This window comes from Gymnoscopelus braueri (assembly GCF_963280865.1).
Source record: "Gymnoscopelus braueri genome assembly, chromosome: 16".
In the NCBI taxonomy this organism is placed as follows: Eukaryota; Metazoa; Chordata; class Actinopteri; order Myctophiformes; family Myctophidae; genus Gymnoscopelus; species Gymnoscopelus braueri.
In genome coordinates, this window is record NC_137616.1 from 4,429,840 (window position 1) to 4,574,018 (window position 144,179).

The 144,179-nt window shown below is 42.1% G+C and overlaps 7 protein-coding genes, 1 long non-coding RNA gene and 1 pseudogene across 10 annotated transcripts in view; 6 read left to right on the top strand and 3 right to left on the bottom strand.

The window, feature by feature from the left end:
- Nucleotides 1-12,291: 12,291 nt before the first annotated feature.
- Nucleotides 12,292-14,068, top strand: LOC308103698 (E3 ubiquitin-protein ligase TRIM21-like; annotated as a pseudogene). The gene is made up of 2 exons: nucleotides 12,292-13,717; nucleotides 13,794-14,068. The product of its transcript is annotated as an E3 ubiquitin-protein ligase TRIM21-like (transcript).
- Nucleotides 14,069-15,932: 1,864 nt separating this feature from the next.
- LOC308103656 (cleavage and polyadenylation specificity factor subunit 3-like) lies at nucleotides 15,933-36,359 on the bottom strand. Its single transcript, XM_080453755.1, has 18 exons — nucleotides 36,141-36,359; nucleotides 35,079-35,142; nucleotides 34,571-34,668; nucleotides 34,141-34,269; nucleotides 32,993-33,170; nucleotides 31,590-31,679; nucleotides 31,018-31,168; nucleotides 30,200-30,375; nucleotides 29,527-29,685; nucleotides 24,849-24,995; nucleotides 23,904-24,056; nucleotides 23,143-23,251; nucleotides 21,745-21,843; nucleotides 20,707-20,801; nucleotides 20,506-20,593; nucleotides 20,353-20,419; nucleotides 19,547-19,643; nucleotides 15,933-17,122 (listed from the first exon to the last, which is right to left on the bottom strand). Exons 1-18 carry the CDS (start codon nucleotides 36,209-36,211, stop codon nucleotides 17,021-17,023), a joined length of 2,073 nt encoding a protein of 690 aa, XP_080309881.1. The 5' UTR covers nucleotides 36,212-36,359; the 3' UTR covers nucleotides 15,933-17,020.
- A 6,188-nt stretch (nucleotides 36,360-42,547) lies between these two features.
- Nucleotides 42,548-66,165, top strand: LOC308103655 (integrator complex subunit 7-like). Its single transcript, XM_080453754.1, has 20 exons — nucleotides 42,548-42,764; nucleotides 43,735-43,864; nucleotides 44,540-44,686; nucleotides 45,388-45,525; nucleotides 45,798-45,844; nucleotides 47,285-47,484; nucleotides 49,151-49,273; nucleotides 50,671-50,788; nucleotides 51,856-51,990; nucleotides 52,442-52,539; nucleotides 53,034-53,273; nucleotides 54,098-54,235; nucleotides 55,202-55,408; nucleotides 56,105-56,299; nucleotides 58,658-58,761; nucleotides 59,422-59,490; nucleotides 60,834-60,969; nucleotides 61,635-61,733; nucleotides 62,790-62,975; nucleotides 64,082-66,165. The coding sequence occupies exons 1-20, from the start codon at nucleotides 42,671-42,673 to the stop codon at nucleotides 64,418-64,420; spliced, it is 2,943 nt and encodes a 980-aa protein (XP_080309880.1). The 5' UTR covers nucleotides 42,548-42,670; the 3' UTR covers nucleotides 64,421-66,165.
- A 12,902-nt stretch (nucleotides 66,166-79,067) lies between these two features.
- Nucleotides 79,068-95,440, top strand: angel2 (angel homolog 2). 2 transcript variants are annotated; one of them, XM_080453249.1, is made up of 8 exons: nucleotides 79,068-79,222; nucleotides 81,067-82,540; nucleotides 84,444-84,513; nucleotides 87,802-88,241; nucleotides 88,735-88,927; nucleotides 90,106-90,172; nucleotides 91,304-91,443; nucleotides 94,212-95,440. In XM_080453249.1, exons 1-8 carry the CDS (start codon nucleotides 79,161-79,163, stop codon nucleotides 94,370-94,372), a joined length of 2,607 nt encoding a protein of 868 aa, XP_080309375.1. In that variant the 5' UTR covers nucleotides 79,068-79,160; the 3' UTR covers nucleotides 94,373-95,440. The 2 variants fall into 2 exon arrangements, 1 of the variants encoding a protein (XP_080309375.1); XR_013934723.1 differs by lacking the exons at nucleotides 88,735-88,927; nucleotides 90,106-90,172 and having other exon boundaries at nucleotides 94,212-94,351.
- Nucleotides 95,441-96,331: 891 nt separating this feature from the next.
- LOC308103978 (uncharacterized protein) lies at nucleotides 96,332-101,742 on the bottom strand. The gene is made up of 2 exons (XM_080454217.1): nucleotides 100,872-101,742; nucleotides 96,332-99,259 (listed from the first exon to the last, which is right to left on the bottom strand). Exons 1-2 carry the CDS (start codon nucleotides 101,691-101,693, stop codon nucleotides 98,615-98,617), a joined length of 1,467 nt encoding a protein of 488 aa, XP_080310343.1. The 5' UTR covers nucleotides 101,694-101,742; the 3' UTR covers nucleotides 96,332-98,614.
- A 5,502-nt stretch (nucleotides 101,743-107,244) lies between these two features.
- On the top strand, nucleotides 107,245-114,209 carry LOC308103314. Its single transcript, XR_013934721.1, has 5 exons — nucleotides 107,245-107,335; nucleotides 110,421-110,479; nucleotides 110,719-110,772; nucleotides 112,901-112,974; nucleotides 113,315-114,209. It is a non-coding gene; the product is annotated as an uncharacterized lncRNA (long non-coding RNA).
- Nucleotides 114,210-117,678: 3,469 nt separating this feature from the next.
- Nucleotides 117,679-120,955, bottom strand: LOC308102628 (uncharacterized protein; the record flags this gene model as incomplete). Its single annotated transcript, XM_080452429.1, has 8 exons — nucleotides 120,875-120,955; nucleotides 120,508-120,552; nucleotides 120,118-120,186; nucleotides 119,520-119,573; nucleotides 119,391-119,414; nucleotides 119,210-119,227; nucleotides 118,403-118,459; nucleotides 117,679-117,748 (listed from the first exon to the last, which is right to left on the bottom strand). Exons 2-8 carry the CDS (start codon nucleotides 120,537-120,539, stop codon nucleotides 117,679-117,681), a joined length of 324 nt encoding a protein of 107 aa, XP_080308555.1. The 5' UTR covers nucleotides 120,540-120,552; nucleotides 120,875-120,955.
- Nucleotides 120,956-129,868: 8,913 nt separating this feature from the next.
- The window catches only part of LOC308103833 (uncharacterized protein), an 18,271-nt gene continuing 3,960 nt past the window's right edge, over nucleotides 129,869-144,179 (top strand). The window contains exons 1-2 of the mRNA XM_080454012.1: nucleotides 129,869-129,970; nucleotides 140,639-140,923. Coding sequence (XP_080310138.1) covers nucleotides 129,901-129,970; nucleotides 140,639-140,923 — 355 coding nt within the window. The 5' untranslated portion in view covers nucleotides 129,869-129,900. The remainder of the gene's footprint in view (nucleotides 129,971-140,638; nucleotides 140,924-144,179) is intronic.
- The window catches only part of LOC308103832 (uncharacterized protein), a 36,985-nt gene continuing 27,624 nt past the window's right edge, over nucleotides 134,819-144,179 (top strand). The window contains exon 1 of the mRNA XM_080454011.1: nucleotides 134,819-134,863. The gene's annotated coding sequence lies outside the window, so the exon portion shown is untranslated. The remainder of the gene's footprint in view (nucleotides 134,864-144,179) is intronic.

Below are 144,179 nucleotides of genomic sequence, written 5' to 3' on the forward strand. Positions count from 1 at the left end.
AGTGGCGGGCCGTTCAGTGAGGTCAGGGGTCAGAAAAGGTCAGTTTTCAGACAATAGTGTATACAAATTGGACACTGGACAGGAGACGGTGCTTGGCGCCGGAACTTCGGAGGTACGCACGCGTTCGGGGAGAGCCCCTCTACACCGCCACACTCTCCGCTAAGCGGGAGAGCTGTATTTGGAAAAGTGGCGGGCCGTCCAGTGTATACAATAGTGTATACAAATTGGACACTGGACACTGGACAGGAGACGGTGCTTGGCGCCGGAACTTCGGAGGTACGCACGCGTTCGGGGAGAGCCCCTCTACACCGCCACACTCTCCGCTAAGCGGGAGAGCTGTATTTGGAAAAGTGGCGGGCCGTCCAGTGAGGTCAGGGGTCAGAAAAGGTCCCTTTTCAGACAATAGTGTATACAAATTGGACACTGGACACTGGACAGGAGACGGTGCTTGGCGCCGGAACTTCGGAGGTACGCACGCGTTCGTGGAGAGCCCATCTACACCGCCACAGTCTCCGCTAAGCGGGAGAGCTGTATTTGGAAAAGTGGCGGGCCGTCCAGTGTATACAATAGTGTATACAAATTGGACACTGGACACTGGACAGGAGACGGTGCTTGGCGCCGGAACTTCGGAGGTACGCACGCGTTCGGGGAGAGTCCCTCTACACTGCCACACTCTCCGCTAAGCGGGAGAGCTGTATTTGGAAAAGTGGCGGGCCGTCCAGTGAGGTCAGGGGTCAGAAAAGGTCCCTTTTCAGACAATAGTGTATACAAATTGGACACTGGACACTGGACAGGAGACGGTGCTTGGCGCCGGAACTTCGGAGGTACGCACGCGTTCGGGGAGAGCCCCTCTACACCGCCACACTCTCCGCTAAGCGGGAGAGCTGTATTTCGAAAAGTGGCGGGCCGTCCAGTGAGGTCAGGGGTCAGAAAAGGTCCGTTTTCAGACAATAGTGTATACAAATTGGACACTGGACAGGAGACGGTGCTTGGCGCCGGAACGTCGGAGGTACGCACGCGTTCGGGGAGAGCCCCTCTACACTGCCACACTCTCCGCTAAGCGGGAGAGCTGTATTTGGAAAAGTGGCGGGCCGTCCAGTGAGGTCAGGGGTCAGAAAAGGTCTGTTTTCAGACAATAGTGTATACAAATTGGACACTGGACACTGGACAGGAGACGGTGCTTGGCGCCGGAACTTCGGAGGTACGCACGCGTTCGTGGAGAGCCCCTCTACACCGCCACAGTCTCCGCTAAGCGGGAGAGCTGTATTTGGAAAAGTGGCGGGCCGTCCAGTGTATACAATAGTGTATACAAATTGGACACTGGACACTGGACAGGAGACGGTGCTTGGCGCCGGAACTTCGGAGGTACGCACGCGTTCGGGGAGAGTCCCTCTACACTGCCACACTCTCCGCTAAGCGGGAGAGCTGTATTTGGAAAAGTGGCGGGCCGTCCAGTGAGGTCAGGGGTCAGAAAAGGTCCCTTTTCAGACAATAGTGTATACAAATTGGACACTGGACACTGGACAGGAGACGGTGCTTGGCGCCGGAACTTCGGAGGTACGCACGCGTTCGGGGAGAGCCCCTCTACACTGCCACACTCTCCGCTAAGCGGGAGAGCTGTATTTGGAAAAGTGGCGGGCCGTCCAGTGAGGTCAGGGGTCAGAAAAGGTCCCTTTTCAGACAATAGTGTATACAAATTGGACACTGGACAGGAGACGGTGCTTGGCGCCGGAACTTCGGAGGTACGCACGCGTTCGGGGAGAGCCCCTCTACACCGCCACACTCTCCGCTAAGCGGGAGAGCTGTATTTCGAAAAGTGGCGGGCCGTTCAGTGAGGTCAGGGGTCAGAAAAGGTCAGTTTTCAGACAATAGTGTATACAAATTGGACACTGGACAGGAGACGGTGCTTGGCGCCGGAACTTCGGAGGTACGCACGCGTTCGGGGAGAGCCCCTCTACACCGCCACACTCTCCGCTAAGCGGGAGAGCTGTATTTGGAAAAGTGGCGGGCCGTCCAGTGTATACAATAGTGTATACAAATTGGACACTGGACACTGGACAGGAGACGGTGCTTGGCGCCGGAACTTCGGAGGTACGCACGCGTTCGGGGAGAGCCCCTCTACACCGCCACACTCTCCGCTAAGCGGGAGAGCTGTATTTGGAAAAGTGGCGGGCCGTCCAGTGAGGTCAGGGGTCAGAAAAGGTCCCTTTTCAGACAATAGTGTATACAAATTGGACACTGGACACTGGACAGGAGACGGTGCTTGGCGCCGGAACTTCGGAGGTACGCACGCGTTCGGGGAGAGCCCCTCTACACCGCCACACTCTCCGCTAAGCGGGAGAGCTGTATTTGGAAAAGTGGCGGGCCGTCCAGTGTATACAATAGTGTATACAAATTGGACACTGGACACTGGACAGGAGACGGTGCTTGGCGCCGGAACTTCGGAGGTACGCACGCGTTCGGGGAGAGCCCCTCTACACCGCCACACTCTCCGCTAAGCGGGAGAGCTGTATTTCGAAAAGTGGCGGGCCGTCCAGTGAGGTCAGGGGTCAGAAAAGGTCCGTTTTCAGACAATAGTGTATACAAATTGGACACTGGACACTGGACAGGAGACGGTGCTTGGCGCCGGAATGTCGGAGGTACGCACGCGTTCGGGGAGAGCCCCTCTACACTGCCACACTCTCCGCTAAGCGGGAGAGCTGTATTTGGAAAAGTGGCGGGCCGTCCAGTGTATACAATAGTGTATACAAATTGGACACTGGACACTGGACAGGAGACGGTGCTTGGCGCCGGAACTTCGGAGGTACGCACGCGTTCGGGGAGAGCCCCTCTACACTGCCACACTCTCCGCTAAGCGGGAGAGCTGTATTTGGAAAAGTGGCGGGCCGTCCAGTGAGGTCAGGGGTCAGAAAAGGTCAGTTTTCAGACAATAGTGTATACAAATTGGACACTGGACAGGAGACGGTGCTTGGCGCCGGAACTTCGGAGGTACGCACGCGTTCGGGGAGAGCCCCTCTACACCGCCACACTCTCCGCTAAGCGGGAGAGCTGTATTTGGAAAAGTGGCGGGCCGTCCAGTGAGGTCAGGGGTCAGAAAAGGTCCCTTTTCAGACAATAGTGTATACAAATTGGACACTGGACACTGGACAGGAGACGGTGCTTGGCGCCGGAACTTCGGAGGTACGCACGCGTTCGGGGAGAGCCCCTCTACACTGCCACACTCTCCGCTAAGCGGGAGAGCTGTATTTGGAAAAGTGGCGGGCCGTCCAGTGAGGTCAGGGGTCAGAAAAGGTCCCTTTTCAGACAATAGTGTATACAAATTGGACACTGGACACTGGACAGGAGACGGTGCTTGGCGCCGGAACTTCGGAGGTACGCACGCGTTCGGGGAGAGCCCCTCTACACCGCCACACTCTCCGCTAAGCGGGAGAGCTGTATTTCGAAAAGTGGCGGGCCGTCCAGTGAGGTCAGGGGTCAGAAAAGGTCTAGTACAAATTGGACACTGGACACTGGACAGGAGACGGTGCTTGGCGCCGGAACTTCGGAGGTACGCACGCGTTCGGGGAGAGCCCCTCTACACTGCCACACTCTCCGCTAAGCGGGAGAGCTGTATTTGGAAAAGTGGCGGGCCGTCCAGTGAGGTCAGGGGTCAGAAAAGGTCAGTTTTCAGACAATAGTGTATACAAATTGGACACTGGACACTGGACAGGAGACGGTGCTTGGCGCCGGAACTTCGGAGGTACGCACGCGTTCGGGGAGAGCCCCTCTACACTGCCACACTCTCCGCTAAGCGGGAGAGCTGTATTTGGAAAAGTGGCGGGCCGTCCAGTGAGGTCAGGGGTCAGAAAAGGTCCCTTTTCAGACAATAGTGTATTCAAATTGGACACTGGACACTGGACAGGAGACGGTGCTTGGCGCCGGAACTTCGGAGGTACGCACGCGTTCGGGGAGAGCCCCTCTACACCGCCACACTCTCCGCTAAGCGGGAGAGCTGTATTTGGAAAAGTGGCGGGCCGTCCAGTGTATACAATAGTGTATACAAATTGGACACTGGACACTGGACAGGAGACGGTGCTTGGCGCCGGAACTTCGGAGGTACGCACGCGTTCGGGGAGAGCCCCTCTACATCGCCACACTCTCCGCTAAGCGGGAGAGCTGTATTTGGAAAAGTGGCGGGCCGTCCAGTGAGGTCAGGGGTCAGAAAAGGTCCGTTTTCAGACAATAGTGTATACAAATTGGACACTGGACAGGAGACGGTGCTTGGCGCCGGAACTTCGGAGGTACGCACGCGTTCGGGGAGAGCCCCTCTACACCGCCACACTCTCCGCTAAGCGGGAGAGCTGTATTTCGAAAAGTGGCGGGCCGTCCAGTGAGGTCAAGGGTCAGAAAAGGTCCGTTTTCAGACAATAGTGTATACAAATTGGACACTGGACACTGGACAGGAGACGGTGCTTGGCGCCGGAACGTCGGAGGTACGCACGCGTTCGGGGAGAGCCCCTCTACACTGCCACACTCTCCGCTAAGCGGGAGAGCTGTATTTGGAAAAGTGGCGGGCCGTCCAGTGAGGTCAGGGGTCAGAAAAGGTCTGTTTTCAGACAATAGTGTATACAAATTGGACACTGGACACTGGACAGAAGACGGTGCTTGGCGCCGGAACTTCGGAGGTACGCACGCGTTCGGGGAGAGCCCCTCTACACCGCCACACTCTCCGCTAAGCGGGAGAGCTGTATTTCGAAAAGTGGCGGGCCGTCCAGTGAGGTCAGGGGTCAGAAAAGGTCCGTTTTCAGACAATAGTGTATACAAATTGGACACTGGACACTGGACAGGAGACGGTGCTTGGCGCCGGAACTTCGGAGGTACGCACGCGTTCGGGGAGAGCCCCTCTAAACTGCCACACTCTCCGCTAAGCGGGAGAGCTGTATTTGGAAAAGTGGCGGGCCGTCCAGTGAGGTCAGGGGTCAGAAAAGGTCTAGTACAAATTGGACACTGGACACTGGACAGGAGACGGTGCTTGGCGCCGGATCTTCGGAGGTACGCACGCGTTCGGGGAGAGCCCCTCTACACTGCCACACTCTCCGCTAAGCGGGAGAGCTGTATTTGGAAAAGTGGCGGGCCGTCCAGTGAGGTCAGGGGTCAGTAAAGGTCATTTTTCAGACAATAGTGTATACAAATTGGACACTGGACACTGGACAGGAGACGGTGCTTGGCGCCGGAACTTCGGAGGTACGCACGCGTTCGGGGAGAGCCCCTCTACACCGCCACACTCTCCGCTAAGCGGGAGAGCTGTATTTGGAAAAGTGGCGGGCCGTCCAGTGTATACAATAGTGTATACAAATTGGACACTGGACACTGGACAGGAGACGGTGCTTGGCGCCGGAACTTCGGAGGTACGCACGCGTTCGGGGAGAGCCCCTCTACACCGCCACACTCTCCGCTAAGCGGGAGAGCTGTATTTGGAAAAGTGGCGGGCCGTCCAGTGAGGTCAGGGGTCAGAAAAGGTCCCTTTTCAGACAATAGTGTATAAAAATTGGACACTGGACAGGAGACGGTGCTTGGCGACGGAACTTCGGAGGTACGCACGCGTTCGGGGAGAGCGTCTCTACACCGCCACACTCTCCGCTAAGCGGGAGAGCTGTATTTCGAAAAGTGGCGGGCCGTTCAGTGAGGTCAGGGGTCAGAAAAGGTCCGTTTTCAGACAATAGTGTATACAAATTGGACACTGGACAGGAGACGGTGCTTGGCGCCGGAACTTCGGAGGTACGCACGCGTTCGGGGAGAGCCCCTCTACACCGCCACACTCTCCGCTAAGCGGGAGAGCTGTATTTGGAAAAGTGGCGGGCCGTCCAGTGTATACAATAGTGTATACAAATTGGACACTGGACACTGGACAGGAGACGGTGCTTGGCGCCGGAACTTCGGAGGTACGCACGCGTTCGGGGAGAGCCCCTCTACACCGCCACACTCTCCGCTAAGCGGGAGAGCTGTATTTGGAAAAGTGGCGGGCCGTCCAGTGAGGTCAGGGGTCAGAAAAGGTCAGTTTTCAGACAATAGTGTATACAAATTGGACACTGGACAGGAGACGGTGCTTGGCGCCGGAACTTCGGAGGTACGCACGCGTTCGGGGAGAGCCCCTCTACACCGCCACACTCTCCGCTAAGCGGGAGAGCTGTATTTGGAAAAGTGGCGGGCCGTCCAGTGAGGTCAGGGGTCAGAAAAGGTCCGTTTTCAGACAATAGTGTATACAAATTGGACACTGGACACTGGACAGGAGACGGTGCTTGGCGCCGGAACTTCGGAGGTACGCACACGTTCGGGGAGAGCCCCTCTACACTGCCAAACTCTCCGCTAAGCGGGAGAGCTGTATTTGGAAAAGTGGCGGGCCGTCCAGTGAGGTCAGGGGTCAGAAAAGGTCTAGTACAAATTGGACACTGGACACTGGACAGGAGACGGTGCTTGGCGGCGGAACTTCGGAGGTACGCACGCGTTCGGGGAGAGCCCCTCTACACTGCCACACTCTCCGCTAAGCGGGAGAGCTGTATTTGGAAAAGTGGCGGGCCGTCCAGTGAGGTCAGGGGTCAGAAAAGGTCCGTTTTCAGACAATAGTGTATACAAATTGGACACTGGACACTGGACAGGAGACGGTGCTTGGCGCCGGAACTTCGGAGGTACGCACGCGTTCGGGGAGAGCCCCTCTACACTGCCACACTCTCCGCTAAGCGGGAGAGCTGTATTTGGAAAAGTGGCGGGCCGTCCAGTGAGGTCAGGGGTCAGAAAAGGTCTGTTTTCAGACAATAATGTATACAAATTGGACACTGGACAGGAGACGGTGCTTGGCGCCGGAACTTCGGAGGTACGCACACGTTCGGGGAGAGCCCCTCTACACTGCCACAGTCTCCGCTAAGCGGGAGAGCTGTATTTGGAAAAGTGGCGGGCCGTCCAGTGTATACAATAGTGTATACAAATTGGACACTGGACACTGGACAGGAGACGGTGCTTGGCGCCGGAACTTCGGAGGTACGCACGCGTTCGGGGAGAGCCCCTCTACACCGCCACAGTCTCCGCTAAGCGGGAGAGCTGTATTTGGAAAAGTGGCGGGCCGTCCAGTGAGGTCAGGGGTCAGAAAAGGTCTGTTTTCAGACAATAATGTATACAAATTGGACACTGGACAGGAGACGGTGCTTGGCGCCGGAACTTCGGAGGTACGCACACGTTCGGGGAGAGCCCCTCTACACCGCCACAGTCTCCGCTAAGCGGGAGAGCTGTATTTGGAAAAGTGGCGGGCCGTCCAGTGAGGTCAGGGGTCAGAAAAGGTCAGTTTTCAGACAATAGTGTATACAAATTGGACACTGGACACTGGACAGGAGACGGTGCTTGGCGCCGGAACTTCGGAGGTACGCACGCGTTCGGGGAGAGCCCCTCTACACTGCCACACTCTCCGCTAAGCGGGAGAGCTGTATTTGGAAAAGTGGCGGGCCGTCCAGTGAGGTCAGGGGTCAGAAAAGGTCTGTTTTCAGACAATAATGTATACAAATTGGACACTGGACAGGAGACGGTGCTTGGCGCCGGAACTTCGGAGGTACGCACACGTTCGGGGAGAGCCCCTCTACACCGCCACAGTCTCCGCTAAGCGGGAGAGCTGTATTTGGAAAAGTGGCGGGCCGTCCAGTGTATACAATAGTGTATACAAATTGGACACTGGACAGGAGACGGTGCTTGGCGCCGGAACTTCGGAGGTACGCACGCGTTCGGGGAGAGCCCCTCTACACCGCCACACTCTCCGCTAAGCGGGAGAGCTGTATTTGGAAAAGTGGCGGGCCGTCCAGTGAGGTCAGGGGTCAGAAAAGGTCCCTTTTCAGACAATAGTGTATACAAATTGGACACTGGACACTGGACAGGAGACGGTGCTTGGCGCCGGAACTTCGGAGGTACGCACGCGTTCGGGGAGAGCCCCTCTACACCGCCACACTCTCCGCTAAGCGGGAGAGCTGTATTTGGAAAAGTGGCGGGCCGTCCAGTGTATACAATAGTGTATACAAATTGGACACTGGACAGGAGACGGTGCTTGGCGCCGGAACTTCGGAGGTACGCACGCGTTCGGGGAGAGCCCCTCTACACCGCCACACTCTCCGCTAAGCGGGAGAGCTGTATTTGGAAAAGTGGCGGGCCGTCCAGTGAGGTCAGGGGTCAGAAAAGGTCCGTTTTCAGACAATAGTGTATACAAATTGGACACTGGACAGGAGACCGTGCTTGGCGCCGGAACTTCGGAGGTACGCACGCGTTCGGGGAGAGCCCCTCTACACCGCCACACTCTCCGCTAAGCGGGAGAGCTGTATTTCGAAAAGTGGCGGGCCGTCCAGTGAGGTCAGGGGTCAGAAAAGGTCCGTTTTCAGACAATAGTGTATACAAATTGGACACTGGACACTGGACAGGAGACGGTGCTTGGCGCCGGAACGTCGGAGGTACGCACGCGTTCGGGGAGAGCCCCTCTACACTGCCACACTCTCCGCTAAGCGGGAGAGCTGTATTTGGAAAAGTGGCGGGCCGTCCAGTGAGGTCAGGGGTCAGAAAAGGTCTGTTTTCAGACAATAGTGTATACAAATTGGACACTGGACACTGGACAGGAGACGGTGCTTGGCGCCGGAACTTCGGAGGTACGCACACGTTCGGGGAGAGCCTACACTGCCACACTCTCCGCTAAGCGGGAGAGCTGTATTTGGAAAAGTGGCGGGCCGTCCAGTGAGGTCAGGGGTCAGAAAAGGTCAGTTTTCAGACAATAGTGTATACAAATTGGACACTGGACACTGGACAGGAGACGGTGCTTGGCGCCGGAACTTCGGAGGTACGCACGCGTTCGGGGAGAGCCCCTCTACACTGCCACACTCTCCGCTAAGCGGGAGAGCTGTATTTGGAAAAGTGGCGGGCCGTCCAGTGAGGTCAGGGGTCAGAAAAGGTCTGTTTTCAGACAATAATGTATACAAATTGGACACTGGACAGGAGACGGTGCTTGGCGCCGGAACTTCGGAGGTACGCACACGTTCGGGGAGAGCCCCTCTACACCGCCACAGTCTCCGCTAAGCGGGAGAGCTGTATTTGGAAAAGTGGCGGGCCGTCCAGTGTATACAATAGTGTATACAAATTGGACACTGGACACTGGACAGGAGACGGTGCTTGGCGCCGGAACTTCGGAGGTACGCACGCGTTCGGGGAGAGTCCCTCTACACTGCCACACTCTCCGCTAAGCGGGAGAGCTGTATTTGGAAAAGTGGCGGGCCGTCCAGTGAGGTCAGGGGTCAGAAAAGGTCCCTTTTCAGACAATAGTGTATACAAATTGGACACTGGACACTGGACAGGAGACGGTGCTTGGCGCCGGAACTTCGGAGGTACGCACGCGTTCGGGGAGAGCCCCTCTACACTGCCACACTCTCCGCTAAGCGGGAGAGCTGTATTTGGAAAAGTGGCGGGCCGTCCAGTGAGGTCAGGGGTCAGAAAAGGTCCCTTTTCAGACAATAGTGTATACAAATTGGACACTGGACAGGAGACGGTGCTTGGCGCCGGAACTTCGGAGGTACGCACGCGTTCGGGGAGAGCCCCTCTACACCGCCACACTCTCCGCTAAGCGGGAGAGCTGTATTTTGAAAAGTGGCGGGCCGTCCAGTGTATACAATAGTGTATACAAATTGGACACTGGACACTGGACAGGAGACGGTGCTTGGCGCCGGAACTTCGGAGGTACGCACGCGTTCGGGGAGAGCCCCTCTACACCGCCACACTCTCCGCTAAGCGGGAGAGCTGTATTTGGAAAAGTGGCGGGCCGTCCAGTGAGGTCAGGGGTCAGAAAAGGTCTGTTTTCAGACAATAGTGTATACAAATTGGACACTGGACAGGAGACGGTGCTTGGCGCCGGAACTTCGGAGGTACGCACGCGTTCGGGGAGAGCCCCTCTACACCGCCACACTCTCCGCTAAGCGGGAGAGCTGTATTTCGAAAAGTGGCGGGCCGTCCAGTGAGGTCAGGGGTCAGAAAAGGTCCGTTTTCAGACAATAGTGTATACAAATTGGACACTGGACACTGGACAGAAGACGGTGCTTGGCGCCGGAACGTCGGAGGTACGCACGCGTTCGGGGAGAGCCCCTCTACACTGCCACACTCTCCGCTAAGCGGGAGAGCTGTATTTGGAAAAGTGGCGGGCCGTCCAGTGAGGTCAGGGGTCAGAAAAGGTCTGTTTTCAGACAATAGTGTATACAAATTGGACACTGGACACTGGACAGGAGACGGTGCTTGGCGCCGGAACTTCGGAGGTACGCACACGTTCGGGGAGAGCCTACACTGCCACACTCTCCGCTAAGCGGGAGAGCTGTATTTGGAAAAGTGGCGGGCCGTCCAGTGAGGTCAGGGGTCAGAAAAGGTCAGTTTTCAGACAATAGTGTATACAAATTGGACACTGGACACTGGACAGGAGACGGTGCTTGGCGCCGGAACTTCGGAGGTACGCACGCGTTCGGGGAGAGCCCCTCTACACTGCCACACTCTCCGCTAAGCGGGAGAGCTGTATTTGGAAAAGTGGCGGGCCGTCCAGTGAGGTCAGGGGTCAGAAAAGGTCTGTTTTCAGACAATAATGTATACAAATTGGACACTGGACAGGAGACGGTGCTTGGCGCCGGAACTTCGGAGGTACGCACACGTTCGGGGAGAGCCCCTCTACACCGCCACAGTCTCCGCTAAGCGGGAGAGCTGTATTTGGAAAAGTGGCGGGCCGTCCAGTGTATACAATAGTGTATACAAATTGGACACTGGACACTGGACAGGAGACGGTGCTTGGCGCCGGAACTTCGGAGGTACGCACGCGTTCGGGGAGAGTCCCTCTACACTGCCACACTCTCCGCTAAGCGGGAGAGCTGTATTTGGAAAAGTGGCGGGCCGTCCAGTGAGGTCAGGGGTCAGAAAAGGTCCCTTTTCAGACAATAGTGTATACAAATTGGACACTGGACACTGGACAGGAGACGGTGCTTGGCGCCGGAACTTCGGAGGTACGCACGCGTTCGGGGAGAGCCCCTCTACACTGCCACACTCTCCGCTAAGCGGGAGAGCTGTATTTGGAAAAGTGGCGGGCCGTCCAGTGAGGTCAGGGGTCAGAAAAGGTCCCTTTTCAGACAATAGTGTATACAAATTGGACACTGGACACTGGACAGGAGACGGTGCTTGGCGCCGGAACTTTGGAGGTACGCACGCGTTCGGGGAGAGCCCCTCTACACCGCCACACTCTCCGCTAAGCGGGAGAGCTGTATTTGGAAAAGTGGCGGGCCGTCCAGTGAGGTCAGGGGTCAGAAAAGGTCCCTTTTCAGACAATAGTGTATACAAATTGGACACTGGACAGGAGACGGTGCTTGGCGCCGGAACTTCGGAGGTACGCACGCGTTCGGGGAGAGCCCCTCTACACCGCCACACTCTCCGCTAATTAAATGCCATGCTCTTACTTTGAAGGCAACCGGAAACCTTATATTTGCTAGCTCAAAAACCGGATGTGTTATATTTGCTACCGGAACGGAGCTCTGCGTGTGCTCCTGGTCAAATAGGTTCCGGCACGGCGTGCAAGGCCGTCCAGTGAGCATTGCACGGTGCACCAAAGAAAACATATAAAGTGCTGATCGTGTAGATCCGATGTTTACCTGTGTTTACTGTAGTAGTCCGTATTTTTCAATAGATCTGAGTTTTAATCCCGTCAGTGTCGGATTATGTCGGACATTCCCTGTATTCCTCAACGATGTGGTAGCGGCGGGGCGCATCAGGTGGAAGCCGGTATTACACTCTCTGTAAACTGGATGAAAACTAGGAAATAAAATTGCGTTCAGCCACAGACGGGATTGAAACACTTCTTTATTGTAAAATAGGGATTACTACAGTGCACCAAGATTCCGATTGCCAAGTTAACATACGTGGGTACCGGATAAGCACTTCATATTTTGCATTTGTACTAGCCATGGTTCACATGACGCTTGTTTCAGGGCTACATTTTGTACATGTTCAGAGAAATAAGGACGGATGTCCAGTGACAACTAGGGGGCTAAAGACCAAGACTATCATAGAAACGCAAATCAGAATCGATAAAAAATACATGATGGTCTTGATCCAAGGCTATATCCCGATATGATCTTCCCCTATTCTAATATTCCTTGAAATTCCCCAGTCTATGTTTCAGTTAGTATTTCCTTGTCAATATAATTGTGCTTTAGATTCACAACTATTAAGCTGTGAGAAGTTATTATTGTTTTTATTTGTTTTCAGTGTGTAGACATGGCCTCGCCCTCTGCCAGCATTCTCCTGTCTGAAGAGCAGTTCCTGTGTTCTATCTGTCTGGATGTGTTCACTGATCCAGTCACGACTCCATGTGGACACAACTACTGCAAAACCTGCATCACACATTACTGGGACACTAGTGATGTGTGTCAATGTCCACTATGTCAAACAATCTTCTGTAAGAGACCAGACTTCCTTGTCAACACTTTCATTTCTGAGATGGCTGATCAGTTCAGGAAATCCAAGCAGCTGAACAAAACTTCCAGCACAAACCAAGAACCTGCTGAAATGGATGAACCAGCTGAAGTCTTATGTGACGTCTGTACTGAGACCAAGATCAAAGCCTTGAAGTCCTGTCTGGTGTGTCTGATCTCCTACTGTGAGACTCACTTGGAGCCTCATCAGAGACTCGCAGCTTTAAAACGACACAAACTAATCGACCCTGTAAAGAACCTTGAGGACATTATGTGTAAGAAACATGACAGACCTCTGGAGCTGTTCTGTAAGACTGACCACATCACAAGTTACATCAAACTGTATCTCTGAAAGAGGCATATGAAGGAAAGAAGAGTGAGCTGGGAAAGACGGAGGCTGAAGTTCAGCAGATGATCCAGGAGAGACAAGTGAAGATTCAAGAGGTCACACACTCAGTAGAACTCATTAAGAAAGATGCAGACAGAGATGTAGCAGACAGTGTGCAGGTCTTCACTGCTCTGATCAGCTGTATTCAGAGAAGTCAGGCTGAGTTCTTGATGTGATTGAAGAGAAGCAGAAAACATCAGAGAAACAGGCTGAAGGCTTCATCAAAGATCTGCAACAAGAAATCACTGAGTTAAAGAAGAGAAGCTCTGAGTTGAAGCAGCTCTCACACACTGAAGACCACCTGCACTTCCTCCAGAACTTCCCTTGTATTGACACCCCTCCACCCACCAAGGACTGGACAAATGTCAGTCTCCATCCATCTTCATATGTGGGAACTGTGAGGACAGCTGTGGCTCAGCTGGAAAATGCACTCAGTCAAGAGATGGAGAAGAAGCTATGTGATGCTGAGCTGAGGAGGATCCAACAATATGCAGTGGATGTGACTCTGGACCCTGATACAGCACATCCCTTTCTCATCCTGTCTGAGGATGGAAAACAAGTGAGTCATGGAAACATACGGAAGAATCTCCCAAACAACAAAGAGAGGTTCTTCTCTGAACATACACGTGTCTTAGGAAAACAAAACTTCTCCTCAGGAAGGTTTTACTATGAGGTTCAGGTTAAAGGGAAGACACATTGGAGTGTAGGAGTTGCCAGAGAGTCCATCAACCGGAAACTATCAAACCCACAGAGTCCCAACAATGGTTACTGGTGTATAGAGTTGTGGAATGGAAATGAGTACAAGGCTCTTAAAGGACAACTTTGGTTTTTTACAACCATGGTTTATGTTATAGATTGTAATTAAAGTAAATAAAGTAAATAATAATGACCCTCGTGTCCTCCTCCCTGTAAAACAGAAGATCCAGGCAGTGGGAGTGTTTGTGGATTATGAGGAGGGTCTGGTCTCCTTTTATGATGTGGAGACCAGAGTTCATCTCCACTCTTTCACTGGCTGCACCTTCACTGGCAAACTGTATCCAATCGTTAATCCAGTTTTCAACTATGAAGGTAAAAACTCTGCTCCTCTGATCATCTCTCCTGTCAATCACACAGATTAGACAAATTTAATCCTCAATTAAATTAACCATTGAAAATACGCATTTGTTGTCTTCATTGAAAACTGACTGTCATTTCAAATCAAGCCATTTAAACTGCTGTTCCTAACAGATGCATTCTAATGAAAAACAAGACATGTATTGTACATAAGTAGAACTACAGACTATGGTAAATTAGTTCTCTATTGAAACATGTATTTAAATTAACCACTTAAACCAACAAAGATGAAACAAGATTTTCTTCTTTTTCTTTAATTTTCTTGCTGACATGGCCAAAATAGGAAGGACAGGGTTCAAGGGGTTAAAATGTATTTCCTTTCTGTAAGACTGTTGAAATCTAGTCTACATTTCCTTTTGGGGTATAATGGCTTTATTGTATATTTTATTTTATGCATTGAAGTTTAAGTTAAAGTCAACATTTTATTTCATTAATGTGCAGGAATAACAATATTTCATTCTCAGAGTTTTGTACTTTAATGCATTTACTGTAGAAGAGTTAATTGAAAATAAGAATGCAATGATAATGATGTTAATGATTGGTCCTTTTATGTAGCTGCATGTTATCAATTCTAGAAGATTAAAATGTGATTCTTTAATAGAAATCACCAATGTGATTTCTATTACATTATATTGAACTGCTTGAATATAAAAATAAATAAACTTTAATGTGACGTTGTTTTGTTTTTTTATTCTCAGGGTGTAGTATGTAAATGTATAACTTTTATCTTCTTATAAACATGTGGTCTGAAGCAGTGGTTTCAAAACTTTATAGCTCGAGACCCAAAAGAGAAATTTGATGTCTATAGCGTGTGTGTGTGTGTTTGTTTCCTGAGAGCTAAACATGGGTTATGCATGAAAAAAAAAACCTGTCCAGCTGAAATTTTTACAAATAATCAAAACAAATAATGAAGTCAATAGTCCAATCTTTGGTCAAAACAACCACCATTCTAACCATTAGCACTAGCCAGCACAGTTTCCAGCAGCACCAGGAAAGGTCATCTAATTTAATCCTTTTTAATTATTCTCTGTAAAAGATTGCCCTTTCTTAGATATTTGAACAATTTGGCCAACGTTTGACTATTTTTTCACAGTTATAATCACAGTTCAATACATGTGAAAGCCACATAATACATTTCTGCAGGCTCATTCAACTTGCTTTAAAAGGAATGTAAGCGATATTGTTAAATAACTATTCCAGTAGCAATCATAGTGTTCATTCAATAACCTGTCTCTCCAATAAATGTTATTGCTTTCAATTTCCCATTTAATTGCACTGTTTAAAGCTGTTTTACTTGTTTTTCTCCTTTTTCAAAATTAAACAAAATATTTTTTTTCCCTTTCTTCTTTTGGGACGTTTCTATATTCTTATAGTAATCTTGCTATAGAGTAGAGTACAAGTCCTGACGTCACTCGTCGTCCATCCCCTGGTTCGTAAAGTAATTTAGCTATGGAGAATAACATTGGGTCAACTTAGAATCGTCTCACATAAGAATTGTGGTCCAAAAATAAACATACCGTCTCTGCGATATTGCCAGGGAGGTGGCTCTGTATCGTTTATGATAGTCAGTCACTCATATTTGAAACAGTCTGTTTGTGGCGAAAATTTTACTAATTCGTCGGAAGTAACACTAGCGTTTTCTCACCGTCATTTGATGGTTCATATCCATAAGAGTAAAACCGCCGGGGTCATTTGTTTATTTTTGTAACACAGTTCTTATTTGACGCGATATTAAACACGTCTATGGGAATTCAGAACGGCTGGGAAAAAACGCGACCCAGGTAGGATGTGTAAATTACGTCAGACTTCGGTTCAGTTAAGGGGGTCTCTTCAGCTCTATAATGAACAGGAGTCAGAATCACAAAGATTCATTAACAATTCTAATAACTAGTTAACGAGTTAATATAGTCAACATAATAAAACCTCCTGGAGGAAACACAATGGACCATCAAAAATATTTATTTCACTGTAAAGGACTTCATTTAACAATGAAAATTATTTTATAGAAAAAAACAAAAGTACAAAAACAAACTGGTGTGAAATATCAATATCAACCGAGAATGATTCCTTTGGAATCATGTTTTAAACAAAGACTCTCCCATCTTTGTTTGCCCAAGGCAACAAATTCACAAAATTAGGGGAGGAAATGGTTTTATGCATTTATGTGTTGTAGAAAAAGTCAGATTTTGTTCACACTGACAGTGTAAATGTTAATGAATGCATTACGATGTCATTATTATACTTACATCCTACACTTTACATCCCAAAATCTACACCTTTAACTCATCAAGAGCTGCTGCTACAAATCATCTCTGTCGGGTGGAAACCTCATTATGTCCAAAAACAGCTAAAGTAGCAGATCTACAAGCTCAATCTACTACCTTTTTTTTTTACCACTGCTTTTGTGTGACGCAGTAGTGTGATCAAGTGGGGCGAAAAAACACAAAAAGTTAGAAAATGGAGATAAGAGGTTTCTGCCCGACCGCAACCAAATGCCTTCGAAATCCTAGGAGTTTTCAGAAAAACGCATGTTGCTATATACAGTATATAGCTAAAATCTAAAATGACACAGAGGCTTTCCCGGTTTTAATGGGTTAAAGGTCAGTACATGCTCCTTTCCGACATCCAAACTTTTCTTTGAACATGGAGGTGATACATAAATACAAATTGACGTCATTCCGAACTTCTGACGGTCAGACGGAAGATTTCCCGACTTCGGAAGGAGCATGCCGTCACAGTCGGGGCAGAAACCTCCCATCTCCATATTCTAACTTTTGGTGTTTTTTCGTAAATTAACGCCCTACTTGATCACACTACATAGTCGCACAGAAGCATCAAAAGTAGCAGATCTACATGTCGATCTGCTACTTTTGCCGTTTTTGAATCCTGAAAAGTTAACAGTTTTGGACGTAATGAGGTTTCCACCTCAAATAGAAAGGTAGAAAAAAGAGCTCCCTCTCTCTCTCTCTTTTCCGGGTCCCAATATGGTGATGATGGGGGGGGGAGGAGCCAGAGCGGTCATGTCTGCTGGTCAGATGACGGGGTCGAGAGCGTCGAAGAGACGCTGCATGGCCACCTCCACCATCTCCCTGAGAGACTCGTCATCAGCACTGCCTTCCTCATACTCCACCGTCTACAAACACATCATCATCATCATTAATAACTGGTTATTGTCATTACTACCATCTCTATTCTTTTAGCTACAGTGACGTCTGTTGCTTCTTTCAAATTTTAGACCTGAGGCCGATCTAATGGTAAATCAAAACAGTTTCCTGAAAAAAATAATCACATTTGTATTCAAATAAATAAAGAAATGAAAATAACGTTTCTATATACTGTATATAGCAACATCTAAAACGATGCAGCATCATGCTGTCCCGGATAGGGCTTTCACGACTAGAGATTTTTACAGGTCGACTAATTTGACCCAGTGGTAGTCGACTAGTCGTTTCTTTTTTTTTATTTTTTTTTTTAGGGGGGGCATTGTTTTAATGCCATCCTACTACTATATTACTATTATTATTATCCTCCTGCCCTTATTTTTATGGCGTTTTAAGGGAAGCGCTTCTGGCACAGCAGCACAGCACCGTCTCCAAGGATCCCCATTGCCCAATAATAGGCTTTTATATACGTATATATACATACTTTTGACCCCCTTTTGATAAAAAATAAAGTCAGGAGGATAATAATAACAGGAAGATGGGCCATTACTATGGCATTTTCTTTTCAACTATTCGACTAGTACCAACAAGGTCGACTAGTGGTTATACTAGTCGACTAGTTGGTGAAAGCCCTAGTCCCGGATTCAAAGTTATTATTCAAATTGGATTGAAAGTTATAAAGACGTATCAGTTAAACAGGTCTAAATGGGTTAAAGTACTTGAGCACTTTTTAAAATATAAATCTCTCTCTCTCTCTCTCTCTGTATTGCTCTATTGCCGTGGTTCTCAACCTTTTCAGGCCGCGAACTGGGGACTTCCCACCCTGAAATGCACTTGTAGGAGTTGAGGCATTACATTTAGTTTGACTCAGTTCCCACAGATACATATTGTGAAAATAGCCGATCTACAAGCTCACAGCGCCTCGTGTTGCGAGGCGTTGTGAGCTTGTAGATTGTATTTTCACAATTTCTGCCTCTTTTTTATACTATTTGACAATTTGGCCAATGTTTGACCAGTTAACACATTGACCGCCAGAGGTTAATCTCATAATGTACTCACCAGTGCCAACGTTTTATTGTTGTTTTTTGTTTTTTTCACGTCGCCATAGACCTCGTTAAAATCCTTAAGATTGAGCTGTGCACTGTTTGTATAATCGCGGAGATCTCCCTGCGTCTACCAGTGAAAACCACGTGTCAAACGGAGCCGCCATGTTGTAGTTAGAACGGTTTATGTTAAACAGTGATCAGCGAGGAGAAAAACTACAATTGAAGAAAATGGCGTTTTAGTGTGCGCTTTAGAATGGAGGCCGACGGGATCGGCAAAACGTGATCCCGAATAATTCCGTTTCCGGTGGTGTTACAATGAAATGTTCCGTATAGAAAATTGAAAGAAAAAAAAAAATTCGAAAAAAAAGGAAAAAGCACCACAGCCCGTAGGCTACGGGATCGGCGCTTTACGGTTGGATTTATCGGCCCGTAGGCTACGGGCCTGGCGGTGGTAGTGTTAAGGTATTAACACATTGGCTGCCAAAAATCAGATCTGCGTTCTATTTTTAATAAATACGTGGGCTGCCAAGAACGCAGATCTGCGTTCTATTTAATTATTTTCCTTTTTTTTTTTGACCCAAAGACCAAGGAGATATGATTGTTCGAAGATTTAGACTCCTATCCACTTCCTTGTTAACTTAAAACTTAAAAATTCTGTATCTCGGCTCCTGAGTACTTTTTTTTTTCAATGAAAAATCTCTGGCAGGCTACAGCTGAAAATCTGAAATAATTCTGGCAGTCAATGTGTTAACACAATGAGTGCCAAACACGTAGACGTAGATCTATGTGTTATACATTTTTTCAAAATGTTTTTTTTTCACAAGGGGCGCTCTAACGCAACTTAGGAATGATCATAGGTCCCTGTAAAATGGAATGGATGGATGTGACAAGGGCCCAAAAAACGTCACTTCCGTAACGCTCCAATGATAGCATTTGGAGAAAAAGGTCCATAATTTTTTACAGTGGTGAAGACAAGCCATTTTCGACGGGTGATCACTCTGCAATGGCGGATCGCGTTAGAAATATAATTTTTCCAGTCGTTAGACGGGACCCTCGACCATCGCCCAGACACCCTTTGTTTACATCCGGGTCCTCGTGGAGGCTTCTACAGCTCTAAAACGATCGGCGTAAACGGTAAGAAAAGGTGGCACTGGATGTACCCTGTTTTAAAAAACCTCTGGCACTTGATGTGTTAAAAAGGTCTTAAAAGTCCTTAAATTGTCACTTTACTGTCATCTGGACCCCCCCCCCCACAAAAAAATATAATAAAAAAAAAAAATCCTATATGGGGACCCCGTCCCGACCCACAGGTTGAGAACCACTGCTCTATGGAAGTGAAGTGTTTCTTACTCTGGTCACTGGGTTGATGTAGGCAGTGGTTCCATCCACCGTCACACTCAGGCCCTTGTTTTCTTTTAATTGCACACACTCCTCCCCGAACATGTCCCTGACGGGATGACACACACACACACACACACACACACACACACACACACACACACACAATAAAATCTCACGACTGAAAATCCAAGTCCTAATGTGCGATTTGTGAAACATAATGAAAGAAGCCCACACAAACACTCTAGCACAGATTCCAAACAATTAACACAATATGTAAAATGATGTTTTAGTAACATTGTTCCTGCTGTTCTACATACTGCCAAGCAGGTGAAGAAATCACAGATTGAGGCTTTAACCTTTGTTTCTATATGAAATATCCAAGACCGTTAAGATTTTATGGACGATGCTTCTGAACATATTGCTAGTTTGACCACTTAAAATGCTCTAATCTTAAAATAAGAACGGAAAATAGCCTTTCTACGACGCATTGAGAGCTTATAGATCGGCTATTTTCGCTGCACAACATGCTTCCATAGAAGACATGCGGGCTTCTATGGAATCCAAATGACTGAAATCAGTCAGCATGCACGCACACAAACCTGAACTAATTGTACATTTACATAGAAAGTCATGTTTACATAAACAACAAGATCCCATTAACCACATGATCCATAATGTCCCTATTAATATTATTCTGGCTATGACATAGTAGGCAAAAACAGGTCACATTGCATGGAGCTTGTAGATCTGCTATTTTCACTGGTTGTCATAACATGGTTTACTGGAAGGTTTGTAAATTGGGGACCGGTACATACTGTAGCATGAGCGCCAGTCTCTGAACAAACAGATCCAAGTCTACATCTTCCTTCTTGGCGTCCAGAACTGGAACAGAAAATCATCATCATCATCATCACCACCACCACATTAAAGGAGTTAACAGTGTGCTTGTTGTTACAGTGTGTACTGACACTTCTGGGCCTTTGGGTTGGACTGGACCTCCAGGATCACCGTGGTAACAGCATCAGCGTACATGTCATTCAGAGGGTTGGCCATCCACTGGAACACACACAATGAAACAACCAATCAGCTTCTGTTATGCAGTCTGGTTGTCCAACCTGTTTAATTTCCAGGACCGCCGTTTTTTTTTACATATAATGAGGTTTCCTCACCTCCAGAAGCACCATGCCGGCTTCATGGATCAGAGTGATGTTTTTAAACACCTTCACCGTGACCTTCTCTGTTCCCTCCAACACCTCCACATCCCCTGTACACACACACACAAATATTAAAAAGGGTTACATCCACAAAATTATGGCATACGTCTTCATGATTACAATAAGCATGTCACTCAGTACTCTATGGGTATTGTAACAGCATCTCTGCCATTACACCTAAGACAGACTCTGTGGATATTTCTTCACTCTTGCTTTTAGTTGATTTTTAAATCTCTGTTGTTATTCATGTCCTCACTGTTTTGCCTGATTCACTGCCTTTTTTGCTATTATTTTTAATGTTTTATGCTTTTGCTTCTCCTGTACAGCACACAACAAACAGTGTGAACATTTGAATAACACACAACCAACACATTGTCGCTGTGTGTCAGAAACCTTGTATGTCCAAAACCGTTACTTTTCAGGAAATTAAAAAATGAAAACCTGTGTTCCAATGAATGCAATCAATGTAGTTATTATTTAGTCACAAGCTCAAGTTGTCAATACTTTTTACTAGTTCAATATTTATAAAACCAAGGGAGACAAAAATGATTCGGAAAGAGCTAAAATAGTTCAGAAAAAAAGCTCAGAATGCATCGCATTGTGACGTGTTGAGAGCTAGATCGGATATTTTCACTCCGTTTGAAAGATTCATTTGTGAAAAAAGGACAGAAAACCTAGAATGTGGAGATGTGGACGCAAAGGCTAAAATGTAATTTAGATAGCATGTTATGTAGACTAGCCAGGTTCATTTGTAGACCTGGCATCCTATAGTGTGTATAGTTTAAATGTACAGATTTTAAAACATTATACTATTTATTTAGACTGCTGATAGGTTCTTGGTTTACCTATGATCCAAGACTACTATTTCTATGCATTTGATGTATTACCTCGTGTTTACCTTGTTACTGTAAATCACTCTGGATTAAGAGTGTCTGCTACATGCCTAAATTGAAAATTGTAAACACCTGAGTGGAGGGAGAAAGAGGAACTAACCTGCTAGGTTTTGCAGCTGGCTGACCAGTAGAGAGATGGGACCAGTGAAGGGAACCGCCTGGGTCTGTTTGACTGTTCCCATGGCCAGGTCTGTGTAGACTACAGATAAGACAGACAGACAGATCATGAAACGTTACTTAATGATTCATTGTTATCATACACTTAACTGCGATTAACAATTTAATTGTGTTTCTGGCATCGAACATTGGATCATATAAATAAATACAAATTACATTTATACGTTTGCCTTTAAGGCTTTGTAAATAATGCACTATGGCACAAATATCTGATTTTTTTTTATTCTTTAAACAAATGTAACAAAATAGTTACATTAATAGCAATGCACAGAGTGGAATGTGCCCTTGTTTGTCAACTGACTTCAAGAAGAAGTTCAACAGCATCCACCGCAAAACCCTGTGGAAGATCCTGCAGTCTTATGGAATCCCTCATAAGATCGTCTCAATAATAGGGAGGTTTTATGACCATTTTGAATGCAGTGTTATACTGGGCAATACCACCTCCGAGTCTTTCCCTGTACAATCGGGGGTACGCCAAGGCTCTTTCCATAATGGCTGCCTGAGGAAGATCTGCCGTATATTCTGGCCCAATAAAATATCGAAAAAGGAACTCCACACGAAGACTGTCTGCCGAGACGTGATCACATGAATTAAACACCGTCGTCTAAAATGGCTTGGACACGCACTCAGAGCAGATCCCCAAAGTGGCCCTCAGATGGACACCACTGGGGAAAAGGAAACGAGGCCGACCTCAGATCACCTGGCGCTGAACTGTAGAGGCTGAGCTGCTGGAGACAGGTCTCTCGTGGGGCAAAGGAACAACTGGTTGCCAAAAGACCGTGATAGGTGGAGGAACATTATCGAAGCCTTATTGGGGGCGAAGAGTAAGTAACAAAATAGTGGTTATAGCCGATCTACAAGTTCATCATGCGTCGCAAGCTTGTAGATCTGCTATTTCCAATATTTTTTAAAATGTTTGGAAAAGAAATTCAACAGATGAATGGAAAATATTCTGATTATGCAAAAATAATTATGATTATCAAATAATTGGAAAATATGTAATAATCATGACAGGCCTACAGACAGACAATACTTTCTTTTTTTTTTACCCTAAAGCAACCATTTATCTTGTGTGGACCTAGGACCGTTTGTAGATCTGCTATTTTTGAAAAATCTTGAAAATGTGTGCAAATTGAATATATATTTTTAAAGCGAACATTTGTAACTCAAATCTTTGCTTTTGGGGGTTCCCTGGAACAAAACATTTTGAGTTGGGGGCCCACGCCAAATCTCAAATTGTACTATACTTGTGGGGACATTTGGCCCTCAGAAGTATAGTAATACAAGCACAGGCACACACACACACACACACACTCCTTACTAGAGAGGTCGGAGGGGGTCAGGATGTGGTAACTGAAGTTGCGTTTAACGAGGATCCCAGACACTCTCTGACCCTGAGCAGTCTTCTTGTCGGCCAGGGAACCCATCACCTGCAGCAAAGGATCATGGGAATCAGTACGTTTTGTCACAGATTGTTTTGGTTATTTGTAGAAAACTTAAAAAAATAAATTTACCTACAATAAAATGCCCCAAAAATAGGGACACCAAGTTGAAAGTGGTTTAAAATTGTTGTGTAATTGCAGGTGATGTCGTTAAAAAAGTTAGACAATGGCCGATATATCAGTCGGGCTCTAATGTTTTAATAAATAAAACGTCATTTTAACCTATCTGAATGGACGAGTAGGTTCATAAGTCTATTGTCTATCATGTTCCTATAATAAGCGTGCATCTTTCGCTTGCTGGACGATATGACTTCAAATCAATATCACAATTATTTCTTCTTTCTTTTGCCTAGATTCCAATAATTCCCTGATTATAATTTTTTTTTTGGTGAAAATAGCAGATCAGCTATTTTTGATATTTTTGCATGCCAGCATAGTACAACGAAGCATAATAGAGGGCTTAAGTGCTTAATTAGAATCGATTATACAAATTCTATTATAATTTTTTGTGTCGATTTGTTGATATACAAGGGAAGAAAAAAAAAACATTATTCTAAATATAGTTTTTTTGATATATTTTCGGTCTATTGCCCAGTCCTTGTTGCTGGCTTGTGTTCTTGTGTCACAGAGCAAGCGTCACCTTGGCCAGTTTCTCTCCTCTGTAGTTGAGTGTGACAGCCTCCGTGTTCCTGGGGCTGTGCACCTCGATGTGCACCTCATCGTTGTCCTCATACTCTCTGATGAGAGCGGCCTTCAGACGGGCCATCTCGTTCGCTTCCCCGTGCACCAGGATCTGAACACACAAGACACACCTCCATCAACAACATATTCATCTGTAGGGCAGTGGACCCCCCATAACTCTGAGAGTGTACAAATGGAACCAAATGGACCATTACAGGTTTATTTAGTTCCATTTGTACACCTGTAAGGGTCCATTTGGAACCCACCCCACCAAGGAACCCTCAGGGTCCCTGGACCATGCTTTGAGAAACGCAATATTGAAATTTTGTCCGTTAAATTAAATATTTTTTTAAAATGCAGTCAATTCAATTAAGTCCCCTTCATCTGTATGTAAATTACATCCTGCACATAATGCTACATTCATTCAAACTCTGAACTCTGACTGGGGAGGGAGTCTGGGAGATAGGTGGTTATTGCCAAGTCTAATGATCGTTACAATGTCCTGATGTGAAAGACAATATTTCAAAAGGAGAAGAGAAAAAAAAAAGTTGATATGTACAGTATATGGAAAATCTAAATCTGTTGGAAATATTTTATCTTGATGTGATGTCATAATTACATATAACGTTGATATGGCACACTGACTATCAAGAAAGAACTTCATGTCAAAAAGGTTGCCAACCCCCCTGCGCTAGGCGGATCGAGTTGATGGCCTTACATGACAACGAGCTTCCAAGTTGGCACGCCATGGTGGACGGAATAGTCTATCGTGGAGCAAATTGAGCGCTCCCTTCCCCAGTCTCAGCCGAGTTAAATAACTAATAATAAAGATTTTGGCCTATGACAGAGGGTGAGGGTTTGTGCAGTGTTTTCTAAGTGTTGTGAAGGTACAGCAGTTAGTTACCACATGAGGAGGCTTGAGGGCTCTGATGAACTCGCTGGTCTGCTGGTAGTCAGTGTGAGCAGAGAAGGAGATGTAATCCACCGACATCTTCAACTGAAGCTTCTGACCTGACATGGTGCTGATCTCCTCTGGTTCTGTCATGATGTGCTAAAACACACACACACACCTTTGTATTAATGTATGCCATCAAAATGTTATGAATGCCATTATTTTTGCCATTTTTAAACCTGTCACTTTGCGATGCGCTGTAAGCTTGTAGATAGTCTATTTTTGGTGCACGACACCAGCACGCAATTAAGTATAAATAAGGCACATCTCTACAAACTGAGCATGTAGATTGGCTATTTTCAAAATGTGTGCAGGTAATATTAGACAATTTGGCCAATGTTTGACAATTTTTATAGTACAAGTTTGTTGATAACTTTTGACGCAGTAATGGTCTTTTTAGAAGCCCAACTAGACATAACTAAACATATGGAAGCTTAACTAGGCCGGCGCTAGTAGAAAGAACAATTGGCTTCTATTTCGGCATGATAAAGGCTGTAGTTCCTAGTTGGAATCCCAATCGATGATGTCAGTGGTCGACAGGTTTCTGAACTTTCCACAGACAACCAATGAGACACAGAGTGAGTAGACATAAATGGTGCCATGCCATCTTATAATGGACTTGGAGCATAAGTGAAGAGCAATTATACGAAGGTTGAAAATGGGTGAAGTGCTCCTTTAAGAGGGCCACAGTAATGTGTGGGTGTGTGATCAATGTAAGATGTGTGTGTAGCAAAGCAGCCTGATCGCCAGAGAATTAGTATACATTGCACGGATCCAGTGCATGTCATTCCGTGCATAGTCGCCTAGAAACCCAGAAATTCCGTGCATATGTACGGCGAGTCCTACGGTGGGCGTAACCAGTCGCAACCCGGAAAAACCCGGAAGCAGAGCAGTCCCCACAACAAGATTTACGATTCTGTGCCTATCGGTAGATAACTCAAACGGCGCTGAGTAGGCACAAGGGAATGTCGCAACGTTCGGGACGGCAACTCGCTCGCTCGGTGGCCCCTTACGTGGCGACAATTCCCTTGAGACTGCGCGCCTCCGAAATGGTTTAGTCACAATGGGGGAGATGCGAGGCGGCTATGCACGGAATTTCGGGTTATCCAGTTGTCTATTCACGGAATTTCAAAAACGTTCAAAGAGAACGTTTCCTCTGGCGATCGGGTTGCAGCAAAGAGCAGAGCTAACATTTAACCCATTCAAAGCGGGGAAGCATCTGTGTAACCACTTATCCATATTTTATACTTTGGCTATTCAAAAATAGCAGATATATCAGCTATTTTTGTGCAAATATTTGAATATATATATTTTAAAGGGATTTTTTTTACTCAAATCTTTGCTTCTGGGGGGTCCCTAATCCCTATAAAACTATTTTGAGATGGGGGTTCGCGGCCAAATACATATCATGGGGGTCCTTGACATTAAAAGGTATGAGCACCACTGATATGGTAACATACGTTTGCTTTCCATTTAGACCTCAGGTCTAAATGGGTTAATGGACTAGAAGAGAAACGGGTACCGGCCTACTTAGGAACGATGCAAGTTGGAAATGCAGGCCACACCCAGTACACAGGACCACAAAGGAAACAAGTCCCCTGAACGTTTTAGTGCTATCCTTTTAGCCTAAATGTCTGAAATGACCCTCCAGTTAATTTCATGACTTTAAAGACCCTTTTTAATACCAAATTGGCCAAATTGTCAAATATTACATAAGAGGCAAACATCGTGAAGATAGCCAATCTACAAGATCACAAACTAAATGTAATACATTTACAATTCCAAGGGTGGGGAGGTACCCAGTTCAAACACATGATTATTTTGGCGGGGTCGCGGCCTGAAAAGTTTGGGACCCTTGCTTTAAGCTCTAATTTATTGGTATCACTATGAAACCTCATTTCTGAAGGTTTTAAAGAAAAAAAAGTACCACAACAAAGTTTTTAACATATCATTTTTCATATTATTAAGGTTATATTATCATTTGCGAGAGCAACGTCCTTGGGGTTCTTCCTGTATGGGGTCAGAGTCGTGGAAAGTGACACAGGACGATCTGTCACAAGGCTGGATGCGTTTCAGACTAGATGCCTTAGGAGAACACTAAAGGATATTTTGGCCCACGAAAGGTCTTCGATGACCTGTAAAAAGGTCTCCAATGAAGACCTTTACAGGTCCTTTACCCGGACCCCACCAGTCAAGTGTGGTCAAGTTCAGAAGGTTGGATGTGGATTGGACATGAGGTGCATGTCCAGAGCCATAAAAGGAGAGTTGCGTTGCTTCCGTTCCCTTCATCGGGCCAGTCTTCTACAAAGCCTTCTATTGGCGAATAGTGACAAAGCCCTGAACCTTAAGTCTACGGAATGCACTGGAATCTATGAGCGTTTCTCACAATTTCCGAGTTTTACATGAACCACGTGACCAGCGCCGTTTTCTGCCCCGAGGAGACGCAACTCTCTAATACAAGGCTCTGTGCGTGTCCAATCCCCCAGGGAAGAGAAAGAGGCCGACCCGAGGAAATGAAAAAGAACGGAAAGAAAGGATGGTGGACCCAGGCCGTAGACGGACGGCATTGACGTTGGTGAAGACCTTTATGTGCTATCCAGCACAAAGAGGGTTAAGTACGTACGTAGGGACTCACTTGCAATATTAGTTATCAGGAGGAGTGGCTGTGAATCAATCGCATTGCTATATCGTCTCTGTCGGGTGGAAACCTCATATATCCAAAACTGTTACTTTTCAGGATTCAAATTCAAAAGTATCACAAGTAGCTCAAAACTCCCCGCCAACCTACGAGTGATCCTATGACTTCCGGAGAAGAGCAGACCCGGACATACTTGATCACAACAAACCCAGCCCCGTCCGATCTAATGTTAAAGGATTTAGAAAAATACATTTTCACTGCTTTCTTGTTTTTTTCTGCGTTTTTGGCGAGAACAAGTGATATTCAACAGCCAATAACTAAAGAACGGAGGGTCGTGGCGACACGCTTTTTTCTCCCCGATGGAAGCAGAGACACGGCTTCGTCTTTTGCGACACTCTGCGTGTCGATCGTCCAGGAGCGAAATATTCTGTAAGAAAAAAACGCTCAAAAAAGCTGTCAAGGGCTGATTTATTTACTCCGGGCAATCAATGAGTTAAAAAAATCACTTGGTCATTTTCAGAGCCTCCGTTGCTCCAGACTGTATGACGGAAGCATTCTGAAAATTGTGGGAGGCAACCAGGGTTGCCAGATCTGCTTATAATATTTTTATTGGAAAATAGCCGATCTGCGACGCGTTGTGAGCTTGTAGATCTGCTATTTTCAAATAGCTGATTGAAGTGCTCATGTGGCCCATAGTTGCTTCTTTTGGGCTGGTTTTCCTAGACCTGGTTGCTTGTTTCTCTCACAGAATCTGGCAACACTGGAGGCAACAGTCTGGCTCGGCGAGGCTACCGTCAATCTAACCCACAGCCACGCCTGTGTATGTGAATGTTTCCCAGACAGTAAGGACAGCTGTGGGTCACGTCGCTCAGGTTGTCGATCAAACAGGGAACCAGACAACAGGCGTAGAAACCCACGAGGCAACACAGCAGACACCACAGCGTGTTGACGAAGCCCGGCTGGTGGTCGACGCGCGTGATGACGCGCTGCATGCAGTGAGGACACACCACGGGCACCGGCTCGGTGCCGAATGCCACCTCCTGTCCGTACAAAGGACACGGAGGACACGTGTCGTCCCATTCTGGCGGGGACAGGGCTCCTCCGTATGGAGGGCAAACGTCCCCTTCGGCTCCTCCTGGGGCGTGATGGTAGGAGGCCTCGTAGGCGGGCGGAGGACCTTCGGGTGGGACGTCCGTTTTTCTCACGGGAGCCATTGCTCCAGATGGAAGAGGCTGACCGGTGGTCTTCTCGTTGGGTGGGGGAGCACCGGGAGCTCCGGAGTGAGGAGGAGGTGGGTCTCCTGACATGCTGGAGGGTCGGAACTCTAAACGGGAGTGGGGGAGACGCTAACGAAGGGTCTTCTTCAAGTTCACTCGGTCTCTTTGCTTTCAGCTGCTGTTACTGGACCCTTCGGTCGAACTGTAAAGTCGTGGTTTTATGTATACGTTAACGAAGCTCGTCCGTCCAATGTACTCAATATAAACCCATCATCACCCTTATATATACACAGACCAGAGTGCTGGCGTGACATCACATAAAACAAAGCGTCGTCATGCATGTTTAGCGACGCTGTGGCCGTCGCACCGCTGATCTGACCAATATGTCTGAGTCATAGTGTTCGGGGATTTGTCAGAGTACCCAGTGTACCCGTCTGTCTGCGTCCCTTTTGTGCCCAAGCTCCTTTTGTGCCCATATATATATATATTATCTGTTTCTGTCTGTCTACCTGTGTCCCTTTTATGCCCATACATGGAGATGTCTGTATCCGTCAGTCCTTGTCCCTTTTATGCCCATATATGAAGATCCCTGGTGTCATCAGTATATGCCCATATATGGAGCTGACCGACTTGTTTTGCGCCCGATGCCATGAGGACACATTGAGGTTAGACAACAGACTCCATATTTGGGTGTAGTTGGGTGTCGCCCCGCATTTCGAGCTTGTGGATCTGCTACTTTGCAGCGTGACACGACGAGGCTAATTAGTCTGCGTACCTTGGCCAGAGTTCCCTCCACACTGTATCCGGCGATGATGACGCCGTTCCTCTTGTCGGTGCACCAGCTCTCAAACAGCTCCCTGGACAGACCGCTCTGCATCATGCCGGGAGACGCCATCACCACGCTGGGGCCGATGTCATCGAAGTGGTCCATGCTCTGTGATAATATACAGCACATCATGACACACAGATGAAACGGATACAGGCATTAAAGCAAAAACAAATCTCACGGCTGAAACTCAGTCCCAATCTGTGATTTGTGAAATAGCGTGAAGGAGCCCCCCCTAACTATTGCTCCCAGGGTATCTGCAAAAAAAATATTATCACCAATCTAATGACTTTAAAAGACCTTTTTAATAACTCTAAAGGTTAAAAAATAATACCATTAATGCAGAAAAAATTATCGACAAACAGCTAGGGATAGTCATAATGGGCTTCCGTATCTGCCAAAGTCAGGAAATAAACAATGGAGTAAAACAATTCGCCTGTCTGTCTGACATTTTAAGGCCTTGAATTTCAGAAATTAGATTCAAGACTTTTTAAGACTTTTTAAGGATCCGCAGGGAACCCTGGCTCCATTTCCTAAACAATTGGCACAATACATAGAACTATAATGTTTAGGTATCGTCAGGTCATTTGATATACGCTGCATGGTTGGAGAAGAAACTAACCTTGAGGTTGCTGATGTGTTTGAAGACAAAGGGGTTGTTGATGTTGATGGCCTTGCGGATCTTCTCGTTCATGGCGTTGACGTAGGTCTGGTAGACGGCCATGCACTTCTTGGCCAGCGCCGAGGCGTAGTAGATGGGGATGTCGTGTAACTCCGGGTGGTTCTGCCAGTACTCATCTGGTAAAAAAAAAAAAAAAAAATTATTATCTAGGTTGGGTTTTGAAACAATTTTATCAAACCTCAACCCATTAAGACCAGGAACGCATCTATGTCATTTTAAGATGTCTATGGCAAAAAAAATAATTAAAGAGTGGAAACTTTTAACAAATCATTGAATATTTACAGTATATACATTTTAACTCAAATCTTTGCTTCTGGGGTTCCCTGGAACAAAATATTTTGAGATGGGGCGTCAAAAAAAAAAGATTTAGAAGACATTTGTAGAATCCCTAGAAGCAAAGATTTGAGTTAAATACACGATTTAAAAAGAAATAGCAGATATACAAGCTCATAGCGCGGCTCTCTATCAGCTTGTAGATCTGCAATTCTTTCTAAGAAATCAAAAAATGACACCGATAATTTCCTGGTCTTAATGGGTTAATCTAAATGCAAAAACTCTTCTTATCTAATCCAAATTCTTTCCAAAGCATTATCAAATCTTTAAGGTCAATTATTAGTGAACAGAGTGCGGAAAACTATTTCTCTGTGAAAATACCAGAGCACTTGCTGACAATACCCTTCTAGAACAGTGGTTTAAATTGACAAATGCCAGGGGGGAGGGGCATGTAATAGTTGTGCATAAATTGTGAAGATCGTCACCCAGAATGAGCAGTAGTTCCTGGGCTCTGCCCAAGGCAAACACAGGGATGAGACATCGGCCTTCTCTGTTGACGATGTCATGGACCGTGTTACAGAACCGAGCCTCTCTCTCCTCCCTCTTCTCATGGATGTGGGTCCCATAGGTCGACTCCTGCAAACACACACACACACACACACACACACACACACACACACACACACACACACACACACACACACACACACACACACACACACACACACACACACACACACACACACACACACACACACACACACACACACACACACACACACACACACACACACACACACACACACACACACACACACAGGTTAGACCAGTGCATTAAAAGTAATTAACAAACCATACTATAAAAACTGATCAGACATTGGCCAAATTGTCAAATAATATAAAAAAGGGGCAAACATTGTGAAAATAGCCGATCTACAAGCTCACAACGTGAGGCATTGTGAGCTTGTAGATAGGGAAAAAGAGAGCACACCAAGTACAGAAGAAACTTGTGTCCCCTTTACTAGGTATAGAGGGTGTCTAGGTGGTTCAGACTCACAGTGATGAGGATGTCTGGTTTAACGGAGGGAATCTCTGCTGCCATCAAATGTCTGTCCTCCTGGCGAGAGAAGTCTCCTGTATACAAGATCTGAAGACACAGATGATACATTAGTATGACACTGGTACTAGTAGGAGTCGGAGAGACACAACAGTAGGACAGCTGAGAATAGGACAGTGTAGGAGAGACAGACAGCTGAGAGGGGGACAGTGTAGGTGAGATAGACAGTAGGACAGCTGAGAGGGAGACAGTGTAGGTGAGATAGACAGTAGGACAGCTGAGAGGGAGACAGTGTAGGTGAGATAGACAGTAGGACAGCTGAGAGGGAGACAGTGTACGAGAGACAAACAGTGGGACAGGAGACAGAGTGTACGAGAGACAGACAGTAGGACAGCTGAGAAGGAGACAGTGTACGAGAGACAGACAGTGGGACAGGAGACAGAGTGTACGAGAGACAGACAGTAGGACAGCTGAGAAGGAGACAGTGTACGAGAGACAAACAGTAGGACAGGAGACAGTGTACGAGAGACAGACAGTAGGACAGCTGAGAGGGGGACAGTGTACGAGAGACAAACAGTAGGAAAGGAGACAGAGTGTGCGAGAGAGACAGTAGGGCAGCTGAGAAGGAGACAGTGTACGAGAGATAGACAGTAGGAAAGCTGAGTAGGACAGACAAAGCTGAGAGAGAGAGCGAAGAGACAGATTAGCCACTTGAACCCCAATCTGGGATCCCCCAGGTGAAATAAAAAGGAAAAACAGCACCCCCAGCCTTTTTCACTTTTGCATTTGACTCTGGGGGGAGTGATTAAATAGACCGACGATGACTGGAAACCGGCGTTTGGTCTCTGCCCTCAGCTTCCGGTGGTGCGCCTATGTTTTCATTCCCACTAACAATATTTCTCCACGGAACACTAACACCATTTCTCCCAAAGAACATGGATCGTTTTGGTTATAAGCCCACTTGTTTCTATGATGGAAGAACAAGTTAAAATGTTACTAACTTTCCGTTGTTTTGTCGGCTCCGACGACACTATTGTTAAATGAGTTTGGGTTTGTTTTCAGTGGGAAGCGAACGCACAGATGTAAATCCCGGCCACTACATTTGATTGGGTAAAGCGCGGCCGCTTCCTGATCTGAAGGCACGCTCACTTGTAGGCCAACGCTCACACGTTCTGAACAGATTCAGTAGCGCAGCTCTGAATCTGTTCTTGAGAGATTACTTGAACCCAAGCCCCCCTTATTCTGGGGGGGGGGGGACATCCTCCGGAAATAGCCGATCTACAAGCTCACAGTGTGAGCTTGTAGATCAGGCTATTTCTGGCGGAGAGAATTGGTGTAGAATGAAACGAGAGCAGACCAAGTACAGTGTGTTTCACTGCAGAGGGTCTGAGTGGTTGGTTCACCTTGACTCCTGCGATCTCGATCATGAACATGGCGGCTCCCAGCACGTGACCGGCGTGGTAACACCAGAACTTGATGCCAGCCACCTCCTTCACCTCATGGAAGTTGATGGTCTCGATCTTGTCCATGCTCTCCTCCAGGTCCGTCTCCGTGTACAGCATGTCATCTGCTGAAATGTTACTGTGGAAGCACACACACACACGCGCACACACAGTAAGACCTGGGGCAAGCTCAATGTTGATTACAATGTTTAGTTTTTTTAATAGTAAAATTGTAAGTCAACTTCCCTTTGTATTTTTTATTTTAATTAAATATGAATGCTGAGATGGAGACAGTGTAGGAGAGACAGACAGCAGGGAGAGCTGAGAGGAAGACAGTGTACGAGAGACAGTAGGACAGCTGAGAGGGAGACAGTGTACGAGACACAGACAGTAGTACAGCTGAGAAGGAGACAGTGTACGAGAGACAGACAGTAGAAACGATGAGAGTAAGACAGTGAAGGAGAGACAGACAGTAAGACAGCTGAGTGGGAGACAGTGTAGGAGAGACAGACAGTAAGACAGCTGAGTGGGAGACAGTGTAGGAGAGACAGACAGTAGGACAGCTGAGAGGGAGACAGTGTAGAAGAGACAGACAGTAGGACAGCTGAGAGGGAGACAGTGTAGGAGAGACAGACAGTAGGACAGCTGCGAGAGGAAAACTGATATCAAATGTAGGGTCCATGGTCTAATGCAATGGTTCCCTAACTGAGTAATGTGCAACATTGTTTTCTCACTCAACAGTAAACAAACCAACATACAGTATAAGTGTATACAGGGTATATTACACATTATCTTCACATTTCTAAAGTTACATTTTAGGACTTTTAAGACCCCTTTAATACCAAATTGTCAAATATTACGTAAGAAAGAGGCAAACATTGTGAAAAGAGACGATCTGGTTCGGCTATTATCACAGTATTTAATTATCTGTGGAACCGAGTCAAACCAAATGCCTACAATTTCAAGTGCTTGTCAGGGTAGGGGGTGCACAGTTCAAATATAATTATTTTGGGGGAGGGAGGTCGCAGCCTGAAAAGTTTGGAAACTCTTGGTCTAATGCATATTAAACTGGGGGTCCTTGACATGTAGCTGTACAAGCTGTATCCCACCTGATTTTGACACAGTCTGACAGCAGCCACCGGTAGATGGCCTTGGTGGCGTGAGTCATGAACGTCCTTCCTTTAAAACTGGTCTTCTGTAGAAACCACGGCAACGCCCCACAGTGGTCCAAATGGAAACTGATGAAAAGAGAGGGATAGCGCATAACGAATAAAGATAAGTAACACGATGTACTATGTGTAAATACTAATTATAATAATTGAATAATTATTCATCCCTGAAGGAAATTCTGTGGAAAATACATGGTGGCGCACAGGAGCAGTTTAAGGGGTTCAGTGCCTTGCTCAAGAACAACTCGGCAGTTCGCACGAGGTGAACTGGCACCTCTCCTGCTACCAGACCACTTTATGCAGAACAGTCAGACAGATGAAGAAACAGAGAGAGCCAGATGAAATGAAACCTTAGAGGAGTAGAACTTACTGGCTTATAAGCAGCAGGTCTATCTCTGCTGGATCGATCAGGTCGATGTAGGGCAGCGCGTCCATCCCCTCCAGACCTGGATGGATGCCGCAGTCCAACTACACAACACAACAGCACAGTGCAATCCTTAGTCTGCTTTAAAGCTAACAACCTAGTTTAATGAATAAAAGGAGTTTTATCTTAACCAATCTGTATGGTACGAGTATGTCAACGCAATACAACCAGTAACTGACTCAAATTTGGTCACGGTTTCAGCCCTATCAGAGCACCATTGACTTCCATTCCATTATAACATTAAATATTTAAAAATATATAAAAGTGTGTTGGGGGGGGGGGGGGGGGAATGCTGGAGGTACTTCTTTGGACAACTGGCAGTGTGCATAAAAAGATTTGGTGCCAATCAGTGTAGTGGTTTGCGAGATTAGTTATGGACACACACACACACACACACACACACGGCTAGCCTCTTAGAGAGACACATTGAAAATGTGGTTATTTCATATTTTACCATAATCTTTCGTCCCTTGAACTCCAGAATGATACACGACCTCCCGACCTCCTGGCCGGCTCCTCTGCAGGGAAACACACACACACACACACACACACTCAATTTAAGCAACAAAGGAGTGTCTAGTCATTTATGTATACAACTCTACTTACACAGAACTCTAATAAACAAAAAACAACAAATCTCTCTATATCTGACTTTGGTCCCAGCCAACACTAAAACATGAGTCATTGATCATCTAAATACTTTTTTTCCTCCAGGAGGCGATACAAAAAGCTACACTACTCAACTACTTCAGTGGTTCTCAGACTTTATCAAGTCAAGGACCCCCACCCAAATGTATATGTATTTGGCCCCCATCTGAAAACGGTTTGTGCCAGGGACCCCAGAAGAGAAGATTTATGTTAAAAATGATTTCATTTTATTATTTAGATAACTTTCAAATAAAAACAGATGAACAAGCTTGCAGCGAGGCATGAAGTGACGCGCTGTGAGCTTGTATATCTGCTATTTTTTTATATCCAACGTATAAAATAATGGATAAGGCGGTTAAAATGATTGTGATGCTGCAGCTGTATTAACACATTTTGCTGGGGACCCCCCATTGTGAGTTTGTAGATCTGCTATTTTCAAAATATTTTTTACACATTTTATACATTTGAAAACTTGTGAAATGGGACATTCAGCATAGTGAGTACTTTTACTTTAAGTATATTTTGATACCAATACTTTTGTACTTTTATCAATCAATCAGTGTATTTATATAGCACGTTTCATACATCAAGTGCAGTTCAATGGGCTTCACAGAATATATATACATATACATAAAGCTAGAGTGATGCATAAACCTAGGTAAAAGCAATAATAAACATGATTCCTTTTTTTCCTTCAATAAAATGTTTAATTCCGGACTTTTACTTGTAACAGAGTATTTCTACATTGCAGTATTGATACTTTTACTTAAGTAAAAAATGTGAGTACTTTTTCCACCACTGGCTAAACTAAGCCAAGCTATCTGTTGAATGGGCTAGGCTAGGCTAGCTGCATGCATGTAGAACTCACAGAGGCCGGATGAGCAGCTGGTCGCTCTCCTCCGCAGGGACCGTTGCGTCTGATTTACGTTTGGCCGCCATGTTGTTTCACTCCTTCAACCTGTCTAATAATATTAATATTATGGTTTATTATTATTATTATACACACTTTATTCATTCATTCATAACTACTTTCAGAGGTGTATCAGCTTCACGCCAGAGATGTTTTGTTTTCCAGTCGCAGACTTACTGCGTCACATCCGGCCATTCTGGTCTATGTCATAAATATGTCCGTGTTTTGGTTCCGTGTTAATAAAATTCCATGCCATCAGTGGTGGGAAGTACTCAAATCTTTTACTTTAAAGAATAGCAGTATTGTAAAAGAATACAATACTGCAAGGTAGAAACCCTATGGTAGAAACTCTCTGTTACAAGTAAAAGTCTGGTAATCAAAATGTACTTGAGTAAAAGTGCAAGACTAGTATTGGCATCAAAATATACTTAAAGTTAAAGTACCAAAAGTAAAAGTACTCATTATGCAGAATCAGTTTCACAAGTTAACGTTATGAGCTTGTAGTTTAAATGGGCCTGAAGTGGTTGCATGTTTTGTAATAATAATAAAAATCTACAAAGTAACTAGTAACTAAAGTTTTCAAATATTTGTAGTGGAGTAAGAAGTACAATATCCTGTGAGATGTAAGTGGAGTAGAAGTGAAAGTACTGAAAAAAAGAAATACTCAAAAAGTAAAAAAAAAAAAAAATCAGAAACAACCTTAACATTTTACTTTTGTACACTACTTGAGTACATGTACTTAGTTACACCACTGCATACCATAGTTACACTACTGACATGCTATTTATTCCTAGTACCAGAGGGTTTGTTGTTGTTGCTTTAGTATGTCGCAGACCTTAGTATGCACTTGCATGTGAAATTCATAAACATGAATTTCTGGGAAATATTACAGTGTACAATTACAATCACTGGACACTACACTGGTATAAACATCCCTAAGCAACCAAACCTCTGTTGTAGTATATTTACTCTTAAACACATCTACAATGTAATTAGCTGTTGAAAAATGTCCAATAGGCCTATAAACAACGTCAGCTCATGGCCGTGACCGTCATGAAGAATGTTGCACTTTTAAGAAACTGCTTAAACCAATACTGATAATGTAGTTAGTATGTACAAATGTATCTGGATTATTGTTATGCGTTATAACTCATTCTATATATATATACACACACTAAGCCCCCCCCCCCCCCCACCCAAAAAAAGACACAAAGAGGCTATATCTTTTAAATTATTTGTATTATGTGTTGCAGACAGTGCACAATATTGCACTGCTTATATCTGTATTAGTAATAAACCCTCTTGATTCTTGCACATCTACGCCATCTGCTGGTTGCATTCAAAATGTTCAGATTTCCCCAGAAAGGCACTTTGTGATTATTATGCAGTATATGGATTTCATGAAACAGGCATTTTGAGACAGTTTAAGCTGAAATGTTAACATATAATATTGCTGAGTCATGACACAATTGAACAGCTCTATTTTATTGCATAAAAAAAGAGAAATAAACTGCATTGTTTTGTTCTGGGATGCTACTGATAAATTCACAGGTTGTGACATCATAGCTAGCCTGGTAAACACCCCCTCCCTCCGGAAATCTCATGCATTGCATTGCATTTGGTTTCAGGAAGGAGGGTCTGGGATTGCTCACAGAGTAAAGCTGCCCGAACCGCTGCGCATACGAACCAATCAGCGGCTGCTAGGGGCGGGATCATCCAATCACCTGCCTAGTAGCTTGAAAAAAAGAAAAACTGTCTGTCATCGATTCTGCGCCCGGAGTCTCAGATGCAAGTACGCTGTGAAACAAAATGTGTGTCGCAAGCTTCTTCCATTTGACGGAGTGAGGTTACATCATAGCAGGGTGTCAAACTCACTGTAGGTCACAGGCCTGATTGGGCAAAATGTGACTTTAAGTTGTGTTGGTAGCAGTAAACTACAGGTAAAGTAACAACATAATAGAGATAAACAGTTAGAGCTCTTGTTAAAACAGACCAAATAATTCCAATCAGGGGTATTTAGATGGCACACTGATACTGCAAAAGAAATGGAATGCCCACACTGAGGTTTTCAGATGCAAAATTATATTTAGTATATAATAAAGAGAATAAAGTGAACACATATTGCAAAATGTAATCCTATCGATAGAAAGTGTTTCTATCGTTCATCAAATCGCTCTGATCCCAACGGTATCGTTCACCACTGTCGTTGTTAAAGTTGTGGTGTACTGTGGACTCCGCCTTCCACTTGAGTTTTAAAACGATGTTATTTAGTTATCGTTGGTTGTCATTATTGATGTGACGACCCGTTAAGTCTTGTCCAATCCACAAGACTCAGGAACAGCTGGGTGTCTGTTGGTGTGAAAGAAAGCAGGGTCAAGACCAGCTTTGAGGCTTTCAGTTTTCATTCATCCATTAGTAGCTCTGAGAGTGTACAGATGGAATCAGATGGACCCTAGGCCTAGGGTTCCATTTGTACACTCTCAGAGTTGAATTAACACTCGGGATTCTTTATTTATTGTGTCTATTACCTGTGCATCCTTCATCCTGACAGACACACAGTCGAAAATATAGCGAATGTTTGACATCTCCCCCACTATTTCCCATGAGTCTGTCTGATCGCAGTACCTCTCGATGGAACGGGGACAGTGTGTACTACATGAAGAGAGAACAATAGACATGAGAGAAATGTCTGGAGTGAACAAGCAGCTACTTTTTTTTTGCAGCTATCAGCCTCTTACGGGTATCCAATCATCCACCCCCCTAGTACGTAGATCTTTCCATCCACCACAGCCACGCCAAAAAGATCGTGTCGCCTTTTCAAGGAGGAACACATGGTCCACTCGTTGGTCTCTGGGCTGTAGCACTCCACCTGCTGCAAGTCCCCTCTCCCTGTGTTGCAATGACCACCTATAGATAAACAGGAATTAACAGGATGGTGACTCTTAGTGGGATCTATTATGAGCCCAAACTACAGTGAAGTTGAAGTGAGTCTATATTATGGAACTAAGAGCCATTAACAACAGGTACGATACCTATAGCATAGATCTTGCCTTTGAGTGTACAGAGAGCTGGACTACAATGGGGAACCAGCATAGGAGCAGCTTCTGTCCATACAGACATTTTAGGGTTGCACTTAAACATCTGGTCCCGCCATCCTCCATAACAGCGACACCAAGGGACCAGGAGGACACATGACAAAACATTATTCATTGTCAACGGGAGAAGGATTAATATGTTTAACAAAGGCTTTCGACAATTTAAGTTCAATATGTTTTAAATACATTGCATAAAAAACAACCTCATGAAACCCAGCAGGCTGAACCTGCAGGTATATAAACCTGTTGCATACCTTTTTCTTAAAAATGTTATCCCACAATTTTTGAAACAATTTTTTTCACCCAGTGCAAATTGCCTAAGCTGTAATCCTGGGCGCCCCTCTCCCTCTGAGCTCATGCTTCCTTCAATGAATGAGGAGTGAGCAGGCCGCTTCTTATCACCTGACAGGGGGGAGTTTCCCCGGTAGGACGTAGCACGTGGAAGGAACACGCTAATCCAACCAGTTCCTTTCTATTCCCTTCAATCAGGCGCCCCGGCTGACCAGGGGGAGGCAGTATAGAGACCTGTTCCTTACCAACAGCATAGATGAATCCATCAAGAGCGACCACAGCAGAGCTGGCGTTAATGTCTGGCATATTGACAGACTCCATGAGATGCCAGGTGTTGGTGTACGGGTCGAAGCGCTCCAATGACTTCACATGTGTGTCGCCGTCCAGGCCCCCCACTGCAAACACATTGCCATCCAGCATCACCAGGCCTATTGACCAGGTGGATTGTGCAAGGAAAGAAAAACCATCATAGAACAGATGACTGTGGCCATGCAGCATCTCCTTGGGTAACCAAGGCAACAGGCCACAGCAGTTGTTCCAGAACGAAATATAGGCCAGAGTTTGACAGTCTTACCGCAGCCATAGCGTGCTTCATTCATGGGGGCCATCTTCAACCATGAGTCACAGGAAGAGTCATAGCGCCACATCTCCCTACTAATGGAATGCAAACCGTGGGTCGCTCCTCCAGACAAATACACTGTAGAGCCTATGGTGACATTTAAACAATGAATTATGAGGACTAATAATATGAAAATAGGTTGAAAATGGGCAAAGTGGTACACTCCCAACAAGAAATGTCTGACCTCAAGTATTAGGCGTTCTAACATCTTGTTGGGATGTGTGTTCTCTGTGAAAACAAAGTTGTCACTCTCCAGTGAGGATGGAGGTACACTGGTGACATCCATATGGCAGGAGGGTGAACTAACTGGCATCAACTGGAATCATTTCAGCCATGATGTCTCTTTTTACTAGTCCAGCCTAAACGACAGTAGGAGAGGATGGAATAAATGGTCAGTGATTATTATTATTATCAGGTTATGTTTGATGAACAGAATACTCATGGAGAGAAATGAGTGTCTCAGCATCACATGAATACAGTCACATGACACAGTATTAGCAAGTCAAATAACTATGGAGCCAGATAAACTGAAAATGGCCTATTCTGAGATAATAATCGTCATAATAGGCCAACATTTGGCAAAATTTCATGAACATGCGACAAAAATACTGATACCTCTCTGGGGAAATAGAAATTCAATATATTGGCGAGGCGAGAACAGCAGCAAAAAAACGTCCCAAAATTAAGAATCACCCTAAACTCTTTAGGCCTATATATTTTCAAATGGCCGAAATGTATGGGCTGAAGTGGTTACTGTATGTTTTGTAATAATAATCTAAATCTACAAAGTAACCACTGTAAGTCAACGTCACATGAAGGTGTCTTTTATTTGAAAACAAGGTATATTACAGGTTAGGCCTAATACAAAGTGTATAAAAAAGGAACCCAGCTCACCAGGCTTAAAGAGGAGTAAAATGGTCTCTGATCCATATAATATTATAATGTGATCATTAACAGGTGAGGCAACTGATCTGAGCCATTGTCATCAGGATTCGGTTATATTTGCATTGAATGAAAGCAAAGCACTGCATAATGATATTATAGGCCTATGCATTTTAACCATGTAAAATCACATGCACAACTTTACATCCCAGCTTTACTGACAGAGAGAGGGAGGGAGAGAGAGAGAAAGAGTCAAGAATGAGTGTTTGCCTGCATGTGTGTGAGTGAGACACACGCCAGCCTTGCTTGCCCTGACAACGGTTGTAAAAAGCAGTTGTTGAAATATTAGACTTTAAACGTCGAATGTTCAAATCATGAATGCTTTACCCATTTAAGACCATTTCCCAAAGCACACATTCATTCTTTATCATTTTAGAATAGCCAATTTAACATTGAGCCCGTACTTCTCCAAACATGTACACATGCAAAATGTAGGTGCTTACCCGCGTGCCCCAAATGTTAACTCAATGTCCGGCGTGTTTGTGCAATGTATTAGTCAATATTCTTTAACAAAGAAGTGTTTTAATCCCGTTTGTGGACGAATGCCATTTCCCCCTTCGTTTACTCCCCAATTACATTGAGTGTAATTCAGGTTTTCACCGGATGCGCCCCCTCGCTAACTTCCGACAGAATCGCCCACAAACGGGATTAAAACACTTCTTTATTAAAAGATATGGACCAATAATACATTGCACAAACACACCGGACACCGAGTTAACATTTGGGGCAAGCGGATATTAAGCACCTTATATTTTGCATTTGTACACGTTTGGAGAAGTGGCGTGTGTGACCCGGTCCCGATGCTCAGTTGCTCACAACAACGCTTGTAAATCTGCTATTTGTTTTACGCGAGTTCCGCTTCCTTTTTTTTAATGTAGTTCTGTAAAGTCAAACAACGTAGTTTGCAGATAGCACTTCCGGTTTGGTTGGAGCTTTTAAAAGCTCTTCTGTGAAACTGAAATGGTGTAGTTGTAGTTTATCATAGTTCTCATGATGAAAATGTTATTCTGATATTAATTTGAACAGGTTTATTAGGCAGAAATTCCCTTAAAAAACACCTTGAACCTTGCTCTGAAGTCTGAACCAAAAAAAAAACACATTCTAAATTCGTCAAAGCTTATTCTCTCTCTCTCTCTCTCTCTCTCTCTCTCTCTCTCTCTCTCTCTCTCTCTCTCTCTCTATTAAAAAAAAAAAATATATATATATATATATATATATATATATATATATATATATATATATATATATATATATATATATATATATATATATATATATATATATATATATATATATATATATATATATAAGCACACATATACAACCACTATTTTGAAAAGTCAAAATTGGAAGGAAGTATTCACTGTTGTGCCAAACGGAAACGTCAATGTGTTGCACAGTAGCCGCTTCCACACACACACACACACACACACACACACACACACACACACACACTGCTGCCTTACATCCCAGACCATGCAGATTAGATGGTTGTGTTAGCTACTGTTCGATAAGCTGTTTGTAGCGTTATAAAAACAGTGATGTCGCTTTCAACCGCACGATCCTTCCTGTCTGAGGCTGGATATGGAGAACAAGAACTGGACGCAAACTCTGCTCTCATGGAGCTGGACAAAGGTGTGTGTGTGTGTGTGTGTGTGTGTGTGTGTGTGTGTGTGTGTGTGTGTGTGTGTGTGTGTGTGTGTGCGCGCGCGCGCGTGCGTGTGTGTGTGTGTGCCCACAACTTGTATACAAGCTTGTATACAAGCCCACAACCCATGTGGGCTTAATTGTAGATCTGCAAGTATGAATTAAATAGCCTATTATTTTATGTACTGATTTTCTGAACTTACCGTATAGTTATTATATAGTCATTAGCCTTTGTTATTATTGATCATCAAAATATTGTTTCATAATAATCTAAGATAATGTAACCAACTTGAGTCTAGGACTGTGGTTCTCAAAGTGGGGTTCAGGGACCCTCAGGGTTCTTTGAGGGGGTTCCAAATGGACCCTTATATTGATTGATTGATTGATTGATTGAATACTTTATTGCATGTCAGTAACTCTGAGAGTGGACCACCATAACCATTTTGCTTCCTTTTGTACACTCTCAGAGTTATGGTGGTCCTTGAAATTAAAAAAGTTTGAGGACCACCAAAAAAAATCTCCAAGTTAGTTAAATAATAATGTGAATAGTACAGTAAGAGTATAAAACAGTAGTGCGACATCAATTGAAGCATTCAAAATATGACTGTAAATGAAATATCATCATCTGATAAATGACGTGGTGTAGGAGGATTTTTATGCAGTATCATCAGCTTCTGCGATACTGGTATCGGAACGACTACCTGTTAGGTTTGTGTGACTAAATTAACCCATTAAGACCGGGAAAGCATCTGTGTCATTTTAAGATTTGTTTTGCTATTCAAAAATAGCAGATATACAAGCTCATGGCGCGGCACTCGGTGCCGCGTTATGAGCTTGTAGATCTGCTATCTTTGAATAGCCAAAGTATAAAACATGGATAAAGTGGTTACACAGATGCGTTCCCGGTCTTGTTAATGGGTGAACTGTGAATGAATGAATGTCTGTCTGTCCACTGCAGGGTTGAGGTCAGGGAAGCTGGGAGAGCAGTGTGAGGCGGTGGTGCTCTTCCCCAAACTGTTCCACAAGTATCCGTTCCCCATCCTCATCAACTCGGCCTTCCTCAAGCTGGCAGACATCTTCAGACTCGGGTACGGATGGAAAAACGGCTCATATAATGCATTGTTGATGTTGCTTGACTTTGACTTTGACCTCTTTATTGATAATAAACATAATCGTCGCTGTCGGGGCAGAAAGCTCCATCTCCATATTCTACGTTTTGTGTTTTTTTTTGTGTAAATTAATGCCCTACTTGATCATACTACAGCGTCACGCAAAAGTATCAATAGTAGCAGATCTGCAAGCTCGAAACGCGGGTTGAAGCGACGCGTTTTGAGCTTGTCGATCTGCTGCTTTTTCTGGTTTTGAATTTGAATCCTGAAAAGTAACAGTTTTGGATGAAGTAGATACCTTGTAGACTAGGATATTCTTTCGCCAGGTGTATGGACGGAAGGACACGAGTCGAGGTGGATCTTCAATCATCAATCTCAGTTTATTTGCAGTGCAGTCAGGTTACAAACAGCATAGCAGAAGCAGGCAGTGCTCACGAGCTCATCTCCGTTCAATTCTGTCTGAATTATACCTTTACTCAGTATCTATACACTCTTTATCTGTCTCATTGCCTTTGGTCGGGCCACCTCCTTCCTGATCCATGTCTGGTCACTTCTTCTCACAACAACATCTTCCATGTAAATTACGTCTTTTCCGAGAATTTAAGAGTTATGTGACAATAAGGTTGGCATAATTCTGTTGTTTGTTTGTTTTAGAAACAACTTCCTGCGCCTGTGCGTGTTGAAGGTGACCCAGCAGAGCGAGAAGCACTTGGAGAAGATCCTGAACGTGGATGAGTTTGTCAAAAGGGTGTTTTCTGTCATCCATAGCAACGACCCCGTGGCCAGAGCCATCACTCTGAGGTACAGTAGGTATCACAACTTCTGAGAGAAAGGTATTTATCTATTTATTAGTGAGCAGAGTTGAATGAACTTAATAGGTTCTACAGACATCTAGGTTCTTTGGGCCTCGTTCACAAATCTTTTCTTAAATTCCTCTTGTATTTTGTGTATGTAATTATAGTACACACTACAGTATACTGTGGCAGGGCTCCACACTAAATCTTTACATTGGTTACTGGTGCGCCTACTGTAACTTTAATTTAGGTGAACCCAAACATTTTTGCAGCAATAATACATTTTGTATTGAACCCTTTTTTGTAAGCTTCCATGCACATTGGTCATTTCTTAACACATTATGTAAATGCTTAGCTTGCAAAGTTTAAACCTTTGCTTATTTCTGACATTCTGATGGATATTTTAACTGTTTTGAAAACAGTTTTGTATAGATCAAGATGTGCCAGAAATGTCGCCACTTGAGCCTAAAGGGCACTGTTGACTGTGGATTGGTTACATTGGTCATAGCTCAGAGTGCGGTGCGTACATTGGTCATGGCACAGACTAGAGTATGTACATTGGTCATAGTATGATTGAGGTGCTTGAAGGTGCTGTGTGCATGGTTCCATCCAACTTCTAAATGTTATCCATTTGTCTGTACTGTATTTAAGTATCTACTGTATTAACAGAATCTCTGTATCTTGTCCTTTGCTGCTGGTTGGATCTAGGATGCTTGGCAGTCTGGCCTCCATCATCCCAGAGAGGAAGAACGCCCACCACAGCATTCGCCAAAGTCTGGATTCTCACGACAACGTAGAAGTGGAGGCGGCCATATTCGCTGCTGCCAGCTTCTCTGCACAGTCAAAGTAAAGGGGGTGTTCAGCTGAACGTTTTCAATGTGTTTAATAACGTCTGGGGCAAACCCGAAAAGAGCCGATCTACACGTATAGACCTACAACGAGTTGCGTCCGCAGCGCGTTGTGAGCCTATTATAGATCGCTCCTTTCGGTGCGCGCAACACCGTCGTATGACGGAGTATAAATGAAGCCTTACGCCTCTTGCATTGTGTGTCGTTGCTGTTGGCAACAGATGTTTTAAGAGAATTTTGTTTTGTTGTCTTTTTTTTTCATGATTTTAGGGACTTTGCAGCTGGCATTTGCAACAAGATCAGTGAGATGATTCAAGGTAAATACAAAAAAGAAACATTCCTTACATTGTTCATGTCAGTGCTTCTCAAACTTCATGCCAGGGACCCCCAAATTGATATATATATTTGGCCGCGGACCCCCATCTGAAAATATGTTGTGCCAGGGACCCCGAGAAGCAAAGATTTGCGTTAAAATGTTTGCTTAAAAAAAAGCTATATATTCGAAAACTTTCACTAATGTTCAAGATTTTAGAAAAATAGCAGATCTACAAGCTCGCAGCGCGACACTTCGTGTCCACATCCCTTAATCGCAAGACTTAGTTACAATTAAAATGTTCAATTTAGGCATTTGGCATCAAGCAAGGTGAACACAAGCTAATACATCAAATGCATAGAAATAGTAATAATCTAGTAATCTAGGAGCATCTGTAAACCAAGAGCCTATCATCAGTCTAAACCAGGGGTCTTCAACAGGGGGTCTGGGACCCCTAGGGGGTCCTCAGAGTTACTACAGGGGGTCCGCCAAATCTTTGTGATAGGATTTTATTTTTTAACATTAACCACTTGAACCCTAGCATCTCTATTCTGAGGAACATTAAACCGAAAATAGAAGATCTACAAGCTTGGCTATTTTTGGCAAAGAGGTTTGGTGTAGAAGCAAATCAAGTACTATTGAAGTTGGTTAAATGTCTGAAATGAACAAAAAACACGAATTTACACAACACTGGTGATGAAAGACTATGAGGCTATCTATGAAATCTATGAAAAGGGGGGGGGGGTCCCCCTCCCTCCCTGCTTCATCTCTCTCTCTCGGCTAGGGGGTCCTTGGGCTGAAAAACGCAAGACCCCTGGTCTAAACATAATGTAAAAAAAAATCTAATCTGTACATTGGACGGGCTCTACTGTTGAGACAGACAGGCAGGTGTTGGTTTTGAGTTGTTCAGTTAAAGGTAGGGTAAGTGATATGTTTTGGTTAAAACAAAAAGTTTTTTGTTAAAAGGTTAAAGCACTATATTTTGATAGTAATCATTGCTATACAGTGTTTTTTCAGTAACAGGAGTCTCCCTGTCTCTCCAGCTCTTTAATAAACACAAAATACCTTTTCAGGTAGGTGACAAAATCTCAGCCAATCAGGAGAAAGTACCCATTTATCAGCTTCATTTTTTATAGAGTTCCAGTTCCAATTTTGTCATCACTTCCAATTTCACTTTTTTAATCTGTATCCTGACTGAGTTCTCTATCCTGATTGGATAGAATTGGTATCCCGACCTGAAAATGCATTTTCTGTTTAATAAAGAGGTGGAGAGACATGAGGACTCCTGTTACTGAACAAACACTCTATAGCAATGATTACTATCAGAATATAGAGCTATTTAACACTTATTTTAACCAAAGAAAATCACTTACCCTACCTTTAATCATTCATCATAATAAGCCCTCCTCCTCCTCCCCCCCCCCCCCCCCCCCACTACCCCCAGGTCTGGACACCCCCGTAGACCTGAAGCTGAAGCTGATTCCGGTGATGCAGCACATGTACCACGACGCAAGCCTGGCGTCCAGCAGCAGAGAGCTGCTCCAGCGGCTGGTCAACTCGTACCCGTCCACCCGCATGGTCATCGTCACCCTGCACACCTTCACCCAGCTGGCAGCCTCCTCTCTCATCGACATCCCTAAGCAGGTAGGACCAAGCCCCCAGAACCCAGAGGTTGCATTGAAGCGCATTGGACATGCTGGCCATTCATAGGTACTGCAGCTTAAAACGGCCTGGGCCACTGTCACAGACGAGCAAAAAAGGTTTCGACCAATGGACTCGACTCGACTCACGAGGACTGATTGGCTGAAACGGTGGGTAGGGAAAGCTCGGATGTTGTTAGCCAGTGGTGTAAAGTAACTAAGTACATTTACTCAAGTACAATTCTGAGGTATTTTTACTGGAGTATTTCCAATTTTCAGTACTTTTACTTCTACTCCACTACATCTCAGAGGCAAATATTGTACTTTTACTCCACTACAATTCTTTGAAAACGTTAGTTACTAGTTACTTTGTAAAGCATACATTAACCACTTCAGCCACTTAGCTATTTGAAAATAGCCGATCTTCAAGCTCACAATGCGTCCCTTTGCATCAATGCGTCGCTTTGCGAACTTGTAGTTCGGCTATTTTCAAAGGATTTTTATACATTTGGAAACATTTTAAATGGGATATTGTACTTTTAGCATTGAAGTATATTTTGATGCCAATACTTTTGAACTTTTACTCAAGTAAATTCTGAATTCCGAACCTTTTCTTGTAACGGACTACTTCTACATTGCAGTATTGATACTTTTACTTAAGTAAAACATGCGAGTACTTTTTCCACCACTGTTGTTAGCTTGCACCACGGGCGAGGCAGTGTTGACGGCTCAGAGGTACCGAGACTGGGGGGGGGGGTGCTCATCAGACGGTGCGCTACCGCAGGGGCTGTAAAATAGTGTGTTTAGATAGATTTTTTGGGGCTTTTTAATGCCTTTATTGATATGATAGTAGGTTGACAGGAAATGGGGAAAGAAATGGGGAGTGACACGCAGCAAAGACCGTCGGGATCAGGACTCAAACCCCCGACACGCTGTCAGGCTACTTTGGAGCCTAGGTGCCCGGACCACTACGCCAGCGATCCGGGCCTAAAATTGTGTGCTTTATTGTGTTTTTGGCATTGAACATTGGAACATATTAATACAAATTACATTTCTCTTTGGCCTTTTAGGCTTCATAAACAAAAATTGCACAGGGAAGATATGACAAAGAACTTCACTTTCAAATAAAATAAACATAACAAAATATACATCTTCAAAAAATGAAAAAAAGTACCGGTAATGGAAAAATCACGGCCCCCTCACGCATTAGAAGGACATTCTAATTAATGCGTGAGGGGGCCGTGATTTCTCCATTACTTTTTTATTTCTTTTTCATATATACTTTTTATGTTTATTTTATGTGAAGTGAAGTATCCCTTTAAATATACAAATAAATTACTGACATATTTAATAGTTTTATACTTCGCAGATCTACAAGAAATAGCAGATCTACAAGCCTAGCGTTGTAAGCTTGTAGATCTGCTGTTTCTGCAATTTTTGGAAAATGTTTGCAAAATTTTCAACATGGAAACAATGATCAAATAATTGCGATTATCTAAAAATAATTGTGATTAAACTATTATGTAATAATTAAGACAAGGCCTACTCCAAGATTGGGATCGGCGTCTGACCCCAAAAATCTACCATCGGGTTATACTTGCATTCTGCCTCCCTTGATATGTATATATATATTTTTTAACTGTAGTATATTTTGATTTCTCCCCTTCCAGTTGCAGCTTCTCCTTCAGTACCTGAAAGACGACCCCAGGAGAGCTGTGAAGAGACTGGCGGTCCAGGACCTAAAGTTCTTGGCCAAGAAGGCTCCTCACCTCTGGATCAGAGGAAACACTCAGGTGAGGCTCCTCACCTCTGGACCAGAGGAAACCACTTTCAGAGGAACACATGTCGTGTTTAACACATCAACTGCCAGGTATTAATCAATTAATTCATCCGCCACTGGCAGCGTTTTTACCTTATTTTGACGACCCACGGAACCCACGCTGTGGACACGATGTAAACAAAAGCTGTCTGGAGGGGAGGACGAGGGTCTCTTCTATCTACCGGATAAAACAAATTGTAACCGGGATCTTCCGTTCTTTAGTTATCGGCAGTTGAATATAGCTTGTTTTTACCAAAAACGCAATCTGGGAAAAGAAATCTGAGATTTTTTATTTTTTTATTTTATATAATGTAATTTACGGGTGTATCCTTCACTGGAAGTCAAAGCAGCATTCAGAGGTTGGCGAAGAGCGCCATCTAGTACACTTTCAGAGTAAATGTTTGAGAACCACTGATCTAGGAATAATGAAAAATTCCAGTAGTTAGTAATTATAATTAAGATATAAAACAGACTGTAAATGAAATATCATCATGTGATAAATTACGGAATGGCATAGACTGGCATACTCGCCGATACCAGCATTTTAGGTAGTGTCGTGCAGTTTTTCCTGGTATCTGTATCGGAAACAACTATCAATTAGCATTAAATGTGTTGTAAAGTGATTTTATTTTATTGAATAAGTGTTAAATAGCTCTATTATGATAGTAATCATTGCTATCGAGTGTTTGTTCAGGGGGTCTCAACTCTTTAGTAAACAAGAAAATACATTTTCAGGGCAGGATAACAATTTAATCCAATCAGGAGGAAGAACTCAGGATACAGCATAAACGAGCGAAACTGGAAGTGATGAAACAAAAACTAAATAGGAGCAGACAAAAATGTGAAGCTGATCAATGGGAAATCCTTTTTTCGCCATGTGTTGCACCATGACACGTTGTGAGCATGCACATTGTCTATTTTAGACTCTTTTTTCCCCCCCCTTTTCCTTTACATCTGTTTATTGCAGTTTTTCCTTTTATATAAGGTATTTTCAAGAATAATAAAACACAGGATTTAACAGATAAAACATATACAGTACCACAAGACAAAACATAAATGAAAGAGAAAAAGACAAAACAAACCTAAAATGAAAAAGACAACAAATATAACAAAACCAAACAATATATAGAACATACGACTGATGGCGGTACACATTCAGAGGGCTACACGAACAATATCACAAGCAATCACATCACAAACATGTTTGACATGTATGACACTAGGGGGCAGCACAGCACTGTGCTCACTCACTTCAACACATCAAGCAGATCAATGATGTATTTTAGACTTTTCCTGAAACTATTGATGTATTGTCCAGCCCTAGTAGTGACAAGCCTAATGAATGAGATGTTTTGGACCTCTGGTTTGCAGACGCTGTGTGAGTGTGCTCTGACCAGCCCCTACATCAGTTTGAAGCTGGGAATGTTGGCTGTCCTCTCCCAGCTCTCTGGCTCCATTGCCATCAAGCAGTACTTCAGCCCTGTTACAGGTACTGTATGGGCTTAACCCCCAGTGGTGGAAAAATTATTCACATTGTTACTTAAGCATAAGTATCAATACTTCAATGTAGAAATACAAGTAAAAGTCCGGAATTCAAAATGTACTTGAGTAAAAGTACAAAAGTATTGGTATCAACATGTACTTAATGTACCAAAGGTAGAAAGTACTCATCATGCAGAATGTCCCGTTTCACAAGTTTTCAAATGTATAAATTGTATAAAAATTTGAAAATAGCAGATCTACAAGCTCACAATGCGTCGCATCGCGACGCATTGTGAGCTTGTAGATCGGCTATTTTCAAATGGCCGAAATGGTACAATATGGTACAATATTTTCTCTGCGTTGTAGTGGAGTAGAAGTAAAAGTACTGAAAACTGGAAATACTCCAGTAAAGTAAAAATACCTCAAAATTATACTTAAGTACAGTACTTGAGTAAATGTACTTAGTTACTTTACATCACTGCTTACCCCCAGTCCTTATCCAACCCTTGATGACATTGGGTCCCATTTCTATAGTCTCACTCTCTTTGGTTTGATGCGGCAAGGGATGGACTTTTAAACCACCCTGACCTACAAAGTCAATATACCTATAACTTGATACTGTATTATATCAAAAATAACCTTAGTTTAATTGAAAATGTTACACAGTATGTCAACTATAATAATAATAACCTAACATTTGGTAGGTAGACCGCACAGAGTGAGCAGGTTTCCAAAAGCATTCTTATATTGTCTCTGTCGGGTGGAAAAATCCCAAACTGTTACTTTTCAGGATTCAAATTCAAAAGTAGCAGATCTACAAGCTCAAAAGCATTTTAGATGTTATCGTCTGTCGGTGGAAACCTCATATGTCCAAAACTGTTACTTTTCTGGATTCAAATTCAAAAGTATCAAAAGTAGCAGATCTACAAGCTCAAAACGCATTAGAATATGGAGCAACGATATAGTAAGTTGTGTGACACAGTAGATTACTGTCACCCAGTAGATTGTGACACAGTGAGTAGATTGTTGAACAGTTTCAGCCCAGCAGCTGAATCTTCTCCTCCTCTTCCTCAGGCAGCACATCGGTCCCTCCTCGGCTGACCGACCTGGTGAAGCTGGCGCAGGAATGCTGTTACCATAGCAACCTGGCGGTGGCGGCGCACGGCGTCATCCTTCTCACCAACATCACCATTTCCTGTCAAGACAAAGGTTAGCTACATACTGTACAGCACACCGCTTAACCGCTTTTAAACCTGGCATCACCGTTTTGGGCATCTCAGGTGAACATGTTCGCAGACCTACAAGATCACATGGAGCACACATCGTGCACATGTTGGGATTTTGTAGATCTGCTCTTCTTGCTGTTTTGATTGTTTTTTTAAAACAATGAAATAGGGCTTGTTTAACCACTTTCAACCTGGTGTCCCTGTTTCGGCCATGTCATTATAGGTAAAAGTTGCCCCTATTTTCAAGATTCCTGGAAAAGATTGTTGACGCGTTGAGAGCGTGTTGAGCGACTAACCGTTGTATAGTGAAATATAAAAACAAAATAGCGAAAATGGCATATCTATCATCGCATAGCGTTGTGAGCTTGTAGTTCGGCTAATTTTGGAGTATATTTGATGCCACTGATATTCGTTGTTGTTGTGTGTGTCTCCAGACATAGTGCAGTTGGAGCAGGAGAGCCTGCTGGGAGTGCAGTGTCTGCTGGTGCTCTGCAGTCAGGACCACAGTGACAGTGCTCACGCCACGCTCAAGGTAAGGCATGGTTTACATATCATTGCAATCATCCAAGCTGCCTTTTGGTTCATTTTTTAAATGTATCTTTACCCAGTAGACTATGGGAGTGATAGTCTTACTATTTATTCGATATTGCTGCCTTGAAAGAGGTCTTTTTTCAGATTAATAATCGAGAAGCATTTGTTATTTTTATTTATTTTTTCAACGCATTGACATGAAAACGTTTTAATAGTTTTTTAAATAATGGATTAAATGTATTAGTCTGATTAACGTCTTATTAATTTTTTTTGTCGTAAAACAGTGTTCGAAAGTAGCTGATCTAAAAGCTCACAAGCTTGTAAAGCTGCTATTTTCAGTATTTCCGAAATGCTTTTATTTATTTATGGAATTCCACTTTTTTCCTGAATTTTGTATATATATATGGGAATTTTGTCTTTTTATTTAAAAAAAAAGGGATAGAGCATAAACAATACTAAGTGTCCAGCTTCATGTCTCGACCTTCTTCTCGTCAGACGGCGCTCACCTCCCTGGTGCAACTGCTGAAGAGTGGGCCGCACCTCAGCCAGGGGGCCGTGGACTTCCTGCTCTGCCAGCTGCACTCCGCCTGCGACTCGGCCCGCGTCCTCATGTGCCACGCCCTGGCGGCCATTGCCAGCCACCTGCCCGTGCTGGGCGAGGGCATGCTGGGAGATCTGGTGGAACTCTATCGGGTGGCCAGCCACTCGTCCACCGACAAGCAGCAGGAGCTCCTGGTGAGAGAGAGGCTCAATGATACACCAGTGGTTCTTGACCCATTAAAGAGATAGTTCACCCCCAAAATGAATTTGATGACCAGCAGCGGTTCCGGTAGGAGACACAAAGAATCTCCTTTGTGTCTCCTACCGGAACCGCTGCCTACCGGTCCTCTGGTCATCAAATTATTGGCTTAGGAATGCGACAAAACAAAAAAATATCCATGAATTCAAGTCTCCATGGGGTGACTAGTCGATAGGAAAAAATATATATTTCGGTGAACTATCCTTTTAAGACCGTAGGCCGATTCTACAAATGCCTTCTATATCTTCTAAACGTTTTCATGCCGCGGACCCCCTAAATTATATATATTTGGCCGCGGACCCCCCATCTGAAAATGTTTTGTTCTAAACCACTGTTTCACTTTCCCGGTTTTAATGGGTTAAAGTAGGGTCTGGGGGACCCCCCCAAAGGAGTCCTTGAATGGGTTCTGTTCTATGGGGACATTACAATCAGTTTAAACACGTTAACCCTATTTTATACTTTGACTATTCAAAAAGAGCAGATCTACAGGGAGCTTAAGAAGATCAGCTTGAAGAGCCTGAAGATCTGCTATTCTTGGGGGGAAAAATTAAAAGTTTGAATTGAATTTAGACATGGGGGTCCGTGGCCACATACATTATCAATCTGAGAACAACTGCAATACATCAATCAGGGTTTTAACACCTTTTTATGTTATAAAGGTCTTTTAACTTGTTGACTTTCTACTTGCCCTGGGAAAAATACTTCTCCAATCTTCTACGATCAGCATGTCTTCATGTTTCTCTCCTGTCGTCGGCTGCAGGTGTCCTTGGCCACGGTGATTTTCGTGGCGAGCCAGTCGTCTCTGTCGGCCGAAGTGAAGCTGGTCATCAAACAGCAGCTGGAGAGCGTGGCCAACGGCTGGACGGTGTACCGCATCGCACGCCAAGCCTCACGCATGGTGATTATATACTGTACAGTAACCCCCCAAAGCACACACTGCCAGCACAGCAGTGTTGCCAGATTTTGTGAGAGAAATAAGCAACCACGTCTAGGAAAACAAGCACAAAAGAAGCGACTATGAGCACTTTGAAGAACCTATCTACTGTATACATCGGCTATTTGAAAATAGACAATCTACAAGCTCACAAATGACAACACTCAAATGTGTGTGGGAGGAATCAATTGGCATAACGACTAAATTGGGTAGAAAAAAGGTTAAAGGTAGGGTAAGTGGTATTTTTTGGTTAAAACAAAAAGTATTTTGTTAAAAGGTTAAAATACTATATTCTGATAGTAATCATTGCTATAGAGTGTTTTTTCAGTAACAGATGTCTCCCTGTCTCTCCAGCTCTTTAATAAACAGAAAATGCATTTTTCGGTAGGTGTCAAAATCTCAGCCAATCAGGAGAAAGTACCAATTTTTAAGCTTAATTTGTATAGTGTTCCAGTTCCAATTTTGCCTAATTTCTTAGTGTCATCACTTCCAATTTCACTTGTTTAATCTATATCCTGATTGAGTTCTCTGTCCTGGTTGGATAAAATTGGAAATGAAACTGAAACGAAAATGCATTTTCTGTTTAATAAAGAGGTGGAGAGACAAGGAGACTCCTAATACTGAACAAACACTCTATAGCAATGAGTACTATCAGAATATAGAGCTATTTAACACTTATTTTAACCAAAGCAAATCACTTACCCTACCTTTAAAAAAAAAATAATAATACATCTCAAAACCCATTTTGTTACGGCAATATATCTTGCCAGTTGGACTAAACCAAACCTCTACCAAAGTGTCCTTGTGCTTGAAGCATCAACTTCAATTATCATTTTACTTGATGTAACATACAGTATATTCTTTTTTTAATATGAAATAGGCAGCGTTGCATATAAAGTCAGGCTGTGCATAATGTCATGGATGTTGCAGGGATGCCACGAGTTCTCCAGCGAGCTGTACCAGAGCCTGCGCACCCGAGTGGCTTCAGAGCATTTCTACTTCTGGCTCAACAGCCTCAAGGAGTTCTCCCAGGCCGAGAACTGCCTGAGTCGCGTGGAGGACGGAGACTACAGCGCTGCCATGAGTGCCATCGCCGAGGCCCTGCGCTCCTACCAGAAGGGCATCGCCTCGCTCACGGTCAGTAAGGCCTTGTTTCAACCAGAGCCCCGTTTCTCAACGTAGGGTCCGGGGACCACCAGGGGTCCAAATGGTACCATTACGCATCTGTACTTGAGAGTGTACAAATCAAACAAAATGGAGCCGGCATTTGTAATGTCTGTTTATAATGTAAATGTCTGTTTTGTAATAATAATTAAAACCTACAAGAAGACTAACTAAATATTTCAAATAATTGCTGTGGATTAAAAAGTGCAATATTTGCCTCTTAGAAGTAGTATAAAGTATTGAAAAATGTACACACTCAAGTCATGTAAAATGACCTCAAAATTGTACTTAGATACAGTACTTGAGTAAATTTGATTTTTGATTGATTGATTGATTGATTGAATACTTTATTAGCAGTTTGCAACAAAACAAAAGCACAGGAAAGTACAGTTCAATACAAGGTCTGCTAAGAGGATTTTAAACCCAAGAAAGCCTATGGCTTGTTTCCATTGAGGTCCTTTGTACTCAATTCATCGAAACATTTAATGACAGACAAATATACAATACTATCTATGCAAAAACATCATATAAACTGTTAGAAATCAAAAAGAAAAATATGTACTGTAGGGGTGTGTAGGCTTTGACTTTTTACGGGTTACATTTTACTTAATTCCATTCCGCCCACTGTCCACTAACACCCCCCGTCCCGTGACCGCCCCCCCCGCCCAGGCTGCCAGCACCCCTCTGAGCCCGCTGACGTTCCAGTGTGACTTTGTGAAGCTGCGTATCGACACGCTGCAGGCCCTGTCGCAGCTGCTGTGCACCTGCAACAGCCTGAAGACCAGCCCGCCGCCCGCCATCGCCACCACCGTGGCACTGACCTCGGGCAACGAGCTGCAGCGCTGCGGACGCATCTCCATGCAGGTGAGAATCCATAATCCACATTTAACCCATTAAGAAGACCCCGAGGCCGATTCTAAAAACCTTTTCTAAATCAGTTTTTTTGAAAAAAATATAAAAAATATATATATAAAAAATTCAAGATATATAAAATATTTTGTTCCAGGGACCCCCAGAAGCAAAGATTTGAGTTACAAATATTTGCTTAGAAATATATATATATTCAAAGATTTGCACAAATCACGATTTTTTAAAAATATTTTTGAATAGCCAAAGAAATATAAAATGACACAGATGCGTTCCCGAAAAGACTTGAGGCCGTTTCTAAAATTGTCTTCAGTTTTCTGAAAAACATGAGTGTTGCGCCTTTCACAGACATGCACAGAACAAGTTCTGTCAGGGAACACAGTGCAGTGTTGGTGGCCTACCATTGGACCACGTCTGCGCCACATACTCATCCACTCACACTAATTTCATTCTCAGACCGCTCTATTTAAGCTGGAAGGTTGCACTGCTGCTGCTGCTGCGCTGCTGTTCATTGCTGTTGCTAAAATTGCTGCTCACCTTCCACCACCCCATGCTACCACCTGTTGTTTTGGATCTGCTGTTTATGTACGGGGGATTCTGAGTCCCTGGTTGGGAAATGCGCTTTACCTAAAAGCAGATCCAATTCATCGCCAAACCATAATAAATATATTGCTCATTTTATATTCAATAAATATATATTATCCTTATGAGTTGTCTTTATCTATTTATGTGTTGTCCTGACTACTAACCTCTTATCTCCATATTTTAACTTTTTTGTGTTTTTTTTCGTAAATTAACGCCCTAGTTGATCATACTGCAGCGTCACACAAAAGCATCAAAAGTAGCACATCCGCAAGGTCGAAACACGGTGCGAAGTGACGCGTTTTGAGCTTGTAGATCTGCTACTTTTGAATTGGAATCCTGAATACAGTTTTGGACATATGAGGTTTCCACCCGATAGAGACGATATATAGATGACACAGATGCTTTCGATTTAGTTCGATTAACCATCACTCGCCTCAGGCCCTTCCTTCACTACCTCCCTCCCCCCACCCCCCCACCCCTTCCTACAATCCCACCCTCCTGTTGGTTCCATCATGACTACAACTGAAAAGACATTGCACAAAATACAATGACTACATATATACAGGCTTGTGATGACTACTTAAAAATGTTAGCAAATTATAAATGCGCTTTGACCTTTTCTACAGCATGTACAGTATGAGTGCATTGATAGATTGCCTTTTGGCCCCATTTGCTCTTGCAATTGACACTTCCAACCCTAAAACATTCAGAAAAGATAGTTTCCATTTTTAACAGAAAGGAAATGTGGAGGTTTGTATAAATATTTATAAAATATGCATCAACAACATATTTCTGCAAATGTTTTATTAGAATTAATGTACAGAACATAACCAAACCCAGTACTGTTTTTTATTTTAAATAAAAATCAACTTCCTGATGATTTTACTATTTGAAGATCCGGATCCATGGATCCAGTCCGGGTTTTCTTCTTAATAAAAATAGCAAAATCAGGAAGTTAACATTTTTATTAAAAAAACAAACAGTACTGGGTTTGGTGATGTTCTATATTGTCTGAATCAACTTTGTTTGCATTTTTTTATGTGCTAAAAGAGTGACTTCTAGAGCTGTTTTACCGTACAATGTAAGTCAATGAGGAGCATATTTTGAATTATCAATTTCTAATCAATGGAGCAATTCTTTTTTATTTCTTGCCCACCTTTGGCGTTACATCATGGCAAGGTCAATACACAACCCAAACCTTTACCAAAGTGGTCTTGCCCTTTAACCACTGTCGAAGATTTCCTCTTACTGTGCACCAGTGGTGGAAAAATAACTTTTTTACTTAAGTAAAAGTATCAATACTGCAATGTAGAAATACTCTGTTACAAGTAAAGGTCCGGAATTGAAAATGTATTTGAGTAAAAGTACAAAAGTATTGGTATCAAAATGTACTTAAAGTACCAAAGGTAAAAGTACTAAAATGTTTGAAAATAGCAGATCTACGATGCGACGCGTTGTGAGCTTGTAGATCGGCTATGTTCAAATAGCCTAGTAATAAAATAGGGCTGAAGTGGTTAATGTATGTTTTATAATATAATAATTGATAATTGCAAAGTTAATAATTGTAGTGGAGTAATAAGTACAATATTTGCCTCTGAGCTGTAGTGGAGTTGAAGTAAAAGTATAGACAATTGGAAATACTCCAGTAAAGTTAAAGTACCTCAAAATTGTACTTAAGCACATTACTTGAGTAAATGTACTTAGTTACTTTACACCACTGCTGTGCACTGACTGTCGGAGACTTCTGCTTTTTATTCTTTTCCTTTCCAGATGAAAGTGTGTATGGATGAGTTCCGGAGCCTGGCCACTCGCTACGCTGACCTGCACCGCTCCTCGTTTGACGCAGATTGTGCCACCCTCCGCAACGTAGAGCTGTATCCTCTGGTTTACCTAGAACAGTAGTTCTTAAATATTTACATGTCATGGACCCCCAAATGTACGGTATATGTATTTGGCTGCGGAACCTAGCCTGGTAGACCGTCACGGAATTCACATTTCATTTGATTTCAAATTCAAATGTGAATTCTGTGACTGGGATGGTCTACCAGGCTATGCGGACCCCATCTGAAAAAATAATTCTGCCAGGGACCCTCATATGTTTAAGATCTTCAAAATGTTGGAAAATAGCCAATTTGCAAGCTCACACCGCAAATTTCGAATAGCCCATGTACATATAGGGTTAAAGTGGTTAAACTGATTTTATATATTAAAACTATATTTTATATATTAAAACTATATTAACACATTTTGCTGGGAACCCCCTGGAACCAGTGGTGTGGTCTAGGTTTTTTTCCGGAGGTATACGATAATCATTCCCTGCACGAGATGCGCATGGTCGTGGGTATACGCTAGCGCGTTTTCAATGGATGAAATGGTTAGTAGACTGTATACGCTTTTCCCCAAAAAAATCTACACTGTACACGGCATATACAGCGGGACACGGTAGAACACACCACTGCCTGGAACCCCCTCCAGGACCCCTGGGGGGTCCCCGGACCCCACTTTGAGAACCACGTCCTTAACTGTCCGTCCAGACAACAGCAGAGCTGCCTGCTTGTCTCTCATGTCATAGAAGCTCTGATCCTCGACCCACAGTCAGCCAGGTAAGATTGAGTGACCGTAGCACGTTCTTTCTTTTTCATTTCACGGACCCCCAGTTTGATATGCATCTGGCCACGGACCCCCTTCTGCATTTGTGCTGTACACCCTGAGAGTTACACTCCCAGAGGAGTCCATTTGGACCCCTGGGGGTCCCCGGGCCCGAGATTGAGAAACAGTGCTGCGTCCCTTTTTTTCCCCTCTTTTTTTTTTTTTTTGTTGTACATAGTGTTATATATTGTTTTTGGCTGTTTATTTTGTAATGATATTTGAACTGTGGTGCCACTATATATGCCTATGAATTAAATACCAAGGCCCTCATTGGAAACAAGTCCGCAAGGACTTTTATGAACGGACCTGTTAGACAAAGTATTTTAAATGTAACTGTGCTGTTTTACATTTTTTGCCTAATAAAATATTCAATCAATCAATCAATTCAATCAATCAATCCCTACAAAACCAAAGTACAGTAACTACGCAAATAATTTAACTGATAAAAGGGTTTAAAAGTGTTTCAATTGGTCAGCCAAATGGGTTATCGGCATATAAGAGATATCACACTAATTGTATATCTGTTCTTGATTAAATTGTGTATCCCCCAAAATCCCAAAGGCTAATTTGACCTTGGGGATACACAAATAAGTCAATGCGTCCAAAAACCTAGTTACTGCACTTTGGCTTTGTAGGGCAGTATAGGTTCTGGGTTCAAGGTGTTTATTGTCACATACACATACAGCACCATTATAGACAGCTGCATTATTATAGTTCAAGCTTCTCAACAGTGTGCGTAAGAATAAAATAAAGTAATGGTAAAGTCCTGTACAGGGTGCTTGGGTGGCTGGCTTAGTGGGTCCAGACAGATTTTGTTGGTCCAAAATGGCTCTTTTGCCATTTAAGGTTGCTGACCCCTGGTCTATACAAACACAGTTGACCAGTGGTTGAGCGTCTATACAAACACAGTTGACCAGTGGTTGAGCGTCTATCATGATACAAACACAGTTGACCAGTGTTCGGGGAGGGAAGCTGGCAGGGAGGTTGATCTTCGTCTCCTCACTGGCAACAGCAGTGCTAAGCAAGTGGGAAACATTAAAGCCCAAGACAGTCTATGGTTTGTTTCCATTGGGGTCCTTTGTACTCAATTCATAGAGAGTCCTGAACGTATACAGACACACATTAGGAATGCGTGATCTAGCATGTTGTCGATGAGCCAGGCACCAACCCTCCACAACTCCTCACTCAGCCAGTTCTCCAGAGATGCTTGATCCGTGTGAGACATCAGCAATGACGAGTCATCTGCATGTGAAAATAGATTGAAACGTATGGTCTCCTGTCTGTCCCTGTGATGTAGTTTTCAGGAGTTGGGCGGTACACTGGGGTCAGTGCAGACGGAGAGCGAGTACGAGAGACGCATGATGTCTGTGTTCAACCATGTTCTGGAGGAGGTGGAGGGCCTGAGCAAGAAGCATCCTCCTGTCTCCTACCTGGTAAGAACCACCACCCACACTGTCCATTATCTTATTACACTACTGTATATTCTATTGACTACTTTTTTAGTCAATAGATCGAGAAGCGCAGGTTTTTTGTGGATATTTTTTTTAATAAATAAATAAATAATATCAAGGAATTGACTTGAGAAAATTCTAATTTATTTTTTTAGATAATCAACTAAATTATTTAGTCTGATTAACCACTTAAAGGAATAGTTCACCCCTAAAATGACTTTTTTTCTATCGATTAGTCAGTCACCCCATGGAGACTTGAATTCATGGATATTTTTTTGTTTTTGTCGCATCCCTAAGCCAATAATTTGATGACCGGCCGCGGTTACGGTAGGAGACTCAAAGATTCTCATTTGTGTCTCCTACCGGAACCGCTGCCTACCGGTCCGCTGTACATCAAATTATTGGCTTAGGAATGTGACAAAAACGAAAAAACATCCATGAATTCAAGTCTCCATGGGGTGACTAATCGATAGAGAAAAAAAGATTTTATTTGGGTGAACTATCCCTTTAAGCGTACAATGGTGTCAGGAAAGAAATGGTCAACACAGAGGAGGAGATGGATTTTTTTGGTAATTGATTAAAATCGATACGTTTGTTCAACTGTTGGGCCCCTGATTGTCAGTGTGATATGTTTGTGTGTCATTCAGCATACAGGGTGCCTGTGTGACGCTGTCATAGCCTTGCTCAAGGTGCCACTGTCATTCCAGAGGTATTTCTTCCAGAAGCTCCAGTCAACCAGCATCAAGGTAACTTATTTCAAAGTCCTGCCATCAGAATAGCCACACCAGGGGCCTGGGTGCCACAGGTGCACTGTTGCTCCAATCCTCACCAAACATGACACAGATGCTGTTCAGGGGTCTGCCCTGACAATTGCCACACCAAAAAAACTAAATTGCACATCCTATGGGACACTACAGCAGTTGCACATAGTCAATGTTAGCATGTGACGAATGAAGGAACACAGACCGATCCATCGCGTTTGCAAGTTGTTTTTACAGGTGACAAGCGAAATGCCACATAGTGCACCTTTAAAAAACTACAAATCACTGACATTTTGGACACTAGAAACTTGGATTAAGGCACGCATTCAAGGGGAATCTACCTTCTCTGGTGTGTCGCAATGTGACACGTTGTGAGCTTGTAGATCGGCTATTTTCAGTATTTTTGTAAATTGATTTTATTAAAAGAATAAAATAAATTATAATCGATTAAATCGATTAGTTTGCATCATTGGTTCGGTATGAGATTAAAAAACGTTTACATGGGTAGACCCTTGCTCCTTGGGGTGCATACCACAAATGCCTTCTTCAGTGTGTCCCCAGTTCGATTCTCGGCCTGACTGTTTGCTCTCTTCTCTGCCTGCCTTTCCTGTCTCTCTCTCTCACTAGTCTCGCGTAGCGAGACAACTATTCCACAATATTCGAATGCTATATAGAGTCTGGAACTACACCTCCCAAAAGCGGAGAACGGAAGCTGTCATCTGTTCATCATTTCCGTTGACGAAAATATATTTTTAAATATCTTTGCATTTTATTTTAGAATGTCCATTTCTGATAGCAGCAAGCTAAATGCTTTGATTATTTTGATTTATATTTGAGCGACAGTAAAGACTAAACGGAAGCGAGGAGGAGGCGTCACATCCGCTTTGTGGCTTGATCATTATCTGACGGAAGCATTTGAACATTGTGGGAGGCAACAGTCTGGCTAGCGGGATTACTCTCTCACTGTCACTATCAAAGTAAAGCACAAACGCTAAAAGTTGCAGCATTGTTCAGTGTATCGTTATTGTTTTTGTTTTTTAGCTGGCCCTGTCCCCGTCCCCGCGGACCCCCAGCGAGCCCATCCCCGTGCAGAGCAGTCAGCAGTTGACCCTGAAGGTGGAGGGGGTGGTGCAGCATGGATCCACCCCAGGACTCTTCAGGAAGATCCAGTCGGTGTGTCTCAACGTCACGTCCACTCTGCAGAGCAAGACCCAGCCTGACTTCAAGGTACGCTCCACTACCTCCTCCTGAACGCACAACATCACTATTTACAGTTTAGGCATTTAGACAAACTGAGTTCCTGTCTCTGTAGAAAAAAGGAGGTGGTGCCCCCTGAGGCAAAAACAAAGGGGTTTAAGTGGGTGATAAACCTCATCCAAAATGATTCTCCAATCTATTTTGTCATTTTTTTAATGTTTCTTTTACCATTCTTTTGATTACTTTTTCAATTAATTGAATAATTGAGAAGTACATTTTTTTTAAATATATTCTTTAATATATTTAAAATATGTACAATATATTTTTATACCAACAAATTGATTAACTCCCAAGCCCCACCTTATACTTCATCACCCAACAGTGTCGTGCAATGACATGCCAAAAACAGCGATCAATTATAAATCAATTATTTTATAAAATTACCCTTTTTTTTTTGCACTTGACTTTTATTTGCATTTTTATACATTCTGTAATCACATTATCACATTATATGGACATACGTACATACACAAAACAAAAACAGACAAAAACAAAAAATAGAAATTGCATCACACATTCAACATCGTCAGACACATGTCACAGAAAAACTTCCAAAGGCATCACAGGCACAGGCGACCAAAGATCATTATTCTAACAGCACCAATCGTCCATGCATGACCTTCAGGACACTCTGGTCAATAGCGCAAGGAGGACAGACAACCAAGCCTTTCAATCGAGTCCCGTCCATTGACATTAAGTGGGGACCGCATCCCCAATCAGTCTGGGCAGCTGCAGTACTACCGGTGTCCATCTGATATTGAAATCCTCTGTCCTGAAATTACCCTTTTTTTAACCCATTAAGACCTGAGGCGATTCTTTAAAATGTTTTCTAAATCCTAACAGTTTTTTTTTTTTTTTATCATTTTTTTTTTCCAATATAAAAAAAAAAAAGCAGATCTACAAGCTCATAGCGTGGCACTCGGTGCCGCGCTATGAGCTTGTATATCTGCTAATTTTTTAATAGCCAAAGAAATCCAAAGTGACACAGATGCGTTCCAGGTCTTAATGGGTTAATCGTATTATAATCAATTAAATCTATTAGTTGGATTAACTGTTTACAACCCCCCTCGTTCCAGATTCCACTGGACACCAAGACCAACGAGATGGAGCAGCGCGTGGAGCCCCACAACGACTACTTCAGCACCCAGTTCCTGCTCAACTTCTCCGTGCTGGGCACGCACGCCGTGGCCGTGGAGGCGTCCGTGGTGGACGAGAGCGGCGTGGAGTGGAAGACGGGGCCCAGGACCACCGTGTCGGTCAAGTCCCTGGAAGACCCTTACTCCCAGCAGCTGCGCCACCAGCAGCAGAACCTGCAGCAGCAGCAACAGCAGAACCAGCCGCAGGCCCAGCAGCAGCAGCAGCAGCAGGCCCAGCCCCAGCCGGCCCCCCAGCGCAGCCCCTACGCACGGTTCTAAAAGCAGTGGTTCCTCGAAACGTTTTCCATGTCAATGAACCCCCTCAAATTAACCCATTATTAACCAGGAAAGCGTCTGTCATTTTAGATTTGAACCACTTTAAACCCATTCAATCCGGGAACACATCTGGGTCATTTTTAAATTTCTTTGGCTATTTAAAAATAGCAGATATACAAGCTTGTAGATCTGCTATTTTTGAAAAATCGTGAAAATTTGTGCAAACCTTTGAGTATATATATATTTTTTAAGCGAACATTTATGTACAAATCTTTGCTTCTGGGCGTTCCTGGAACAAAATATTTTACAAATATTCGCTTTAAATAATATATATTCAAAGAGTTGCACACATTTTCACGATTTTTCAAAAATAGCAGATCTGCAAGCTCATAGCGCGGCACTCGGTGCCGCGCTGTGAGCGTGTATATCTGCTACTTTTGAATAGCCAAAGAAATCTAAAATGACATTATTGTTGTTTTTTTCCTCCTGCGCGGTGCGGAGAAAATAAAAGCTCACCACAATACAGCTCTGCGTGCGCGTGCACGAATTTCACGGGGCCGCGCCCGCCTGCCTCACCGCCCCTCAACTTCTCCGCGCGTCCCAAATAATCACCCGCCTCTCATTGGAAATGAATTACATAGGCGCGTTGGCCGCTTGCCGTGTGAAAGGACCTTTAATGGGTTATCCGTTATTTTATACTTTGGGCAATTCAAAATCTTCTTTTTTTGTAACTCAAATCCTTGCTTCTGGGGGATTCTACAAATGTCTTCTAAATCATAAAAAAATATATGTTGCTATAATCAGTGGTTCTCAAACTTCTTCATGTCAAGGACCCCCAAAATTATATGTATTTGGCCGTGGACCCCCATCTCAAAATATGTTGTTCCAGGGACCCCCCCAGAAGCAAAGATTTGAGTTCAAAATGTTTGCTTTAAAAATATATATATTCAAAGATTTACACACATTTTCACAGGTTTTTTAAAAATTGCCAAAGTATAAAATAAAGTATAAAATAATGGTTAAAGTGGTTACACAGACGCGTTCCTGGTCTTAGAGGGTTAAGACCTGATACCGATTCTAAAAATGTTTTCTAAATCCTAATAGTTTTCTGAAAAACGTTTGTTTCTATATCCGTGGTGCTCAAACTTTTTCATGTCGAAGGACCCTCCAAGAAGAGAAGGGATTTGTGTTAAAAGAGTTACAAATTTGTCAAACACTTTCTCAAGATTTTTCAAAAATGTTTAAAAATAGCAGATATACAAGCTCGCAGCGAGCTTGTATATCTGCTATTTTTGAATAGCCAATGCTAAAATCTAAAATTACATATGCTTTCCAGGTTTTAATGTTCATATACAGTACATTTGTCCGCGAATTCCCCCCAATATGTTGTGCTAGGAACGCCCATTTGTGTTGTTAAACTGTTTCAGAAATATTCCACGTTGGTCTGAAATCTGTCACGATCTTTTTGAAAATAGCCGATGTAGCTTAAAGTGGTTAAACAGATTGTTATGCTATGTTTACTATAATGTTGCCACCTAGAACCCCCCTCAAGGACCCCCGGGGGTCCCCAGACCCCACTCTGAGAACCACTGGAAAAGAGTACCGAAGTCTGGCGTCAGAACCCACACCCCTTGGGTCACAGAAGTGGGTTTTTTTTCTAAATACCGTAGACTTTTTTTTTTTTTTTTTACATCATGGCATATAAAAACTGTGTTCCAAAAATAAATACAATAAAAAAATACACAATTTTTTAGACTAGAAAATGGTCACTTTCTGTGAGGTTGCGTTGGGGTCATCCACTCTCTTTGAAGAGTGCTATACTCGTTGCTGTCGGGCAGAAACCAGCTAACTCCATTTTGACACTTTTGCATTTTTTCCATTAATCAGTGCTATTGAACACCCTTTACGTCTGTGTGTTGGTAAAAACAAATATTGAACCAATGAATAGTATTAAAAAGTGCTTCTGACAAAACCAGGTAACTCCATTGGATCCTCAAACTTTCTGCTAAACCAGCTAAATCCAGCAAAGGAGGGTGGAGTTAGCTGGTTTTGCTGACTCCAGGCTCAACCCCCTTTTGACCTCCAACCTCATTGTGAGCTTGGAGGTCCATAGACCATATTCACACGGCGGCCATATTGGAATTTAACATTGAAAGTGCCGCCACCCGGGGTGGCTACTTTCATTGACTTCATAGAAACATGGCCGCCGTGTGAATATGGTCTATTCAGCTGTTCTTATCAATGATGAACAAAAACTCCTAACTCCACTTTTTTGTCTTGTTTTTTCCTGAAAAATTTACATTTTGGAGTTAGCTGGTTTCTGCCCGACAGCAGAGATATTATACACTATCCATATACATCTGTTTTGTCTGTGACATAGGCCTACTGCACAATTTCTTCTGGGCTCTCCATCTGGGATTTCAAACCAAACCTTATTCTTCCATGGCCATGATGATCTCTACCTTATTTTTAGTTAGTGTTGTGTTGTGTTGCATTGGATTTTTTTTTTATTATTACTTTATTTGGAGAGTAGAATTGCCAGTTCTCACTTGTTTCATCAAACAAACTGAATAACACACACTGATGACAAATGTCACACAATATAAAGAATCTCATACAGGATACAGGATAAGCAAGTGAAATTGGAAGTGATGACCCAAAGAAGTGAGCAGACAAAAATGGAACTGGAACACTATCAAATTGACTGATAAATGGATACTCTGTCCTGATTGAAATTGGCAAACCACCTGAAAATGTTCTGTTTTTTAAAGAGTTGGCTGTTACTGAACAATCACTATAGCAGTGATTACTATTAGAATTTAGAGCTTTAACTTTTTCTAGTTACTACTTCTAAGGATATCTATTAACCTACTTTACCATACTAAAAGTATGAATGGGTAACACTCTGTGTGGGTGTATTTATAAATGATTATATATTGTGATTATAACATGTTTTTCTTCAAACTAGGTTGTTTTCATGAAGACTTGTGTCTTCTATTTCTACAGGAACATATAGCATTGTTTCATAACATACATAAGTCTACCTTGGATGGATTCATTTCCAGTGGTGGAAGCTTAAGCCTAGGCCCGATAGAGTAGAAATACTCTGTTACAACAAGTTAAGTCCTGTATTTAGATCTATAGTAATGGAGTAGAAGTATAATTTACACTTCTATTCCACTCCACCTATCCATCTACTTCAGTATTTGCATTTTTGATACTTTATACAGTGTATATAGTTTAAAAAAAAGGAAATGCTCTTGTAAGTAGATGTACCTAAAACTTTTACTCAAGCACATTACTTGAATAAAAGTCCTTAGTAGGCCTGCTTTCCACCAGTGTTGATTTCAAAGTCATATTCAAATGATACAAATGGTAACATTAAAACATCTATCTGCAGTAGAGAGGTGCAGGCCGCCCTCTGGTGGTGCAAAACTAAAACTACAACATCAGTGACCAGTTGTATGGGATAATATCCTCGCATAACCTCGCATCAACAAACTTATTATCTAAGCCACTGTAGGCCTATAAATATTTTTTGTCTGGGAGTGGATGTGCTGGGTGGGTGGGTCTGGGAGTTTGTAGCAGTAGTGGAAGTACTCAGATATTTTACTTAGTAAAAGTAGCAATACCACAATGTAGAAATACTCTGTTAGTAAAAGGCATGTGTTCAAAATGTTATTTGAGCAAAAGTACTAAAATATTGGCATCAAAATATACTAAGTATATGTATAAAAGTATGTACTGTATTTCAAATATTATATAACATCACCAAACTCAGTACTGTTAGTTTTTTTTAATAAAAATGTTAACTTCCTGTTGATTTTGCTATTTTCATTTCATTTTACCCGGACTGGATTCCCGGATCCGAATCCGGATCTTCAAATGATAAAATCAACAGGAAGTTGACATTTCTATTAAAAAAACAAACAGTACTGGGTTTGATGATGTTCTATATTGTCTGAATCAGCTTTGTTTGTGTTCGTTTACGTGCTAAAATAATGACTTTGAGAGCTGTTTCACTGTACAATGTAAGTCAATGAGGAGCATATTTTGAATTATCAATTTCTAATCAATGGAGCAATTATTTTTTATGTCTTGTCCACCTTTGGAGTTACATCATGGCAAGGTAAATACACAACACAAACCTCTACCAAAGTGGTCTTGCCCTTTAAAGGGACAATGTCACCACCACTGAGGGCAGAAGATACAAAACATTAAGTAAGGGTTGTAGATTTGATGTATAGAATAATGTTGAATATTGAATAATGTTGAATACAGAGGAGTGATCCTCCTCTCCACCCTCGAGGGGATGGGTGTCTCAGGCTCTGCACTCTCCCTGTTTGCATCCTACCTGACGGGTCGCTCCTACCAGGTGATGCTGAGAGGGTCTGTGTCAGAACCACACAGGCTCACAACTGGGGTTCCCCAAGGCTCGGTTCTGGGTCCTCTTCTTTTCTCTCTCTACACTACATCTCTGGGTGCTGTCATCCACTCCCATGGCTTTTCCTACCACTGCTATGCCGATGACACCCAGCTAATCCTCTCATTCCCCCCCTCTGATACCCAGGTGGAGACACACATTGCTGCTTGTCTGGCTGACATCTCGGAGTGGATGTCGACAAACCACCTGAAGCTCAACCTGGACAAGACCGAGCTGATGTTCCTCCCGGGGAAGGGCTGTCCGCACCGAGACATGGCCATCACCATTGATAATGCTGTGGTGACCTCAACTCGGACTGCGAAGAATCTGGGTGTGACCCTGGACGATCAACTGACGTTCTCGGCAAACATCGCATCAGTGACGAGGTCCTGCAGATTCCTGCTCTACAACATCAGGAGGATTCGCCCCTTCCTCACAGAGAAGGCAGCCCAGGTGCTCATCCAGGCTCTCGTCATCTCCCGCCTGGACTACTGCAACTCCCTCCTTGCTGGTGCTCCGGCATCTGCCATCAAACCTCTGGAGCTTGTTCAGAAAGCTGCGGCTCGCCTGGTGTTCAACCGCCCCAAGTTCTCCCACACAACCATCCTCCTCCGCTCTCTACACTGGCTCCCCGTAGCGGCTCGCATCCAGTTCAAAACCCTGGTGCTAGCCTATAGGGCAGTGAAAGGAACAGCTCCTTCCTACCTCCGGGCTATGGTCGATGCCTACACCCCTGCCCGACCACTTCGGTCTGCCACCTCGGGGCGACTGATTGCCTCGTCACTCAAGGGTCCTTCTGGCCGATCCACACGGTCACGACTCTTTTCTGTTCTGGCCCACAGTGGTGGAATGAACTTCCCACTGATGTTAGGACAGCAGAGTCACTGCCCATATTTCGCTGCAGGCTTAAAACTCACCTCTTCAGGAAACACTACCCTTCCTCTCTGCCTGACCTACTTGTTGTTAACTAGTTGTACGAACGCTTGTTTTCTATTGTATGTATTGTTTATTGGATTATTGGATTGTTTATTGGATCTTGTTTAGTCGATACACTTATTTGTTTTAGCTCATGCTCATTTGATTTAGCTATTTTGTCTCATCTGTTTAAGGAAATAGGTAGCTGATATATTGCACTTTTACCTTAGCGCTAGGTATACTCTTGGTTGCTTGTTTTTGCAGAAAATGCACTAAAGACTTCTGGTGATTAGTAGTTTTCGTTCCCTACCTATGTTGAATACACTTATTGTAAGTCGCTTTGGATAAAAGCGTCTGCTAAATGACTGTAATGTAATGTAATGTAATTGTGACTACGTCCCTTTATTCCAACTTTATCTGTAATACATCGCATCTGTTGCATTACATCTGTTGTCTCATCATGGCACATGCCCGCCTCGCCTACTGACACAGTTGAAATGTGTTGAACTTTATTCTATACAACACGTTCAACGCATAGAAATACTTCTATTCACAACAGAGGAGTGCAGTGAGAACCTGCAGATCTGAGCGAGTTTGCAGGCATTGTGTTTCCTCAAGTGAAAAGACCTACATGCAATTGTGAATGAAATTATAAAACAATATGAAAAATATTTTCATATTAAAGCTATGGGGTACAAAAAGTGGCATGTTTGATTCCTCACATTGTCTTGAGGCAGAGATTTAAAAAGCAATGTTGAATGTTATTTACCCAATATATCCAGTTGGACTACTAAATAAATGGTGTTCTATTTTGTTCTCAAAGGTGTTGGAGCATATCCGTCTGGCTCTTATCAGTCCATCTTACCTCCACGATGTGATAGCGTCTCTGGATGTGGTGAAAGAATCCCAGGCCTGCCAGAGGATCATCTCTGAGGCCAGAGAGGCTTCACCACGCTGGTCTACAGGTACCTGCCTCATACATGTATGTTGCAACTGATGGTGGAAAAATATACATTTTTTTCTAGTTGGAATTTACAGTGCCAAGACAAATTCCTGAAATTTGCAAATATACCTGCCAATAAAAAATATTCTGATATTATTTTCTTCTCTTGTATCATTATTCTATTTATATTTTACATTTCAATCTTTGATCATGATTTGTATACATACTTTTAGTAGCTGTAATTTTCAAGTGGTATACGGAATTTCTTCTCCTGTATTAATTCAATGACTGCTAATTTGTACTATCATAACATTTCAAATGCTCACACATTACTCTACAGACTGCCTGGCCTCATGCATTCACCTGGGTCTGTGTTTATCTTCTATTCCTCTGTGCTGTCTGTGCAGTGATCCTGATGATGTATGCAGAAATGGTGTATACAGAAATACAGCATGGGAGACTCAAATTATTTGTTGAGACCTTTGATCCCCAAAGCAAACGATTGAAGACTCTGGCATCACCGCCCTTCACCTTACGCGATCCTAGTCTGGTTGTTTCAGGTAAGGAGTACAATCAGAGTCAATTGAAGGAGAGGACAATACATTTCTGGGCGCCGTCTTACCCATTATCCCTAAACTTCTTTGCCATTTTTTACTATTTTGAAAAACATTTTCAAATAGTTCAAAAAGCCGATCTACAAGCTCACAACGTGTCGATGTAGATCTGCTAGTTGAACTATTTGATTTTTTTGTTCAAAATAGTAAAAAATGGCAAAGAAGTTTAGGGATAATGGGTAAGGCGGCGCCCAGAATAGGGCCCTATAGAACCTGATCTTACTCTGTTTTGCTCTATGTAACAATATTGCACTGGAAAGGCAGCTTAAATTATTGATGGGTATTATTGTGATGATTCATTTATGAAGCCATTGAAACTATAGCCACTCTTTGTGAGTTTTGGTAGGCAACTTGGGAGTACTTAGCAACAGGGATCATAAGTTAGCTATCATTACTACAGCACATTTAGCAATGCTGCCTGCCATTCATGCTGTCACACTTAGCTCTGTTTTTACAGGCTCCAGAAGATGACTTTACACAGCCATAACAAAGTAAAGGGTAGTGTTGCACAGAAACCCAAACCACAGTTATGAGCGTGCACACATGATTGGCTGGTAGTAGGCACGTCTCCTCACAGAGCAACGTGATTGGTTGAGCTGATAACAGGAGCCGTGATGTATCACTATTTGAATTACTGTTTGCTCACAGGATGTTGTGACATTTGAACAAAATGTTAATACAAGAATGTTGTCCAGTGCAGCCGGTGATGAGGCAGGTATAAAACCCTCCTGTCGGCTTGTATCACGATACACTAGACCTATTATGATGTGTTGCTGTGAATTTCTTGACAATCAAATAGATGTTCAGGTAAAAATTAACCTTTTTATGAATGGTTGACTCTGAAAATCTCTCTTTAAGAACCACTTCACCCATTTTCAACCTATCTTCATGTAATTGGTCCTCACTAATGCTCATTACAAGATTCCACCGTTTCCGTCTACTCAGTCTGTGTCATTGTTGGGAAGGTTTCTGAACTGTCCATAGACCAATGAGACAGAGTGAATAGATATACATTGTGTCATCTTATAATGAGCATTGAGACCAATTATTTGAAGACGGTTGAAAATGGGTGAAGTGCTCCTTTAACAATCAAGGCATAATTCATTGTTTTAATTCTGCTCTCACCACAGGCTCTACAGTGTATTTGGTTGGAGGAATGTTCCGTGGTCATTCAGTCAGTAGGGAAATGTGGCGCTATGACTCTTCCTGTGACTCATGGTTGAAGTTGGCTCCCATGAATGAGGCACGCTGTAACTGCCGTAAGACTGTAAAACTATTATACAATTCAACTTCATTTCAGAATAAACACTGTGGGCTGTTGCCTTGGTCACCCAAGGAGATGCTGCATGGCCAAGGTTGTCATTTCTAATGATCTTGTTTTTATTCCTTGTACAACCCACATGGTCAATAGGCCTGGTGATGCTGGATGGCTATGTATTTGCAGTTGGGGGCCATAGTGACAAATTGGTGTGTGTGAAGTCAGTGGACCGCTACGACCCGTATACCAACACCTGGCAGCTCACAGAGTCTGTTGGCATGCCAGACCATTGCAACCGCTGTGCTGTGGTCGCTCTAGATGGATTTATCTATGTTATTAGTACGTAACAGTTCTATATACCTGCAAGTTCAGCCTGCTGTATTTCATGGAGGAGTTTTTTATATAATGTATGTAAATCATAATTATTGACTGAAAATGTAATTATTACTTATTCATCCTTCTCACATTGACAATGAATAATGTTTTTGTCATGTGTCCTCCTGTTACAGTGTCGCTGTTATGGAGGATGATTCTATCACAGGCCAGAGCCAGATGTCCAAGTACAACATTAAAACATCTGTATGGACAGAAGCTCCTCCTATGCTGGTACCTCAGTATCATGTAGGTGCCTGTACGCTCAAAGGAAAGATCTACACTATAGGTATCGCACCTCTCCTTAATGGCTCTTCTCAGTTCCATTATAGACTCACTTCACCTTCACTGTATTTTGGGCACACAATAGGGCCCATTGAACAGTCACTATCTTGTCAATTCCTGTTTATCTATAGGTGGGGCTGTGCATTGAAGACACACAGACCAGGTGAACTGCTACAACACCAAGACCAATCAGTGGAGCATGTGTTCTTCCATGAAAAAGTGTCGCCTCATGCCTGGCGTGGCTGTGGTCGATGGAAAGATCTATGTACTAGGGGGGTCGGAGGAGGGTAGCCGCAGGTAACAGGCTGATGGCTTTGATTGATTGAATATTTTTTTAGTCAGAAATGTAAAACAACAGGTGGTACAGTAAGACATTAAAGCTAAAAGGATAACACAAAAAAGTCCTGGGGACTTGTTTCCATTGTGGTCCTGAGCCGTCCCAAACTATCAAAGTGTGTTGGAATTAGGTGGGTCATGGGCTTAAGGACGAGTACTACATGAAAGTCTAGAAAAAGGTTGCTGCCTGTTCACTTCAGACATTTCTCGTCTGTTGTTCTCTCTTCATGTACTGTAGTTATCTCTGTTGCATCGAGAGGTACTGCGATCAGACAGACTCATGGGAAATAGTGGGGGAGATGTCCACCGGTCGCGGTTATTTCACCTGTGTGTCTGTCAGGATGAAGGACGCACATGCACAGGTAATAGACATTAGTACACAATAAATAAAGTATCCTGGGTGAATTTAACTTTGAGAGTGTACAAATGTAACCAAATGGACCCCTAAGGGTCCATCTGATTCCATTTGTACACTCTCAGAGCTACTAATGGATAAATGAATACTGAGGATTTGATTATGTAATGTAGTTTTTGTATTACCTCCTCAAAGCTGGTCTTGACCCTGCTTTCTTTCACACCAACAGCTGTTCCTGAGTCCTGTGGATTGGACAAGACTTAACGGGTCGTCCACACCAAGAATGACAACTAACGATAACTAAATAACATTGTTTTAAAACTCAAGGGGAAGGCGGAGTCCACAGTACAAAAATAACAACAACAACGGTGATGAACGATACCGTTGGGATCACTTTCAGAGCAATTTGATGAACGATAGAAACACTGACAATGTGTGTATCGATATCGAACTTTGAGTGTTAATTTTGCACTGTTTGTTCACTTTGCACTATTTGTTCACTTTATTCTCTTCATTGTATACTAAATATATTTTTGCATCTGAAAACTTCAGTGTGGACATTCCATTTATTTTACAGTATTGGTGTGCGAGCATCATTCTTCTGTCTAAATACCCCTTATTGGAATATCTTGGAATTGACTGGACTGCTTTAACAAGAGCTCAAAGTATCTCCATTCTGTTGTTACTTTACCTGTAGTTTACTGCGAACAACAATGTGACTACCAAGTCACATTTTGCCCAATCAGGTCTGTGACCGACAGTGAGTTTGACACCCTGCTATGATGTCACAACCTGTGAATTTACAGTAGCATCCCAGAGCAAAACAATGCTGTTTATTTCTCTTTTTTTATGCAATAATGTAATAGCTGTTGTATGTTCAATTGTATTTTAATCTTCATAGTCATACGACTCAGCAATATTATATGTTAACATTTCAGCTTAAACTGTCTCAAAATGCCTGTTTCATGAAATCCATACTGTATAATAATCACAAAGTTCCTTTCTGGGGAAATGATGATCTGAACATTTTGAATGCAACCAGCAGATGGCGTAGATCTGCAAGAATTATCAAGAATCAAGAGGGTTTATTTGTCACTCAATACTCATACAGATACAAGCAGTGCACAATTGTGGTGCTTAGTGCCTGGATTTATAGTATTTGTTGTATTGCATAACCATAAAACAGATGCATTTGTATATACCTAGTCTGTATCTAAGTGATACATTGTAATTGAATGAAATCATGAAGAGATAGTCATGTTAAAGTAGTGGTTATTATTAAACATGGCTCTTTAATTGCTTCAGTCATCAAATCAATTACAGTAGGCCTACTTCTAGCGTAGCTGATTTGATTTAATGGATCCTATGTTAGTAAAAGTACCAAACTCTGCTTGAGAGCGGGGTCAATGACACTGAGCCACAGCCAGGGGCCTCATACTACAGTTTGCCTCCCTAGGCCCTAGGGCCTCCAGATCCGCCACTGCCTGTAGTTAGCAAGAGTGTCAGGTAGCCTGCATTACTACCAGTGTTGCCATATCTGCTTATTGGAAGCGACTTTGGGCTTGTACATTTTGTACTTAAGTAAAAGTATCAATACTGCAATGTATAAATACTCTGTTAAGTAAACGTCTGGAATTTAACTACTACTACTTGAGTAAAAGTACTAAAGTGTTGGTATCAAAATGTACTTAAAGTACCCAAAAAAAGTAGAAAGTACTCATTATGCAGAATGTCCCGTTTCACAAGTTTTCAAATGTATAAACATCTTTTGAAGATAGCAGATCTACAAGCTCACAATGTTGCATTATTCGCTACGCATTGTGAGCTTGTAGATCAGCTATTTTCAAATGCCAGGGCTGAAGTGGTTACTGTATGTTTTGTAATAATAATCAAAATCTACAAAGTAACTAGTAACTAAAGCTGTCAATAATTGTAGTGGAGTAAAAGTACAATATGTGCCTCTGAGATGCAGTGGAGTAGAAGTAAAAGGAGTGTTTAGCTAAGGTGGAGTGTGCGGAGACGATTCTTCTCGGTGACTTTAACACAGACATGCTCTGTAAGGAAGCGTCAGTGTATAAGTCATTCAAGGGGTTTTGTCATCGGCACTCACTCCACCAGCTAATCACCCAGCCCACAAGGCTGTGTGTTTCCACTCAAACTACCATAGATCTCATTCTGGCAACGGACAAGGACAAAATCCTCAATAGTGGTGTTTCTACCTGTGGCATATCTGATCATAACATGATCTTCTGCACCAGAAAGAAACGTAAACCTAAGAACGGTTGCCACAAATCAGTCACGATCAGAGACCTCAAAAACTATAAGAGTGAGGACTTAGATCGCAGGCTAGAGGAACTGGACTGGTCCGACGTACTAAACAGCACACAGGTAGACGAATCTTGGCTTGGTTTCAAAACCAAATTCATTCAAATTTTGGACAGTGTGGCCCCCATGAAAACCGTCATGGTCAAATCCCGCCCGGTACCATGGATGAATTCGGACATCCTTACTGCCATGAAGGTCAGAAACAAAAAGTGTTCTGAGCTTCATAAAGGTAGGATCAAACTCGCCAGGTGTTTTAACAAAGGTCTCGAATCCCACGTAGCTAAACTTGTAAAAGAAAGAAACAAGCTAAGAAACAAGGTTAATCGCATGCTCGAACTAGCAGAAAAAAGCTTCCTCGATGACAAAATTGAGGAAAACAAAAGCAAACCACGAGAGCTTTGGAAGCTATTCAACAACCTACTAGGCTGCAGCAAGAAATTGAAAACCAGGTTTACAAACATAAGCCTCAAGGTGAATGACACTCTCATCACATCCAAACATGAAGTGAGTAAAATCCTCAACATATTCTTCACGACCATAACCTCAGATTTGGTTGAAAAACTTCCCCCTCACTCTGGGTGCTATGGTGAAGAACATGTTGACTCATTTTACAAAAAACAGGGTGTACGGAAAGATGATTTTAAACTCTCCCCTGTGAAAACAGAAGAGGTGTTTAAAAAATTGAGTGCTCTTCATCAACACAAAGCCACAGGCCTCGACAATATCCCCGCCAAATTTCTAAAAGACTCGGCCGCCTCCATTGCTCCAATCATTACCCACATAATAAACCTCTCCATCATACAGGGACGGGTCCCTAACGATTTCAAAAAAGCAAGGGTGACCCCTCTGTACAAAAAAGGAAACAAATTAGACCCTGGCAACTACCGCCCTATTTCTATTCTTAGCTCCATCTCGAAAGTCATGGAAAAAATAGTCTATGAACAGGTCGATAAGTATCTTGCCGAAAAAAATCTAATTTACAAATTCCAATCTGGTTTCAGAACAAACCACTCCACTGACACATGCCTTCTCTATTTGAACGACTCTATCAAACAAGATGTCGACAAGGGCAAATATTGCGGCATGGTCATGCTGGACCTCCAAAAGGCCTTTGACACCGTCAATCACCCAATTATGATCAATAAGCTCAAAGCAATAGGTTTTGATGATACGTCAGTGAACTGGATGAGATCCTACCTGGAAGGGAGGGAGCAAGTGGTGGAAGTAAACGGCACCCAGTCCCCCCCCCTCCCTGTGACTTGTGGTGTCCCACAAGGAAGTATACTAGGACCTTTACTGTTCCTGATATATGTGAATGACATGTCATCGGCCTGCGACTGCAAGCTGTTCCTGTTCGCAGATGACTCGGCCCTGCTAGTCTCGGACAGGGACAGGCTGCAGGTTGAGAAAACTCTCAGCTCCGAACTCAACAAGATCTGCATCTGGCTCTCTGACAACAAACTTTCATTACACCTGGGTAAAACTGAATCCATCCTCTTTGGGTCCAGTCCTAACCTTAGCAAGGCAGAGAGTTTCACGATCAAAGTGGGTGATAATGTCATCAAAAGAAAGGATGAAATTACCTACCTGGGCTCCATCTTGGAGGCAAACCTCTCCGGTAACAAAAACGCCGAAAAAGTGATCAAAAATGTCAACCGAACAACACGCTATTTGTGGAGGATTGATCGCCTAGTCAGTAAGAATACTCTGAAGATTCTTGCAGGGGCCCTCATTCAAGGTCATTATGATTATGCATGCACTTCATGGTATCACAACACCTCCAAGGCCTTAAAAACAAGGCTCCAAACATCCCAAAACAAACTTGTAAGGCTACTTCTTGGCCTCAATCACAGAACCCATCTAACCCCTGCTCATTTTGCTAGGATTGGATGGCTTAGGGTTGAGGACAGAGTACAGCAACTTGCTATGGGCCTGGTCTTCAAGATACACCACAACATTGGGATCCCCCTGTATTTGTCAAAATACTTCAAAAATGTTAATGAAGTCCATGATCATAACACCAGAGGCAGCTCCACTGATCATGTTCAACCCAGATTTGGCTCAACTAAGGGTATGAACTCATTCTCATGCTATTCATCAAAAATGTGGAATGCCCTACCAAAAGGAGTAAAGGAGTGTAAAACCCTACTCACTTTCAAAACTGCCCTAAAGATACACCTTCAGGAGGCTGCAATTCGAAAATGGCCCCTGTCTAAGTCTTAACCTACCCCTCCCTACCCCCCCCCCCCCCCCTCTTTCATTTTCCTCTTTTGTATATATATATATATATATATATTTTTTTTTTTTCTCTCGTCATACCAGTAACCTGAAAGCTGATTGTATGACATTCTGTATAGTAGTGTGTATATCTGCCTGCCTCTTATATTTCATCATGATTTGTGTGCATGGGGTCCTCATCTTAAACAAGCGTAATGCTTAATGAGGGTTTCCAGTTTAGTAGACCTTGTATTGTGAATTTGTACTTCCATGTACTGTTATGTACTGTCATGTACTATTCTCATGTCTTTCTAAATAAACTACATCAATCAATCAATCAATCAATCAATCAATCAATCAATCAATCAATCAATCAATCAAAGTACTGAAAATTGGAAAAAAAACTCAAGTAAAGTAGAAACGCCTCAAAATTGCACTTAAGTACAGTACTTGAGTAAATGTACTTGGTTACTTTACACCACTGGATGTTGTCCCTCAAGTGTAATAAATGTTTTATGACATTGATTGGACTCCAGCCAATGGAATGAGAGAGATGCTCAGTCCTGTCACTGTGCCTACAGACTCTGCAAGTCACTGATGGTAGTAGATTATAGAAGGGTTAGGCTGATTAGTAATTAACCCTATATCACCGTAATAATAACCTTAACTTGATGGAATAGGGGGAAATGTTTCAGCGTGGATGTTTTCGGCTTTAAAAACGCTTTTCTGCCCCGGTGGTGCTGAGGGAGGATCGCTCTTATGGTGAGTGGAAGCCTAGCCATGGATCACACGACCGTCATGGATGAACTTAAACCTGATGTTTGCACTTTCTCCCTTTACCGTACGTACATCTACATAAACGTTCTGATTTCTAGTATAAAGTGCTTACCCCATGTCTATGGATGTTACAATTATGTACGGGCTCTCAGAAGTACCCGTATCTTCTGTATTGTTGAATAAAAAGCATTTTAATCCGACCGGCGGCCATTTTCTCATAGAGTTATAACGTATCACAGTGCAATACACCTCCCAACCGATAGGGTCACGTAGTGGAAAGCATATCGTGAAAATGGCCAACGATCGGATTAAAATGCTTTTCATTGAACAATACGGAATATACGGGCACTTCTGAGGGTCCGTACATAATTTTTAACATCCATGGCCATGAGGTCAGCACTTGATATTTGAAATCTGAACGTTTAAGTAGATGTAAATTTTGAAAACGCAAACACCAGGTTGAAGTTCATCATGACTGTCGTGACAGACGACCGTCGTGTGATCCATGGCTAGTGGAAGCCAAGGCAATGACCTTTTTCCTAGTCATATTGGTTCTTGATGAGAAGCAAGTCAAAACAATGCGATGGCGTTTTCATCTACTTCACAATTCAGTCATAATTCATTAATAACAAGGTAAACGTTACGTGACATTTTTTGGTTTTGTTGTCGGTGCTTTTGTTACATTACATAAGCAACCGTGGGCTACGTTTCCAGAGGGACCATTATTTCGCTTACACACGGAAATGTAGTTTTCCCTCGGCTCATCTCGTACCATCTACGTCCGATAAAACTACAAATCCCTAACAGCCAATCGCGCCGCTCACACAGTAACGTTCCGTGTGTGTCGTGTTATTTTGGCGACTCACATTTGCATCTTTAGGTTCACCGTGTGGAATTTAAACCATTCAAAGCGTCGTCATGGTTATTATCAACAGAGAAGTATAAGACATGTCTCTTACAACACTGGTGGGAAGTAAGTAATACTGTAGGAGTTTAACTGACACAATGAGAGATAAACAACACTTATAGGCTACCGTTAGCTAACTTTGCTAACTAGTAGTAAACCATGAAATTCGCTGTCAGCCAATTTCCCCAAAGTTGCTCAGCCAGCAGAATGTGCTGTGGAGTCATTCATCATCACTTCAACTCTTCTCCCCGTACTGTACTTCAGTGGTCCCCAAAACTGGGGGTCCTCAAATGATCACAAACAATGTTTTCTTGCTATTAAACAGTAAACAAATTAGCCTTGATTGATTGATTGAATACTTTATTAGACAGAAATAGGCAGCAGTCAGACATTCAGGCTAAAAGGAAAACACAAAAAAGTCCTGGGGACTTGTTTCCATTGTGGTCCTATCTACTGTATTGTACAATATATTTTGTATTATCTATTGTTTCTGTCTCCCTCCTTCTCTTGAATGGTTATCATTCTGGACTGGTCTTGTATTCTCCAGCACCAGATCCTTTGCCTCTAGTCTATGTCATCAATTGTTGGCTCGAATCTCTGGCAGCGTTCATCCAGTTTGCCTGTCTGCTCACTTCAGGCGTGTCTTGATAGTGATGGGATGACTGGAAGTGCGGTGACACTTCACGATACAAGACTGTTATCATTATGACCGTCTTGATCCAAGGCTATAAACATTGCCCAAATTACCTAAGAAAGAGGCAGACATTGTGAAAATAGCCGATCTACAAGCTCACAACGCCTCGCTGAGCTAAATATGACTCCAGTTAAAATATGATTATTTTGGGGGGCGGTCGCTGCCGGAAAGTTTTGGGAACCCTTTGCTGTATATTAAAACATTTCACTGCTCTCCTCTCCCTTCCAGCCAACCCATGTTCCTGCGCCAGCTGAGCTCCTTGGGCTCCTCCTTCCTCCCCCTCCCCCAGAGCCAGCCCGTCCTCATCAGAGCTGCTGGCTATAGGAGCACCGCCTCCTCCTCCTCCTCTTCCTACCACCACCGCCACCTCCCTGTCCCTCCTCGGCCCCCTGCTGTCGCTCCTCCCCATCCTCCTCCATGGTGGTCCGCGCAGGGCTCTCGTCCTCCCCTCCCTCCCTCCCGCCGAGCCCCCCGCCGCTCCCACCCTGTTAGGACGTGTCCCCCGCACCCCCCCCAGCTAAGAGCACGAGATCAAAACGTTGCCCCCCCCGGTGTCTTCACAGCCACTCGTACCCGTGGCGTTCCTCCTCCTCCCTGGTGGTCCGCCGCCAACCCGCTCGCCGGTTCCGCCCCGCGCTCTGGCCTCCACACCTCCGGCGGCCTCATGGACGGCGGCGACCGAGGCCGAGAGCCGCCGTACAAGCGGAGGAAGAGTACGGAAGATGAAAAGAGGAGAGGCACTGCGAACGAGGAGAGAGAAGGAGGACATCATCACAGACCCAGAGGAGATTCGGCGGGCAGAACACGCGTCACGGCCCAGGAGGGAGGCCCGAAGAAGGGGCACCAGCATCATCGGCCCGATCCGAGCGTGACCGGCGAACACCCCCGAGCGGCCCCCGGACGCAGGGACGAGGAGGGCGGTCGAGACCAGCAAGACCAGGACTGGGAGACGGTGGGGAGAAGAAAAAACAGTGCTAGAAGAGAGTGCAGAGATAAAGAAGAGTGCAGAGATAAAGACAAAGACAGGGATAAAGACAGAGACAGGACTAGAGACGGTGACAAAAACTCACGGCATCACTCTGGGCAGAAAGACGGAGCTGCAAGTTTCGCTCCGAAAGACGGTGACAAAAACTCACGGCATCACTCAGGGCAGAAAGACGGAGCTGCAAGTTTCCCCCCGAAAGACGCCAAATTAGACGGAGCGCCCCGCCCGGGGAAGAGCGCTTGGAGCCAGCTGTGGGACTCACAGCAGCCTCCGGCGCCCAGGACTCATTCCTCGGAGCAAAAGCCCCGCGGGGGGCCGCCGGAGCCCGGCCCTGCCACCCCCAAGCCCAACAACCCCTGGTTCAAGGACAGGGCTGAAGGGGTGGAGGCCAGGGAGGCCAATGTGCAGGGTGGACACGGGCGAGGGGGTGGTTCCTGGCGGCAGCCCCCGCCTCAAGCACCCGGACCAACTCACACCCACCCTAACCCCTGGTTCAGAGTCCCTTTAGCGCTACAGAGAAACTGGGAAGTGCTTCCTGCCAGCCGGCAACCTCCAGGGGACACACCGTTTGAATTCTCGGTGCTCTCCTACAACATTCTGTCTCAGGACCTGCTGTGTGACAACGGCTACCTCTATAGACACTGTCACCCCATGGTGCTGCCCTGGGAGTACAGGCTACCTAACCTGCTGGCTGAGATCCGCCATTATGATGCAGATGTGAGTTTAGTTTTTGTTTAGTTTCGTCATGTGAGCATTGAGCTCACGATAAAGGCACTATAGATTGACCTTTGTATTGATCCTATCAGGGACATTTGTCAAAGCAGTACTGCAGGATGAAACACAGGACAAATACAGAAAAAGAGATACAGCTTCAAGTTTTAATAATGATGATAATGATAATAATAAGGGTAAACAGGTTGTACCATACAGGGATTAGGAAATTAGTGACAAATCTGTCCTTCTAATTACTAATACGTGAGGGGGCCGTGTTTTAAAAAAAATCCCCCAAAATTCTAAAATAATGAATGAAAAAAGTAATTGAAAAAATACGGCCCCTCATGCATTAAAAGGACAATATCAGTCACCAGAACCCAAGGACAGGTGTTTTCAATTAATCTAACATGGTTAAAATTGAGTTTGAAGTTACAATAGGTTTATATAGGAAGGGGGCGTGTCTGATTAAAGGAATATCAAATATCTGAATACTGAATCAAGCAGCTTAAAAACTGTCTGGGGTGAAACCCAAAAGCCTGAGTAGACCTTAAAATGAGTCCAAACATGTTTGAAAGTGAAATATCCCTTTTAAGTAGGTCAGTCAGGCAATGGGTGTCATCAGTACTGACCAGTCATCATAAACAGTACACAATGTTAAAAAACTATAATACAAAATACACCAAACACCAAATTAATCACATAGCATACCAAAAAAATACATTTTGTTTCACCCTTGGCCCTTCAAGCCTTAAATATATTATAAAGCTGCCTCTATAATAGTCCTGCAAGTCTGAATTACACCCAGTGATATCACCTCTTGTCACTTCTAATAAACATGAAAAAGAATGTCCTTCTGCTACAGTTAAACAGTTGTATAGAGCTTGATATGAAAGAGAACATAACCACTTAAAGGGATACTTCACTCTCGGTCCGGGGACACATTTAAAAAAAATATTAAAAATAAATGAAAAAAGTTATGGAAAATTCATGGCCCCCTCACGACACGCAGTGTCCTACTAATGTGTGAGGGGGCCATGAATTTTCCATAACTTTTTTCATTTATTTTTAATATTTTTTTTAAATGTGTCCCCGGCCCGAGAGTGAAGTATCCCTTTAAGCCCTGTAATATACTTAGTTGTAAGACAGATAGCGACAATCTACAAGCCCAACACGTATTGTTGTGACGCATTGTAAAGGTCTTCAGTCTTTACACACGGTCTGGGAGTGTGTCGGCGTGTATTTTGCATCCAAACTATTCATATAGTTGATGCATCATCCATACAGGGAGATACCTTTATTCACGACTTCGTACGTAATCTTGTTTCGGAGGAACATTACGTCTCTTATTCCCGTGTATTGTTTGTGTTCTGTGTGAATGTGCTCATGACACAAAGTGGTTTTTATTACAATACTATTGTGTTGAAAGTTTTGAAAATGTGCCCAAAGGATGGGATGGCAGGGTTGAATAAGGTTTGTTTAGGCTCCTATGGTTGGACAAATCTAGTGGAAGTCAGCCTGTGATTGGAATGTACAGTATGCAACATGCATAAAAACATGAAACATACTGTACAGGCGAGATGAGTGTCCATTGTTGTCCTGTGATCAGTCAGTTTATCCCATCTGTCTACCAAAACTGATAGTATAGGCCAGGGGTCTTCAACATCAACTGAGGCATTCAAATTATGACTCTAAATTAAATAGCATTGTGATAAATTACGTGGTATCGGGATGGCATAGACTGGCATACTCGCAGATACCGATAGCAGCGTTTTAGGCAGTATTATGGCAGCTTTTCCGATACTGGTATCGGTTTCGGAACAACTCTATTAATATTACTTTATGTGTGCTGTATTTGAGCAAGGCAGTCAACCCCCAACTGAAACCCTTTGGACTCTCTCTCCTCTAGATTCTGTGTCTTCAGGAGGTGCAAGAGGACCATTATGAGGAGCAGATTAAACCAGCTCTACAGGAGATCGGTACGTACACACTCATTTGTGTGTGTGTGTGTGTGTGTGTGTGTGTGTGTGTGTGTGTGTGCGCGCGTGTGCATGCGTGCGCATGCGTGCGCATGCGTGCGAGCTCTTGTTACTATTACAGCCAGGGGTGCAATGCTCACTGGACGGCCTTGCACGCCGTGCCGGAACCTATTTGACCAGGAGCACACGCAGGCACACGCATAGATTTAAAACTATTTTAAATTCGCACCTCAACAAAGTTTTCAAAGGCTCCCGACTCACACCTAGCGAATTAACATAGGAATAAGCCTAGATGCATATCAATTGTCCATTGTGTGACTTGCAGTGTAGGTGTTAAGCGACGTGCGCGTCACGTCATTGAAATAGAGTGCAAGAACATACCAAATGAGCATTGCATGACTGGTTACACTAGGGATGTCAAACTCAAATACACAGGGGGCCTAAATTAAAAAATTTGAATAAGTCAAGGGCCGGACTGGTTCAGGTCACGGCGTGGGTACCTGATATGCAGTTTATATATTACCCTGAAAGGCTATTAATCAAACAAATTTTATCTGTTGCAATATTTTCTTGTCAGTAATTTCAAGTAGCAAACAACAGGCAAACAGCAACAAAATAAATGTCCTTCAAAAATCAAATACTCTTAATACTGTACGTAAGTAACATGAAACAAAAATGAAAGTGCATGCATAAAATGCATTGTTAAAGCTTAATTTGCTGCTCTATGATTCTCACCAATAACTGCTTTCTAATGTAAAATGAGAAAGTAAATGAAATCAGTTGCATTAATTTATAATGGCCAGCTCTAACCTTTCCTGAGTCCATTCAACTGAACAAAAAATATATAAAGGCAAACAGCCCCAAAAATATATTAACTTCAAAGAAAAATCATATGTCCTGACAGTCCTGTGCTAACAAATGCAAAAATAAAACTGAATTACAAGCTCACTCTGCTGCTCTGTGATGCTCACTTGTCAGAGCCTGATACTTGGAGTCTCATCTTGTGTACAAGTTCATCAATGTTTGGGGTCAGGCTCTGAGCTGAGGAAATCCTCAGGATTGAGTGAAGGTGTTCATCAGTAAGACGACTCCTATGTGCTGTTTTATTTAGCTTCATCAGAGAGAACAGTTGTTCACACAGGTATGTGCTGCCAAACATAGCTAGCGTCTGAGCAGCTTGCGCGCGCAGCTGGGGCATTGTGTCGGGGATGAAACGTGCAAACTCAGCAGCACCCACAGACTCATATTTTGCCTTCAGTGCGTCATTACACTGGAGCTCAATCAGCTCCATTTGTAGGTTTGGTGGTGCGCTTTCCACGTCAGCTGCAAATGGATTGCTGAACAGTTCAAACCTGCTTTTTTGGGTCTCAAAGTCAGTTTTTCAGCAAACTGTGCACTCGGGAACCCGGCGGTAGAGACCGGCTCTCTCATGGTCTGGCAGCACGGAAAATGGCAAAATGTTCGTGTCGCATCTGCGTCTCCCAGAGGAGCAGCTTGGTTTTAAAAGCTTTCACTGTGGCGTACATGTCGGAGATGACGCGCCCACGCCCCTGCAGCTGCAGATTCAGTGCATTAAGGTGGCCTGTTATGTCGCAGAGAAACGCCACTTCACACAGAAACTTTTGATCTCGAAGCTCTGTCGTGTCTTTCCCTCATGCTTTCCATGAACTGACAGATCTCCTCACGCAGCTCGAAACATCTTTTCAGTACCTTTCCCTGGCTTAGCCATCGCACCTCTGTGTGATAGGGCAGATCACCATACTCTGAATTTAACTCCCCCAAAAACGTCTTGAACTGGCGGTGATTTAATCCTCTGGCTCTAATGAAGTTAACTGCTTTTTTTATCGTGCTCATTACATGTTCCATTTTCAAGGCTTTGCCACACAACGACTCCTGGTGTATGATGCAGTGATACGATGTCAGCTCACCTTTGTCGTTCTCCTCCTGTATTCTCTCCCGAATCTTTGCCACCAATCCACTCTTGTTACCACACATAGCAGGCGCTCCGTCTGTTGTCAGTCCCACAAGTTTATCCCAAGGCAGCCCCATGTCATTTACACACCTGGAGACCTCTTCGTACAGATCTTTTCCTGTAGTTGTGCCATGCATATGACGTAATTCCAAAAACTCTTCAGTTACGCACAGGCCAGAGTCTACTCCACGGAAAATTGACAGCTGGGCAATGTCAGATATGTCCGTGCTCTCGTCCACAGCAAGGGAGTATGCGACAAATTCTTTTCCCTTTCTCACAAGCTGCTGTTTTAGATTGGTGGAAAGCTCTTGTACACGGTCAGCAACGGTGTTTCTGCTCAGGCTCACATTTGAAAACAATTGCCTTTTTTGGGGAGAGGGGTACCTGTTGACCACAGTTGAATGTGATACGCTGCCAGTCAGTGCCACTGCTGCAGTCACAGTGTGATGAATACTGAAGACGCGGTTTCTGGATACAAATACACTCGCATTGCATGGCGGGACTGGTAAACAGTCAGTTCGCCCAAAACGCCTTTTATTTTTTAGGAAAACTAAAAAATAAAAGCCTGGAGATCGAGGCTACCCAAAACCCCACTCGCCCCATTGTTTTGGTTTACTGAGGTTATGTTTAGGAGACGGATAGACGCCGGAGGCGAGTGGGATTAATTTTTTTGCAATACCTTTTTGCAATATATATATATTTTTTTAAATATGCTAGTGGGCCAGTTATAATTGTAATTCAATATCATCTCGCGGGCCAAAGATAATTTCTCACGGGCCTGATTTGGCCCGCGGGCCTTGAGTTTGACATATATGGTTACAGCTTTCCCTCCGTTACATGTTCACTCTTTCTGTGCTGTAGTTATATAATATCAACAGCAGTCCTTTTGTAAACCATTTTTAGGCAGGAAGCTGGAGTCAAATCTGGAATGTTGCCACTACAGGGTAGATGCACTGAAACCACCCCAGAAGCAAAGATTTGAGTTACAAATGTGCTCTTTAAAATATATTATAATATATATATATATATTCAAAGACTTGCACACATTTTCACGATTTAAAACAAATAGCAGATCTACAAACTCATGTATATCTGCTATTTTTGAATAGCCAAAGTATAAAAGGTTAAAGTGGTTAAAATGATTAAAAGCTTGAAAACGATTATGCAAAAGTAATTGCGATTATCTCAAATAATTGCGATTAGACGATAATGTAATAATTGTGACAGGCCTAATTAGGACTTGGTCATAGAAAATGTTTCAGTGGTATGATTTTATTTTTGCTTTCATCCATGTGTATGTCCCTCCTCCACTGCAGGATACCAGTGTGAGTATAAGAAGCGTACGGGCGGAAAGCCGGACGGCTGCGCGGTCGTCTTCAAGGCGTCCCGCCTGTCCCTCCTCTCGGCCCACCCCGTGGAGTACCTCCGCCCCCGCATCTCCGTCCTGGACCGAGACAACGTGGGCCTGGTGGTCCTGCTGCAGCCCAACCACGTCAGCGGCGGCAGCCAAATCCGGGACCCCTCCGACTTCATCTGCGTGGCCAACACCCACCTGCTCTTCAACCCCCGCCGCGGCGACGTCAAGCTGGCCCAGCTTGCCGTCCTATTGGCCGAGGTCAGCCGGCTGTCCAGCCTGCCGGACGGCTCCACCAATCCCGTGGTGATGTGCGGGGATTTCAACTCCACCCCGTGGAGTCCGTTGTACAACCTCTTGACGATGGGCTTCTTGGAGTACCAGGGGCTGCCCATAGGCAGGGTGAGGGACAAACACACACACATGCACGCGTCACACACATGCAATCACCAATAAAGCCTGAGGGCCTATTTCCATTGTGGTCCTCTTTTTGATTTGAAAGAAAAACACATGCTTCTCACAGAAACGTCAAGTTTAAAAACACAATAAAGACTTATTTCCATTGTGCTTCTTGGTCTGAGAAAAACGAAAGATAACAACATGATTGATTGATTGATTGATTGAATACTTTATTAACAGTTTGCAAAAAAAGCACAGAAAGTACAGTTTAATACAAATACAATGCTAAAAGGATTTGAACCCAACAAAGCATTTCTGGTGATTATTTTTCTTGCGTTTCTTGAATCTTTTTCAGGGGCCAGTTCCGAATTGCAGTAAGTGCTATTTTAGAGCGGTTTAGAAGGATGGGCAATGCAACAATAAATAAAACAGTTTAACACTGATCACGCCACAAATAAAAAAAGATCTGATAATAACAATCTCTTCACTTGATTAGGTGTCGGGTCAGGAGATCAATCCCAGAGAACAGCGTCTCCTCACGGTTCCTCTGTGGCCCCTGAGTTTGGGCATCAACACACACTGTCAGTACAACCGTTACGCCACCCAGCAACGCCAGTCCGACACCACCCAGCAAAATCTGCCCGACACCACCCAGCCAAATCTGCCCGACACCACCTCCACTGCGCCTGGTAACAATACTGGTACCAGTGTTGATTTTGACAGCAAGTTTTGATTTAGTTTTAGTCTTTTGAATAATATTCTGTTTAGTTGTATTAGTCATATTTTAGTCACTTGAAATGTTTTACTTTTAGTCTAGTTTTAGTTGACTAAAAAAGGCTGTGACGCCATCGAAATGGAAGATTTTCACTTAGCTGCATGCCGAAAATAGCAGATCAACAAGCTATTTTCGGGCTGTGACACCCGTGTGCACCCATGATGACTTTTCTTAGCTCTACTGCAGAGGTCTTCAACAGGGGGTCCGCGACTCCTAGGGGGTCCGCGGAGGTACTGCAGGGGTCTTTTTTGTTTTGTTTTTAAAAACGTTAAAAACATTTTTTTTTTCTTTTTTTTCAAAAATGTCAATTTGTCTTTAATCATAACATGACATATTTTAATAGCTTAGTATTGAATGCACAATAACATGGTATGTTTATACATATTTTGTCAAAGAAAGGTCCTTTTGCACACCTACTGGGTCAACCTGTGGGTAGGAGCAGGCAACCATTTTTTCATGTTTATATAAAACACAATTTTATACATAAATATACGATATATGTGGTAGCCTACGAGTAGGGTCCCTGCTCCATCACCCCATCAGTTTGGGGGTCCCTGGCCTGAAAAGGTTGAAGACCCCTGCTCTACTGGATCTCTCCACTAGTCCCTCCCTAATATTTTTGTCTAGTTTTTATTTGTTGACGAAATTGTTTAGGTCAGTTTAGGTTAAAGGAGTAGTTCACCCAAAAAAAGTGTTATTTTCGATTACACACCCCATGAAGCCTTGAATTCATGGAGATGTTTTAATTTTTTGTCACATTCCTAAGGCAATAATTTGATGACCGGCGGAGTCTGAAAGAGTCTCCTACTGAGTCTCCTATTGATCGATGAAATTATTGGCTCAGGAATGCGTAAAAAACAAAAAAATCTCCATGGGGTGTGTAATTGATAGAAAATAAGTAATGTTTTGGGGTGAACTACTCCTTTAGGTATGATTACTGCTGTGTCCAACTTTCTTCAGAGCTAGTTTAATTTTTCTGATATCATTTCTGTTTCTGCAGCTTCAACAAATTCTCTAAGTTTAGTAAGACAACTGTGTCCTTATTAACCTTGCTGTCTGTCTGTCTGTCTGTCTGTCTGTCTGTCTACTCAGGTGTAGAGGGAGCCATCTCAAATCTAACTATATTGGATTTAATTGCCAACGCTTTAAACATAAACAGGTAACATGTCTTTGACATTTATTATGTGACTGCCTCTCTCTCAGCCTTCCAAAATACAAAGATTTAAACTTGTAGTCCAACATGCATTAAATGCACAGTGTGCTGTGTGAATTTTTTTTGTGCAAATCTTTGAATATATATTTTTTAAAGCAAACATTTGTAACTCAAATCTTTGCTTCTGGAGATTCTACAAATGTATTTTTTATTTTTTTTTGTACCTGATGTCGCTATAGTCAGTGGTTCTCAAACTTTTTCAGGTCATGGACCACCCAAAATGATATGTATTTGGCCACGGACCCCCATCTCAAAATGTTTTGTTCCAGGGACCCCCAGAAGCAAAGATTTGAGTTGAAAAGGGTTGAAAAGACACATTTGTACACACTTTCAAGATATTTCAAAAATAGCAGATCTACAAGATCATAGCGCGGCACTCGGTGCCGCGATATGAGCTTGTATATCTGCTATTTTTGAATAGCCAAAGTATAAAACAATGTTTTAAGTTGCATTCCCGGTTTGAATGGGTTAACACAGGTTATAAGCTTATTCCATCGACCATGACTTATCAATTCGGGCCATCGGCTGAGGCACTCTCACATGCCTGGAGGCTCGCTCCTCTGGGCCACCTCGCCAGCCTCAAGGCCTTGCTGTCGGCGCGTCTGCCTTGGTGTCAAAACAGCGATGTGATGCAGTGGTGGAAAAATACAGAAATACTCTTTTACAAGTGAAAAGTCTGGAATTCAAAATTTATTTGAGTAAAAGTATAAAAGTATTGGTATCAAAATGTACTTAAAGTACCAAAAGTTTTCAAGTGTATAAAATTTATAAAGCTTGTCGATCGGCTATTTTCAAATAACCAAAATGTATATAGGGCTGATGGCAGTGTGGTTTGAGAAATTTACTGGTGTGAAAAACAGACACACACACACACACACACACACACACACACACACACACACACACACACACACACACACACACACACACACACACACACACAGTCACTCACACAGACAGACACACACACACACACACACACACACACACACACACACACACACACACACACACACACACACACACACACACACACAGTCTCATACACACTCAGCCAACGTGTTTGTGTGTCCACAGACCTCCTCGAATAGATCACAGTGTGAAGCTACAGTCGTCTTACCGACACATCCTGGGGCTGGTGCGTGACAAGGAATTTGAAGTGACCACCTGCCACACCCAGACTGCCATGACGGTGGACTACATAATGTATACACCAGGTACACACACACACACACACACACACACACACACACACACACACACACACACACACACCAGTGTAGTTTTAGTTGACTAAATATCATAAGATTTTAGTCGACTAAAACTACAGTTGATTTAGTTGACTAAAATGTATTTTGGCGGTGCCTTGATGGTGTCGTAATGGCTGATTTTACACTTGGTTGCATGCTGAAAATAGCCGATCTACAAGCTCACAAGCTTGTAGATCTGCTATTTTCAGAGCGCAACACCCGAGCGCAACCACACATAAAATGACTTGTCTTTTAGTTCTACTGGATCTCTTCTCCACTAGTCCCTCACTAACATTTTAGTCTAGTTTTTATTTGTTTAAATTGACAATATAGTCCATGAGCCAGAGCCCCAAAATTGAGCAATGATTATCGAAAGAGTGGGCAAAACCAAACCTATATTAAATTGTTCATAGGGTCAATACGAGTAAATAAATATATGATAACCTTTCCACAGGAGCAGCTTTTTCATAGTTATCACACATTTTGTTATTTTCCCCATACATACATGACAGGTGAAAAAATGACAAAATTAAAAAAATAGTTATCATAATGAAACTTCCTGAGTTGATTACTTGCATGAAGACAGTGATTTATCGTATTACAAGTTTTCTGAAATTGTGTATTTAAATATGCAAATTAGGCATTTAGTCCATGAGCCACAGCCCCAAAATTGAGCCAGATATTGAATATTCCCTCGTTAAAAACCTTTGACTCCAACATCTTAACAAAATGAAATAAGAATGTTGACTCTGGCTTTGTCCAATGTTCTAATATTGATTCTGGAAAGTTATACAAATTCGGGCATATTTTCGTAATGCCTAATTTGTATATTTAAATATACAATTTCAGAAAACTTGTAATACGATAAATCATTGTCTTCATGTAAGTAATCAACTCAGGAAGTTTCATTATGATAACTCTTTTTAAAATGTAATTTTTTCACCTGTCATGTACGTATGGGGAAAATAACAAAATGTGTGATAACCATGAAAAAGCTGCTCCTGTGGAGAGGTTATCATATATTTATTTACTCGTATTGACCCTATGAACAATTTAATATAGGTATGGTTTTGCCCACTCTTTCGATAATGAAATCTTGTCTGGCTCATGGACTAATATATTTAGTTTTAGTTTTAGTCATCGCAATCTGGGAACCCATCACCAAATAAAAAAGGAAAAACAGCGCCCTCTGCTGTTTTTTACTCTTTCACTTGGCTCTGGGGGGGCTCAATGTAGCACCCGTGCGCAAGGAAACCGGGGTTTTGGTCTGCCTTCAGCCTTTCACTTCCGGTGGTGCGACTATGTTTTCATTCCCACTAACAATATTTCTACACGGAACACTAACACCACTTCTCCCAGAGAACATGGATCGTTTTGGTTATAAGCCCACTTGTTTCTATGATGAAAGAGCAAGTTAAAATGTGAATATCTTTCCGTAGTTTTGTCTGCTCCGAGGACGCTATTGTTAAATGAGTTTCCGTTTGTTTTTAGTGGGAAGCGAGAGCACAGACAGTAAATCCCGCCTACTACATTTGATTGGGTAAAGCGCGGCCTGCTCCCTGATCTGAAGGCACGCCCACTTATAGGACAGTGCGTACACGTTATGACAAACCCCCCCAACAGATTCAAGCGGAGAGCAGAATCTGTTCTTGAGAGATTATAGTCATCGTAGCTTAATTATTATTTCGTTTTTATTTTGTTTTTGTCAGTGAAAAAAGGTAGTCGACGAAAAATTTTCGTCATAGTATTAGTCGACGAAATCAACACTGACACACACACACACACACACTCACATTAAGGCTAAAATGTTAACACAAACAAGTCCTCCCCAAGTCCGACTTATTTCCACTGTGGTCCTATGTATTCAAATCAACATAGTAGCATACAAAATAACACACTAATGCATGTCATCAACAAATACAAAACACTATATCTCTGCTGTCCGGCAGGAACCAGCTAACTCCAAAATGTTAATTTTTCAGGAAATAAGTAAGGAGGTTTTGTTCATCATTGATAAGAACAGCTGAATGGACCTCTGGTTTAGCAGAAAATTTGAGGATCCAATGGAGTTAGCTGGTTTTGTCAGAAGCGCTTTTTAATGCTTTTCATTGGTTCAATATTTTTTTTACCAACACACAGACGTGAAGGGTGTTCAATGGCCCTGATTTATGGCAACACTATGTACAAAGGAGAAAGGGGAAAAACATCAGCAGTGAATGACACGTCCTTTCTATGGGAAATTGCATTTACCTCCCCTTGTGGGCTCCTGATAGACGGTTTCTCAGGCTAGTTTTGAAAGAAACCAGTTATTCGCAATTTTAATGGATGGTGTCAGGGCATATATCCACATTTTGGTGGCAGAGTAGTAGAATGAGAATTTACACACACGCACGCACGCACGCACGCACGCACGCACGCACGCACGCACGCACGCACACACACACACACACACACACAGATCTTTGATGCTAAACGTTGATGAACTGTAGACGTAACTTGATTCTTTCCTTCACATTAACGTCTTTCTCTCTCATTTTGTTTTTCTCCTCCTCTTTTGTCTTTCCTTCCTTTCATTCTCTCGCCCTTTTTGTCTTGTATTTTGCCTTTCCCCCCATCTCCCCTTATGTTCTTCTCTCACTCACTCACTCCCTCTCTCCTTCTTTCCTCTCTTCCGTCTCTCTCCTCTTGCTCTCTCATCTATTTCTGTCTCTCCACTGCCCCCCACCCCCCAAAAGGTCCCGGCCCTGACTCTCCACTTCCTGGTGGGCGGGGCCTAGAGCTGCTGGGCAGGCTCTCATTGGTGGGCCAGGCTGAGCTGGAAGCGGTCAACCGCCTGCCCAATCAGCATCACTCCTCTGACCACCTGCCCCTCCTCGCTCGCTTCCGCCTCCACTGAGGGGCCCTGCAGAGTGACGTCATCATGAAGTCATCAACAGGACCGTGACAAGTGATGATTTATGGATATCCCGCGTTGCACTTCCTTGTTTGGTGGCTTGCTGGCGAGGGCAATACAAGAATGGGTTGTAAAGAGAGAATAGAGCTCAACAATGAGTTTCCGGAAGTAACCATTGCTATTCTGCATAGAGCAATGGTTCTCAAAGTGGTGTCCGGGGACCCCCAGGGGTCCATATGGGGGTTCCAGGGGGTCCCCAGCAAAAGTAGTTAAATACAGCATCACAATCACTTTAACCATTTATAAGTTGGCTATTCAAAACTCTGTGCGCTGCCAGCTTGTACATCTGCAATTTTTGAGAATTTAAAAGAATATATAAACGTTTGAAAAATGGCTGGTCTCTGTGTTCACACACAGACACACACACCCTCGCCCTCACACATAAATGTACCACTCACACCAGCGTGCGAATGCACACATCTCACACACAGAGTCAGACATACACAATACCTCTCTTACACACACATACGCAAGACATTGTAAAGACACTGTAAATGACCACCGGCCACCTGCTGGTATAACTTTTTCTGTTCATCTAATCCCCAGCAAAATGGGGAAAGGTTTAATTTCATTATTACATAATGGGCTAGAACTTAGCCCAACAAGAGAATGTAATAAGAATGACTCAGATAGGTTTCTCTCCACTGTTATCTCAGCTGTAGAATTCTGTGCTAAATCTAAACTAACAATAATATTTGTTACGAAACCTTTTCAAATGGGGGTCCACGGTCTAGGACGTATCAATTTTAGAGGTCCTTCACAACTGTGCCAACCCACATTGAGAAGGTAGACCAAGCAAACTAAATAGTTGCTAAAATTGTTAAAGCTTGCGGCATATTTGATAAATTGCAGGGCTCAGCATTTTATTTTCCATCAAGCTCTTAAAAAATATGTTAATATCTGAGTTTCAAGTAACAGGATGTTTACACTGTATTATTTTCCGATTCCTCGCATGGTGTGTTTATATGAAGGGAAGATTTTTAACGATCTATTTTTTTTAAATAAAATTGTGAGTTGATGGAAGTTAAGTGTGCTAAGTGTGTTTTCTTCTTTTGGGTTTTTAAATAGCGTGGCTCCTGTAGTGGGCGAGCCGCCTAGAAGAGGGTCTGTGTTCGTGTCTGTGTATATCCGCTGCGATCTCTCACTAACCACTAGGCCAAAGAAGTAAATCCCCCAGTATTTTTCCACATTATTGTGAATTCATAATCTCAGGTATTAATCATCTCAGATCAACTGTCCCGCCATCCCTCCATATTTGATCAAGGCTGACGACATCAATATGACGTCAGAGATTCACAGGGAAGCCATGCCGTTATTAGACCCTTTTTTTGGTAAACTGACTAGAAAGTAATTTGTACAGGGATGTCGCCAGACCAGCTCAGTCTAGGTCGGGGGTCTGCAACCCGTGGCTCTGGAGCAACATGCTTAGGTCCCTTCCTAGTGGCTCCCTGTAGCTTTACAAAACATGTGGAAATTAACAATGTTTATTTTTTTTATTTATCGTTGCTGTAGTAGGCCAAATATGAAACATACATTCTTACATGCTCCAATATTGTAAAAAAATTGCAAAATAAATAAGAAGTTTCGACATTCCTGTCAACTAAAATTCGCATCATAGTCTGCGACACGTTTATTAACAAACCGGTGTGATTCCCTGCTACAATATGGATTCCAAATGCAAAGAAAGATAACTGAGGAAAACAGAGAATGTAAATTTGTGGACAGAGTCGTCTGCTTTCACTGCCAACGCTGCTGGATTATCTGTATGTTTGATCTGCTATTTCGGAATATTTGTTTTTTAAATCTTGAAAGTATTGAAACATTTTGCATACATTTGCATTTCTTTCATTTCAAAATCTTTTTATTCCGTTTTTAGACAAAAGCCCAGGGGCGAGTATACATAGCATCTTAACACATTGAGTGCCAAGAACGCATAGATGCGTTCTTTGCGTTCTTTTGAATCCATCACTTGAGTGCCAAGAACGCATAGATGCGTTTAAAAAAAAAATATATATATATATTTTTATTTTTTTACATTTTTTGACCCAAAGACCAAGGAGATATGATTTTTTGAAGATTTAGACTCCCATCCACTTCCTTGTTAACTTAAAACTTAAAAATTCTGTATCTCGGCTCCTGAGTACTTTTTTTTTCTCAATTAAAAATCTCTGGCATAAAACAGCCAAAACATCTGAAATAACTCTGGCATTCAATGTGTTAAGATATCACAAAGATGTACAAAAAGGACAGAGAGAGAATATATATATATATATATACCAAATTCCCCTATCCCACCCTCAATCCCAGGACATTTGTATGGCACAATCTCAAAATTAAAATAGAAAATAAAGGGGGGGGGGGGCATGAAAAATAATCAGAGAAGATAAAATAAAAGATGTTTTAGGTTTGTTGTAGTTTGGTGTTGCAGTCAAAGCAAAAGTACACCACACTATGTAGTTTGTGTGTTGTGGTAAACGGACCCCAGGTAGCAGAGCACAACATCTCCAGTTTAACCCTTTTAGACAGGGAACACATCTGTGTCATTTTAAGATTTCTTTGGCTATTAAAGGATAGCAGATCTACAAGCTCATGGTGCTGCGCTATGAGCTTGTAGATCTGCTATTTTTTGAAAAATCCTGAAAATGTGTGCACATCTTTGAATGTATATTTTTTAAAAGCGAACATTTGTAACTCAAATCTTTGCTCCTGGGGGTCCCTGGAACAAAATATTTTGAGATGGGGTCCGTGACCAAATACATTTTGGGGGTCCTTCACATGAAAAAGTTTGAGCAACACTGATATAGCAACATAGGTTTTTCAGAAAACTGTTTGGATTTAGAAGACATCTTGTAGCATCGGCCTCAGGTACTTTGTAAATATGTAGATAACTTGTCTGGCCTTCTGTTGCTCTCTTGTTTTGATCTCCTTCCCACTTGCCCCCCCCCCCCCTCTTCTTTCTATGGAAATTAACGTTGCGATGGGAACGATGTACAAAAACAAATTTCACCCACTTTTTTACCTTGTAAACCTGTGATGTGACAATAAAACTGATTCTGAATGGGTTAAGACAGGACATTATGTCACAATGCCACTGACTGAGCACGGGCGGGGCGGCATCCTTCGGTTGACTTATGGTTGACTTTGCCAGAAGGCAAAGTCAACCACACAACACTCTCTGTACGCATCAAAGGAAGATCTTCCCCTCCAGCAGTGCCGAGCAGCACGATTAGGGGGTCTGGGTTTAGATTTTGCTGTAAGATATTAGATAGGGTATTGAACACATTTTCCCAAAATGTTCGTAATTGCGGACAGATCCAGTATTGATGAATGAGTAGGGCTGTCACGATTACACATTTAAGTCATTAATTGTCACACAAATAATTGCGATTAACAATTTAATTGTGTTTTTGGCATTGAACATTATGAATAAACACTTAATTTTACCTTTTAGGCTTTGTAATCACAAATTGCACGGTGCATATTTGACAAATAACTGAAATTATTTACATATTTAATTTTATATTTTCCCCCAAAACTTTAATTGAAGAAATAGCTGATCTACAAGTTTATAACGCGCCACAAAGTGATGCGTTATAAGCATGTAGATCTGCTATTTCTGCTTCTTTTTGAAAATGTATGAAAAAGTTTCCACATGGAAACGATGGACGATTATGGAAAAATAATTGCGATTAGACGATTATGGAATAATTGTGACAGGCCTATGAATGAGGGTTGCATCGTCATTCTTGCACTTGTCGCAGGTAGGGGTTATGTCAGGGTATATACTCGAAACGATTTTTAGACAGCTGAGCTCTGTGTGAACTACTTTCAATCGCAATAAGCAATTTCTTGCTTAGAAAATGGAGTCCCACTTTTCAGCAGACAGCGTAAGCCCCACATCATGTTCCCAGTCAGCTTTTATCTTATCCAAGGGCGCAGATCTCAAAAATGGAAATGCTGTCATATGATATTGATATAGCACCCTTGGCCATCGGGTTAAAAGAGAGGAAGTGATCGATAGGATTAGTATTGGGCTCTTCAGGGAAGTGAGGTAACAGAGCGCAATTTCTTTTTATAGCACAAATCTTCTCTTCTGGGGGTCCCTGGCACAAAAGTTCTACTGCTATGCCACAAAAATGTGGAATGCCCTACCAACAGTCATAAAAAGTAAAAACATGTGAATCCTTACTCTCCTTCAACCTGCAAGTGCTCTAAGAGAGCACTTACAGGTGGCTGCAATTCGGAATCGTCCCCCTCTATAAAAAGTCCGAAGCCTGAGCTGCTGAACTGCATCACCACATGAACGTCGGCCAGCGAACGTTGCTTCCTGACTGCCGTGTTATGGTTGGTTGAAATCCCGAACTTGCAGAGTCTTTCAAACACAGCCTTTTTTGCGCCACCGTGATGCAGAACACTGTTTATGTAGTATGCAAAAGCAGACGGGAGTTTGTCCTGTCTTCCTCTCAAGAGTATAGCTGCGGCAGCACAGGTTTGAAGTGGAGAGTGGTTTGTGGTGGTGGACAACAGCGAGAACAGAAATGGAGCCAGACGCTGGAGATCCGACTCCATCTTGGCAAACGAGAAGGCCGTCAAGTCGTCGGGAGAACAACGAAAGAGCATGAACTCTTGTTTAGGGTGGCAAAGTCTCTTACATTCGTCGTCTAGGAGAATGAGCACGGATTCTTTGATTTCGTTCAGCAGCATGTCATGTTTCATAATGAGGTTAGCAGCCCTTGACCATTTTTCCTTTGCAATGTTCTCCACGATCCCTGCTGCAGATGTGGGGCATTTCAGAGTGGTTGATTTAGCAACACGGTATTGAATCTTTACCTGAAAGATTAAACAGAGTGAATTAATATTTACAGTATTGTTGACTGAATAATAATACGTTTATGCAGGCTACAGTTTCTGCTATCAATAAACAGGTGATCATAATAGGGTTTTGAGCTTTACATTAACAATCTTTACAAAGACAATCCAACAAAACAACATTTTCTTACACCATATTTTGAACACAAAGTGGTATGCAGAGCATTTCAGCCCAAAGAGAAAGTGGAATGGCCACATACAAACTTAATCAATTGTAAATTAAAACGGGAAAAGAGCTGCAAAATGCTTCATCTAAGCGAAAACCTTCTCTCATTGATAACCTTGCTTGACTGACAGAATATCGGTGCCGTTATTAATATGTGATTTCGATTTAGCCACAGAATGGCCTCTGATACTGACGAACAAGATAATGAATAGCATTAAGTTCAGTGGTGGAAAGTAATTAAGTACATTTACTCAAGTACTGTACTTAAGAACATTTTTTAGGTATTCTTTTTACTTTAATTGAGTATTTCCAATTTTCAGTACTTTTACTTCTACTCCACTACATCTCAGAGGCAAATATTTTACTCCACTACAATTATTTGAAAACTTTAGTTACTATGAAGTTTTTGATTATTACTAAAAAACATACATTTACCACCTATATACATTTCAGCCTTTTAAAAATAGCCGATCTACAAGCTCACAATACGTCGCAATGCGACACATTGTGAGCTTGTAGATCTGCTATTTTCAAAAGATTTGTATACATTTTATACATTTGAAAACTTGTGATGGGACATTCTGCATAATGAGTACTTTTACTTTTGCACTTTAAGTACATTTTGATACCAAATAGTAAATACCAATACTTTTGTACTTTTACTCAAGTACATTTTGAATATGGGACTTCTACTTGTAACAGAGTAAATCTACATTTCAGTATTGATACTTCCACTAAGTAAAAGAATTTGAGTATTTTTTCCACCACTGATTACGTTAGTACACTGTTTCCCAAACAGTGGGTCAATAGTTTGGGTCGTGGACCAATTTTTATGGGTCGCGAGTAAATGTCCTTTTTTTTTCGTTTCCTACATACAGAATAATATATATATGTATTGTATTGTTTGTATTATATTGTATTATATAGAGTATGTTTTGCACCCTGTCCGTCCGTCCTTCTGTCTGTGACCAGCCAATCTCCGGCACCGTTGGCCTGCCCTGATCGCAACGAAACTTTGCACACACACTCCCTGGATGCCAATTCCGAACCTCTGCCCCATATTTTCCACATGGGCCCGCTATAGCGCCACCATGAGGCCGATTTCTGACCTGGCGGAGACCTGTGCTCCGAGGAGCACTTTTTCTAGTTTTCCAACATTTTTCAAAATGTTTTTCCTGAATAAAATGAAAATATCAAATAATTTCCATAAATAAATTCCCCAAAAGTTTAAGAAGAATTGAAAATAGCAGATCCACAAGCTTGCAACTTTGCGACGCGTTGTGAGCTTGTGGATCTGCTATTTTTACTATGTTGGGTCACGGCCCGGGCAAACGTCTCATTTCTCTCTTTATCTTGAGCTAAAAAGTTTGGAACCACTGCGTTAGTACATCGTTGTGAACTTCTTACCGTAGTCTTACTTTGTCTTGGGACTGTCTCAGGGGTCCCAGGGGTTTGGAGGGTCCCATGGGTTTGTAATGTCCATGGGGTTTGGAGTGCTATTGGGGGGTGCCATGGTCTTTTCACTGTCTGTGGGGTTTTAGAGGGCGATTCTCTACTCCGTTTCTCTGTTTGTGGAGGTGTTGGTGTAATTTGGGGTGTAGTAGTTGTGGGTTGGCCACTAGCGGCCGGTTCGGGAACAGTTTCTTCTTCTTCTTTGATTTTTATGGCGGCGGGGCCAGTTTCTTCTTCTTCTTTGGGTATTTTGGCGGCGGGACCAGTTTCTTCTTCTTCGATTTTTATGGCGGCTGGACCAGTTTCTTCTTTGATTTGTATGGCGGCGGGACCAGTTTCTTCTTCTTCGATTTTTATGGCGGCTGGACCAGTTTCTTCTTTGATTTGTATGGTGGCGGGACCAGTTTCTTCTTCTTTGATTTGTATGGCGGCGGGATCAGTTTCTTCTTCTTTGGGTTTTTTGGCGGCGGGACCACTTTCTTCTTCTTCTCTGGGTTTTGCGGCGGCGGGACCAGTTCCTTCGGCAAGTTTCCACCTTCTGAGTGTTAATAACGACTCCTCTATTACTTTAACCAGTCTGTAGCACTTGTTGCAAGTACGAAACGATTTGTCTTGCTGCGGCAGCAGCAGGAGACCGACGGACGCCAGGCGTTGAAATATGCTTTTGTTGTCAGGTGCTTCGCGCTCGTAAATCTTCTTGGTGTGCTGTAGACGATCGCCTTTTCGAAGGTGCACTTTGCAGAGACGGCAAAAATCGTTTACAGCTGATTCAGCCATATTAACGAATAATGGTCTGAATACTTCGCTCGATTGCTCGCTTGTTGTGGTTACTGTGGCTGGTGGAAGAAGCGCTGTGGAAATTCAACAGCGGCGCGTAGAGATGACGTCACTTGTTTTGTTACGCTGATTGGCTGAAGGGGTTGTCTGTCAAACGCTACTACTCCCGCCCAGCGTGATGAGAGTTGCCTGGGATTGATTGATGTACTTTATTTAGTAAGACATGAGAACAACAGTACATGGAAGTACAAATTCACAATACAAGGTCTACTAAACTGGAAGACTCATTAAGCACTGAGCTTGTTTAAGATGAGATCCCCATGCACACAAATCATGATGACATATAAGAGACAGACAGATATACACACTACTATACAGAATGTCATACAATCAGCTTACAGGTTACTGGTATGAAGAGCGAAAAATATGTACAAGAGAAGAAGAAAAAAAAAAGGGGGGGGGGGGGTAGGTTAAGACTTGGACAGGGGCCATTTTCGAATTGCAGCCTCCTGAAGGTGTATCTTAGGGCAGTTTTGAAAGTGAGTAGGGTTTTACACTCCTTTACTCCTTTTGGTAGGGCATTCCACATTTTTGATGAATGGCATGAGAACGAGTTAATTCCCTTTGTTGTGCCAAATCTGGGTTGAACATGATTCGTGGAGCTGCCTCTGGTGTAATGATCGTGGACTCGTATGTATCTTGAAGACCAGGCCCATAGCAAGTTGCTCTGTCCTCAACCCTAAGCCATCCAATCCTAGCAAAATGAGCAGGGGTTAGTTTTGTGGTTAAGGCCAAGAGCCTTACTAGTTTTAGTAGGGGGTACTAAGTGAAAAATCGTTACGCGGCGGATAAAAGCATGAAATTTGATACAGATGTCCCTTGGGTCATCCTAAAACATCCTAGAAGGGGTGCCCAAAAAAATCTTAAACAGGAAGTGAGTTATGGACAAAATCCAAAATGGCCACCTAAACTGTTGACCGTTGACTCAAAAGACACCAAAATAATCTCCAAAAAGCATAAAATGTGGCACACATGTCCCTTGGGTCATCCTAAGACATCCTAGAAGGGGTGCCCCAAAAAATCTGAAACAGGAAGTGAGTTATTGACCAAATTGAAAATGGCCGCCTAGTGTTGTCGATTGACTCAAAAGACAACTAAAGAATCTCCAAAAAGTATAAAATGTGTCACACATGTCCCTTGGGTCATCCTAAGACATCCTAGAAGGGGTGCCCAAAAAAGTCTTCAACAGGAAGTGAGTTATTGACTAAATTGAAAATGGCCGCCTACAGTGCTGGCGATTGACTCAAAAAGCCTATAGAATCTCCAAAAAGCATACAATTTGGCACATATGTCCCTTGGGTCATCCTAACACATCCTAGAAGGGGTGCCCAAAATAATCTGAAACAGGAAGTGAGTTATTGACTAAATTGAAAATGGCCGCCTACAGTGTTGAAAGATGATGCAAGATACCTAAAGAATCTCATAAAAGCATGAAATGTGGTACAAATGTCCCTTGGGTGATCTGAACGCATCCTACAAGGGGTGCCCAAAAAGGTTTTAAACAGGAAGTGACCGCCTAAAGCAGTTGACACAAAAGAAAACATAAAGGGACGTCATAAAAGTGTATAATTTGGTACGTACATTGAGTGCTTCTTAATATATCCTAGAAGGTTATTTATTTGCTTGTTTATTAAACTTTTTAGGAAGGGACCATGTTGAAGAAATTCTAAATGGCTGTTTAAACAGTTGACCATGGCAGTCTGCATATTATGCAGACTCAATACGACAGGTTATGCAGTGCATAACCTGCCGTATTTTGTAGTCTACCTTCTGTTTTCATTTCTACATCACTTATTCATTTTACTTTCTGCATTATTTTTTTATTGTACTCTTTGAATCTTCTTTATTTATCTAACTCTCTGCATATTCTTATTTATTTTACTCTGCATCTTATCTTACTCTGCATATTCTTATTTTACTCTCTGCATCTTATTTATTTTGCACTCTACATCTTCTTGCTTGTTTTACACTCTATCTTCTCATGTATTTTCTTCTTGATCATTACTGTTTTTTTGTGATTAGTGTTTAGTAACTACATGTATTCATGTGTGCCATTTTGCAATTACCAGCACATTGGCATAATGCTCTGCAAGGTAACCCAGCATCCCGGCATCTACACTTTCTCGAACAGAAGGGCTCAGCTTTGCAGCCACACTTGAGTTCTCTACAAACTTAAGCAGCCTCTGGCAAGAGTGTCCATAAAGGTGTCCACGAATCAGCGACTTTAATCCATCCATATTTGTCAGGAGATGGTAGAGATTGCATAGCTTTCAGGCTTCTGGACCAAATGCCAGATTGGCTGCTCGATTTGAATATTGTAGCAGTGCAGCCCGTGTGGGAGGAGTGTTTTCCATTGAGAGACTATTAAAATTTTTTTTGTCACCCCTTAGGATGCATTCAGATCACCCAAGGGACATTTGTACCAAATGTCATGCTTTTATATGAGATTATTTTTTAACTTTTGCATCATCTGTCAACACTGTACACGACCATTTTCAATTTAGTCAATAACTCACTTCCTGTTTCAGATAATTTCAGGCACCCCTTCTAGGATGTCTTAGGATGACCCAAGGGACATGTATGCCAAATTGTATGCTTTTATGAGATTCTTTAGTTGTCTTTTGAGTCAATCGACAACACTGTAGACGGTCATTTTCAATTTTGTCAATGACTCACTTCCTGTTTACGATTTTTCTGGGCACCCCTTCTGGGATGTCTTGGGATGACCCAAGGGACATGTATGCCAAATTGTATGCTTTTATGAGATTCTTTAGTTGTCTTTTGAGTCAATGGATAACACTGTAGGCGGCCATTTTCAATTTTGTCAATAACTCAGTTCCTGCTTAAGATTGTTTTGGGCACCCCTTCTAGGATGTCTTAGGATGACCAAAAGGACATGTGTGCCAAATTGTATGCTTTTATGAGATTCTTTAGTTGTCTTTTGAGTCAATCGACAACACTAGGCGGCCATTTTCAATTTAGTCCATAACTCACTTCCTGTTTCAGATTCCTTTGGGCACCCCTTCTAGGGTGTCTTAGGATGACCCAAGGGACATATGTGCCAAATTTTATGCTTTTTGGAGATTCTTTTGTTGTCTTTTGAGTCAACGGTCAACAGTTTAGGTGGCCATTTTGAATTTTGTCCATAACTCACTTCCTGTTTAAGATTTTTTTGGGCACCCCTTCTAGGATGTTTTAGGATGACCCAAGGGACATCTGTATCAAATTTCATGCTTTTATCCGCCGCGTAACGATTTGGCCATTTTTTGTGCTTAGTACCCCCTACTATTTGTCCAGAGTGTAGAAGAGAGAGTAACGTCACGCTTTGATCTCGCTCGCCGCAAAGTGGGCTGCTACAGGCTATATTTCCAAACATTGGAACTATCTATCTTATTGGGATCGGATAGATAGAGCACTGCCACTTCTGCATTCCATTCTTCAGTGGTGTAAAGTAACTAAGTACATTTACTCAAGTACTGTACTCAAGTACAATTTCGAGGTACTTTTGCTTTGCTGAAGTATTTCCAATTGTCTATACTTTTACTTCTACTCCACTACATCTCAGAGGCAAATATTGTACTTTTACTCCACTACAATTCTTTGAAAACTTCAGTTACTAGTTACTTTGCAGATATAAATTATTACATTATAAAACATACATTAACCACTTTAGCCCTATTTTATACCTATAGGCTATTTGAAAATAGCCGATCTACAAGCTCACAACGCGTTGCGAGTTGCGACGTGTTGTGAGCTTGTAGATCTGCTATTTTCTAACATTTTAGTACTTTTACTTTTGGAACTTTAACTACATTTTGTACTTTTACTCAAGTAATTTTTTCCCCACAGACTTTTACTTGTAACATAGTACTTCTACATTGCAGTATTACTATTGATACTTTTACTTAAGTAAAACATTTGAGTACTTTTTCCACCACTGACGCCAACCGGAAACAAGATATTTTTTCCCCCTTTTTTCTAAATCCATCCATCCATTGTAAGAATGGAATGCGGAAAGGTCTGCTAGGGCTGGGTTTCCTCCAGTGTTGCCAGGTCTGCTTATTATAAGCGACTTTGGGCTTGTATTTACGTAAATATTGATGGTTGCAGTTTGTTGGGCTTGTTTCTAAAGTGTATAGTCCATGAGCCAGACAAGATTTCATTATCGAAAGAGTGGGCAAAAACATACCTATATTAGATTGTTTATATGGTCAATATAAGTAAATACATATAAGATAACCTTTCCACAGGAGCAGCTTTTTCATATTTATCACATTTTGTTATTTTCCCCATACGTACATGACAGGTGAAAAAACGACATTTAAAAAATAGTTATCATAATGAAACTTCCCCAGTTGATTACTTACACGAAGACAATGATTTATTGTATTACAAGTTTTCTGAATTGTATATTTAAATATGCAAATTAGGCATTAGGAAAATATGCCCGAATTTGCATAACTTTCCAGAATCAATATTGGAACATTGGACAAAGCCAGAGTCAACATTCTTATTTCATTTTGTTAAGATGTTGGAGTCAAAGGTTTTTAACGAGGGAATATTCAATATCTGGCTCAATTTTGGGGCTCTGGCTCATGGACTAAATGCCTAATTTGTTTATTTAAATATACAATTTCAGAAAACTTTTAATACGATAAATCATTGTCTTCATGTAAGTAATCAACTGGGAAAGTTTCATTATGATAACTATTTTTTAAATGTTGTCATTTTTTCACCTGTCATGTAGCCTACATATGGAGAAAATAACAAAATGTGTGATAAATGTGAAAAAGCTGCTCCTGTGGAAAGGTTATCATATATTTATTTACTTATATTGACCAATTGAACAATTTAATATAGGTATGGTTTTGCCCACTCTTTCGATAATCATTGCTCAATTTTGGGGCTCTGGCTCATGGACTAGTTGCTTATTTGAGCTCTGCCTCAAACATTTTCATGTCAAGGAAGGAGTCGGAGCCCCCAAATGAATTTGTAGGCTATTTGTCCACGGACCCCTCCATCTACAAATCTCCACCTACCCGTTTATATGTGTTTTTTGCGTAGTAGGCTAGTGTGTATGTCATTAAATGTTTCGATGAATTGAGAAAGACCCCAATGGAAACAAGCGATAGTGCTTTCTTGGGTTTAAAATCCCTTAACAGACCTTGCATTGACCTGTACTTCCCTGTGCTTGACTTAGCAAACTGCTAATAAAGTCAATCAATCAATCAAAATAGTTTGTGCCAGGGACCCCATACAAGATCTGTGTTTGTTAAAATGTTTTTAAAAAAAAATTGCACCTATTTTCAAATAGCCGATGTATATACATCATGTATGATTATTATATATATGTATATATTATAATTATATATTTATTAAAGTGCTCGTCGTGTGGCCTATTATAGTCGCTTCTTTTGGGCTTGTTTTCCAAGACCTGGTTGCTTATTTTTCCAAGTCTGGCACCCAGTCCCTCCCAGTCCCTAGTCCTCAGCCCTCACAAAGGAAAACGGGATGCCAACTAACAAGCGGCTTCGTGTCTTCATTCCTGTGACTGTTTTCTCAGTTTTTCAGATAACTGCACCGTAAGAACAATATTAACTTATATCTCCTAAGGTTTAATGTTGATGTATGAGTGACTGTGATCATGGGTTTTAATGACGAATGTGAGTGTTTAGTATCGAGTTAAAGGTAAAAAAAACGGTAAAAAGGAGAAAAGAAAGAAGTCCGGGTAAATAGACTCTATGCACAGCAGCCATATTATCATTTCCTTTACAGGTGTTACCAATGATACTAATGAAGGCTCTGTTCCATTTAGTGTAGCACTAGCTGTAGAATACAACTCTCGTAGACGTATTTATGATTATGACGTTTTCAATCTACGAGAGTTGACGTTCACGCCCCATGGAGACAATTGAAAATAAAGGTGCTTACCACCACGCCCAAAATACGCCCAAAATCTTAACTCTCGCTACGGGGTAGTTGTTTAATGTAATAATACATATCTTTCAATAAAGAAGTGTTTTAATGCCGTCTGTGGCCGAACGCCATTTTTTCACCCTCGTTTACTTCCTCTTTACATTGAGTGTAATTCCGGGTTTCACCAGATGGGCGCGTCAGTACCGCCCATTGGGGACTTCCGACAGAATCGGCCACAGACGGCATTAAAACACTTATTTATTGAAAGATATGGATTATTACATTAAACTACTACCCCGTAGCGAGAGTTAACATTTGGGGCTTGGGGGTAAGCACCTTTTTATTTTCAATTTGTACATGTTTGGAGTGTCTACGGGGTATAGTGCAGAAAGTCCCTGTGTCCATGGGGGGTGAACCTACAACTCTCGTAGATTGAAAACGTCAGAATCATAAATACATCTACGAGAGTTGTATTCTACAGCTAGTGTAGCACAGTGGTTGTCACATTTTTTATTTCCACGACCCCCATAACTCTGAGAGTGTACAAATGGAACCAAATGGTTCCATTTGTACACTCTCAGAGTTACACACCCGTAAGGGGCCATTTGGAAACCCCTTAAGGAACCATGAGGGTCCGCAGTCCCCAATTTTAGACCCAATGGTGTAGCAGAGTGTTTCCAGTGAGCCAACATGAACAACATCAGCACACTGACTCTGTTTGACCAGAATGGAACAGAGCCTTCATTAGTATCATTGGTAACAAGTTCTTCACAATATGGCTGCTGTGCACAGAGCGTGTCGTAGTGCGTCATCCCTTGAAGATGGCTGTGTAGTGTTTTTATTTTATTTTGTATGGCTGTGTAGTGGTGTGTTCTTCTAGTATACGCTATACTCAAACTAGCTCCATAAAGAACCTCTCACTCCGCTATACAGCATCTCGGAGCTGTATAGCGGAGTGAGAGGTTCTTTATGGAGCTATACTCAAACCGACATTTTGGGGGGGAAATAGTACACCGTCTGTAATCACAAGAATTTGCATACCTGATACGCAGTGGTGGAAAGCAACTAAGTACATTTACTTAAGTAGCCTACTGTACTTAAGTACAATTTTGAGATATTTGTACTTGAGTATTTCCAATTGTCTGTACTATAGCCTACTTTTACTACTCCACTACATCTCGGATCCAAATATTTTACTTTACTCCACTACAATTATTTGAAAACTTTGGTTACTAATTAGGCCTACTTATCCCTATTTAAACTTTGGCTATTTGAAAATAGCTGATCTACAAGCTCACAATGCGTCGTGTAGATCTGCTATTTTCCAAAGATTTTGGGACATTCTGCATAATGACTGTCACTTTCTACTTTTGGTACTTTAAGTATATTTTAATAGCAATACTTTTGTACTTTTTACTCGAGTACATTTTGTAAACAAGGGTTTTGTAAAGTCAATGAACAGCTCATTTATGTTTTATTTCATTACATGATGCTGGAGGTGATGGATAGATATTTCCATTGATGATATCTTTGTATCGATTCTCTTTTTATATTTCAGTTTATTTGGGTGCTGCTTAAATGATCTGTGATTTCTATTGCACATGTGTGCATTTAGTGAAGTTATTGTTTGAATATGCTAATCTTTTCAATTATTATTCCCTATGTGATGATAGCCTGGTAAACCCTCCCTCTGGAAAATCTCATTTCCATTTGATTTCAGGAATAAATTACAAATGAGATTTCCGGAGGGAGGGTTTACCAGGCTAATGTGACGATGCATCAAGATGTTTTGAAATGTCAACTACTAAAAGGATCTTCAAGCTAAAGAATGTGGCGTTATGTAGCACAGATATTGTCATCCTTGGTTTTATACCAGCTGCAACTCCATGTTGAATTAATTGTACTGATGTGATAGTAGCTTTTATATGAGAACAGTACAAGTACTGACAAGCAGCTTGCTGCAGCAGGGTCTGATGGGAAATGGAACACTCCTGCATTCCTGGAGTGATTCAGGTGCAATCTACTTGTGCTTATCTTTGGCAGCCTAGGACATGTATACATACAGTAGGTTGGTTGTAAGAGGCTTCCAACAACTTGGGAATGCCAAAAAAAGCAGCTAAACGGCTTGCAAAATTCTGTCGGATCTCTTCTATTATCGGTAGCTGCCAAATATGGCGAAGACGCTGTTATTTGTACCCCTGAAGGGTGTGGGGGTATTTGTCCATGATTTGCTGACTGTGCATTTTTTTTACAGCACCTTGTCATATTTGTGTCCTTGTATTGTATCTCTTATGTGGACATAAATAAATGATTACGTGTGTGTGCCATGATTGGCTGCTCAAGTATGAAATTACAATACTATGGCACTCTGTAAGACGCTATTCACCTGTTTCCTAGGCTGTGTTTTCCACTTCCTGTCGATTTGATCCAATGAAACTGGTCAGATGACCAATGATATCCAATGAAATCGACAGGAAGTGGAAAACACACAGCCTAGGAAACGGGTGAATAGGCTGAAATGGACTAATGTAAACAGGATTGGTCAGATAAGAAACAATAGGAGGGGAAATGAGCCACCAAAGAGGATAAAGGATGCTGAGAAGGAGAAAGTACGGACATTTATCAACTGATTTGAACTGAATGCCACCACAATGCATGATGCCTGTCTTATCTCAGACGAAGAGACTTGTGGCTAATGTTTGGTTTTATTATTGCCATCTTCACACAGCAAAATGCCTGTTATCCTTGCAGGTAATGATGCACAGAAGACTAAATACTTGGGCACAATGACAGAGGAGCCACTTATGAGTGTAAGTATTTTGATTTGTTGTGTCTGGGCTTTTCATATAAAGGGCCAATGATGCAGGGCTATACGTGTCTATGCGTGAAGACAACATAAGTCCACAGTTCAGCTACTGAGCTTCCAGCCGAGATGACTTCTAATGTGATGATAAATGACACTCTGAGATAGACCAGTCCTGCATTGTTACATTTATCCTGTGTTTTCATTGCCCTTTTTATGATAATAAGTTTGATTGTTTGTCCACAGGCTGCACGCGCAAAACATGGGTCACTGATGTGGTGAGGAGCTGGTGAGAATCAGGTTAGTAGGGTTGAAACTATTGATTAGTTTCTTAGTGATTAGTCTATTGATTACTTGTTCGATTAATCGAATAATTGAGAGGCACACTTTTAATTATTTTTTAATGATCAATGGAATTCTGTTTGGCTTTTAGGCTTTTAAACAAAAGGTGCACAGGGCATATATTATGACAAATAACTTACATAATTTAATAACTTAAAGGTAGGTGATTTTCTTTGGTTAAAATAAGTGTTAAATTGCTCTATATTCTGATAGTACTCATTGTCATAGAGTATTGGTTCAGTAATAGGAGTCTCCATGTCTCTCCAGCTCTTTATTAAACAAATGTATTTTCTGGTCGGGATATACATTTTATCCAATCAGGATAGAGAACTCAGTCAGGATACAGATTAAACAAGTGAAATTGGAAGTGATGACACAAAGAAATGAGCAGACAAAATTGGAACTGGAAAGCTGATAAATGGGTACTCTTTCCTGATTGGCTGAAATTGTGTCACCTACCTGATCTCTCAAGAACAGCTTCTGCACTGCGTTGGAATCTGTCGGGGAGGTTCGTCATAACGAGTGCGCATTCAGATCAGGAAGTAGGCCGCGCTTTACCCAATCACATGTAGTGGGCGGGATTCACATGTCCGTCGATCTTTCCCCCTCGAAACAAACCGAAACTAATTTAACAATAGCGTCCGCGGAGCAGACAAAACCACGGAAATATATTCACATTTTAACTTACTCTTTCATCATAGAAACAAGTGGGCTTATAACCAAAACGATCCATGTTCTCTGGGAGAAGTGGTGTTAGTGTTCTGTGTAGAAATATTGTTAGTGGGAATGAAAACATAGTCGCACCAAGCGGAAGTGATGCGCTGAAGGCGCATCACAAACACCGGTTTCCTTGTGCTCTGGTGTTACGTTATCGTCCGCCCAGAGCCAACAGACATAGAACAAACAGCAGAGGGCGCTGTTTTTCATTTTCAGTTGGCGATGGGTTCCCAGATTGCCTACCTGAAGATGTATTTTCTGTTTATTAAAGAGCAAGAGAGACAGGGAGACTCCTGTTACTGAACAAACACTCTATAGCAGTGATTACTATCACACTATAGAGCTTTAACCTTTAACAAAAAACCTTTTGCTTTAACCAAAAAATATCACTTACCCTACCTTTTTAATACTTTATTTTTAAAGAGTAAACACATGATTAGTGGAAATAGCCTATCTAGCTTGAAATGTATGAACATTTTTCAACATGCTAATCATTCTGATGATTATGCACAACTTAATTGTGATGATCTCAAATGATAGCGATTGGATGATTTATGTAATAATTGTGACAGGCCAATCTAAGTTCCTCCTGAGCTTTCAGAGAAGTTGTTCCGGCCAGGAAGCGGGAGAGGGGGGGGGGGGGGGAGATTGGAACTGTAACACTCCAGCGTTTGCATTCCTGGAGTGATTGAGTCTGGGATCTAGCCATGCTACATTTAATGCTGCGTTCACACTGGCAGCTACAAAGCTACAGGCTACCGTTAATTTTCAATGGAAACCAGCGACATGAAGATGCAAAGATGCATCCGACGTTTGTAGCTGCTTCAAAAGCTACAACAGCCACAGTACAAAGCTACGAAAAAAAGTTTAGCTGGTTTCAACTACAAAGATACAAATATGCTGTGTAGCTCTGTATCAGCCAGTGTGAACGCAGCATTTACAACCATGTTTGCCTCAGTCTACTATGATAAGGACAACATGCCTCTCTTCGCTGTCCTCCCCTTTGACCCATGATGAATTCTGTGTGTGTGTGTGTGTGTGTGTGTGTGTGTTTTAACTCCTTGGATTAACATGTACTCTTTTTGCGTGCCATGATTGGCTGCTTTAGCATGAAATTACAATACTATGCACTCTGTAAGACGCCATAGGCTGAAATGGACTAATGTAAAGAGGATTGATCAGATAGGAGACAATAGGAGGGGAAATGAGCCACCAAAGAGGATAAAGGATGCTGAGAAGAAGAAAGTACAGAGATGTATCAACTGAATGCCACAACTGAATGTCACCATAATGCATGATGCCTGTCTTATCTCAGACAAAGAGACTTGTGTGGCTAATGTGTGGTTTTATTATTGCCATCTTCATACAGCAAAATGCCTGTTTATCCTTGATGCCCAGAAGACTAAACACTTGGGCACAATGACAGAGGAGCCACTTATGAGTGTAAGTATTTTAATTTGTTTTCTCTGGGCTTTTCATATAAAGGGCCAATGATGCAGGGCTACATGTCTATGTGTGAAGAAACCAAGTCCACAGTCCAGTTACTGAGCTTCCAGCCGAGACGACTTCTAAAGTGATGATAATTAGGACTCTGAGATAGACCGCGCCTAGCTTGGTAAACCCCTCCCTCCGGAAATCTCATTTGTATTTGAAATCAAATACAAATGAGATTTACGGAGGGAGCGGTTTACCAGGCTAGACCAGTCCTGCATTGTTAAATTCATCCTGTGTTTTCATTGGCCTTTTTATGTATATAATAATAAGCTGAATCGTTTGTCCACAGGCTGCACGCACAAAACCAGGGTCCTCTCCTCTGGGACACAAGAAGGGAGCCAAGCTGGTATGTGGAGTTAGGGTTGAAACTATATAGTTATTAGTCTACTGTTCAAATAATTGAGAAGTAGATTTTTTATTATTTTTTTAAAGATCCAACAAATTGATGCAAAAAGATTATAATTTATTATTTATAATCGACTAAATCAATTAGTCTGATTAAACACTTAAGACCTATTGTTAGTATGTTTGTTAACTCTTAGTATGTTTGGTTGCAAACCATATATATTTTTTAAAAGATCTCTGTATACATTGACTATAGTAATCAGGAACGATGTTCATGGGACACATGTCCGGTTCAAGATGAACGGATGGAATGTGAGGGTCTCTACAATAGGTGTTCTGTATAGGAGGGACGAGTTTGGGTTGCCGACTGGCAGCAGTGAGACGGATTTAACCCATTCAAACCGGGAACGCATCTGTGTGTCATTTTTAGATTTCTTTGGGCTATTCAAAAATAGCAGATATACAAGCTCATAGAGCTTGTAGATCTTCTATTGTTTTGAAAAATCGTGGTAAATCTGCGCAAATCTTTGAATATATATATTTTTAAAGCAAACATTTGTAACTCAAATCATTGATTCTGGGGGATTCTACAAATGTAGTCTTTTTTTTTTCTTCTAAATGTATGTTGCTATAATATCAGTGGTCCTCAAACTTTTTTCATGTCAAGGACCCCCAAAATAATTGGGAGTCGTCTAAAATGTATTTGGCCGCGGACCCCCATCTCAAAATATGTTGTTCCAGGGACCCCCCCAGAAGCAAAGATTTGAGTTAAACATGTGCGCTTTAAAAAATATAGATATATATTCAAAGATTTGCACACATTTTCACGATTTTTCAAAAATAGCAGATCTACAAGCGACACTCGCTTGTAGATCTGCTATTTTTGAATAGCCAAAGAAACCTAAAATGACACAGATGCGTTCCCAGTCTCAATGGGTTAGACCTCTCTGCCCAGTGTTGTATAAAATGTTTTGCTAACCTGTGCCGACCTGTTTTAATAAACCAAGCTACGAATGATTCCTGACTCCAGTCTATTTGTTCTCAGAACCATGACCACAGAAGTTTCGTATTATCACCTATACTTTGTCATACAACGGTGTTGTGGTGTATTTGTGTGCTTATAATATATTTGTGATGCGTTTATATATTAGTAGTATTATTTGTGTTTAGTGTCGGACACTGCGACACAAGGATGTAATTTATGCTGGGAGGAGCTCTCCTTTAATGGAAGCTCTCCTTTTGTGTCCATCTGTCTTTGTGTGTCCATCTTGGACATTCCATTTCTGAAAGGACAACCATGAGATCTCTTGACCACCGCTTTGTTCCAACACTCTTAAAATGCCCTGTATATAAAAGTGAGGACCTTCTTTCGTTCTGGTGTCTCATTTTCACTGTTGTGTGCATTTAGGCAGCGTCGGACTCCTCCAAATCTTTTATATTTTTAAAATAAAACAAGGACTGGCTTGGACATAATTCTCTATCTGAAAAAATATACAACAGCGTCACGTAGAAATAACAAATAGCTGATCTACAAGCTCGTTGTGAGCTACTAGATCTACCCACAGCCCGTCCCAGAGGGCCCCACTCATGCCGATGCGAGTGTTTTGAGCAGCTATTTTCCCTATTCGTTGCTTAAGACGGTGGTTCTCATCCTTTTGCAGGCCGCAACCCCCCCCCAAAATAATCATATTTGAACTGGGGACCCCCCACCCTGACAAGCACTTTTAATTGTTGGAGTTGAGGCATTACATTGTGTTTTTACTTGAGTAAAAGTATCAAAACCATGTAGAAATATTTGAAATGAAATGTTATTGATTAATGATTCATCACACAATGGTGTCACACAGCTAAAAACAGCTGATTCACAAACTCACAATGCATTGTATCGTTACCAGTTGTGAGCTTGTAGTTATTTTCACCAACCATTATAAACGTAAAACAAATTCACATAATTACCAATGAGTAATGATATGCCAACAATGGTGAAAATGTTTTTAGTGGTGCTGGAGGAAGTGACATAGGCCTACTTGTGTAGTCCGTTATTTTTATTCTCAGGAAACCTAAACTGAAGAGTCAGAACACTGTAATCGCATAACAATTTTATGGGTTCATATCAGACAGGCAGAACTGTATATGGCTGTAGAAAACATGGGCTATGCCAGGGCCAGGGGTGGGCAACGGTTTTTAAGCACATCACTTATCACCCAGTCCCAGACAACGAAAACCACCATGTCTTTTACATCTTAATATAACCTGATAATCCAAGCGTAGAAATAAGTCAATAAAACCTAAAAAAAAATATTGAAGCAATAATTTTACATGAATAATACATTCATTCTTATTATTTGGGGAGAGACGTTTTGTGCACATCAAATAATAATGGTTAATGGCTTTTAGATCAACTCAATTGATCACCAAGCCCGATCTGATCGTCTGGCAGATCATAGAGGTTAACTAATAGACCACATGCTGTAAGCACTCAGTGCCATCTGCTGGCAAGTATGGTAAAAAAAAAACAAAGGTTGAAAAGGTGAAAAAAATGTCCCTTATATTTTGCAGTAGACAGGCCAATGCTTCATTTGTAAATTGTCAATAGTTAATTTCCAAGGAACTATTGACAATTTTAGCCTTTAGGAGGGCCATTCAAGCAAGTCGCAAGTGGAGCCTGCAGTACCACCACGGCCCAAGAAACCATCACGCCAGAAGGAAATGTTTGGAATGGGGGGAGTCTGGTGCGACGCTCAGGTCCTGGACCTGGTAAGACGAAGGAGGAGCCCGGCCAGGAGGCCACCCACAGAGCCTAGTCCCTCCACGTGCCAGAGCCTCTCCTCTCCCCAGTCCCGGCAGAGTGGTTCCGGAGAAGCGGACTGAGTGACCATGTCTTTCCCTAAAAGGACTGATATGATGACTTATTAATTGTGCACCCCTAATTACAAGGCCCTTTATATAGACTTATGTGAGGTCCTGTTAAATGTCCTATACATTTTGGTGAGATGTGCACGTTGAATCATGGACCATTGGCTCCCTCTCCTGGTTAAAGTACTCTGGGCCTTTTGAGCAGGGCAGATAAAGAGCAACAAACAACTATAGCATAACAGGTGAAATGCATTCTGATTTCTGAGAGTGGAAATTGGTTCACTTATGAAAACGATTGAGCTTGAAAAAGTCTCCTCATAAGTCACTGGTAGCTATCAGCTTCAGTGCCCTGGATCAGATCTGCCCAATTTGACAGGACAGCAGAATATTAATCTGTCATAATAATATTGATGCTACTTGCAGAATCATTAGTGATAAAGGGCACAAGCCTTGTAGATCTTCTATTTTTAATATTCCAAGTAGGCTATATCAGTTTATATTGTGTCTTTACAAAAGTCTCATTTTTGAGAAGTCAAAGGTACAATCCTTAGTATTAATTTAACTCCAAAGAAAGTGCAAATGGAACCAAATGGACCCATGAATTAATACTGGATTCTAAATGTTTTTGCTGCTGTACCTTAATTATGTATTAATTATAGCTCGAATTGCCCTAACACTAACCTGTGACTGTTGCATTTCCTGGGCTTTTTGAAAATAGCCAATCTACAGGCTCACTGCATTGAGACTTGTATTAATATTAATACTTTTAGATTTTTTTAAATTGTCTTAACAACTCAAATCTTGTGCCTGGCACAAAATATTCGTGACCAAATACATTTTAGGTCCTTGCCATGAAAGGGTTTGAGAACCACTGACCTATATGATATTTGAGCATATCTATTTGAGCAGAATGACCCTATATCTGAGGAGGGATGTGTGTTGACATTTTTCCATAAACCTGTATAAGTATCCACAGACTTGTATTCTGAACTCCAAAACATAAATGTGACTCATTATTTGTAAAGCAGAATGATTCAAGTCAGAGCTACACTCTTTTGAAAATGCATTGTTTATTGGTTAAAATAATGACAGCGAGAAATCCATTCATTTAAATAAACATTTAAGCAGGTAGTTTTTAACTTATTGGTCAGTGATAGACTACTCCATGTGCATGCCAGTGTTGATTATTGTCGCCATGTGAGATCTTTTCCAATTCTGTCATCATTTGCCGGGCCCAAAAGCATCTCTCGTTGCATGGCCTGCTTTCTCATCACCTCCTGACTGTAATGTATGGCCGAGGTTATCCAAGGCACAGGTGCCAAATACACACCTTATATCCCATCCCTCCCCAGCCAAAAGCAAGGGGGGGATGGGATTCCTGCAACAGAGAGAAATGATGTAGTTAACAGAAGAAGAATAAAGCTAGCTTGTGTGTCACTAGATCCCCAGAACCTAAATAATTCTCCTGTTCATGGTCCAGTTGCCACCTGTATGATTCATGCCCTGTGGCGGTTCCTCTGTCCTGTTTGAATAAGAATGTAAAGCAAAACAAAAAAGATTACCGCAATTTCCCCCCCTTCTATTTGTGCATAATAATGTGCTTGTGTGGGTGGAGGCAAATGTATTCACTAAAATATAATCTCAAAATAAAATGTTATATAAACATGCATTTGCTTTGAACACAGGCCTGTTTTTTTTCACCAGCATAGCTTTATTCCTTTAACATTGAATATTTACTGTACTGCAGTAAAAGAAAATGATCAAATTTGTATTAAATCATAACTTATTACTTCATTAAGTGACATTAAGTGACACATTGTTTCCAGTAACTTGGGTTCAGTGTTATTCATTCATTCATTCAGTATTTCTCGAGATTTACTTCGAGTTTTCCAGTGTGTTGTTGACTGAAGGAACACTGGGTTTGAATTTTCATCGTCACTAATGAAATCCCAAGATCGTTTGGGCACAAATTAACACACAGATTCAAGATTCTTTATTGTTACAGCCATTATAAGCGAGTGCAATTCTTGGGTTCTACGATAATGCCTGGGAATAAAATGGCAAGAAATCTAAATCATGATCTGAATGATGCAGTTAATGGAAGCCGAACAAAGCTAATGCTTGTATGTGTATTTACATGGGCTGTCACTACATCGCCAGAAACAAAATAATTCACCTGTTCATGGTCCAGTTGCCACCTGTATGATTCATGCCCTGTGGTGGTTCCTCTGTCCTGTTTGAAAAATAATGCTAAATGTAAATTTTATTACAGCTATTGTTTTCCTGTTCTCTTTGCAGAGTCATAATCAGTGCTCTTCCAAGGGACTTGTTTCCCTTGCTTGGGTAGATGCAAATATATTCAGTAAAAATACTAATACTCCAGTCACTGTCAGTGTTGTAATTTTCAACAGCAGAGCAAATACCTATATATTTAATAACATCAGATTTGTACATAGTGGTATGTACTTGCAGCTACAAAATCATCTGTTTTGTATGAAATTATGGCCATGATATTGACATTAATGACATTCATAATTATATTCAGTTACTTGGGCTCAGTGTTATTACGGATTTATTGTTTCATGATTCTTGAGAATATGAATCCCACATGACAGTTTTGCACATTGTTTATTAATGCACATTTATATTAGTGAAATATAATTGACAATGCTCATTTACAAAAGATACAAACACCACAAGTAACCACTTCCAACACAAGGTACAAATGTGGACTGATGGACTACAACCATTTCATTTTTTTGCCTATCCCGTATAGGGATTTGTGGTTTGTCCACCTGCTACCTCATCCCCTCGCTGGGGGGACGAGCCCAAATTTGCAGTCAGACAGGTAGGAAGAATGCATCCAGCATTTGGACTAAGTACTCTAAGAGAAGGAATCAATAGATTCATTTGAGTACCTGGAGACAATCATCCTTACCATTAAACTGTATACCCTGGTGCATAAATACAAAGTGACACTTACAGTTGAGGAGGAGCCTCCCTAGAAAAGATAGAAAGAGATCTACATTTACTCAAAATGCATCTTTCAATTGAACAAATGTGCGCTCATCTGAATTATATTAAGGTAGCCTTAATCTACTGTATACAGTATATGCATGCATTTGAAAACTGTCAAAGGTACAGTAAATGAAAAATCTGCTTACACGCGTTCAACAGGGAAAAAGAACCTGCAACAATAAGCAGATAATAGATTTGCTTTAATTTTGCATAACAACACCGGCAATGGGTAACACATCAGTTTAGCTCTTTTGTAAGCTTACAAATCTACTTACATGTAAGAAGAGCCTTGGTTTTTGTCATTGGAGGTATCATTTGATTGGAAGTTCCTATAGAAAGAAAGCTCAATAAGTTATACTTGATTGTCCATAAACAATTTTTAATTGTTGTAGAGTTTTTTCTTTTTTTTCATAACACATTTCAGCTTTGTAGTAACTGCTACGCATGGTAGACATCATTTTGCCTTCATTGTAAATACACCGATGTTCCTTTCCAAGCACTCCATTCACCCAAAAGGATTTGAATGAATATTGCAGGCCTTGAAGATCAAGTTATACAATGCCATTTTAGACTTGAAGAATCATCTTCAGGTCTCTCTTTTCTTTGGACCACAATGGAAACAAGTCCCCAGGACTTTTTTGTGTTATCCTTTTAGCCTTAATGTCTGACTGTACCTTGTGCTGATTACATTTCTGACTAATAAAGTATTCAATCCTGCTGCAATTGCTGCTACAGTGTTTTATTGTAATTCAGCAGCACTCACTTTGTGAAATTGTACCGTGTGACATTCACGAGAGAAGGTGAAACATACATTTATTTAGATTAAATACTTACTTTACTTTCAATAAATGTGAAAGATTTGTCAAGACTCACCCTGTAGAGTTACCCATGGTGTTGTTCACTGAAGGAACACTGGGTTCACCATAGGGTTCACCATAGTTTCTAAAGGCAAAAGAAAGAATAGACAGCATGACTCCCATCTCTATCAATGGTCATTCATGAAATCACAATTTAACACTGAATTTATTGTTACGTCCCATTATAGATTCAAGCTAATTCTTGGATTTCGGCTCTTCTACATTGCAGCAACAAGGAAAACAGTAAAAATAGCAATAAGATAACTACAGAAACGGTAAGAAATATTTAAAAAATACAGAACAATCATTTTCTCATTTCGTTCAAGCATTGTATTTTCCTCATTAGAATGATGTTTGCCAATGTGTAACACAGGTTTAACTCTTACGAGCTTATGGATATACTTACATGAAAGCAGAGGCATCAGTATCATTGGTCATTGATTGTGAGTTACTGTAGAAATAAAGTAAAACCATGTATGCATCTTTTTATAATATATTTGTGTGTGTGTGTGTGTGTGTGTGTGTGTGTGTGTGTGTGTGTGTGTGTGTGTGTGTGTGTGTGTGTGTGTGTGTGTGTGTGTGTGTGTGTGTGTGTGTGCGTGCGTGCGTGCGTGTGTGTGCACGTATAAATAATATACTACATACTTTTTTGTATTTATTTTTGCTGTTTGACAAATTATTCTTACTATATACTTTTTTGTATTTGTTTTTGCTGTTTGACAAATTATTCTTCTCTCTGTGTATTTAAAAACATAAACCAACCAATATCTTACCTGACGTCATTTTTTGGAGGAACTGGAACTCCAATGGTGCAGCCCAGGAGAAGGACACTGAAGAACCACACAGGAGAACACATACTGTACAATTGTTTGGATCCAGAAGAACCGGTGAGAGAGCTCTGTCTTACAGTAGCCTAACCTTTTATACCCACAAAGACATTGACTGTTAGGGGCTCGTTTTATAATCTAGTCTGTCCTCTCCAACAACCTTGTGAAATTAATCTGTATGAATTGCATCTAGTCTACTCAGCATGTCAAAGTGCAAGCAGATCTGGAGTCAGCTGGGTAATAATGAATCAAATGGTTGGGAAACTTCAATCAACAGACCCCAGATCAGCACTCACACTGTGGGATGGTTCCGGCTGCCAGATCAATGTTTGTCCTCAACTGACCGAAGGACATGGGAAAGGAAGAACGTTCCTGTTCAAAATGATTAATAGTCCTCCTCAGTGTTGTTCAAATATTTACCAGTTCATGACATCATCTTGTCAGCCACAGGTCACATACTGTAGTCAACATGATCAGTGGTGGAACAAGTACTCACATTTTTTACTTAAGTAAAAGTGTCAATACTGCAATCAATGTATAAATACACAAGTTACAAGTACAATTCAAAATGTTCTTGAGTAAAAGTACAAAAGTATTGGTATCAAAATGTACTTAAAGTACCAATAGTAGAAAGTACTTATTATGCAGATTGTCCCGTTTCACAAGATATCATATGTATAAAATAAAGTGCATTCAAATGTTTTGAAAATAGCAGATCTACAAGCTCACAATGCGTCGCATCGTGACGCATTGTGAGCTTGTAGATCGGTAATTTTCAAAAAGCCAAAGTTTAAATAGGGCTGAAGTGGTTGATGTCTATTTTGTAATAATAATAAAAATCGACAAAGTAACTAGTAACTAAAGTTTTCAAATAATTGTGGTGGAGTAAAAGTATAATATTAAAGGTAGGGTAAGTGATTTGCTTTGGTTAAAATAAGTGTTAAATAGCTCTATATTCTGATAGTACTCATTGCTATAGAGTGTTTGTTCAGTATTAGGAGTCTCCTTGTCTCTCCACCTCTTTATTAAACAGAAAATGCATGTTTAATTTCCAATTTTATCCAACCAGGACAGAGAACTCAATCAGGATACAGATTAAACAAGTGAAATTGGAAGTGATGACACTAAGAAATGAGCAGACAAAATTGGAACTGGAACACTATACAAATTAAGCTTAAAAATGGGTACTTTCTCCTGATTGGCTGAGATTTTGACACCTACCGAAAAATGTATTTTCTGTTTATTAAAGAGCTGGAGAGACGGGGAGACATCTGTTACTGAAAAAACACTCTATAGCAATGATTACTATCAGAATATTCTAACCTTTTAACAAAATACTTTTTGTTTTAACCAAAAAATATCACTTACCCTACCTTTAATTATTTGGATCTGAGATGTACACTTAATGTAAATTATGTCACTAAAAGAGTGCCTCTTGTTTTACTAAAGCTGTTTTTGGGGGTGCCCAGATGAAAAGAAAATGTAAGAAAAGAAAAAGACCATTACTGCATCAAACTATACTATAAAAACTGGTCAAACATTGGCCAAATTGTCAAATATTGGCCAAATGGTCAAATAATATAAGAACATTTTGGGGGTGTCCACAGATGACAGCGAAGTGACAATTTAAAGACTTTCAAGACCTTTTTATTACCTAAAAAAATAAGACCATTATACTGCATCTGTCACGGTCCGCTCCTCAGGCCTCGGACTTTGACTGTATTTTGCCCTTTTAAGGACTTATTAGGACTGTATCGTTCCTATTGTATTTCAGTTTTTCTGTTGCTGCCTTTTGCCTTGGTGTTCTGTATCTTATTTTGTAGTATGTTCTGTGCCTTCCTGTCTGCCCCTAGTTCTGTACCTGCCTTGTCTTACCAGTCTTGTGATTGTCAGTGTTTCCACCTGTGTCCTCTTAGTACCCCAGCCTATCCCAGTGTTGATTGTCAGTTGAATTCACCTGTGTCCTGTTATCCCTGTGTCTATTTATACTCCCCTGTGTGTTCAGCTTTTTGCGGGTTTGTCATTCAATGTCTTTGTGGCTTTAGGCCTTCAGTCTATTTAACCCTGTTCTTCTGTCTGCATCTAGTTTTTGCCTGCCCTGAGGTTGGGCTAGTCTTTTGTTGTTTTATAAACATTTGAGTTCCACGGTTTGTCTGCATTTGGGTCCTATTCTTCATTTCACCGTAACAGCATCAAAAGTTATCAACAAACTCTACAATAAAAACATTGGCCAAATTGTCAAATAATATAAGAAAGGGACGATACATTTTAAAATAGCCGATCTACAAGCTTGCAGATCGCTATTTTCACAATAATCTGTGGAACCCAGTCAAACTAAATTGAATGCCTCCACTCCTACATTCCAAGTGTTCAAATATCATTATTTTTTGGGGTTCCCAGTTCAAATATGATTATTTTGGGGGCTCGCGGCCTGAAAAGGTTGAGAACCACTTCTATTGATGCACACGGCGTAGTGTCATTAGTGGGTCGTACTGTAAGACTGAAAAGTTCCTATGCCTAGCAGGAGGGGGAGCGAGAGAGAGGAAGGAAAGAAGGAGAAATGTTGTTGTTGTTGTACTGAGTTTGCCGGTTGTACAAGTTGAATGAAAACAGGCACACGGCGTAGTGTCATTAGTGGGTCGTACCAAGGGGGGCGGAGTCGGCTCGGGGGAAAACACAGATTTCCCCCAGCTGGTACAGACCGAGGGATGTGGGTTTTTCAAACTCATATGCTGTAAAAGTACCAATTTAAAAAGCAGGCGTCATGGCTTGCCAGATCACAGGCACAGAACCTTGTTGCTACTCGACAAGGAACGCTAGCAAATTAAACAAGAGTCCGAATGGAATGTTGTCCTGACTGGACAGAGGATCCAACACAACACAATGGCCCGAGGTTATCTGATTTAATCGCCTGGTAAGAGACACTATTACATTTTCTATAGATGTGATCAATTAAACTTATCATAATATCAAAAAGCAAAAGCCAGTCATTCATCAATGATGTTTATAGAACACGTTTTAGTGAATTCCAAGTACAGGAGACATCGACGCCATTACAGTTTGGAAACGCAGTTCAACATGCAGAGATTTACACACAACACAAACCAAACCCTAGACTATCCTCGTTTAAAAACCTACAGAAAACACAACTGTAAATCTGGCAATGAACACGGAGCTAAAGCAGTCTGTAAATCCTGCATATTAAATGGCGCACTTCGTCTAATGATAATGGCGTCGGTACGTGCCGTTCACAAAACAGTCTCTAAACTGTACTTCAAATTCACTATAAACATTATTGATGACTTCATGGCTGTTGGGTTTTGATATTATGGTAAGTTTAATTGATCATATCTTGTAATAGTGTCTCTACCAGGTGATTAAACACTGCATATGTAAACATGTTTTGTAACACGGAGGGAGACGGGAGGTAACCAGAAAAGTCGCCCCCAAAACACGCTCGCCCCCATTCTTTTCACCCACCAGCGGTTCTTGTATTCTTGTATTTGAACTCCTCAACCAGGGCTTAGACGAAACCTCCCTTTGAGCCAAAGTGAGAACAGCTTGTCCGTGTTCTACACTCTGGGCCCTCCTCCACTCACCCTGATAGCAGAGGATAGAATAAGTGGCTTCAAATAGTTCATCTTCAACATAATCGACCACTGGGTCCATTTCCACCTCTTCCATTTCTTCTGAAGCAGGCAATGACACTTCTGGCATGGCAGACTGCCTCAATGGCTTGCTCCAAACTGGCATAGTAGAAAATAAAAAATAAAACAAAAAGCAACTCTTGTCTGCTGGGTCCTTGACTGGTTGGATTATAATGTCAGGAATGACGGTTTAGGACCCAAATGCAGACTCAAGACAAAATCAGGCTTTACTAAATGCAGACTCAAGACAAAATCAGGCTTTACAGGGGTTTAATAGCCAAAAACTGAATTGCAGGACATCAGAGGAACACAGGTTACAATATAATCCAACAAATAACACGACCAAACACAGGGCTTAAATACACATGACGATAACAGGACACAGGTGAACTCAGCAGACAATTAAGACATGTTTGGCTAAGGGACCAGAGCCTTCTATTAGAGAGTTGCGCCAATGAGGGGTCAGAAACAGCGTCGGTCACGTGGTTCATGTAGCTGGAAATAGTGACAAGGAGCCGTCGACTTCAACGCATTCCATGAACTTCCGGTTTAGGGATTTGTCACTATTCGCCAATGTATGTGTATGTAGAAGACCTGGCCCAAAGAAGTGAACGGAGTTGGCGTAACTCTCTAATAGATGGCACTGTAAGGGACTAATAGGACACAGGTGGAGATAACTAATAATCACAGGGAGGTGAGACAGGACAAGGAAGCTTTTCAAAGGACATAAATTCCGTCCGTTATCGCACCGGAAGTTCGATGAAATGCATTGATGTGGATGGGAGCCCACTAGACAGCTTGTGAACAAACACTATTTATGAACGATTGCGACCTTTGTCATATAATCGGTCCCGGAATATAAAAGAAGACATATCACAGGTTGTTTTCTGAGTGGTTGTTTCTCGACTTGCAAAGTATTTAATTTGATTGAGGTATCTAAAGAGCACAGAGTAAGTTTCTGCCTGGGCTGCATAGGCTGTCATCGCAAGACTGTCAACCTGACATTCCAGCCTCACGTTCTTGCGTTCTTGATCATAATAAAGTCTGTGTGGAACCGACCGCGACTGGACGTTGTGGAAAGCAATCGAAAGTCAGCAAAGAGGTAAGTAAAGTATTGAAAGTTTGTAATTTATGCATGAATAACTCTATCTATTGCTTTGTGTGTTCCTACTAAATTTGAGTAATGGATATACCCTCTAAAATTACCATTGTTTATATCTTTGTTGTAAATTGTTAAACTAGCTATCATGACCAGTGGTGGAAAGTAACTAAGTACATTTACTTAAGTATTGTACTTAAGTACAATTTTGAGGTATTTGTACTTTACTTGAGTATTTCCAATTTCCAATACTTTTACTTCTACTCCACTACATCTCTGATCCAAATGTTGTACTTTTACTCCAATACAATTATTTGAAAACTTTTGTTACTAGTTACTTTGTAGATTTTGATTGTTATTACAAAATATACATTAACCACTTCAGCCCTATATACATTTCGACAGGAGTATTTATGGCCAATAGCTGATAAATAAATAAATAATAATATATACATAAAAAAAATTATTAAATAAAATAAATGTTGCAAAATGTAATTTTTTATTATTTTTTTTCTCTCAAGCAGACTGTCTGTATGCTGTCAGGCTGTCAGTCAATTGGTGAGTAACCACATTGAATTGAGTCAATTTGGGTGATGTACAGGAGTGATTACTAGAGGCTTGTTGAAGTCAGATTGGGTGCAGATGCAAGGATACAGGCTCTGGTTAAAAGACTGATCAGAGAATGTGTAGATATTGCAGCATGCCAAAAAGTGAAAATAGCCCATCTACAAGCTCACAACGCGTCATATTGCAATGCAAAAAAAAAAGATTATTTAACTGAAGTCGCTCTAAGAGCAGACTTGCTGTCATATTGACGAATTTCGCCAGACTGGCTAGTTTTTAGCTTTAAGAGCATATGCAATTTCAGTGTGGCCAGTCTCTTAACAATTTTCTTGGAGACTGCATGGCATGGTGGGAGCCAGGTGGTGATGGTGTCCATCCACCTCATAATGAGGTCCAGTGGATTCTCCATTGTAAGGAGTGCCTGTTCTTGTTCTTCCATCAGGTGGTGGAGCCTCATATGCACTTGATGGACATCTGTCGAAGGGTGGGCCAGTTTCCCCTTGCTCTTGATTGTAGTGAGTACTGCCTCTGACTCCACGGGGTGGAGGCTGTGGTAGCCATGCTCGTCAAGGGCACTGCTTGAGAGACAGTACTCACTAGAAGCTACACATGCAGTTTTTCTCATTTCTGTGAACACTGCCCATCCCGACAGGTAGTACAGAACCAGTACCTGCCCTTGTATCAAGGGCAGGGGTTGTTGCCTGAGCTGGCAACTCGGGAATCTCCACTGGCTGCTCCTCTTTTTGGGCCAAGGTGTCGATGTACTCGACCATTGTGCTCTCAGTGGAGGGGCCCTTGCCTTCATATTGTGTTAGGGCAATAGCCTTCAGCCTTGCACGGCAAGTTTTGGCGCTGGGGTGGATCACGTTGTCTGCTCTCAATTGGGAATGCAGATTCTCATTGGCATCAGTAAATAAATAACAAATTTAGCTAAAAACATTGATCTCCTTAGAAAAATGAAATTAACCTCACAAAACAACAACATTACCATTAAACATTAACCTTCACTCATTCCATTAACAAGAGTGGACTGTTGGTCCCAAATAAATGACAATGTGGCAAGTCAGCAGCTTCTTACTTCATCAAGAATCAAAGTGTTGCTTCAGTCCCCTCCATAACATTTTAAATGCATCCACACCTAATAGGGCCCAGTGTTGAAGTGGTTCAGTGATGTCCTTTCTCTTGTCATCTGGGCCATCCAGGTTCTGTTTCCTGGCAGGAAGGAAGGGGGAACTGGTGGCAGGTGATGCTCCAGTTCCACTGGGAAGAGTGCAGCCATTACCTGCCATTACCAGCATGGTCGTTTTTGCCATTCTGACACCAGTCTGGGATGGCTTCCAGGCTGTAAATAAAATAGATTAATTTAGTGTTGTAAGTCTCATAACTGCTGCCATTAATTCTGCTTTTGATTGTTTGTCTCAGAGGCACTTACCCTGATGCTTCCCTTTCTTTTTGGAGCGAAACACTGTGGCATTCCATGTTTGCATGAACTCTGCAGCCTCTCCAACTTCCAATTGGCCCCACCAGTGGTGTTAAGTGGATATAGTGCTGCATATATCAAACATGTTGTATTAGTGTCAAACAGAAGGGGCAAGCACTGCCTGGGTTCAGTGGCTTCCTCAAACATGTGCTCTTCAGTGAAACAGGTAGGTATATTTATAACCCCCCTCAAAGTTCTGCTTGGTTGTCAGAACACTAGAAGTTGGATATAGAAGGTAAGAACATTGACATAAAATTGTAATAGCAAAGCTGAGAATGAAGCTAACTGACACTAACTGGTTTGTTCATATAGAGTGTGATGGTAAATTAAAGGCTAAAGCCTGAACATACCACACCGATCACTTGTATGTCCCGCTCTCCACATGCTGCAATAATGCTTTGCATGTAGGCCCAGAGATCTCTCCCTGATACTGAAGGCCAGAATGGAGGCCAGAATAGTTGGAGGCCAGAATAGTTGTCAGCACCTTATTTGACAGGGTGTCATTTTGGGGGGGGGGGGGGGGGGGCAAGGTCACTGTTCCCAAAATCATTTTGCTCCCTGGGTCAAATTGCAGATCTTTTTTTATGGCTATTTCATCAATCTATAAAAAAATGGTTACAGTGCATTAAAAGTGTGCATATGAAACAAAATACTGTATCTGGGAGTGAAACGATCTGAGGTCAATAAGCAACATGAGTGTAAGTTCAACAGTGTGTTGAGTATGCCGACTTATGTCTGTTCTGTAAGTGTGTCTTTTGGAAAATACTATACTGTTTAATCTATACTGTGTATGTATTCGTTATTGTCTCCGCCAGGCCGAAAGGCATGGCGAGAGAGTATGTTTTGCACCCTGTCCGTCCGTCCGTGTGTGTGTGTCCGTCCGTCTGTGAACAGCTAATCTCCGACACCGTTGGCTTGATTGCAGCAAAACTGTGCACACACACTCCCTAGATGCCAATTCAGAACATTTGCCCCAAATTTTTCACATGGGCCTGTTATAGCGCCACCAGGAGGCCCCTTTTTCCAAAACTCATTTTTTGACAGTACTCCTAGAGATTTTGTCCAAACATCACACAAATCAGTACACAGTATCTCTATAGTCATTAAACGCAACCGGTATTTCAGATTTTTCATATTCCATCCTGATTGGCTAAAAATGGCTTCCAAAGTTTGCAGGAGTGCTCCGTTTTGAACAAAATGCCTCAAGTCATGATCACAGCATGCAATTTCCCTGAAATTTTGCACGCACATTCCCAGATGCTACTTAAAAATGTTCAAATCAACCTCATGGTGGCGCTATAACAGGGCGATTCGTGTTTTTACCTATAACTGCACCGATCTGTATAAAACTTTGTACACTCCCTAGAGGCCAAGGAAAAACCTTTGCTCTGCATATTTCACATCTGTATTTTATAGCGCTACCAAGAGGCCGACTTATCCAAATTTCATGCAAATCGGTACACATGATCTCTATAGTCATGTGATCAAGACGGAGTTGTTTGATTTGACATATTCCATCCTGATTGGCTAAGATTAACATCTAAACTTTGCAGTAGTGGCTTGTTTTGAACAAAATGCCGCAAATCATGAACGCAGCGTCTGATTGCGGTGAAACTTTCCACGCACATTCACACTATGTTGAGGAACAAATGCCACCCTTTTAACATTGGCCTGTTATAGTGCCACCAGCAGGTTAAATTAAGCAAAACAATTTTTTAGAACAAAATGCCTCAAATCATGAATGCAGTGTCCGATTGCCGTGCAGGGCCTAGGAAGAAATGACACCTTTTTCACATTGGCCTATTATAGCGCCACGAGGAGGCCAAAATAACCTACCTGACCTGGCGGAGACCTGTGCTCCGAGGAGCACTTTTTCTTTAATCATTCTGATTTTATCGTACTAATGAAACTATACAAACTAACTATACATTTTCATTTTAAGGCACCTTTAGGACAGCAAGGCGGGCATTCTGAGGAAGATGCTGCAGTTTCAGCGCCATCAAATCCAGGATCTCATGCTAACCCTAACCCTTTTTAATTAAGTGTACATGAACATCAAACATGTATCATACATGCTTATTAAAAGGATCATGCCATGACCACTAGGTCTCCAGACTATTAAAGTCCTTTTTCCAATTCCTTCATTTCAGACCAGTGTGTGGAGTCCAGACTGCAGGTGAAGATGAACTCTCCAGACTCAGCCAGGGCCATGTCTATTAAACAGGAGGAACCTGAAGAACCCCCACAACTCAGTGACTTTCATGTGCTCTTTCTTTCTTTCATATTTTCTGTTCTGTAGGGCTGTCACAATATCAAATTTACACTACAATAACAATGGTAAAACAAAAAAAATACCAGCAAAAATGTCTAAACATACAGAGCCGCATCATAAAAATCTGTTTACATTTACTTCCTGTTTAAGGTGTTCAAGGTGTCTGATTAGGAACAACACACAATGCTAGATTTATTACGGTGGTGTTTAATTACTTCTTCTGTTGAAGAAAGTAGGAAGCTGATATATTGCACTTTTACCTTAGCGCTAGGTATAAGAAAATGCACTTAAGACTTCCTTCTGGTGATTAGTAGTTTTCTTGCCTACCTATGTTGATGTTATGCTCAGGTCGTGGACCTGGTGAGATGAAGGAGGAGCCCGGCCAGGAGGCCACCCACAGAGCCTAGTCCCTCCACGTGCCAGAGCCTTCCCGTGTTCAGGCAGAGTAGTTCCGGAGAAGCGGACTGAGTGGCCCTGTCTTTCCCTATAGGACTGACCGTGGGTAGACCTGGGATGTAAGTTGGGGCTTGATCAACCCCGGCTGGGTCACCTGGGCGAGGGTGTACGTTGCGAGACCCGAAACACCCTATGACCCCAGGCTACAACACTGATGATACATCCCAGGTGCATCCATGTGATGTATTCTTTATAGAATGCAATTATCGCTTTGGATAGAAGCGTCTGCTAAATGACTGTAATGTAAATGTAATGTGCGTCCAAACTTTTCACCAGAAATATCAAGCTTTCATGTCTGGAGGTGGCTCTGTTTCATAACGTCATGCACTTAGCGGCATGAGCTGTGATTGGTCTACTTTGGAAGTGGCAGACTGTAAATACAGATTGACAGACAGACAGACAGACAGACAGACCTGTTGTATACGGCTTGGCCTACCGCCTAATTTACTCCCAAATCATGAGCTCACATTGAAGTATCATGGTTTAATATTGTTTAACTCACGCAAAATTATTGCCATCAATATTTTACCCACCGATGGCGGAGGAAACCATGCAAGGCACCTGCTCATCTGAAGCAATTAGGGGTTCAGCATCTTGCTCAAGGACACACCAATTCTGGGGGAGCCCGGGATCGAACTGTGAAACTCGCAGTTGCCATCCGGCCGCTCTACCGGCCACTCTACCCCTGAGCCAGTGCCACCTCCTCTACTCACACTTTTTCCAAAATAGCAGATCTACAAGCTCATCACGCATCACATTGTAGATCGGCTTTTCTTTTTTATAGTTTGTATGACAGAGGGGGGTATGTCATGTGGTGTGGGAGGTGGGGTGGCGGTGGAGTATGGGGTGTATGTGTGTGTGTGTGTGTGTGTGTGTGGGGGGGGGGGGGGGGGCGGTTGGAGTTTACAGTGTACAAACGTTTTGTATGATGTCCACACCCCCCAGGTCATTTTTGAGCAGTCCACCATTGGGCTGGCTAAGAAGATTGTGTCTGACTCCTCTCATGTCCTACACACTGAGTATAGGTTACTGCCGTCAGGTAGGAGATACGGGACCCATGCGTTCAACTACAATAGGTACAAGTACTCCTTTGTCCCTATGTCAATTACACTCCTCAATGATGTCCTTGCGGTGGGCAGACGGCAGGGCAGAAGGTTTTGAGGTGTGCTAAGGTGTTGGTCTTATTGCACTATATACTGAATGAGGTGGCTATTATTATTATTTATTATTATTATGGAGGGTGATGACTAGGAAAAACGGACTGTACATGTCACTGTGTGTTTATGTTTTTGTTTTTGTCTCTGTCCTGTACTGTATGGTATTGTTTATGCTGCTGGTCTGTGTGTCCAAGACAAATTTCTCCCACGGGAGACAAAATAAAGTAACCTTGACCTTGAACCTTGTTTTAGCATCAAAATATACTTTGAGTACCAAAGTAAAAGTACTCAAATTTTCAGAAAATAGCCGATCTACAAGCTCATAACGCGTCACATTGTAGATCGGCTGTATGTGGTTACTGTAGGTTTTGTATTAATAATAAAATCTGCAAAGTAACAAGTAACTAAAGCTGTCAAATGCTGCCATTGTAGTGGAGTAGAAGTAACAAAACTGGAAAGGAAAGTAAAAAGGACCTCAAAATTAAACTGTGCATGGTAAGCACTTGCATAGTACTTGAGTAAATATACTTAGTTACTTTGCAGCACCACTGCCTGACAGCCAATGACTGATAGATTAGGTAGCACCAGCTGCACTGATTGCTAGAGCGTGTAGGTGCATGGGTTTATATTAATGGTCACAGCTTAGATCTTTGGATTAAATCGGAGAGCAGACCTGTATTGTAAAAAAATTGGCCACAGTAACTTTACGAAAACACAGAGCATTTCTCCTCTGTCCTTCTCTTTCTAGGGGTTTTCAGTTAAAATAATTTGACTTTCCCATTGACTTTTTGGGGTGTTTAAAGTTAAATATTTCAAAAGCTACAAATTATTTCAAAAAGAAAAGTACAAGCACACATGTCCACAGTAAGCTGGATTTTTTTTACAGTTTGAATGGAGTTTCTAAGTGAAAGTATGTAGGAGTAGTTAGGTTCCATACCTTTGGGAGAGAAATAAATAATGTAGAACATCAATAGTGTGCTCGCTGCTGCTGCCCACAATAAGATTAGGCATAAGGGACAAGGCGCCACACAAGATATGGCCCTCAGTCTTAATGGGACAGTACTGCACCAGTGCTACCAATGGAAAAGTTAGTGTGTATTCCTGTCTGATCTGAATTGACTACTGATTGATTTGATTGGTTCAGTATCTTAACCAGTCCATGCTTCAAATTACTTGGACGAATAGTTAGAACCCAATTTGAATATACATTATATAAATATATATATATAATATAATGACTGTTAATGACCGTTTTACACACGATCAACAGGCAATGGATTTGGGAAGTATATTGTGAGAGAAATGTATGCGCTGTAGTATATATATATATATATATATATATATATATATATATACCGTATATCTAGGTGTGCCCTGGGATCTTTTGGCTAAGCCAGGTGTGCCTTGGCACAAAAAAGGTTGATAAACACTGCGCTGTACCACTGGCAACGGTACCCCCTGGGCAGGGCAAGGAGGAATTTGGATGGGGCAAGTAGATTAGAGAAGTACTTGTAGAAAAAACTAAGAAATGTAAATTATTGTTGTTATTCACTTAATACTATAAATGACCATAAACCATATACAGTATAGAATTCTACAGTTTTGATATGATTTAATGTAATATTGCTGTGTTTCATTACACCCAATGGGAGGCACAATTTCAGTTATTTTACTTTTACCAAATGTTGGTTAACTGAGGAGAAAAGTGCATGTATTTTTAATTAATTATGACAGTATTTCTTTACAATTAATGGAATAGCTATGATCACTATTAAGTTGTATTACATTATTATGAAAAGCACTATAGCACACACACGCACGCACGCACGCACGCACGCACGTGTGTGCAAGATGTTTCATTATTATGCTATAATGTATAATATGGTTATCAGGAAGGTGAAACATCAGCTATGATGTCTTAACAATACTATATTTAGGATGTTACTATATTTAGGATGTTTAGGATATATTTAGGATGTTTAGGATGTTAAGGACAATTATACAACATCTGGAGTTACAGGAAGAGTTCAAATAGAGAAAGAATATAGAAGAGAGGAACACAGAGCAAGTACAAACTCAATTAAACAGGAAGGAGCAAGTATGCATCTTCAGAAGTATATACATTTATTAATATACCAATGGAGCCAGGCCTGCAGACAGGACTGATACAATAGGATTGTGGGTCTGCTTTTATAACTTGTTGTGGCCCTACATCTTAGCACACAATAATATGAAATCTCATGATTAGTTAAGTTATAAGACCATATTAGGTCAGCCTGACCCAATGCAATTCATCCATTACAATCAATCAGTTAGGGGTTAAGTAAGAGTCTTATCAGGGACACTTTGACACATTGCTGAGGCCTGGAATCCAATCTCAGACCTCTGGCTTCCCAGTCAGGCTCTCTAACCATTCAGCTATGGCCGCCCCTACTGAGTACAATGACATGACTATAATAGAGATAAACGGGGATTACATTATTGATAATTAAATTACATGTATTATTTTGATTAACTGCTGCACTCCTAGATGGATGTTCTCTTCTATAGCATTGGTTCTCAAAATCCGGGGACCCCCAGGGGTCCACTCTAAACATGTTTTATATTAATTGACTATTAAAAAATAGCAGATATACAAGCTCATGGCGTGGCACCGAGTGCCGCACTATGAGCTTGTATATCTGCTATTTTTGAGAAATCGTGAAAACTTGTGCAAATCTTTGAATATATTATATATATATGTATATTTTAAAGTGGACATTAAGTAACTCAAATCGTTGCTTCGGGGGGTCCCCGGAACAAAATATTTTGAGATGGGGGTCCGTGGCCAAATACATATAATTTCGGGGGTCCTTGACATGAAAAAGTTTGAGAACCACTGATATGTATGTTCTCTTGTTTACAGGTCTGGAAGGTCACATAGTACTCTACTGTTACTGTATATAAACAATGGACAGTACCCGAGACCAACAGCAGGGGGCAGCTATACACCAACTGGCGTCTAGACAAAGTGGTCGTCAGAAGAAGAAGAACATACCCACAATGCAGTAGTGAAAACAACATGGTGTGTTGTTGACCATATCTATGATGTTGACTGCCTTTAACTCTATGGTTGACTGACTGTTGTTGACACTTTAAAATACCATAGATTTATATAAAAGTAACATACAAAGACAACTTAAACGTGTCGTTTCTAAACAGTGTCGTCGTTAAGCAGCAGGAGAACGTTTGTTAGCAGCTCAACCACTGAAACACAGCAGGTAAAGATCAACTCATTCATGTTGGGTTTCATTTGTATTTATTGACTCAATATGGAATATAAATCTAATTGCTGTTATATTCATGTGATTGTGACTGTTTTCAATATAATGGTTAATCTCCATATAAGCAATGAGGTGCAAACGTTGCTTGTACATTTGTAGCCTTGGATCAAGACGGTCATCGGTCATAATGAATGATGCACTTTCACACTTGGGGTCCGTACATCTACTTAAACGTTTGGGTTTCAAATATAAAGTGCTTACCTCATGGCCACGGATGTTACAATTATGTTCGGGTCCTCAGAAGTAGGCCTACCCGTGTCTTCCTTATTGTTCCATTTTAATCAATTGAATCCGATCTGTGTCAGATCTCCGTATGCTTTCAACTGCGGGACCCTATCGGTTGGGAGGTGTATTGCACTCTATCACATTATAACTCTACGAGGAAAATGGCCACCGATCAGGATTAAAGTGTTTGTTATTGAACAATACGGAAGCTACGGGTACTTCTGAGGGGCCGTACATAATTGTAACATCCTTGGCCATGAGGTAAGCACTTTATATTTGAAATTTGAACGTTTATGTAGATGTACGGACCCCAAGTGCGAAAGTGCAAAGACTATTTTTAACCTACTCAAAGACTGTCATATACTATATGACAGTTATAACAGTCTTGTGTCCAGGCTAGTACATGAGTAGGAACTCTGTCCACAGTAATGTTAATGTGATTGTCAAGTGAAGTTAAACATTTGTCTAAACATTTGTCATGCTGTACAGTGTTGCCAGATTTTGCGAGAGAAATAAGCAACTAGGTCTATGAAAAGACCTACAAGCTCACAACTTGTCGCGTTTTGAGCTTGTTGATCTGCTCTTTTCAAAAGAATCTTGAAACGCTTTAACAACACAAATCTGGTAAGGGGGGCCCTGGCACAATATGCGTTTTAGATGGGGGGGGGGGGTCCATGGAAATATACATTTTGGGGGTCCTTGCTTGACATGACAATGTTTGAGAACCACTGGTTTAAACAACATTAGGGAAGCAAGCCCAAATAAGGACTGAAACAAGCCCAAAAAAACACAACTACCAATATTTACAAGCAACATTACAGAAAAACAAGCCCAAAGTGTCAGGCCTAGAATGACCCATCCAGGTAATGCATGGCATTGAAAGTAGTTTCCCTGTCTTGTCCTAACTGAGACTGAGTTTGAGCTTTTAGGGAGGGGCCAAAGTGCACCGATGTAAATGAAAGGGTTGCACTGGATTTATGACTAAAAACAAGACAAAACTATCATTGTGCAAAATGCGGCACGATCATTGTTTTATCTTGTTTTCATAATGGTTGGAAGCCGAAATTGTAATTGACAATAGAATGTGAATAGTTGAGCAGCCCAACTTTGATCACTGCCTTCAATCGAGGTCAAATAAAGGCTGTTTATGTGATCAAATATAATTCCCCATCTGTACTTGTGAACATAAGTTGTTGCTTGGGGATGTATTTTGGGTCACATTCCAGTGTTTGAACTGCACTTATTGGCTACTTTCACCTTATTCACTTTCACCATTATTTGCATCGTTGGAATCACTCTTTTGACACATATCCCTTGTGTAATCTTAAGTTAATCATGATGTCTTCTACAATACTGTATATAAACTGTATAAACCATTATCCTTGCACCCAACGTTCATATGTTGTTTGACTTTAATAACTGGAGACTACTGTGTCCAGTCATTAAAGTCCTTTTTCAATTACTTCATTTCAGACCAGTGTGTGGAGTCCAGACTGCAGGTGAAGATGAACTCTCCAGACTCAGCCAGGGACATTTCTATTAAATCTATTAAACAGGAGGAACCTGAAGACCACCCACATCTCAGTAAGTTTCACGTGCTCTCTCTTTCTTTCATATTTTCTGTTCTGTTGTAGAGCTGTTACAATAATAACGCAGATCTTCAATGGGCTTTTTCCTCAGCTTGAGGTTTAACCACTTGAACACTAGCATCCCTATTCTGGGAGAAACATTCACTGAAATTAACTGATCGACAAGATCTCTAGCTTGTAGATCAGCTATTTTACGTAGGTAAAGAGATTTGGTGTAGAGGTTATATAGCAAACTGTACCCTTAGTGAACTAAGTATTAGTTCACTAAGTATAGAGAGGTTAGTGTAATGTATAGAGGGTTTTTGTGATTTAAACATGCCAACAAGTAAGTATATCTTCAACTATTTTCAGTTATTTTATCATATTACTCGCTCAATATTCGCTTATGGGAAAACGTCCCCCTGGCAGAGATTTGGGTGTAGGCTTATTAAGCTACCTTCGCTCTAGAGAAGAGCTTGTGTTTAGCCTCGAAAGCTAACAACAAACACTGTGTTAAGCCTCAGAAGCCAACACACAATAAAGTGATAATTCGAGCGAAACATAAGCCGAATTAATGATATATTTCCCAGTTTGAGCCTCGAACGCCAAACCGGAATAAAGAAACTAACACCACGTTCGTACCTCAGAAGTCAAACCGTGTTACAGAATGGCTAGCCCACCTTCCTCCCAGAACGCTGCGGCTAAGAGCGTCTCCCCCGCGGCCAGCGGGTTGAAGAAGCCCGGCCAAAAGCAGTGCCAATGTGGGAACAAAATGTCGGGCTTCGACACCCATACTCGCTGCCTAAGATGCCTGGGTTTGCTACACGCGACCATGGGCCTGCAGCCTGGTTTCTGCGAGCACTGACTGTGAGCGAATGGAAATGAAATTCCTTATCTGACGGCTAAGCAAGCTAGCAAAGCGAGCTGACGACCCGGTGCTCGTGGAAACCATGGACACAGAGGGAGGAGATATAGACCCCGCTCCCCCTGTACATAACTGGGCAGAGAACGCCGACGAACACCTACCTCTCGAACAAGGGGAACCGGAGCATGTGATGATGGCGGCGGCCCAGCCAGAACCGGAGCCGGACGATGACTGCTCGAGCCCATCCGACTCCGTCCTCTACTCCGAGGATAGCGGCAATGAAGACTACGATGACTTCATGCCATCCTCCTCACAGTTCGCCGCCCTGTCATCCGTCCTGGAAATGCCAGGCCCAGGCGACACAGGGCACCCAGGAGCAGCGAGTAGGGCTGGGTGCGGTAACCGCAATACCGCCATAACGCGGTGCGGTAATGCATACCGCGGGGTTGGGTTCATTACCGCGATAACATAAAAAAATATATATATTATTTAAAATTAATATTTATTTTTTCTTTTCTTTTTTCCCCCAAAAAATATATTTTTGCTGGTGGAAGTTATACAAGTGAAATGAAAAGTTTACCATATTAACACATTGTGTGCCAGAGGTTTATTAAAATAGGGTACATCTAGTGCCAGCATATCTTCCATCCGCTTACGCTGATATGTTTCGTGCTGTAGAAGCCTCGACGAGGACACGCCACGAAGCAGAGTCCTGCACGGGTCCAATTTTGAGAACCAAAATTGGACCCGTTCAAAATACGGACCAAAACCACCCCGCCCGTCAAATAATAGACCCGTTGTCCGCCCGCTTACCCGTGATAACATGCAGAGTAAAATGCAAACAGCCTACAGACAGTCACTCAATTTAAAAGTGTGTTGAAACGTGTTGAAAAAGATAGCAGCCTTCAACAATAGAGCTACATTCAGTGGTCAGGTTCGTTCAGAAATCAAGTGAAGATGGAGGAGCGAGCTTTAGCCACATGCACGAAACATATGCAGTAAGAATGTGTCGCTGTTTACATTGTCAGAGGGTTTTAATTTGAAAGTTTAACAGGATGTTCAATGTGTTTTAGTGAGTTAAGATAACCGACCGGCGTTCTCTATGCCGTTGTGCTGTGTTAAGTTACACATTTCTTTCATAACAAGAACAAGATAGGTTCCCTACTTTACTTAATCGTAAAAGTTTTTATCTGAGATAAGGCTTTCCAATAATCTTTGACGGTAATCTTTGACGGATTATGCTAACGTCATGGTCATGGAATATAAACATTTGGAACGATGCCACGGCCACGCAGACTGGTTAACTACGGAGAGATGAGAGAAAACATCATCCAGACTAGGTATCTCTCTCTCTCTCTCTCAGAGCTAGAACCACGGACCCCCTGGACCCCATGATGTAGGCTATTTGCGGGGGCAGTTCGTAGGTGTCGAACTCGAATTTCTAGTTTTATACATTTGAAAACTTCAACATTACTTTTACTTTTGTACTTTAAGTATATTTTGTGGGTAGTGGAGATGACTCCTCTCCTATGCGGACAACCATGGCCCCTCCCACTACACAGGGATCTGCTCTCACAGGCGGGGGGGGGAAATATTTCACCCGCACCCAGAGCACCTGGAGCTATGGGCTTGGCTCGTGAAAGGATGAACCTATGCGAGGGGTCTCCCCCAGAATGTCATCAACACAATACAGAGTAGTGGTGGGAAAAACAGTTCATTTCGGTGAACGAACGATTTCGTTCACGTTCACGGCAAAGATTCGTTCAAATGATTCGTTCACGTTCTCGTTCAGAAGCGCTTCCGGTCCCGGCGGAGCGAATGCGATGCGCTACGCTAACTGCATGCAACTGTGTGCAATGCATCTGATTCCACTGACATGACTGCACAGTCTGCACAGAAACACAGCACTGTCATTCACGATCTAATTGCACCATCTTCTTTGTAATATAATGTGTAGAAGTAATACATTACTGAAATATATATTGTAAAGTTATTTTTATTTGTCGATAATTATTTATAATAACAATAATAATTTTATACAAAGCAGCCCAAGTCAACTCACATGACTATCGATTTCCAACCATGTCTTTAACTACTATTAACTTCATGAATAGTAGCTGTAGCATACTATTTGCATCTTCTACTCAAACTAAAACGTGTTTATTTGCATCTTCTACTCAAACTAAAACGTGTCTAGGACCATGAATATTTATTTATTTTGATACTTAAATGTCTTCAACATCCAAAAGCACATCCTCTTATGTGTGAATCAATGTAAAAGAGAAAAGAGAAAAAAAGGCAGCATATAACTTTAGAGCTTTGACAGGCTTTTTCTCTGCTTCTTGATTTAAGGTTCAACCACTTGAACTCTAGCGTCCCTTTTCTGGGTGGAACAATAGAGGGTTAGCTCACTAAGTATAGAGGGTTTAAGTCATTCTATCAGATGTGAAAAATACTTCCTTGGCCTACTGGCATTGTGCAGACATTTGGCGTTGATCGGTACAGCGGTTTGTGAAGTTCGCCCCGAACTCACAGACGAACACATTCAAAGACTCACAGAACCATTTCTAGATTTTAAACTATGACCCAACTTCATGGGTGGAGAAGTTTCTGTTTCATGATGTCATGCAGGTAAAGACATGAGCTGTGATTGGTCTACCTTTGAGGGGAAATACATACAGTACATACTGTACATACTGTACGTACAGGTGAACCCTGTTCTATACGGCTTGACCTACAGCCTAATTTACCCAAATCAGAGCCGACGTGTGAAGTTTTATGGTTTAATATTGTTTCATAATTTAATGATTCAAATTAGCTGTAACAACATTCACTTGTTTGGTAAAATAACTTTACAATTTACAAATTATTTATTTTGCTAAACCTTGCTAAAACATGATTTTTATGAATTTCCGTTTTCAGAAACACCTGTAGTTGGTAAATGTTTCGTCAATCAAAGTAGCTGATAGCTCAATTTGTACAGGGAACATGGACGAAATATATGTACATTTTAGGAATCCAGTATTCACTATCATGTTATTTTTCTGCTCCTAGACATACTGCACATGGTTGTGTGTAAAGAAGAGGAGGTTTCTCCTGAACAGGAAAGGAGCCCCAGTCTGCTCCAGGAGGAACCAGAGCCTCCTCACATTAAAGAGGAACAGGAGGAGATACTTCAAAGACCTGAGGAGCCTGTTGCGTCAATGTTGACATTACTAGCAGTGAAAAGTGAAGTTTATGATGAAGACATCTCTTCACACTGCTCTGAAGCTGAAGTTGAACTTGAATCTGACACTGAAGTCACTGAAGACAGTGATGATTGGGAGGAGGCAAGTGGAGGTGTCCACACTGGTGAAAAACCTTTCCAGTGTAAACTGTGTATCAAGAGTTTCATTAATTCATCTGATCTAAAGAGACACCAGTGTGTCCACAATGGAGGAAAACCTTTCCACTGTGAACATTGTGACAAGAGTTTCATTAATTCATATGATCTAAAGAGACACCAGCGTGTCCACACTGGAGAAAAACCTTTCCACTGTAAACATTGTGACAAGAGTTTCCGTCTGTCAGGCCAGCTGAAGATACACCAGCGTGTCCATACAGGAGAAAAACCTTTCCACTGTGAACATTGTAACAAGAGTTATAATTACTCATCGAACCTGAAGACACACCAGCATATCCACACTGGAGAAAAACCTTACCACTGTAAACATTGTAAGAAGGGTTTTATTACTAAGGGCAATCTGAAGACACACCACCAGCGTATCCACACAGAAAAACCTTTCCACTGTAAACTGTGTTACATTAGTTTCACTAATTCAGATCACTTGAAAAGGCACCAGTGTATTCACAACATGGAGGGACAAAAACTTTAGTAGCTCACTGGGAGCATCAAAATAAACACCTGTGTTGTTAGGCAGTTGTTGGAAAAGCAGAATTATTATGGATATTCATACTGCTCCTGTCAACAGAGGCCTCTGTTAGGACTCGTCTTTTGGAGACATTCCCCAGCTATTTTTTTCTTCTTCATCTAAATCAATTCATATGTATTTATATTTTATAGCTAGAGGATGCAATTATAGTCCAGGGTCAGACAATAAGGACTGCCCACTTGTCCAGGGCATGTTAGAAAACCGTCTGCCTATTCTGAATCTCATAGCCTGAACAGGGCTCTAGACTGCCACCAAAATGAGTTTGCAAGTTAACATTTCAGTGTGTTTCAGTGCACAATTATTAGGTTGGTCCTTCACTGCTTCAGTTTTCTTGTGCGTTTACTGGAGTTTCATACGTTGATGAAATGCTCTTAAATTGTCACAGTTGTGTCTGGCGTGACACAACTGTATAAACGAGTCACGTCATTACAAGAAAATCACTGTTACACACGAGACAAACATTTATTTTCTGATCAAGTGTTTGAATCCGGTTGAAAAGCCTCACATGTGCATTTTCTACTTTTGATTTGATCAGGTAGTGGAGTGCGAGGATACAGTTCACACACGCACACACAAACTGTTGACGGAATCGTGTGCAAACAATGAAAGATAGACAAACTAACATTGTAATGCGCTGTTAGCTTGTAGCGATCTGTAAGGTCTTAGATTATGTCATTTGCAGGCACTGCAGACTCTCAGGGCCCTATTTTGCATGAGGCCTTAACCCTTATGCTCAATCTTAATAGCATTGTTTTATTACTAGAGTCTTGTTTGTCCCATGTAAGCGTATCACCATATATGGGCATAGCATCTGGACAACCGGATCCTCATATATGCCTATGGGCGTATCGGGTTTATTTATGGTTAAGTCTGAGTTATAGTGACATGCCTATGGGCTTTTTGGGTTTGTTTATGGTTATCGCTGAGTCATAGTGACATGGTCGTGGCCCTGCCTATACTGTATGTAGGTTTGTTTATGAGTCAGAGTGATGTCCCGCCCTTCCCTTTTAATATAGGATTTAAAAAAACATTTTAATATACTGAAATTAGCCGATCTACATCGATGCATTGTGAGCTTGTAGATCGGTTATTTTCACAATTCTTTTCAATGTTTTTGAAAATAAAATACAAAATTGCCTAATAAGATAGGGACCCTCAGTCTTAAAGGGACAGTACTGCACCAGTTCTACCAGCGGAAAAGTTAGTATGGAGTCCTGTCTGATCTGAAATTACTATTGATTGATTTGATTGGTTCAGTTTTTGCCATATTGCATTTACCTGTCCATGCTTCAAATGACTGTTTGAAATTGTTGAAACCTGGAACCTTATTTTAATCTACGATTAAATATAATTAATGAATTATTGATATAATAAAGATAATATGTTCTGTAGTATTTTACACATGACCAACAGGTAATGAATTTGATAAATATATTGTGAGAGAAATGTATGCGCTGCACCACTGGCAACGGTACCCCCTAGACAGGGCCAGGAGGAATTTGGAGATTTAGATGAAAGATTAGTAGATTAAAGAAGTTCTTGTAGGAAAAAAACCTTCATGTCAGACTCGCAGTCCTATGAATTGCACATAATTGTTGTTATTCACTTATACTATAAATGGCTATAAACTATATAAAATGTTTTCTTGCTGTGTTTCATTACACCCAATGGGAGGCACAATTTCAGTTATTTTACTTATTAAATATTGGTTAACTTAGGGGAGAAAATATTTGTATGAATTATGCCAGTATTTTTACAATTATTGTTATGGCTATGATTACTATTAAGTTGTATTACATTATTAGAGTGTTATTTTATATTAAATTAAAGCCTATGCAAAACACACACACACACACACACACACACACACACACACACACACACACACACACACACAATATAGAAGAAAGGAACACAGAGCAAGTACAAACTAAACTAAACTAAACAGGAAAGAACAAGTAGATGCATCAGTATATATGTTATAATGGAGCCAGGTCTGCAGACAGGACTGATAAAATAGGATTGTGGGTCTGCTTTTATAACTACTTGTGGCCCTACACCTTAGAACATAATAATATGAAATCTCATGATTAGTTAAAGACCATTTTAGGTCAGCCTGACCCAATGCAATTCATCCATTACAATCAATCAGTTAGGGGTTAAGTGTCAGGGACACTTTGACACATTGCTGAAGCCTGAAATCAGACCTCTGGGCTTCCCAGTCAGGCTCTCTAATCATTCAGCTATGGCCTCCCCTAATGTGTACAATGACATGACTATAATAGAGATTTGCATTTGTACATGTTTGGAGAAATACGGGCTTGGGAGCTTAAATTCCATGGTAATCTGGGGGGGTAAGACTCTCGTAGAGATAAAAAATGTCAAAAAATATAAAATACATCTACGAGAGTCTTTATATAAGGCTATAGCTCCATAGCAGCAGCAGCAATACATTGATATACATTGTTTTGTAGCATGTTGTTGTTGACGTCACTATTATCATTGTAACCCTATAGTTACATCAGCTTTTATAGCATTACTGTGGTTAATCTCCATAATAAGCAATGAGGTGTAAACGTATCTTGTAAACCAGTAGGATCTTTACTTTGTCCACAGTAATGTTTAGTGAAGTTAGAGCTCCATGTCTTCATGAACCAGACATT

Coding starts and splice junctions, on each gene's coding strand:
- LOC308103978 (XM_080454217.1), bottom strand. CDS start 101,693: ATGGCTGAATCAGCTGTAAACGATTTTTGCCGTCTCTGCAAAGTGCAC. Junction 99,260..100,871: donor CAAGACAAAGTAAGACTACG/GTAAGAAGTTCA, acceptor TTAATCTTTCAG/GTAAAGATTCAATACCGTGT.
- LOC308103656 (XM_080453755.1), bottom strand. CDS start 36,211: ATGGCGGCCAAACGTAAATCAGACGCAACGGTCCCTGCGGAGGAGAGC. Junction 34,669..35,078: donor TCAAGGGACGAAAGATTATG/GTAAAATATGAA, acceptor TGTGTTGTGTAG/TTGGACTGCGGCATCCATCC. Junction 17,123..19,546: donor ACATCAACCCAGTGACCAGA/GTAAGAAACACT, acceptor ATGTGTTTGTAG/ACGGTGGAGTATGAGGAAGG.
- LOC308103655 (XM_080453754.1), top strand. CDS start 42,671: ATGTCGCTTTCAACCGCACGATCCTTCCTGTCTGAGGCTGGATATGGA. Junction 44,687..45,387: donor GCCAGAGCCATCACTCTGAG/GTACAGTAGGTA, acceptor GGTTGGATCTAG/GATGCTTGGCAGTCTGGCCT. Junction 52,540..53,033: donor GTGCTCACGCCACGCTCAAG/GTAAGGCATGGT, acceptor TCTTCTCGTCAG/ACGGCGCTCACCTCCCTGGT.
- angel2 (XM_080453249.1), top strand. CDS start 79,161: ATGTTTTCGGCTTTAAAAACGCTTTTCTGCCCCGGTGGTGCTGAGGGA. Junction 79,223..81,066: donor GAGGGAGGATCGCTCTTATG/GTGAGTGGAAGC, acceptor TCTCCCTTCCAG/CCAACCCATGTTCCTGCGCC. Junction 88,928..90,105: donor CACCACCTCCACTGCGCCTG/GTAACAATACTG, acceptor CTGTCTACTCAG/GTGTAGAGGGAGCCATCTCA.